Source organism: Schistosoma haematobium, chromosome 1 (assembly GCF_000699445.3).
Source record: "Schistosoma haematobium chromosome 1, whole genome shotgun sequence".
Classification (NCBI taxonomy): domain Eukaryota; kingdom Metazoa; phylum Platyhelminthes; class Trematoda; order Strigeidida; family Schistosomatidae; genus Schistosoma; species Schistosoma haematobium.
Genome location: NC_067196.1, coordinates 55,353,909 through 55,483,875, shown reverse-complemented (window position 1 = coordinate 55,483,875; position 129,967 = coordinate 55,353,909). Strand labels below are relative to the sequence as shown.

The window sequence follows — 129,967 nt, the reverse complement described above, 5'->3', positions numbered from 1 at the left end:
ATATTGTTCTGCAATTCGTCAGCTCCTATCATGTTTCCCATTTTATAACATATATTCAGAAATTAATATGCAGAAAGATAGAAGAATGTAATGTCTGGTATAGGGGTTGTGGAGATTACGTTTTTGATTGAGATCATGAACCGATTGATGTTAGACAACCACCTTTGGAAACCTGGAAGCACTGAACGGCCGTTTCGTCCTATTGTGGGACTCCTCAGCAGTGCGCATCCACGATCCCGCTCGCAGAATTCGAACCCAGGGCCTCCGGTCTCGCGCGCGAACGCCTAACCAACTAGACCACTGAGACGGCATCCAATGGTGATAGGGTCTAACATCAACCAATCCACGAAATTTCGCGACCAACTTCCATTGTACTGAGGTAGATACCTGTCTCTACCCGACATGGATTAGCTCCACTGATCACGGCTTCTCACTAGAACTCTGAGAATTCCCTCACGAAGCTAGTCACTAGTGAGCACATGTTGATTACTAGTATAGGGGTTGTGGAGATTATTACGTTTTTGGTTGAGATCATGAACCGATTAATGTTGATGGTTAAGCGTTCGCGCGCGAGACCGAAGGCCCTGGGTTCGAATCCTGCTAGCGGGATGGTGGATGCGCACTGCTGAGGAGTCCCACAATAGGACGAAACGGCCGTCCAGTGCTTCCAGGTTTCCAAAGGTGGTGGTCTAACATCAATCGCTTCATGATCTTAATCAAAAATGTAATGTCTACTAAGTATGTATTCTGAAGGACAGAAATTAAAAATAGTTGGTGATTTTAAGATACTCGTTTCATTTCCATATCAGTTTGACTAGCTATTGTTTTTTTAAATATTATTTGGATAAGTGGCTGTTTTAATCTTCCATCTATATTTACTTAGTCAAACAGTTATAGTCACTTTTAATATATTTATTTATACACATAAATATCGACCTCTGAAACGAATTGTCACTTCAATCACCTTATTCACTCTAAGAATATTATTCAACCGATTAATTAACCAAACCCCTAAAATCATTAACAAAATCTTAGTTTGAAACAAACATTGCGAAACAAGTTTCTGTGGTTGAATTATTTATAATAAGTCCAATTTCGTTAAGTTGGAGTCATTCTGCAGGAATTGGTATTTTAGAGTTGCTCGTTCACTAAACATATTAAGTTTCATATATGGCTCATTGATACTCCGAAAGGAAAACTAGTCGATTAGTTAATACTCGCGTTTTATTCGTATTGTTGTGTGGCGTAACTATGGAGACTTTCGACGCTTATTCTAACATTAGTTTTAACAGATATTGTTAGGTGACAACACTCGGTCAAGGATCATGGTCATACCTGGGTAAAATTCATTTGGCATTCTTCTTTCCTTAGTGGTCAATGTAATAGTTTCACGTTGAACTCTCTACGTCTGCTCGAACATATTGCTTCTCTCAATAATTATCATCTTCCTTGTTTGTGTTCAGGATATCTTGAAGCAGCCAGATACCAAGATTGTCAAATTCTGATTTCCATTCCATTATTCTCTCTCACTCACCCCATGTTGACCATATTCATTCTGATCATTTATCTCATAATTTCATTTCACTTATAAAATGATTCAAGTTAACACTTCATATTAGTCAGCCCTCACACTGACGATTTGATTTTGTATGACAAACAACAATTCTTGGTTCGCATATTACAATTTTAAATGATGTACTGTGCCTTAAATCTGGCCAACTTTATAGATTATTAATTTGCACTTATGATTGCAGAACCCGATGAGAAATTTTTGAAAAAATATTCTTCGTTCATATATTTGCATTTCATTCCACAAAATTAATGAGACTGGGAAGGGAACAACTAGACTGCTCACACTTTACTGCTCAAAATAGAAAGAAAGTTTACGAAAATTCAATTAATAAGCAACGATGGATAAATGTTTATTAATCGATAGTTTAGCTGAATGATCAATGGTGCCTGAAATAACGCTACTAAAAAAATTAGAAAAATATTTGAAATGTCCTGCAATTCAGTTAGTTCAACTGAATGAAAGGCTACACCTGCACTACGATTACGCCATACTTTATCCCATTTACTAAATTTAGAATTTGTATTTGAATAATTAAGTGAGATTAATCATCTTCAAATAATAGTCTTACAAATATTACTTAGTCGAGTAGACGATTGATAGACATGGCTCTAGTTATAAGCGATCACTGTGAAAGAAACCGTTTACTATACATATACTGGGACAGAAAACCACCGTAAGACAATTCCTGAATATTAATTGTTCATCATGCACATTGAGGCTTTCTGCATACCCTAAGACAAATTCAGTCCGTAAAGTGTTCGTTTCATCAGAGCATGTATGATAATTAGAAATATTCGAATTCCCACAGTAGTGCGATTTACGGCAAGTAGAACAAGATGAATACTAATGAACGTATTATATTTAGAATCCATAATCTGCCTGAAAATCAAATGCAAATGAATCACTAATTTGTTCAAATACTATATCGTAATAAGGTTTTTCTATTATCCCTCAAAGTTATCTTAAAATCAGGTATCTACTGAAACATCTTGTATGAAAACATTAAAGTTTAACAAACTATATACATTTGCATTTCATGATCTTATGATACGTGTTCGTCGTGTCCACTATTTTTATATCCCCGTTTCTCTGTGTAATTTACATGAAATATCTTGTTAATCATGATCTCTTTTATCATTAGCCTATATTATTACAACATAGTCAAATTTTTAGCATTTGGCTTAACTGTCATACTCAATATATTTAAGAATGTTCTGTTACCGATTTGAGCTCAAAAAAGGTCCAGTTAAACCAATTATACTGTTGTATAAAGAGTATTTTTTAAAAATGGTGATATATAACTGTTTAAAAATGCCGATAGGGTTACCAAATTATTGATAAAAACTAATAGCTAATTGATACCATTACGAATTGAAGTTTATTCAAATAGAAAGAGATTAACCCTTTTGTCAAACTGGAACCTATCGCAGAACAAATCCTAAAATTTTGAAGAAAATCGCCAAGAATTCAAATCGGTCAGCTTTATAAGAGTTAATACTAAGACAATAGGGCTTAAAAAACAAAGTAATTTTAGGAGAGAAACTGAAGCCAACGGAATACATTCGATTCCGATAAGCTACCGAGTGTTCAGTAAAGTTCACTATGATCTTGAGTTATTTACACTACCTATCACAATATACTTTGATCGACAAATCCCAACACTAGGAATGAGATAACAAATGTTGCATCGAAATTGTCAACTTTTAATATTTTTAATTCAGTTACATTTGCATTAAAAAGGAAAACTCGTGATATTTCTCTCATTAATTAAAACAAGCTTGTGAAAACGTTTGAAGACAGTGTTCAAAATTTATCCTGTAATGAATGACATAAATCAAAATCTAAAATTCTGAACTGTGAAAGTGAATTTAGTGAATGGAAAGAAATATCATTATCGCGGAATATTATACTGACATATATAAGAAAGGAAGATCAGTGAATTCTGAAACAGTGACATGAAGCTAATGTCCTTTTTGTAAGACATGGAAACCCTAGATTTGATCTCTGTCGAGGTCATCAATGCGTCCCATCATATATCCTCAAACTACAACAAAACATTTATTATTATTCTTATTATTGTTATCATCATTATTAATGGCTTTATTCAATATTATATTTTGGTGGAATGTTCAATCAGCACTAGTCGATACTTGGAGAATACTCTAGAATCTTCTCATGTAAAAACTATAAATATGCTAACGTTTTCCGTATTGTGCTCCCTTACTTGCTTCTTACTTCCATGTAACTTTGTTAGTTGGAATATAATCTCTTTCCTGTTCAACCGTGTTCTGATTTGGGACTTGTCGAGTGAATCGGTGTCCGAGAATACTAAGCAATAGGAATAGCTGGGTCATAACTGTAAAAAGGAAATTATAACAACAGGTTATTAACTAGGTTGACTCTATCAACCTCTTTGTCAAAGAGTATATTTGCTAGGTAAGGTATTATAGAACATTTGTACTCTTATATGCGTGCAAGAATTCCAGTGTAATTACGCCTCGTTCTATCAGAAGATATACAAGGAGAAAGATATGAGTGAATGGGATGATTAGTATCTGATAAAATAACACCTGCCAGGAGTTTGCATGACTTTAGATGTCTGTCCACAACCATATTAATTATGACTTCAAAAGATTCACCACATACCTTGCTAACTGCCTTCAGCACTCTCCGCAATAGAGCAAAGTCTTTTTTCTCAAAAGCCCGGAAAAGAATAATGGAGAACAGTAAAGAATAATAGGTAATATACAGGGATTGACAAATTATAAGAGTAAGTGTCGAATAATCCTAAAAGCACGCAACCTCTTTATATAGTAAGTTAGACAGTAAATTTTCTTCGATAACAGTAAAACAAGAGAGATTAAAGGAAAATGTAACTCCAAGATAATTAACCTTCGACACTATGTTTATTTACTGTATCATTTACTCTCTAATTTTCAGCTGATTTCTGAATGATCCCAGATCATAACAAAATCTTCTATAAATATACTTGGACCTCATATCTATAATTCATTTTAATGGTATCAATATAAACCAAAAGCTAGAATTTTTTTACAATAAAATTCATTCCAATTAGGAAATTAAAACAATTCATTAAATTATTGAGTTCATGAACCGATTGATGTTAGATCACCGTTAGAAACCTGGAAGCACTGGACGGCCATTTCGTCCTATTGCGCGACATCTCAGCAGTGCGCAGACAAGATCCCGCTCGCAGGATTCGAACACAGGGTCTTCTGTCTCGCTCGCGAACGCTTCACCTATTATTATTATTATTATTATTATTATTCCACCAATCAATGGAAACCTTCAATAAATAACAACCAATCAAAAAGAAGTATTGAATGACAAATAAAATAGAAACCAAATCAAAATTCATTCTATACTTTAATAAGTATTTACATCATTTTCCTCTCCTTTTTTTAAAAAAAAAGAAAAAAACTAACGAAATAATTCTTTACACCAATTTTTTAAATTGAGAGAAAACAATCAAATAATTAATCAATCAATTAATTGATTTTTTAAAAATTATTATTTCACATTATAATCAATGTGTGATTATCAAAGGGGATTTATTTATCATTATCAAAATATTACTGATATTCCTACAAAAATTGATATAATTATTATTATATTTTCATGTTATATAATATTGATTAATCAATTTATATTATTTTTATTATTTCAAGCTTATTTATTATCATCATCACAATTTGTAAATATTTTAATTATGATTCAAATAATATTTGATACATTTGTTTGTATTTCACAAATTAGTAGTAAATTTTGTCCATTTTTTTTAATTACATCAGAAATGTGGATCAATATATTAGGTTGTCATATATGGACAAGTGAATTTTTAAATAATTTATTCAATACATTTACTAGACAAACAATTATTACAATGATTATTGAACATTATTTATCGATTTATATACCAAATTTAAATTTATTAAATTATCCTAAATTATTAGGTGGTATTTATTGTTTATTAGTAGTATATAATATAATTTCTAATTTATATTTAATTCTTTTAGTTAAATTAGATCAAACTGGTCAATGTATAATGATTTCAAAAATGTTAATCAATAGTAGTGATCGATTAGAATTAATTATTTTCAATTATATTTCATTGATACTTGGTGATATTATACCATTTATAGTGATAACTATTATCATTATATTAATAATATTACATCATTATAAAATTAAACTGATTACAAAAGATGAAAATCAAATGAAACCATTAGAAAATTATTTAACATTATTATTAATTATTTGGTGTTTACCAGAAATTTTAATTACAATATGTGATATATGTCAACATATATGTGAAACATATATAGAATATGAAATGATATGTGATATAACACATCATTGTTTAGAATTATTACGTTCAATTACATTTATATTACATTCAATGAGTTTATTTATTTTTTTAAAACCAATAAGAATTGAAGCTTTAAAAACATTCAATAATATTTTAAAATTTTTAAAAAAAATATTTTCATTTTTCTAAAATTTATAATTTCTTATTAAATACTATTTTCAATCGTTAAGATCATGAGTCAATTGAAGCTAGACCACCATGGAAAATCTGGAAGCACTGGGCGGCCATTTCGTCGTATTGTGGTGGATGTGTCACTCAATTTCGTGGATTAGTTGAAGTAAGACATTAACACCGTTGGATGCCGACCAGCTCAATGGTCTAGTGGTTAAGTTCTCGCGCGCGAAACCAGAAGGTCTTGGGTTCGAATCTCACAGGGGGCGAGGTTGTGCATGCGCACCGCTGAGGAGTCTCACAATAGGACGAAACGGCCATTCAGTGCTTCCATGTTTTCCATGGTGGGCTAGCTTCAACTGACTCATAAGCTTAACCATTGAAATTACTATCATATCCACAAAAACCCATAAAATATTATTTTATTGTGTATTTTTTCAAATTTGTCAATTTACATTTTATTATGAAATATTGATTGAAAAGTTAATTATTCTTATTATATTTGTTAATACATTGTCAATTAGTACCATTTATATGTTCTGTTTACTCATGTGATCCATTTTATTGGTATCATTAACTGATAAATTACTTTGATTAGATTGATTTTTTTATGTATACTTAATCATATTATTGTATATTAGGATAAATTCTAACAAGGATTTAATTAAAAACAATACTATTCTCGTATATTTGTTGTTTGTAATAATATCTCATTTTGTGTATACATAATAATCCCTTTAATAATTTGCTTAATTTTAGTAGAATGAATATTGAAATAAAATTTACTGTCTTATTATTCGTTATGTATTCTAACAGTCTAGTATGATATTACAATTTGAAGAAAAAAAATTCTTTCAATCCATTATATATTCAAATAGTTCAAAATGTAACCGAAACTTCCATCAAAGTTGATTTATTTTCATTTATTATCTTTATAAGAAATGAGAGGTGATTAAACTACAATTCATGTATCAAATATGCTATATGATAATTAAAAAAAACAAACGTCTATTTGAAACTTGTCTTAAATTTCTACTAATTAGGGTTTAAAAATTATGTTTAATGTGAATTTATAGATTGCTTTAAGTTTCCATAGTTAGAATAAATAAAAGAGAGATGTCTGAAGCTACACCGTATTTGGTCATACTGAGAATTCCTTGATGTTATCAAATTTATGTTAGTGAATAAGACCGGTATTAAAATTGTAAATGGATTTATTTACTTAATACGCTTCTGCATCGACCTATTTGCTAGACGATTTGTAATATATATATTTGAGAGAGAGAAACAGGTAAGTCAGTGAACCGATCACTTTCCACTGAATTTGTTAACAAACTGTACACTTGTAAATGTATACACCTACTCTTATGGAAAAATGCACAATGACCGTACTGATGTCATAATTTCAACTCTAACATGAGAACATATTTCAGTGTGATGCTATTAAGATGATAGGGAGATGGTTGGCAGTTCTGTCCTGCAACAGTTAATCGACGCTACACCCTCCAACAATACATAAGTTGATCTTAATGTAGTTTACAGAATTCGTTCAGATCAACTAACATTTCTTTGCATGCAATTCATTAAAACAGTAGAAGCTACTCACATCTTCGAAATGAAATCTTAAGTGAACAAAAGAAGCATATCTTCTCATTGCCTAAACCATGTCCTAAACTATCATTATTATTATTGTTATTGTTATTACTGGAGGTATTAGTAGCTGAAGCGGTAGTATTAGTGTTCTTATTGTTAATACTATTTTACTTTCATTTCATTACATTGATTTTGCATTTGAAAATATCTGTCTCTCTCCACGCATCTCTCACATTCACATCATTTTACTGGTGTATATTTCTCATATCATTGTATTTCATTGAACTCTCCTAACACCTATAATTCATGTGACGAAAACATTTTAATTATTTTACTGTAATCAAATTATGTTCCAATGTGAGTTTAATAATTTTATAAACCTTCTTATTTGCACGAACACAACATATTGTTTTAACTATTTACTCTATAGAATCTTTTATTACAATCTTTCCGTGATCTCATTATATCAGTACATTATTAACATGTTCTCACAGAATTAATACCTGAAATTTCTTATGTATATATGTATACATATGTATACAATCGTACACGTTTATAATAAATTCTTTGATAAGCGATCCATTTACTGAAGTCCTTATTCCTGTCATATTTTCTCAGATCTTAATTGTTGTTGATTTATAAAGTAAATGATGAATTTGTCAAACTTCCTTACAAAATCTTGTCACGTTAATTCTTTTCTAGAATATGGTATTATTTGTTATCTTGTAATTTATATATTTTATTACAGTTTGTAAATTCTTTGAGTGTTTATTTAATGTTCAATTAATAATGAATCAAAGGATCTTTATATGTTCAGCTGATATATACAGATATTTTAAGATACATTATAGAAATGTTCATTATTTTAAGTAAGTTGTCAAATTTTTCATAGCCTTATATATGTAATCTAATAGTTGAGTTCATGAGTCAATTAAAGATAGACCGCCATAGATAACCTTGCAAGTTGAAAGTGGTACTTCTAAATAATTTTATAGACTAAAAAGTTAAAATAGTTTTCTACCCGTTAATGATTCGTATTATCAATATCTAATAAATAACAATATCATATAAGTCATACTCATCAAAATATTTGCAATTTTCAAACATTTATACTCATAGGTTTCATTACCAAGGCTTGACCTGATAATTTCGAATGCATTGAGCATTGGTTAGATTGTTATTAATAAATTAATATATTTGTAATATCTCAATGAGTAGAAAAAAAAAGATTTTCTGACATTTTGTGACTCATTGTAAGCCACTTCTTCAGAGAATATTACAAATATTTCATTAGTTGAGATCATGAGTCGATTAAAACTAAACCGCCATGGAAAACCTGAATGCACTGGATGGCCATTTTGTTCTAGTATGGGACTCCTCAGCAGTGCGCATCCACGATCCCACCTCGCGAGATTTCTGACACAGATCTATCGGTCTCGCGCGTGAATGCTTAACCTCCAGACTACTGGGCTGGCATCCAACGGTGTGAATGTCTAACTTCAACTATTCCACGAGATCGAGCGAAACATCCATCATTGTCTTCAGTGATTTACTACCCCACAACAGACCCGGCTGAACTCAATTGGTCACTGCTTTCCACAATAGGACGAAACAGCCATCCAATACTTCCAGGTTTTCCATGGTGGTCTAAGTTTAATGGATTCATGATCTTAACTATTAAAAATACTATAATATCCAAAAAACAACCCTTCTGATAATACAAATATAGTAATTTGTTTATATTTACACTTATATTCAGAGACTCTTCAATATTTGAAATGATTTAAAAATCCCCGGATGTCAATCTTACAGGCAATAAAATTAAGATCTACTTTAAGGTATCAAGATGATTAGTTACTTCTTTGCAGTACTTCAAAATAAATCAAATTTTTATCAACAAAAAAATATTTTTTTATTTGGAACTTATTTTAATTTAACTATACATCTGATTTATACATAATTTTTCGAAGTAATAACAAAGCACAAAGAATATGAAGAGTTTGACAAACAAAAACGTCAATTAAAAAAACCTTTGGTATTTAGTATGATTATTTATTCAAATAAACATTCGGCATATTGAATGTTTAATAAAATAAACGTATTTTTCAAAGAGTTTACGCTATAAAAGTTGAAGTTTTTCTTTGGTAGAATTTAAAATTCACGCCTTAATTTGCTTAGTGATGAAAAAACCGAACGAAACTAAATTTTCTACTTCTATTTTTCGATTCAGTTTTAATCATAGAATTAATAAGCAATTAAACTAGTTGATCATTATAATGACAATAAATACAGAGAAAATCAAAATGGTTCCCTATTTACTAATTTAGGATTGTCATTTTCTTAATTAATCTTTTTAGTAATTTCTTCTTTCCTTTCCATTTACCGTATAAAGTATAAAAAATAAATTCGGATGTTTTTGATGGAGTTTTGTTCTCTAAGCTGTATGGTTTAGTTTCGGAGCTTTTATCGTTCTTCTGAACGATATCATCAGCACAAACTTCATATAGAATTGAAGTGTTCGAATTTCTCCACATTTGGTTCAAAGCTTGTCCTGTAGACCTCGATGTTGATTGGTTCTTGTTGACGTTAAATGTGTCATTGTTTATTTCCTTGTTTTGGTTGTATCTCCACCTCTCAAATTCGAATGTTTAAGGAGAAAAACAAATATGTGACCAGTATGTGAATTTAGAAGCTTGTCAGAACTAAACTCAATGTGGTCACCTTATAAATTATTGGTAATTAGATTTGAGTGAGATATTAACAAAATACTTTTAATCCATAGTTTTGATGTTTGAATTACATTGTTTTCCAGTTTGCTATTTTGTTTGATTAAATTTGTCAGAGAAACTTTAGAAGTTCATGTTTATATACACGAAATCAGCTTTTGATGACGAGTCAAATACATTTATATTCAAAGGGTAGTTCCTAATACTGTTTATATTCGAATATACAATTAGAATTTGAAAGCTTAGTATATTATGAAACTCGGTCGACCGGATAACACGACTGACTGTTTCATTTATGCAGAAAACTCAACCGTACAAAAATATACAGTATTATTTCCCTAAAATAAATACTACAGAATAAGTAACTTCATAAAACAGTTTTAAATAACTTATAACAAAATAAATAGCGATAGGTTAGAAAATGTCCATTTCCTACCATTTTGTAAGTCCCGAATAGTATATCTTTTCACATGATTTGTTACTTTTCTTCAAGGTAACTATCATTTTCATGAAATAACTTGAACAAGCTATTTAAGTATTGTTCAAACTGTGAATATTATCATGTTACTTAGCTGAATTCAAACCTATAATTAGTTTCGTAATGGACTCAAGACGTTTTATTGAGAAATGATGATTAGGAGAGTCCAATCATGTCAGAGACTATTCAGTTAACCACTGCTGGATGATAGTTCTATTATTTCATTAGAATTGACGAAATTCAGAAATACAGATCATTGGGTTCTGGTTCAGTGATCTAAATACGTGTTCGCTGATTTATATGATAGTGTTGAATTTAATCCTTAGTAAAGTCATGAATGGATATCAATTAGTGAATTACGTATTGAGATGAAATAATTATCTATTGCTACCTAGATTTCAGCATTCCCTTATTAAGTCTCACTCCGTGGCGAAAATTATCTTCACAATTGTCTTTGGTGAAATTATGGTATTAAGTTAGTTTTCCTTATAAACAGTTTGTCTGTTAGTTATAAAAATTTAAGTTAATCGTAGATTTATTCGTCAAAAAAAGCCGTAAATGTTTTACTTTTGCTCACTTTAAGGATTAATCACTCACAACAAATAATTAATATTATATCCTAAACGCTTTTAGCGTTCTTTTGTTGAGTTCGTTTTTTACAGGATGGGGTCGCTAACTCCGTGCCCAACCCTCCTCCTTTATCCGGGCTTAGGATCAACATGAACCCCAGAGGGGCTCCACGCTCAATCCCAAAGGAGAAGAAGAAGACCGAAGAACACATTACGCTGAGAAATGGAGACAGATATGAGAAGAATGAACAACAATTGGATAGAGCTAAAAAGAAAAACCCAGGACAAAATGGGTCGGAGGATGCTGGTTGGCAGCTTTCGCTCCACTGAGAGTAACAGGCATAAGTAAGTAAGTAATATCCTAAACGTCTTTAACCTCATAAATATTTTAATAGATTAATCCTATCAAGTTGAATAAAACAACGTGACCAAGATATTCAACACTTAAAATCCATACGTTCTTCATCTTTCTTTCAAAAAATCTTAAATTTTATTCATTGCAAAACTGAAAAAAAATAATTGAACCCATTTACTGATGAACGTTTTTTGTTATTACAGAGTAGTGTATGTTTAAATTAGCGAAAATGAATTAATGGCTATGGAATGTTTAACAAATTGGAAATTATTTGAGAATCCCTCATTTTTCTTAAAGTTTTAAAATGTTCATCTACACACTGTTATGATATTGTTTTATGAATCCATAGTCAGTTGTATTTTTATTAATATAGTTATTACTGAGATGGTGTTCTCCATGCTAAACAGACATAATTATTATACTTGAATTGTATTGATAAAAATGGTTCATGGGAAAAATTCATCCAATATGAACCAGTTAATATAACCACTTGCCATACACGACCATAAGTATTATCCAATAATGTTTTCATTTTATTTGCCACCTCTTTTATATCCTTATTTGTTCGACTACTATTATCAATATATTCTTTAAATTGATAACATATATCATATTGTTTTGTTTTTGACATAGTTGCTGCAATAATTTCAACATTTGGTGGAAGTTTAGAAACCTTGCCATCTTTTTCTTTTTTTAATTCTTCTTTTTCACGTCGACTAAAGTAGAAAAAAGTAAACAGTAGATTTCTTTTTTGAATAATCACCAACAAAGTTAATATACTAAATCTATTGATCTAATTACAGTTTACCATTTTAGTGAATTAATTCAAATCTCTGAGAACTTTTATCGGTAAAGTTCAGTGTTAACTTTTCTGATTGTAACAACAGATGACATGGATTGTTCTTAATCAGTTTAGATTATGGGTCTGAAATGGTTCGTTTTCATTATAAACTTACATAGAGGAAGAGCAATATTCTCAGAAAATCGTTGTTCTGGTTGTATTAACAGGGCAGGAATTCCCAAAGTATTTAGCAAAACAGTGTGACGTGAACGATTGATTATTTCGTAATGTAAAGTAGCCTATAGGTGAAAATTCATCAGTATGGTATATTTGCAAATTTATTCACAAGAAGTAAGATTATGCTCAGAACACAACAGGTTGATTATTCATATAAGATTATCGATCTCAAGTTCACAATATTCAACGTCAGAAGTTGTTAGCTGATGACACTTACAAAAAGTTCCACAATACCTTTAGGACAATTATCCTTTTGACCTCATTCAACCTCATAGACGCGCTAGTCCGAGATATCTTCGTAATGATCAATCTCTTAAACACTGTCGACTCACTTTTCATCAGACAGTGTAGAATCAAGAATTGAATAAGCAAACTTAATAGATAGGATATTGTATACAATGTGAAAGAAAATCGTCGGATGAACGGAATAGAATATAATTCAAAACAAACAGTAAGTTAAAAATTGTTCAGCAGACAGAGAACCAAATTCACGTATATTTTTTCAAAAATCATGCCTTATGCTCGAATGTGCACAAAATGTGGCTAGTTTGACCTTTAAATTCTAATACGACTAAAGTTATTTATTCCTTAGTTCATCTTTATAAAGTAATAACTTGCTATTAAATAAATACGTAATAAATATATCGTTTTTCGATGGCACAATAATATCAGTAAACACTGCCTATATGTTAGTATTTTATTTTCAAACTTTTAAAATAAAGTTTGTTTGTATTGGTTGTCTGGATCTTCCCACTGATGTTTAGGACCGAAATCCATCAGTCTCTTTTGGGATATATGCATCCTGCGCGGATTGCCACGATAATGCCAGCAGATCACAGGAATTTGAGGAGCAGATGGATTGTGGTCAGCAATGAAATTCAGGATGCACATTTTATGTTATATAGGACTCGTCATCTGGATATACCTGCATTGCAGAGTCAATCTTTACTCCAGGGCTACAACCTAGTAACATTCGTTTCCGTCGCTGACCACCATCCATTTACGCTTAGAATGGTTATGACTTACTTGCAATATCGAGATGATTCGAACAGGATACACATAAAACAAAAAGTGACTGATCAATTACATTCCTAAACGTCAGTGAAAAGATTCAAATAACCAATACAAGTGAATTGAACTTTGCGTAATTACACAAGCTAGTGGCTATTTTGACTCATTAGTTAACGACATTAAAACATGACTATCAGTTATGATTATTGTCTCATATAATAATATCATGAATATTTATTTAGAAAGTAAAACATCCTTTCCATCTTCAACTATCATTGTTCAATAATTATTATATCAGAAATTCATTTAAATTACTATATTTTATCACTGCCGTTGATTCGAATTTGTTTTTTGTTTTACAAAATAATTCAATAATTTTAATGCTTACATTTCTGATACTTTTAAACCGAATCCACGGCAGAACTCTTCTATACTGATTTTATTATCTTTATCAGTATCAAACCTCGCTATCCATGGCTAAGAAAAATTTAAGAAAAAGGTAAATGAAAGTGAAAGTAAAAAATAAACATACTCCTAATTAGATATCATAGATAAAGAATATTATAAATAGTTTAATAGTCATTTATATTTGTCATCAATAGTATAATTTAATTTGCTTGAAAAAAGGTATCTTTCTGGGTTATTCTCTAATATACGTTTATTTTTTAATTTTCTATTCTGATTGTTTGTAGTAAATCTAATAGAGTATGTACTACTAATTTATATTAAAGTACATTTTACTGTAAATGATGGTATTCCACTTACGAAATCATACTCTATTGTTTGGAACAAAGTTGTATCTGTAATCTTTGGGGAACTGATGATTTCTCCAATATTGTAGAAATGTAGTAGTGGTTGTGTCAACTAACGTGAAACATAGGTTTAGAGATTTGGTTTACATCATCATTTAAGAGCTTAAAATCACAAAGATTTGTGATCACAGTAGAATTTGACTATCACTAGAAACTAGACAAAAATTGCATTGATAATAAATCAGTATGTAGTTCCCAACCAGATATTTCTTTTAATATATCTAATCTAGACTAATGAACATCATTGTTGATATGAAATTCACGGAAAAATGTGAATAAAATTCAAATTAGAGACATCGTTAATTAAATTAACGAACATTAATTGTAATAAATGACGTTTTCTACCCAACAAAATAAATGGGTTGAATACGCATTTTGATTCCAGGTCATTAATTGCCTCAACAGATTCTTCAAAACAATCATCTTCAACTGTTATTAAAATCGAATGGAATTATAATTGGCTTATTGTTCATAATGAAAAATTACTAAAAATATGAGTACTGTTATTGCATTAATAAATACCACTATACAGTGTAATTTGTATGAAATTACAATAAGTTTTTGATTTATTTTCAATGGAAATCTATAGAGCTTCAGTTATATATAGGTGAATAATATTATTCTCTAATTCGTATTTAACACCTTAATCATGTTTGACTTATAGAAATTGTTTATGGATCGATCGATTCTTACTTTTTCCTGTTTTCACTAGGTAATCAATAATATCGTAAATGATATTTATGACAATTTCCTCATGAACACTATATTTCCATAATAATAATACAAAAATAATCTTTTGGTTGAGGTCATCAACCGATTGATGTTAGGCCACCATGGAAAACCTGGAAGCACTGGACGGCCGTGATTGCTTGAAGTTAGACATTAACACCGTTGGATGCTGACTCGGTGGTCTAGAGGTTAAGTGTTCACGCGCGAGGCTATCGACTTTTGAAGTAATGCTCAATTTATTTCAGACTGTTATGTTCAATTTTGATATAAATACCTACTAACTCATTGGTTTAGCATCAGAAAATGAATAATGTTGAAAGATTTACCCTAAGTATATAACTTTCTAGTTATAGAACGATTGGGTCGTGAGTGGGTGGAAGCGAACCGAATACATGATAATTTTAAGTGGAAACTATTTTAATCTGTAATGCGAATCTACGAAAATTATTTTTTTCCAAAATACTTAAGTCAAGTAGAATATAGCCAGTAATGAACACTTCTAGTATTTACGGAGGCAATAGTGATTATATTTATGGCATTGCGTACTTTAAGCTGGTTGATGATTGATTTTCAATGATTTTATTAACTGTCCAGATAACAAAATCAATGAGAACATTGAAAAGAGTTGAACCATTGGAATTTGTATACTGTTGGCTAAAAGCTTGTCATGTTGTTAAGAGGATGTGATTGCATGTTACGATTTGAGAACGTTTATTTAGGTTATGTTTTCCTCTGACATGATCAATAATCATACCACAATTCTTTGTCAGCTTCTGATATTTCCTACAAGCAATTACTGAGCCTACTAATTTACATTATGGACATATCATAGTTAAAAAACCAATGAAAATCAAAAAGTATTGAGCAGCTATTTACCCTAGTATAGGGCTCGTACACATTGCACACCCACGATATCGCCACAGGAGATCGCAACCAGTACCTTCAAGCCTTGGGGAGAGTGCCCAACTTTAAGTTAATTAGGCCGGCATACATCTCTAACATCAAATAATTTGTAGTATAGCTCAACTGCTTTCCAACGCCATTGGTATGTAACTACCTCACACTTGACATGGATAAACTTTACCGGTCAAGGCTTTTCATCGGAACTTCAGAAATCACCCCACCAAATTAATCACTGATGAACATATGTTTATTAATAATAGTGATTATTATTATTCAGCTAACTGTTCACTTTATCTTAAACTTATTATTAGTGAGTTTGATTTGGAAAAAGACAATGAACATTTCACAATTTAACCATTTAACTCAAAGAATATAACATTGATAAAATACTCATATTGAACTGCAAAGCTATTTTGTTATTTCAACAACGAATAACATTAAAATATAAAGCAAAATAAAATCTTAAGAAACATGTAGAAGGGAATACTTACATCGATCAATCTCATATCCAAACGATTTTTTTGACAGTATTTAATTAATTCTTGTTTATCAATCATTTCATTGTTATCTGCATCCATTTCTAAAAATGCTCTGATAAACTCTTCCATTGAACTCAATCTCGTTTCGGTTGACATAATTAATTTTTATAATGATATTTGGGAAAAACAAATGACAACTATTCTCTTTGTCTATTCTTCTTTGTAATTTAAATTGGCTTACTTTTCTTGAACGACCTCGACGACGAAAGTGAGTTAATATAAATTACTAAAATGGAAACAATTCTTAAATCGACTAGTTAAATTAATCGAATCGTTTATATGCATATATTTCTATATATATATATATATATATATATATATATATATATATATATATATATATACGTGTAAATTAATTCATTTACACATGCAATATCTGATTAGATAAGAATTTCGTCGATATGTAATCGTCTACACTTTTATCATTTAAAATAAGCAATATGTTTATTGTATTTGTGTTAAGTTTGTTAGCTTATACCCATGATACATACAACAAAAGTTGACGAGTAAGTAATCGAGGCAGCTAGGTAGGTAGATAAATTATTACATGTAATTGATTAGATATAAAAAAACGTTAGTACATATGTATATATTTCAAATTACTCTCAATATATAACTACGCTTCTAAAGATAATCACAATATTTTATCAATAAAAATGTATCTCAAAGTACCATTTCTTAACAACAATATTTTGATGAAAACGTGACACATAACAATTAGATTATGTACCAACAAATATGTCGTTCAAAGTCTAATTCGTTTTGTTTTATTTGTAGATTCAGACACAAATAACTTCTTATATAATCAATAATTGAGAAAATCCGCTTACATTGCAGTTTAAAAATTTGTTAAAATAAAAACATAACTACTAATGAAATGATTCATTGTTGATTTATTAGATACTATAAATGACTTGCCAATTATTTAGTTAACATGGTACAATAAAATAGTTAAAAAGTATTTGGCAATTTAGGTTTTAAAAAAAATTCCAGTTTTTTTCCTTCGGTATTATAATCATGATTGATTAGTTAAAATGTATTTAATTAATTATTGTAATAAATAATTCTCTTTTTTTTAAAAAAAAAATTACACAGATTTGAGGCTTAATTCTCTAATAAAAATAACAATGATAGTCCCATAAATTCATAATATGTTTGAGTGAATAAATACAGTGTAATTTCTGGTAGATAATTTTCGTTTATCTCAAACCAGATCCCAGTCGTGGAAGAAATCAGGAAGAAGCGCTGGAAGTGGATAGGACACACATTGAGGAAATAACCCAACTACGTCGCAAGGCAAGCCCTCACATGAAATCCTCAAGGCCAAAGGAAAAGAGGAAGACCAAATAACACATTACGCTGAGAAATGGAGACAGACGTGAGAAAAATAAACAACAAATGGATAAAACTAGAAAAGAACACCCAGAACAGAGTAGGTTGTAGAATGTTGGTCAGCGGCCTATGCTTTATTGGGAGTAACAGGCGTAAGTAAGTAAGTGATCGTTTTGATAATTTCAGGTCGTTACGTTCATGTAGTCAAGTATTTCCAGATGTTTCAGTTTTACCCTATTCAATACTGTAAAAGACTAAGTCATTTGCAATTTAAAATTAGAGTGGTCTGTATAAAATATAGGTTGTTAGACTTGTCTCTTTAACTTGATCATATTTTGCTTGTCATGGAATATTTACATATACGTTCCCATTTATTCTTACAATCATAATATTTTGCATCAATAATCCTTGGCAATTATAGATACTGTTTAATTTTTGATTTCTCTTTTAGGATGAATACGTTCAATCGACTCATGATTTTGTGCAACACTACATTAAAGTTACACATTAACACCATTGGATGTCGACTTGGTGGTATAAAAATTGGACGTTCGCGCGCGAGACCGAAGGTCCTGGGTTCGAGTCCCGTGTGTGGTATCACGGATTGGAACTACTGAGGAGTTTCATGCTGAGACGAAATGGCCATCCAGTACTTCTAAGCTTTCAATGGTGGCCTAGCTTACATGGACTCGTGAATTCAACTGTGAAAATATTGCAATCTTCACAAATCTCCATACTGATAATTATGTAATAATTAAAATGCTTCTATCAAGTTAATTACTATAATTAAAATAACCCATAGTGTCATTGAATAAGAAAAAGAGAATTCAGTGAAGAAAATTTTCTTTTCGACGAAATCATTTACTTGCGCTGTACAGTTGTATATATAGTTATCTGGAAAATGTATGTCTATTATCATTGTTTGCCTCTGCTTCAGAGGTAAATTGAATTGACGGGTGACAATTAGTAAAACTATTCAAAATTTCATTAAGGTCCATGTCTCCATCACAGATAATGAAAGTATCATCCATATATTTTTTACATAAATGAAAACTCTCAATTATTGGTCGAAGTACCGGGTTTTCTAGATTGGCCATGAAACAATCAGCCAAGAGAGAATCCAATGGAGAGCCCATTGCAACTTCATCTTTTTGTCTATAGAAATCATCATTACCTTATGCAAGTTTTCTTGATTGTTATTCAGTTTATTACCATGACCTTTTCTTGTCGTTTTTCTTTATATCTGTCAACTGGACTATCAGCTGACTCATAAACTATTTTCTTCCTTACCCCTTGTTTAGTACGTAACCTCGAATCCATTTTATGATGCAATCTTTTATATCCTCCTATAGAGATTTTTGAGGCTGTATTATTAGTGACTGATAAAGTTCAGCTACCTGAGTTATCGTACAACTACTCACCAACGGTATTTATTGATTGCCGTGCTTTATTGTAAGTCGACCGGAGTGGGAAATGTTGGTCTTTCCATGCCAGTTCAGTGGTCCAGAGCCAAAGCTCTGGCCACAATATCCGAAGGTCATAAGTTTAATCTCTGGAGGAGGGTCGTGCTTGCTAAATATTTAGTGGTTTAAAACTTAGATGAAAAGGTTTTCAACAGTTCTGTTTGATATCAACCTTTAAGTACAACTGTCACCTAATACATTTATTCAGTTGACATCATCTCTACGTAAAGATAGTTTGCGTCATGAACGTAGAATGAAATCTAGAACAAAAAACTAGGACAAAATATCTATTCAGTACTCTATGATTTCTGATAGTCTCATAATTTCATATTTCTACGTAATCCTACAGCTTTAAAGATGAATTCATCTAAACGAAATCCTTCCGTTAACTAATGCTTTTATAATTAACCAATCTTTAAAAAAGTAAATAAGTATTCTCTCTACATATATAAAAGAAAACTAAATAAATGCTCTTACTAAATATAGATTTAAACGACTGTTATTCACTGAGAACATACTGTCATGAATTATACCAACATTTGATTCATCAAAATCTCGGTCCTTTAACGCTGCTTTTGTTAAACTAATAGAATGATTATGTAAGTGGGATGACTATATTTATTATGATTTTGAATTAAGATAAAAAGTTTACCTTTTATGATCATTCACACAGATATTCAGTAAAACTAACCAAATATTAGTTTAATTGTTCAGTTTACAATTCTCATCGTATATTTACAGTTAGTTTACTAAAAAATAATGGAATCTACTCCAAAATACCAAAAAATGAGCATATATATGTTAAAGATTTCTATAAAATATATAAGAGTTCAGAAATTTTATTCAACTGGAAGGTATTAACTATCTTTTACAGATAATCTATTACTATGTCATAAACCAAAAAGATTGTTTAAAAAGTTACTTTTATTATACATGGTAGATATCTCACAAAGTGTTTAATTTCATTTATCTCAGATAGGCTATGAGAATAATTTAGATGAAATATTTCAAGTTTAAAGTAATTAATGCTTAACTCAGTATAAAGGGTTAAATGTTTTACGTTAATCAATATATTATTGTTACCTCTTGATTCCACTAGATCTACTTTAATTTCGATAATGTAATGAGAATTACGTGACATATTAGCGCAATACATTTCGAATAATCTAATCACACATATACTTGTTAAGCGAGTTTATATTACTTTACCATTCAGAGCAATCGTTCTCTGCCATTAAGTGCGACGGAACACATACCCAAATGGCTGCAGAAACAAATGGATTCCAACGGCCAAATAAGATCATAGGATAGACAGAAATCTTTCTCCATTGAGAAACAATTGATTGAGACTGATCATAAGGTTGACATCAAATCACCATTCGTAGTGTTATACAAAAGCCTTCAAGGATGTATACTAAGGTTCATTGAAGCCTTAGATATACGGAAACTGAAACCCATTTTATGTGTTGAAAACAATTTGTTCTTACCCTTAACCTATCATGGTAATACTGATTTTTTGTGTACTTTATTCTTCTTTGTTATGGCTTACCTTTAACTTGTCTAGTTGACCTTTTAATTTTCATATAAGAATGTCATAAGAAGTATATGTGTGATCAGATTGTTCGAAATGTATTGCTCAAATCTATCACATAATTCTGATAAACTTCGTCTTTTCATTGCATTATCGAAATTTATCAAAGGGACTAATTGTTTTAAACATCTACTTCAGTTGTTTCATTTAGATCTAAATTCTTTGAATAACTTTGACGTCTGTTCAGATACTAATGAACAATGATAAAGTGAAAATTTATTTGTAGAACAATTATATGTTTTTCTTTAGTTCAGCTTAATATGATGAGAAGTAAAGTAACGTGATAAAAGCTATTCTGATTCAACAGAAAATAATCCATAATAAAATTAGGTAAATTCAGTGATCTTTCTTAGTTGACATGTATAATTTATTTTAGATTCTTCTCATGATAGTATTCATTTTCTATAAGAAAGTATTAAGTAAATGACTTAACAGATTTCACTTTCATACAATATAAGTATTGCTAATGAAGTCGTTTTTATTTACACTTTTTTAATTGACAGATAATTCCCATTTAAACATTAAAAACTAAAAACACGATGTTCAGTGAAGGGATCTCTTTGGCCTTAATATTATTTTATCATTACTGTTATTACTATTATTACTTCATTCCCCCTTACTTATGTCTTAAATTCTCTTTATTTTATTCATAAATGCTCATGATATCACCATACTTACTTTTACACCTTTATGACCTTTAATGACCTTTAATTATTGTAACAAAAACATTTTAATAAACGGAATACACCCATTAAGACATTAAATAAGAAAGATTAGTTCAGCGAAGAGTTCTCTTTTCGGCGAATTCATTTTCAAAGCTGTACAATCACAAATATACATACTTATTTTTACAGGATGATAATAATACTGATAATAAACTTCTATTAGACATGGTGACAGTGAGGTGAAATAAACAAAGGTAATAAAAAAAATTTAAAACAAGGAAAGTTTAATAATCGTTTGACAGTTAATGGCTTAATTATTCATCAAAAGATAGATACGGAAATTATCATCGGTAAAAGATGGCTCAGCATGATAAAATAAAATGTTGAAATAGAGCTGAAATGTGATCAGAATGATCGTGGAAATAAAAACTAACCAGTTGGGGGTAGGTATATAGGTCGTTCGATGCGTACTTTATCCAAAAGAATTCAAGAACATTATCCGACGTGGCTAAAATGAGGATGCAACGGCTTAATAAGAAGTTCTATAATCGAACACCTTGTGAACACAGGTCATCCAATCAAAACAGACTCTGCGTTCGAAGTCATCTACAAGGTAAGTAGAAGTCTTCCTAAGACAATTAGACTTCATCTTCTCTGCATTGCCGAAGCAATAGCCATACATCTGGAAAAACCAGAATCGTGTGTGCAAAAGAGTCTGGTACAACCTATTCTTCTACCATGGTCTTAATGTCTTTTTTTTTCTCATTTTCATACTCTTCTTCATTTACAGCCATCTGCTTCACCTACCGCCTTCCCCTTAAATCCTCTACCCCCAAATGGTTTATTTTGTTTCCACGATCATTCTGATCACATTTCAGCTCTGTTTCAACATTTTATTTTATCATGCTGAGCCATCATTACCTGATGAATATTTAAGCCATTAACTATCAAACGATTATTAAACTTTCCTTGTTCTCAAAATCTTTATTTTAATACCTTTGTTTATTTAACTTCACTGTCACCATGTCTAATAGAAGTTTATTATCAGTATTATTGTCATCCTGTAAAAATAGGTATGTATATTTGTGATTGTACAGCTTTGAAAATGAATTCGCCGAAAAGAAAAAGATTTTAATCATTTTAATCATCTTATTACATTCACTAAATCTATTGTTATTATTCGTATTACGTAATCTAGTATTATAATATTTCAACTATATCATCTTGGTTATTTGTGTTCACATTTCCTTACGGAATTAGTACCTTACCAAAAAATGATGGATAGTGGCTAGCAGTGGAATCCAGGACGCGCGTTTCGTCCCACTTGGAGCTCGTCAGCTAAATGTACCTGCATCTCAGAGAGTTGATGTTCACTCTGGGACTCAAGTGCACTGCTAGCCACTATCCATCACTGCTTACAAATAGCTTGTGAATTAAGGTAATATCGAGGCATACGCACAGTATGCACATATGCCAATAACAGACTGATCAATTACAGTCTTAAACCTCAATGGGAAGATACAAGTCAAACAATACCAAGTGAACTTAACAAAAAATGTTTCATATATATAGGATTGTACAGCTTGATAATTAATTCATTGAAATGAGATTTATTCGTTGAACTTCATGTTGTTTTTAAATTTTTTAAATATTCTTTAATTCAGTATTGCAGTATGTGTAATGAAGTTCTCGACTTATATTTTTTCACTATTTATTGTCTCATTGAATTGAATATTTTTATCAATTTAATATTCATCTTGTTGTGCTAATAAGGTATAACAACTTGGATCGTTGCATATATATGCATGGTTCTACGTTGTAGCTGACTGACTGACTGATTGTCTCATTGATACCAACTAATTTGTTAACGTTTATTGGATTTTAAAACATAAACTAATTTGAAATGTAATGAAAAGATGAAACAACTTTAAACAATTCTACAATCTCAATAACATTTTTCCTAAATGAAAACAATGTTGAAAAACAAATATATTTAATTTTAAATCTCATCTTCATTTTTACTTCTATGGTATTATTACTTTTGTTACGCTTTAAAGATCTATTCAGACATTTGTGTTATAATATATAAAACAAATAAAAGATTATTTACGTGATGATATTTGTTATCAATGATTGATTTTCCTTCAAAAATTATTACTGTTATTTGTTAACTCAGTTAATTTCTTACATGATTCAAGACATTTTATTCTAAAACGAACCAACGGTATATATAAAAGATTCTATAGAGTAAATAGTTAAAACAATATGTTGTGTTCGTGCAAATAAGAAGGTGTATAAAATTATTAAACTCACATTGGAACATAATTTGATTACAGTAAAATAATTAAAATGTTTTCGTCACATGAATTATAGGTGTTAGGAGAGTTCAATGAAATACAATGATATGAGAAATATACACCAGTAAAATGATGTGAATGTGAGAGATGCGTGGAGAGAGACAGATATTTTCAAATGCAAAATCAATGTAATGAAATGAAAGTAAAATAGTATTAACAATAAGAACACTAATACTACCGCTTCAGCTACTAATACCTCCAGTAATAACAATAACAATAATAATAATGATAGTTTAGGACATGGTTTAGGCAATGAGAAGATATGCTTCTTTTGTTCACTTAAGATTTCATTTCGAAGATGTGAGTAGCTTCTACTGTTTTAATGAATTGCATGCAAAGAAATGTTAGTTGATCTGAACGAATTGTTTTTACAGATATACCGAGTAATTTGGTCATATATACACCTATCAAGACTTTACTAAATCACGGTAGTAGTAGTAGTAGTAGTAGTAGTAGTAGTAGTGGTAGTAGTAGTAGTAGTAGTAGTAGTAGTAGTAGTAGTAGTAGTAGTAGTTTCGAATGCTGTTGACAGCTGATTTTTATGTGTGGCAACTGAAATATTTTTACTTTCGATAATCACTGTAAGTGTGAGTTGATCAAACCTAGTCGAAGTATGTAATCATATAGGTGTGAAACTATTAACTTATTAATGCTCAAATTTCCGCAATGTCGGTCGGCTGTTCTTAAATCTGCGACGATTTGTCCATTTCTCCTTCAGGTTTCGAAAATTTAGTACAACCATCTTAATTTGTTCAATTAATCTTGACTATCAAGCAGCACCATACCAGATTCTTCGTCAGATTCATATAGAATTATAACTTCATTTTCACTTAAATGTATTACTCGTTTGTAAATTTTTTAGGTCAATTAATTTGTACTACTGATTTGTATCAATGCATCATTGAGAACAATAAAGTAAGTCGACATTTTTGTGGAAATGCTGAAACAAGATCATGAGTAAAATACGCTAGTTCTTTGGATGGTTTTTGTTTATAAATTGTGTTGGTTTTAGAGATGATAATACCGAATTTAGGACTCAGTCAGAAAACCTGTATTTGAACTGAAGAACAGGAGTGCAACTAAACACATACTTTTCCCAAGTTTTCAGAAAACATCTAATTTACGTATACTGGTTTAAAAATCTCCAAGTGTTTGAACTTGGTTTTGAGTGTTTACTTTTTATCGTCATGAGGTCCTTGCTTCCATTCAATAGACATATAATTTCATTGAAATCGCAAACCAGTCAAGGTAAGACAACCACTGAAAACCTGAAAGCATTGAACATCCGTTTCGTTGTAGTCTGAAACTCAACAACAATGCTCATGAACGACCCTGAGACTCTGAATCACACACACGAACTTCTACACATTATTTCCATTCACTTTGAAATACTTGACGGAATTTTTGAGCAACCATTTTTTGTTTTTTGTATTTTATGTAGTATGTTTTATTCGACTTTGTGAAACTTTTTGATTTCTGAGATATGTTCTCCACTGTTTGATTGGAAAACGTTTCCCTCCTGACATGTTCACACCATTTTAATGTCACTACTAATTAAATTATATTTATATATAGGCGATTTCAAAACGGATTATCATTAGCTTGGATTGTTGTAAATAATTTAATCAGAGGACAAAGTTTATTGTGTATTTGTCACCTATTAACATAGTGCATTCCAGACAATGATCTGTGAATTAATTACGTCACTTCAAACCGTATCTGTTTTTTCAAAAATAGTTTGTATCTATTAAATGTGATCCCGTACTGTCGATTTTACCTTTAAATATTAAAGATTATATGACTACTCTTTTTTTCCTTTCTACCCTCATAGTTCACTTGCACCTCATTGTCCAGTTTTACTGTACCTTTCCAAAGATATTATCTAAGTGTCAGAATTTGAAGTAATAATGTAAAAACTGTTCATTTTGACGAATGAAATAGTTCAGATATACGCCGTCTGATGATTACATCCAATAAATTAGAAATAACTTTTTGATAAATGTTATTTGTGCGTCAACAATATTTTAGTTTCTATCGTAGCTACTGACGATTCTTTAAGTAGTAGTTATACTCCAGTAAAAGTATTTAGCATAAAATGTTTACAGAACTGTTATTAGACAATAAAAGTTTAAATATAGTCATACTAAAATAATGAGGAATGAATTGGTCAAAACTTCTCATTCTCTAGGCATCATAAAATAAGATAGTGCGTTCAGTATCGATATTTTCGTTTTGTAATGTTGATTATATGTAGTACATACAATATATGTTATAATACACACAACTGATTAAGCATTGAGTAGTGACCAATAACTTGTTTGTTTACATTGAACATCTCAATGATAATGTCTCAGGTTGTGAAGCTGGGTGATACATGATGGGACCCCTCAGATATCACCGGTTCCCTCAAAATTATAGGTACATCTTGTTGATGGGTCCCAGATAGCACGAAAGCTTGTCTAAGGTTTCCTGCCCACAACCTCCAACCATGTGACAAACAATATGCAGCTTACTTGGAGTAAGACTGCACTATAGAAAGTTTTGTGTTTTAACTATTAATTTAATATGAGTAGAACCATCTTGAGCTCATTAACATTACAATATAGTTACAAGTGATTTAACTGATATCTAATGATCATCTACGGAACAACTTTAGTCGTATCCACGTTAATAGCGAATGTCGCTTAAGCCATCCTGAGGTTGACTAGTCAGGAAGGTGAAAAAGTAATTCAATTTATAAGCAGTTATTCAGATTGGTGGTAGAACCCTCGAGATATGATGTTGAGATATGCACATTTATCATACTTCACAATGAAAATTTTACATTTTTGAATTACGTCTGTCAAGTTTCTTCATCAAACTATTTATGCGTATGTAATACATGTATCTTTTAATACTACTAGCATGCAAAATTTTCGCTCATTATTGATGCAAAAGTCAAACGGTTTGTGAGACGGGTACATATTAAAAAGATAAGACCATTTTTATGCAGAATTTCAAATAATAAGTGCTACTGATTTTCAATCAATCATTCAATATATATATATATATATATATATATATATATATATTCAGTAATAACAAAATCATTCATCACAGTTGTAACCCTGGAGAACAAAATCTTTCCACTAGAGTACAGATTATGTTAAATCAAGTAGTTTTTAAAATTGTGTGAAAGCTACCCATTAACCTAACTACCGTTTCATAGCAAAGTTATTGACTTCAGAAAACAAGATATTAATGGAATGTATCACTTTCCAACTATCTTGGAAAAGATTGAAAGAGGACGAGAAACTACATTGGTTCAATGTTATAAAAAATATCAATGACTTGGAAACGAAGCACGAAAATGATGACTAAATCGTTTAATTATCTCCTCTAAAACCATATTTCTCTGGAAATGTCAGCGAAGGTTAACGTTTTTTATATAAACTGTTTTCAAGCTTGATAGCTTCAACTTTATGTTTGCAGTTCCTTACCGTCTGAAAGCATATTTAGTAAGAATTTCTTGGAATCGCAACAATCAAATGTATGCACCAGTCTTCTCTAACGTAAATATTTTCCTACTAAAATATTATGTTTGCCACATAATAAGTATGCCATTCTATGTGGTATCAATTTGTTATTGTTTATGGTGTTTGAAAGTACATCAACAATATGTTTGCACTCTCTGTAAGCACTGTCTTCAGAGGAGATATTCGAAGTTACAAGACTGTATGAAATGTCTTTCCATATTGACAGATCTATGATTAATTAGTGAGCTAATCAATGATTCTCTTCCCCAACTCCATATTTCTAAATATGTTCTTGTTGCGATGTGCAGTTTGAAGAAACCAATACTGCCAATCATTTTCCCATAATCCTTCAAATTTACAACGCATTCCCATTCACTTACAATTTCTTGAAGAATAACGTTCGAATATCGTTTAATATTACTGAAAATTGTGATTTGGATGTAGCCATCGTCAGACAGAATCAAGGTAATTCATTCGGTGGTCAGCTGTTGATCGATGTTGAAAACGACCATACACTATATACAGTCCACAATAATAGTCTGGTCAACAACAAAAACATCGATTGTTGACAGAAGTTGAAATTATTTGATAGCACGAAAGAAACATGATATGTTGGTGGAGTAAAACTTATCATCTTTAAATATCTGATTACTTAAAATGTTTATGATTATAGTGGGACAAATTTAACTGTCATTTATATCTAGAAGCAAACAATTGTGTACTTGATTTGAAGCTGAATTACGTTTATAAATAGAGAACATGAATTGTTGTGAGGGTTGTGGATAATCTAATCATCATAACTTGAATGAATTTAGGAAGAGGAGATTCACTCTGTAGCCTGAAAATAAACATTATCTTGAGATCGATCGACACTGTGTTCGTCTGGAGCTTGAGTCTGTTTCACATATTACACATTATAAAGGAAGAACATGAAACGGAATAAGCAGACTACTAAACAAATAAACCATAATACTTTTAAGGGAAATTTCAATAACATCGGTGAAACATACTACGAAGTTACTATGAAGGAAATAATTGGTAACGATATATTTTGTTGTACTGACCATCCACTGTTAAAGTTAATGGGACTTGACTTGATGTTAAAGCCAAAATTACTACACCATTCTGTATCACGGGATTGTTTTTTACCTTGCAAATACAATCTCCCCTATTAATCATTTTCTGTGCTTTAATTTCGTGTCATCCAAAATCTTGTAGCATAAGTAACTGTTTTTGATGCAAATTTGATGTTTCCGTCACCTAAACACATTTCGAAATGGCTTACAAGAGTATTAAACCCTATCCGAAATCAATTTTGTAAGTATTCCTTGATTGACTAATTTGGATTAATTAAGTACATAAAGGATATATATATAAAAACAAAAACAATGTGCTCCTTTGATGTGAACACTATTTACAAATGTACCTCTTAAGAAAACTATTCATACTTTATGTGACTGTATCATTGAATGACCTTCCGATGGCATTTCCTGTTAACACTTAAAGATTTATTATTATTGTGCACTGATAATGTAAAATTCACTTTTGAGAGTGGGCACTTTCGACAAATTGATTACGTAGCTATGCGTAACACTTTAGGACCGTTGCTGGCCGATGTGTTTATGGCATATGTTAAGAATCTAGCTGAAGACTCAATTCAAAAGATGTGTCTGTATAAACTGATAGACACAATGGGGCTAATCGTTGTAAATCATTATTAATCACTGTTCAAATGTAGTTGTTCCTCAAACACTTGTTAGAGAAAACAAAGGATTTTCTGTTCAAATGCATGTGGAACATTCACTTCAAATTTAACAACTAACTTTACTGACAGATATAGACGGAGTAGAGATGTAATCTCGCTTAATTCATGTAATACTCGATATTTCTCTGACTTAACTAAAAAATGGGTATTTGCATGAAATACTGAGTTATCCAGAATGCTACGTTACGTAGACTGTAAGCTGACTGTATATAGTAAAATAATCAATTCACAACAATACTATAATAATTTTAATAATACGTTTTTTTTTCATTGAGCTTCAAGTATGAAAAGAATGCAAAAAAACATGTCACTTCTTGACCTGTTCCTCTCCAATTGCTAGAACGACTTTATAAAAACCAATATGTTTAGTTAGAAAACATTGACTAAACTGTGTTTATACATTCGTAACTTAACAATTCAACAAAAAATTCATTTTGTTAAGTGTCTCAGTCACGGAATCCGATGAAATTACTAATGAAATAGAATTAGAAAAATATAAGTAATGAAGTTCATACTGCTTTGTGCATAAGAGAGAGTAGTTGATTTAGTAAGTCGATTAAAATTTTAATCTAAGAAACTTATTTAGCCTGTCATACACAAAATGATTCTTGAACATAGAATAAAGACATTCAAGTTAGTTTTATAACATCATTATTGGAGTTTATGTAAACATATGACTTAGGCAGTGTACTAAATTGTTTTTCGTATTTAAACCTTCAGTTAATAGCTTACCATTGGGGGGAACTGGATATTAATCACTTTAATAAATACCGTACAACAACCTTGGTTCAGAATTCAGCCATTTTTTAACAATCTGGACAGAGAAAACTGCCATACAGAAGGTAAAAGTACCTGAAAATCTGATTACATTGTTTTAATAGATATAGGCACGACATTTATATATAAAGGGAAAAGATAATAGGAAGGGCGGACCAACTTTACCAAGCAACATAAGTGAAAAATTGCATTTAACTATTATTTATTACTTCGTTCTAAAAATAAATATTTGAAGGTTAAGTACCAATCTCAAGGCCAGAAGATCCTGTGTTTAATTTCTGGCATTTTTTTATGGATTCCCGCTGCTGAGGAGTTTCATATTGTGGCAGAATACTTGCCCTATTCTCCCTGGTTCTACAATATTTGTCTAAGCATGCTGAATTTGTGATGTAAAACAGTATGAAAATATAACCAGAACTGAACACTTGCCATAATACTTGAGACTTCTTTATGAGAGCTGAATTGAAATCTATGGGACATCGTAGTCGATTTTACTTTCCTAAATGAATTCCGTATTAGGATACAACAAAAAGGTAGCATCCTAGTACATTTTTAGGTTTGTATATAGGCACAAAAGGAGCGAACTCCGCCTGTTACCTTTTTACGGTTACTGCCGGTCCAAAGAGATGATAAAGTAAGGGGGTTGGACATGAGGTTAACAACCCCATCCAAATGAAAACAAACTTGCTAAAAACGCTAACCAGGAAAAACCACTCAAACCACCTAAACTCTCCTGTGAGCTGAAGGATCATATGACGTCACATGGTGAAAGCCCAAGTCACGATACCGATGCCCATTCCAACAACCAGAGCAACAGTTAGCATATGTACAAGCAGTATCTCGAAAATGTTTGAGACGGGAGGAAAATATTCAAGTAGCTCCAGAAATGAAAAGATACAACATGCTGGTGCTCGGAATAAGTGAAACGCATTAGATCTAAGCTGGACTGGAAAGATTTGATTCCAGAGAGTTGCTGCTGTTCTCTGGTCACGATGAAGAAAATGCCTCATACACACAAGGAGTTGCACTGATGCTGTCCAAAGAAGCGCGTAAATTACTTATGAGATGGAAATCTCATTAAAACAGGATCATCAAAACATCTTTCAAAACAAAGAAATAAAGGATTAAGAAGAGTGTCATTCAATGCTATGCACATACTAATGATAGCAAAGGCGACGATAAAGAGAATTTGTATTCGATCGTAAAGATAAGCTCTGAAGAAGATGTGAACATTTTGACGAGAGACTTAAACGCCAATTTTTGAATGGAAAACATCGTGTTTTATGATATTATGGGAAGTCATGGACTTGGAAAGAGCAACGAGAATGGTGAGAGATTTGTAGAATTATGTGCATTCAACAAAATAGTGATAGACGGCACCGTATTCCCCACAAACACATTCACAAAACTGCATACGTTTTACTGGATCACACTACAGTGAATCAAACCCTGTTGTGATCAAGGTGAAATTGAAGCTAAGGAAGCCCTAAACAACTGAAGAAACAGTATTATGAAGGTTTGATACAGCATGCTTTCGTGATAATGACAAACTCAACTAATTCCAGATAGCTCTCAAGAGCAGATCCCAAGCCTTACAATATCTAATGAAACTACTGTGGCGGACAATTGGAAATAGATTAAAGAAACATTAACGTGAACAAGACAGGTGTTGGGCGGCTGGGAGCATCAGCACAAACAGTGAGTCTCTACAGAAACCCTGGACAAGATTCAAGAAAGGAAGAACAAGAAGACGGAAAATAACGGCAGTCGAAAAAGAACAGAGAATGTCAAGGCACAGATCGAATACACAGAAGAAAACAAGAGAGTGAAGTGGAGCATTACAGCCGACAAGCAGAAATACGTGGAACACGTAACGGAGACAGCTGAAAAAGCAACAAGATAGGGCGATATGAGACAGCTATCTGATCTAGAGAAGAAACTAGAGGGGAAATATTATAAGTCAGAGTAACCATTCAAAAACAGGGAAAGTAAGACAATCACTGGGATCCAACAACAGCGGAACGGGTGGGCAGAACACATTGAACAACTCATGAATAAATCATACCCACTGAACACATTGGACATCGAAGCGGCACCTACAAACGTTCTGTGTTATCCACTCACGAGCATCTTTAACAGATTCTTCTCAACTAATCTCATACAGAAAAGTTGGAGAAAGATAAAGAAAGTGTTTGGCAATAAGAACGTAAATTTTAGACCCATAGCATTAACTTCATATTTTCTTAAAACAATGGAAAAATTATTGATACTTCCGCTTCAACCTGCACTAAACTAGCAAATTGATCCATATCAGTTTGTTTAAAAACGTAAAAGAAGCTTCTTAGGTGCTGCTGTTGTTTTGTATCATGATATAGTGTGCAGCATGGAAATGGGTAAGAAGTATGTTCCATGGGTTTATCTAAACCATACGTCTGCCAATGACTCGATTTCAGGAAAACTTCTGCAAAAAAAGTTGATCAGTGTTAAAAATGACAACTAGATAACCAACTGGTTATGCTCCTACCCCTCTGGAAGGAAACAGAACACTGTGTTTGTAGGAAAGTGTTCGACGTCTCTAATATCTCATGCAGGTGTGCCACAAAGAGCTGTTCTTTCACTCGTCATCTTTTCTCCTCTATTATTCATGATCTGCCATCCACCACAGAAAACACTTGTTAAATATGCGTACGATCTCACTGTGTGTTCCGATTTCGATCATTTCAAACACCCTTGAAATGAATGAGATCTTGTGTCACATTGAACGATGGTCTGTTGTTAATGGTCGCGCACCTGATCGGACTAAATGTCAAACTGTTAACTCAAACCAGAAAAATGAACAGCACCTAAACATCCTGTTAGAATCCCGTAGAGGTTATAACATTGGTGAATCTTTATTAAAGGTCATTTATCTTGGTGTAAGTTTCTCTTTTGATCTCTGTTGGTCTTCCTATGCTTTATTGTTGTATAAGGGAGTTCTCCATCTAACTTACTACATAAAGAAGCTCAATGCTTTGCCATTACTGGACATTCACTGATACGATTTGTTGATTCTTGTATATTATCTATTATTCCTTACTATTGTCCATAAATTTTCCCAGGATTTTGAGAAAAAGACTTTGATGTATTGCGAAGAGTGATGAAAGCAGTTAGCAAGGTGTGTGATGAATCATTTCGAGTCATTATTAATATGGTTGAGGGTAGACATCTAAAGTCTTGCAAGTCAGCTCATGGCAAATGTTATCATATCAGACAATAAACATCCACCTAATTCATATCTTTCTTTATGTGTATCATCTGGTAGGACGATATCTCGATACATTAGAGTCCACTCACGCAAGCAACAGTATAAAAACACTAGAGTATCTCAACTAGGAAATATACTGCGTGACGAACAAAGAGTTAGAGATGACGTAGTCAATAACTTGCAGTCTTAAACATGAATATATATATATATATATATATATATATATATATGCAATTATCAGTTTCTTTCATCTCTTTTCCTATCTTTCTTTGCAAAGAAACTTGCTTAAATAACTTGTACTGAGAATTCTATATTGTACCAAAAATATGACATTGAATAAAGCAATTAATAGTAATATATAGATTGTTCATTTCATCTTTCCCCTCCACAGCTGAATTTCATTCGAATTACTTCAGCATATTTTGTTTCGATTAAATATTTACAACTTTAGCATAACACAGTTCCCAAAATAAATTTCCTCTGAAGCACGACCTACAAACGGTTATTTATTATATTACCATAGGTGAAACGTGAACAGTGTTTGGTTTATTAAAACAATTGGAGACAATTTGGGTGGATATTTATATCGAGATGAGATCAACAGTAACGTTATTTGAACAAAATATTTTAGTCGAAAATACATTTTATTTTGATATCATCACAAGTTATTTTTACCTCTTTTGTCTTTGTACACAAATCGATTTGCGATTGTAAACGTTTCTATTGACAGAATTTTTTTAATTACCCACTATTACTTCCTAATATTCTTTGATTAATAGATAAAGTTTAAACGTTAGAGTAATTAACTCAATGCTGTAACACAGTTTATAGTATTATGTATTGGATTTGGTTTCTTGTACTCGTACATTCTAACCTTTCTACTGCATTGGTTATATTCTTGTGAAAGACTGTCTATTGTAACAGAACATTTATGGATTCATGGTAGTACAGCTTATATATATATATATATGATAAACACTTTAATGGTTCGTAAAGCGAAATATTTTAAGTTTATCCTGAATAAGTGTCAATTAGTCGGTTGATTACATTGGGATGAATGAATAAAATCATTCATATACGTATCTGTATTTTTTCATTTATTCTATTTTTAGAAAAGTTAGCCTAATCTATTTAAGCTGTACTACCATGAATCCATAAATGTTCTGTTACAATAGACAGTCTTTCACAAGAATATAACCAATGCAGTAGAAAGGTTAGAATGTACGAGTACAAGAAACCAAATCCAATACATAATACTATAAACTGTGTTACAGCATTGAGTTAATTATTCTAACGTTTAAACTTTATCTATTAATCAAAGAATATTAGGAAGTAATAGCTGTCAATAGAAACGTTTACAATCGCAAATCGATTTGTGTACAAAGACAAAAGAGGTAAAAATAACTTGTGATGATATCAAAATAAAATGTATTTTCGACTAAAATATTTTGTTCAAATAACGTTACTGTTGATCTCATCTCGATATAAATATCCACCCAAATTGTCTCCAATTGTTTTAATAAACCAAACACTGTTCACGTTTCACCTATGGTAATATAATAAATAACCGTTTGTAGGTCGTGCTTCAGAGGAAATTTATTTTGGGAACTGTGTTATGCTAAAGTTGTAAATATTTAATCGAAACAAAATATGCTGAAGTAATTCGAATGAAATTCAGCTGTGGAGGGGAAAGATGAAATGAACAATCTATATATTACTATTAATTGCTTTATTCAATGTCATATTTTTGGTACAATATAGAATTCTCAGTACAAGTTATTTAAACAAGTTTCTTAAAAAAAGAAAAGCTAAAACTATAGAATCTCGTACCATTGATGTATTCTGTGTCTCCGAACCGCGCATACAGGATCCTAGTGTGGTCATTCACTTGACCCCACCTCGGCAAGACAGAGAGCCGTCGAGATACACCCTCCGTGTATCTGGCGACCTGATGGCTAGACCTCCAGGAGTAGACATAGCACTTAGTACGAGGGCAGAACAAGCACTATTAGAGTGCATCCTCCTAAACAGTCGTCAATTAGCTGTTTGGTTAAACGGATCCTTACGAACTCGGTAGGATAGGGACACACATGGTTGCCTTTTTGTCGTTTCTGCCTACGTCCCCACTGACTACAGCTCGGATGAAGTGGAAGATGAATTTTACACAAATATTTCTGAACTTCTTCAGAAAGCTAAACGTTCAGACATAGTACTCGTAGCAGGTGATTGTAATGTCCAAGTAGGTAGCTTAAGCCAGACAGAAAGGCATGTAGGTGGGTATTTTGGTATCCCGGCTCAGCGAACAGATAATGGTGATCATCTGCTGCAACTGTGCTCAGACAATCGTTTATTTTTAACAAACACTAATTTTAAGCATAAGGAGAGACATCGTCTAACACGGCGATTCCTTGCACCAAACCAACGATGGGCTCAAATAGACCATATTGCCACAAGTCATCATTAGAGAGGGTCGATAGAAGATTGTCGCTCATTCTGGAGTACCTGCTTGTACTCCGACCATACTCTAATACGAGCACACATCTGCCAGCGTCTCATTGGACGCAGAAAAGCCACACTAAGAAGACCCATTAGAATGGAAATGAGTGACGAGAAAACCAAAATTAGATTCCAGGAACAACTGAGGTCACGCTTATGTAGTTCTGAAAACGAAGGTGACCCAGATGTTGCTTGGAAATATATACAAACAGCTGTAGAAACAGGAATGACATCTACAGGTGGTTTAAACCGAAGAGTTTTAAAAAAGTCACTGGACTTCTATGTCTATTGCACTGATGGATTTTCGTAAACTCATCCCAACAGGCTCTGAACACGATGAAGAGCGAGAACAAATCAGATCTAGGTTATGCAGAAGTGGACAACGAATGCAAAAGAGATGGAAAAATTGGTGACTCTATGTAACACAAGACAGCTCTACAGAATAATGGAAGAAAGTGGAATTAATAGGTCAAGTGTAAGTAAGACAATCTCGGGAAAAGACGACACTCTTATCTGCTCCTAGTCCAGACGTTTAGAACGATGTGCGGAACATTTTAGGCAGTAGTTCAGCTGGCCTTCAGTTACTCTACAACCACTTACCATTTCCAGAAAGCCTGAATGGAACATTGAAGTAGGTCGTTCAACTCGAATTGAAGTGAAAAAAGCTATAGCTAATCTGAAACGAGGAAGGACAGCTGGTTCAGATTGATTTGCTCCAGCGGTCTTTAAGTCTGGTGGTCTAGTTTTAGCGATTAGGTTGACTCATATTTTAGCTAAAATCTGGGAGTTGTATGTAATCCCATCTGACTGGTCGCAATCACTGATTGTCCCGATATACAGTAGGGATCAAAATCATGCTGTGATAACCATGAAGTTAGTTTAACTAATATAGCATCTAAAATACTAGCCTTAATTGTTATTGGACGCCTAACTAAGACTTGTGAACTGCAAACACGAGGAAATCAGGCTGAACTCAGACCTGGTCGTGGCTGAATCGACCACATATTCACCACTCTTCAGGTTCTAGAGCACAGACATGCTGATCGGCGTCCGACAATGATAGTTTATTTTGACTTTAAAGCAGCATTTGTGTTATATCCTAGTGAAGATTACATTACGAGTAACATCTGAGACTTATTAATGGACTATTATTATTTATATATTCTTATGGTATAAATATTCGGTAACTAGATTATGTATATCTATATTTCCCTTGTTATAAGCTTTATTTAAACCTATAAATTATTATTGCACGATTTATGGTTCTTAAGCTATGTTCAGTTTATTGACTACTGCCTCCCACGTTCATAGTCATTTTTTGGCTTTATTGTGTTTAAATGTTATTTCTTATTTTATGGTGCGTTGAGGTCTGTTTGGTTGATATATAAACCTAGTATGTCTGAAATAAATGATTCGATTCGATTCGCATATTGGAAGCTGGTATTTGGTGTTCTGAACTCAAGTGGACGGGCTAGGCGGACATATGACCAAATAAGGACACTAGGCTGCCCATACCGGTCGAAAGTCATTGGTTTGGCACAGTGCTAAGATAGTATTAGTCGTATTTGATTGGTGGATAAATCACGTGATAAAAGCCGGACATAAAGTCATAACAATTTTCCTGTGTAGAACAAGATGTTCTGTTGCAGTGTCTGTTACTGAAAGCCGTACCTCAGAAGTGCATAAACCTTGTGAAGGCTCTTTTCTCGAACACTAGTAGTTATCTGACTTTTCAACCCCAAGTGTTGTCCATCAAGGCTGTTCACTTCATCTAATTTCACCTATTTCACCTATTGCTGAAAATAACTCTCTTACCGTCTGGATTTTCGGGCATTGATCTTTTTTCAATAGGTCCACTTATCGACTTAGAATACGCAGCTGATATGGTCCTGTTTGGTGAAGACGCTGTTAAAATTCAGTCTTTTGGTAGCACTGTGCAACAATGCCAGGATGTTTGGGATGCGTCTCTATCCCTCTAAATGCAAGTTGTTGCTTCAGGACTGAACTGCGTCAACATCTGGACTAAGGATTGGGAGTGAAGTAGTCGAACACGTCGACAACTTCACTTACCTTAGAAGTCTGATCAGCCCTAATGGGTTGGTGTCTGACGAAATCTCACCACGAATTCAAAAATCTCGTTTGGCTTTTACCAACTTACGTCACCCATGGCGAAGGTGAGATATCCGTCTATCAATTTAGGGACGAGTATACTGCGCAGCAGTTCGTTCTATCCTACTTTACGGCTGCGAAGCATGGCCATTAGGAGTAAAAGATACTCGTAAGTTGCTAGTATTTAATCACAGATTTCTTAGAAATATTGATCACATCTGCTGGGAACACCGGCTAAGAAATAGTGAGGTTGGACGTATGGTATTGGGGAATGATGTTAAATCAGTTGATGAGGTTGTAAATCTTCATTGACTGAGATGGTTGGGCCACGTGTTTCGTATGCCTAAACAACGTTTACCACGACGCACAATGCTGAGTGGTGTTGGAGACGGTTGGAAGAAAGTTAGGGGCGGTCAAATCAAAACGTGGCATCAGTCCTTGAAGTCAATGACGTTTAGTCTAAGTCATGTTGTTAGATGCAGACTACTTAGTTGGGGTCCACGTGACTATCGTAACCGATGGTTGGAGACTGGGTGACATTGCGCAGAATTGATCACACTAGCGTAGGTGTATACACTAATTGTCTTCCTTTAAACTATGAGATTAAAATCGCTTCAGATCTTTCTACATACTAATTCTTTCTTCCTGTGCTATGTCCTTATATGCAATCTTTCTTTTATATATTACCACCACTGAATTAACTACTTCTATGAATTTGATGTTCATCTTGTTGTGCTAATGAGGTATGGCGACTTGGACCGATGCATATGTGCCTAGTCCTATGTTGTAGCTGACTGACTGACTGACTATACATTTTATTATAAATCCTCATAAACCATATGATAAATAATATTTTAAAATTTTAGATTTATTTTTGAGTGTCAACTGACTGCCCATTTTTCGTCATTATGTTCTGATTTGAGTTGTGGTTATTGCAGTGATTTCCGTTTGCCAGTATTACGACAGAACTACAAAAAAAAGCCACAAATGAGGGTTTCAATTTAAAGTATTTACTTACATTGGTAAATACACCTAATCTTTAGTCCCAAAAACAAAATAATAAAAGTCCATTGCCACATGGGATAAGTATTCTAAACCAATTAAAATAATTTAGGCTAGTTATCTAACAATAAATCTGTTAGTGTCGCCAATCAGAAATGTACTCGTAACTCATATAAAGTAATAATATTTGTACCAATTTATCATGAAAAATAATTGCAGGAGTTTAAAGAATATTCCCCCTAAAATAAGATTTATATTTTCAATCTAACTGAAATTTAATACAATGTGTGATACACAATATGGAATAATTAACTTCGTGTTTGGTAGAAATTCAGTTTCACATATCATTGATGCGATAACGCTTGCAATTTCGTCTGTTAGTATATTTCTTAATCCAATTTTATTATTTTATATATTTAATGTCAGCATTGGAACACATTTTCTTGGTGTATTGATAATGTTACAAATGACATTTGAATGGCTCGCTTCAGCTACTGGTATGCTATATGCATTTTGTCCAAGTATTAAAACTAATGAGCTATGGCTACGACTCATTGTATGTCATATGTGGAGTAGTACATTTATGTACAATCTATTCATTATGTTCAGCAAATATAACGTTATGTCAATGTTGATAGAACGATGTTTCCAACTATTTTATCCTAATAAAAACATACTCGACTATCCGCGAACTGTCATTGCATCCTATTGTTTCGCCATGATATATATCACAGCAATTAATTTGAGATTTACTGTCCTAGTCCAAATAGATACAAATGGTAGATGTGTAACTGTAGGACAAAATCCTGCAGATGAATTCCATCGTCAACAACTATTAATTTTCGGTTATTTATGTCTAGTATTACTGTTGATTTTACCGGCTATTGTCATAACAACTTGTTATATTCTAATATTAATTCATTACATAAAAATAAAACGTGCGAATAAAAACTTCAGAGGTTTTAATCCATCAAATCAACAGCATATTCTAACGTTACTCATAATTATTTGGTCTTTCGAATCAACGACAGCAAATATTTTAGATATGGTTATTTTTTATTATTTTCAAAATTATGGTTACGTTGAAAAATCACGTATACTATTCAGTGCAACTGAATTAGTACGTATAATCTATTTTGTTAGCCGAACACTTAGCTTATTTATTTTTATTCAAGCAATTCGTACCAAATTCATTGAACATTTCACATTTATTACTGGTTCCTGTTTGAAAATATTTAAACGTCGTTGAATGGGACATCTTTTCAAAGTGATATGAACTTACTTATTTTTCCATAAATGTTAATCTAATAAGTCTTAATATCTAACTATTTCTTTAGAAGTAAATCTTTATGAACGTGATCTGCTGAAATGTTTTATTGTAATTAATAATTTATAAATAAAATCACTGTTTTTGACTTTTGATCTATCTTTTATTCATAAAAGCTGTCAGAACTTATAAAGTGAGAATTTCAGAAGTTTGACAATTATTGCACTTTTGTAAACTTGTTCCCGATTGCATGAATAACTCACTGATGACAATGGTGGACGTGTCACTCAATTTTGTGGATTAGTTGAAGTTAGACATTAACACCGTTGGATGCCGGCCAGCTCAGTGGTCTAGTTGGTTAAGCGCCTGGCGCGAGACTGATAGGTTCTGGGTTCGAATCCCGCGGGGCGAAGTCATAGGTACGCACTGTTGAGGAATCCCACAATAGGATGAAACAGCCGTCCAGTGCATCCAGGTTTTCCATGGTAGTCTAGCTTCAACTGACTCATGATCTCAACTGTTGAAATTACTACAATCTCCACAAAACCCCTTGTGATGTATGAATATTATTTGTCTCTCAGCTTAAAAGCTAACTGTTTGAAGATTGTTAGATGAACAGTAAAGAGACAATTGATAACTGTTTCTTAATTGTAATCATTTCACCTGATACTGCACCATAATAATAATAATAATAGAACTGGCTTAACTGTCAGCTCAAGATGTATCACTAATTTGCGAGGCAACTATTAACATTAAGTTGTTCAGGTTTTCCATTATTATTTCTTCGAAGCATTCAGAAAAATTCTAGAAGAAAACTAATGTTGTGAAGCTACAAGGTTTGGGGTAATCAATAATTTTCTGGAGAGGATTCTATTATTTATTATTGTACATGAATCATTAGGTGATTACAAATATAATGTCAACAACTCAAGAATTAAGTTGAGTAAATATTGGTGATTCGAAGAAATTCCATTTGAGTTTTTTTATATTCTTAAATGTTTACAATACTTTTATGTGTTTTATAAATTAAATTCATTTATAGTATTCATATGTAAAGGGATTGTATTACTTTATAATAACATACTTGATAATTGTGATCAGATGATGAAAAAAAAGAAGTACAAAAGAAAAGAAAAATTTGTAAAATTTATTTTACACTATGTTGAAAATATTTTAGTCCTAAAGATTTTGTATGCAGATTTGTGGATGGTTACATATTGTTTACAATTGTTTTATCACTGAGTAGTTAACTAATGTTATGTATGTCAAGTCCTTCTTAGTGCTGATTGAGTTCTATCGATCAGGTTCAATGAAGAGACTAGTCTAAATAACTTTATATTGTGTGTAGTGTGTTGAAATGTCTGGTGACAGTTGGAGATAGTCGAAACGAATTGATAGAACTAGGTATTGTGCTATCTGGTCGTATTCAGCAAGGTATACCTGTAATCCTGAGGGAGTTGATGCTCTCTGGCCCATGTTATCCAGCTTCATAATTAGAGATCTAACTACGGAGCTGTTAGGACCGAGACTGACGTCTTCAGGACTAAGATGTACCTACAAGTCTTTGATCACTAAGTTGGGATCAATTCACTTCCAGTTGAACATTTTTCACGACCTCAAGGAGTAGCGAATAAATACATCATCCTAGCATGCACATACTATTCAGGTATTTTCTATCACACCTAAAAAATGAAGAGTTTCTGACTATCTAGACAATTTACTTCAGATTAGGCATGGTGAAATGTTTATTTATGAATAAATTGTTGAAAGACATTGGGATATCTTTACTCAAACTAATAGTGAACTTCAATTTGTAGATTTAAATTCATTTCATAACCTTATAATCGTAAAGTTCACAAAATATCTAAATCATTACCAAAACCATTAGACAAAATGATAAAATTCATGACATCAAAAATGAAATAATTCGTATTCCTCTGTTCAATAAATATTTTTAGGATTAGCAACAGAAACATTCATGACTGGCTTTTTGAATAAACTACACCAAGTTGATGGAGTAAAAGGACATTGACATCAAAAGGACTTTTCGTTATAATGAGTTAGTGACTATAGTTAAAGTTTTCATTGATTTATAAATGGGAACACATAGGTTAGAGTATTAAAATAAAGTGGATATAATTCACTCTAATTTTAACAAACAACAATTTTTTTCTCGCCCTGACTACAACCTGTGTAGGTTTGATTCTTTAATGAAGTTTCCCTGAGTTTACAGAATGTCAAGTAGTAAAAAATAACATAAATATTTAGTGGTCAGCACCCAAGGTAAACATTGGTTGACTGGATTATTCAGCTTTTTTGTTTTCGAAACTTTATGTATAGTGTCCCATTCAGTTTTCTCAACTTCATGAAATTATTCATTTTTAATCTATTCTATGGGGTAACCTATTGTTTAAAATCGAGAAACAATTTTCAGTCATTTGATTTTGGAGAATTAAAACAAAAACAAACTGTGTAGGGAGTCTCCTTTTCAGAAATTTAAAACAATTAGTCGCTTTGATAAATTTCGATAATGCAATGAGAAGACGAAGTTTATCAGAATTATGTGATAGATTTGAGCAATACATTTCGAACAATCTGATCACACATATACTTCTTATGACATTCTTATATGAAAATTAAAAGGTCAACTAGACAAGTTAAAGGTAAGCCATAACAAAGAAGAATAAAGTACACAAAAAATCAGTATTACCATGATAGGTTAAGGGTAAGAACAAATTATTTTCAACACATAAAGTGGGTTTCAGTTTCCGTATATCTAAGGCTTCAATGAACCTTAGTATACATCCTTGAAGGCTTTTGTATTACACTACAAATGCTGATTTGATGTCAACCTTATGATCAGTCTCAATCAATTGTTTCTCAATGAAGAAAGATTTCTGTCTATCCTATGATCTTATTTGGCCGTTGGAATCCATTTGTTTCTGCAGCCATTTGGGTATGTGTTCCGTCACACTTAGTGGCAGAGAACGATTGCTCCTCCCTATGTACGTGCTTCCACACATACATGTAAATTAATAGACACAATGGGATATGATACAATCTCTTACATGGTGTTTGAGTTTTTGGTGAAACATAGACCTTGTATTTTCAATAATGACAAGTCGGGCTGAATAAGATCTCCAGTTGGCTGCTAGTTTAAGTCTCCGTTTCAAACTGAGACTATTTGAGTCGCCTCTAAATGGTAACAATATGTAAACTCGCTTTTTGGATGCCAGAAGCGTCATAAGTCTAATTGTATTGCAACCTTTCCAGCGAATTATGAACTTTATTGAATAACCATTATTCATTAACGTTTCAGTCAAGAGTTTCGTCTCTACTTCAATAGTATCGTTAGTAGAAATACGATTGATTCCATTGAATAAGCCCTTTATTAATCCACGTTTTAGTGAAGTGGGTAGTGACTATGGAAATTAAAATACTGCCCTGTCCATGCTGGCTTTCTATATACAGAACGTTGGGTGGAACCATCAACCCCCGCTACCAATCAGTATGTCTAGAAAAGGAAGTTGGTTATTCTTCTCTTCTTCTCATGTACGAGAAATTTGCTTTTGCTTTGTGTTGAGTTCTTTTAACAAGCGGCTCACATCTTCACGTTTATCCCCTATGAGTATGATGTAATCAACGCACCGTTCATACAGACACATCTTTTGAATTGAGTCTTCAGCTAGATTCTTAACATATGCCATAAACACATCGGCCAGCAACGGTCCTAAAGTGTTACGCATAGCTACGTAATCAATTTGTCGAAAGTGCCCACTCTCAAAAGTGAATTTTACATTATCAGTGCACAATAATAATAAATCTTTAAGTGTTAACAGGAAATGCCATCGGAAGGTCATTCAATGATACAGTCACATAAAGTATGAATAGTTTTCTTAAGAGGTACATTTGTAAATAGTGTTCACATCAAAGGAGCACATTGTTTTTGTTTTTATATATATATCCTTTATGTACTTAATTAATCCAAATTAGTCAATCAAGGAATACTTACAAAATTGATTTCGGATAGGGTTTAATACTCTTGTAAGCCATTTCGAAATGTGTTTAGGTGACGGAAACATCAAATTTGCATCAAAAACAGTTACTTATGCTACAAGATTTTGGATGACACGAAATTAAAGCACAGAAAATGATTAATAGGGGAGATTGTATTTGCAAGGTAAAAAACAATCCCGTGATACAGAATGGTGTAGTAATTTTGGCTTTAACATCAAGTCAAGTCCCATTAACTTTAACAGTGGATGGTCAGTACAACAAAATATATCGTTACCAATTATTTCCTTCATAGTAACTTCGTAGTATGTTTCACCGATGTTATTGAAATTTCCCTTAAAAGTATTATGGTTTATTTGTTTAGTAGTCTGCTTATTCCGTTTCATGTTCTTCCTTTATAATGTGTAATATGTGAAACAGACTCAAGCTCCAGACGAACACAGTGTCGATCGATCTCAAGATAATGTTTATTTTCAGGCTACAGAGTGAATCTCCTCTTCCTAAATTCATTCAAGTTATGATGATTAGATTATCCACAACCCTCACAACAATTCATGTTCTCTATTTATAAACGTAATTCAGCTTCAAATCAAGTACACAATTGTTTGCTTCTAGATATAAATGACAGTTAAATTTGTCCCACTATAATCATAAACATTTTAAGTAATCAGATATTTAAAGATGATAAGTTTTACTCCACCAACATATCATGTTTCTTTCGTGCTATCAAATAATTTCAACTTCTGTCAACAATCGATGTTTTTGTTGTTGACCAGACTATTATTGTGGACTGTATATTTGTCTTAAATATAGGTAAATATGGTAAACTGTTAATGGAGAAGCATAGATTAAAATCATGAAAATTATAAGATGAAATAAAAACTAGTAATCTTACAGAAAAGTTTGGTAAATTATAGGAACAAAATTAATCATGTTTAATACATTTGAAGTTACCTACTAGTGGATAAAACTAGGATGAACCTCACAGAACTATGAAACGAATTTTCTTCAAATACTGTAAGCTATAAGTATTATATGATCTAAACTAACGTTCACTAAGCCATCACAAAAACTATTGCTGTTAGTGTTTGATAATGCGTCACTCCTTATGTCCTATATTACCGGCTTCTTGATGGATAGATGAATTGATATAAAAGAGTCAAATTGATGCCTGTTTAAAAATTATACGAACAATCCAATTTAATTTGATGCTTTTGGTTTTAAAATAGGCTGAAGAACTCATATATATTAGTTCGTTCGATCTTCCAATTGCATTTGAAGACTGTTACTAAGTCCAAGAGTGTACATCAACTCTGGATGAAGGCACATTCATGTGATGAGTCCGAAATAAAATGAAACGATCGTTCGGGATTCTCCTGCTAGTCATCATCCACCTCTGCATGAGGTGAAAAAATTTTTTCTAATAGATTAGTTCATAAAGATATCATGAATACATATTTATAAGAGTAAATGAGGTTTGAATAATATTACTGATGTTGAGTAAGTTATAAAATGTAGTTACTTCAGATGATATTTAAAATTTCCGAAGTTTTAGTTTAGTTATGTCAACAAACATTCAAACATACCATCAATTTGAATAACATTCGTGGATTATTAACCTTGAGGTGATGCGAAACCATTAATTTTTATCAACTATATTTTTCCACTTAATAGAAACTAATGAGTGTTACAGGATATACAAACGTTGGCAGTCGCAATAGTGTGATGAACGAGAGCACCAGTGGCGACAACTAAATATACTTGAATACGAAATTACAGAATATCTTAGTAAAATCTGAGAACAATATAGTAAATACTTCATTTGCAAAATATCCACCAGTTGTCTCAAATTTTATTGTACCTTCATTTCCACACAAATCACTTTCTTTTCTCGTTTTCTTCTATTTTATCTTCTCAACCTTCTGCTGCTAGGCATTCCACTTTCGATTAGTGATATATACTACTTATATAGACATAAGTAGTGCACACCACAACAGGACAATCAAGTCTAATAAAAATTTATATAATATTATGATTTCCAAAGAAAACTTAACCAAACTTTGAAGACACGCACTTGAATAAAACAATTTCTAGTACTTCTCAGTTGAAATTTGTGTGATTAGAAATTAGATACAATCAAATATCATTTTCAGAAGGCTTTCCAGTAAGTTGATATTCAGAAAGTTTCTCATGATTAACTGTTACTATCAATGATTTTTATAGTTAATAACCAGTTTAACAGTAGCAGACAGAATAATATTGATTAAAAAATCCTCTACATTTTTCGTGAATGGACATTTCTACCACAGATTTTTTTAAACTGAAAAAACGGAACGCGTACTGAACGATATTTATACTTTCGTAACTCAGTCACAGAATCTGATGAAATTACTATTGAAAAATAAATAGAAAACTTTAAGACAGAGGTTCTTGAACTCAACTCCGTTGTGCGGGATCGTGGATGTGCACTACTGGGAGTCCCATACTAGGACGAAACGGCCATCCTGTGTTTACAGGATTTCCAGGGTGGTCTAGCTTTAATCGACTCATGAATCCAACCATTAAATTACTACAATCTCCACAAACCCTCATTCTGATAATAATCGTTATGTGCTCATTAGTGACTGGCTTCAAGATATGTCTCCTGGAGTTCTAGTGAGACGACGTAACCAGTGAAGTCAAACCGCGTCGATTGTGAGGCAGTCACTCACTGAAGACAATGGTCGACGGTGGAGAAATATCGTGGATTGGTTGAAGTTAGTTGTTAAAACTAATGGGGGCCGGTTCATTGATCTATAGGTTAAGCGTTCGCGTTGGGGCTCATGGATGAGCACTGCTGACGAGTCCTCTTCTCATACGAAACGACCATCCAGTGCTTCCAGGTTCCACAGATTGATCTAGCTTAAATTGACTCATGAATTCAACTGTTAAATTGAACTTATACTACTACAAAGTGGATATATTATTAATTTCATAAAGTAATACATATCTGAACTCAAAAAGCAAGATAAATAGTTACAGCGTCGACAACAAACACTGCTTAAGGCTTGACTACAATGGTCATATAACGAGTGACATTCTAACATGGCTACTCTATATATAAGTTAAAACGTTCAATGACACTTAATTACATTTTACCTTGTCAACTTATTTAACACTGGTGGAAAAAATTAAGGATAAGATACTAATGATGGGTTCATTTATAAGTGTTTATCAGTTTGAGTGCTCCTGTTGTGCCAGTAACGTAGTCAATACTCAAAAAGTCTTATGCTCATTCACTCACGAAACACATACCGACATAATTTAAAAAGGATGTCACTAAATCTACAAATAATCGCACTCTTTCTCATTTCAGTCAGTCAGTAACAACGTAGAACTTCGTACGTACGTACATCAGTTCGAGTTACCATACTACATTAGTACAGAGATGCAATTCTCAATTTAAATACCATAGTGGTAGAGATAGTAAAAGTATAAGCAGTAATCGGAAAGATCAGGGTTTGAAGAGTATAATCCAGAGAAATAAATATGTAAAGAGAAAAAAAGGGACATGAATAATTAAGGTGATTAGAATTTGAGAGGACACAAAGAGTGGGTGCACCTGCGCCATTGCAGACGATTTTGAGCCATGTAATTCAAGGTCTCTAACCATCGGTTGCTACCATTTCGCAGATCCAAACCAGGTAGTATATACTTACGAACATGGCTTAGTTCACTTGTCAGTGACTTCATGGATTTGTGCCATGTTTTTGGTCTGGCCGCCTCTAGCTTTCTTCCAACCTACTCTTACACCATAAAACATCGCACGTCGGGGCAGTCTGTGGTTGGGCATACGTAACACATGTCCTAGCCATCTCAACTGATGAAGTTTCACTACTTCATCAACTGATTTGCCATCCTTACCTAATACCCGTTCCCTAACTACTGCATTAGTTACTCGGTGGTCCCAGGATATACGAGCAATGTTTCGAAGACACCTATGATCGAATACTGGTAACCTAAGAATATCCTCTTCTCTTACCGGCCATGTTTCACAGCCATAAAGTAGGACTGAACGAACTGCTGCGCATTAAACCCATTCATTGGTTGGTAGACGGATATCTCGCCTAGGCCATAAATGACGTAAGTTGGCAAAAGCTAGTCGAGCCTTCTGCATCCGTTCTGAGATTTCGTCAAACATCAGACCACAAGGGCCGATTAGACTTACATGATAAATGAAGCGGTCGACACGCTAAACTACTTCACTTCTTATCATTAGTTCGGGTGTCGATGCAACCCAATACTGAAATAGCATCTCTAATTCGAGGGGGAGAATCACATCCTGAACATACCTGTATTGTTGCTTATAGTGGTCGGAAGACTGCATTTTATCAGTGTCTTCACCAGCTAAAATTATACCACTGGCATATCCTAAGACAACAACTTGAGCATCCGGGAGGGTCAATCAAATAGCTACGAAAATGAGGAGATACAACTTGACAGTTCATGGAATAAGTCAAATGCATTGAACTCAAGCTGGTCAGAAAAGATTAGTGTAGGGAGAGATGTTGTTGTACTCTGGTCATGAAGAAGAAAATGCCTCACACACACACACACACAAATAGTTGTACTGATGCTGTCCAAAGAAGCACATAAAGCACACACGCGGTGGAAATCTCATGGATCCAGAGTCATCAGAGTATCCCTCAGAACAAAGAAGGAGGGAATCACAATGAATGTTATCCAATGTTATGCACCCACAAATGACGGCGAGGGAGGCGATGAAGATCAGTCTTATGAGAGGTAGCAATCGATCATAGAGAAGTACCGAGGAAACATCCTGACAATCCTGACGAGAGAGCCAACCACCACATTCGGAATGGACAACACCGTGTTTGGTTATGTCGTGGGACGACACGAACTGACGGGGGGTGGAACGAGTATAGTGACGGATTTGTAAATTTATGTGCATTGCACAAATTGGTAATGGGCGGCACCATATTCCCTCACAAACGCATACACAAAGCTACATGGGTCTCACCGAATCACGCTACGGAGGAACAGTTTGATCATATTTCCATCACTGGAAAATTAGGAAGGTCAGTGGAAAACGTGCGAACAAAGAGAACAGCTGATATAGCTTAAGATCTGAAGCTAAAGGATCACTGGACAACTGGAGAAACAGCATTATAAAGGTTTGATAAAGCCTTTTCTCAAGATACCGATAAACTCAATGAATTCTGAATAGATCTCAACAACAAGTTCCAAGTCTTACAAGATCTACTGAATATAGAGGAAACTACATGTGGGAAGATATGAGAGATGCATTAAGTATTATTTGAAAAGAAGTGAAGTCAGAAAGATTATTGCATGCAACAAGATTATGTTGAATATACTTTGATAATCAATTACCCAACCGAAAATTATTTTTGAACAATTGCAAACAAATAATTGCTCGTAAATATTAATCCAACAGTTTGTTTATTCAACTTGTCCTGATAAACTTATGATTCAGAATGTATGCCGTTTATGCCATCCACTAAAAGAAGTCACTCGATTCTCAAATCCCTTAGTTATAAAAACTAATGGAAACTCAGTGATATAAATGCCCAACAAATAAGATTATGGAGGAAAATGAGTAAAGTGGTAATCGACTAGATATTTTCAAGTTACTTAATTGTATGAAACTCAACAAAGCCTAGAAATAGTATTTTTCGTTATATGCGTAGAATAATTTTATATACTAAGCATTGTGAAGATTATTAGTACAAATAACCTACCTAACATGATAACAGATATGATATTCTTGAGTATTACCTAGCCATTCACAAGATTTTAATTTCTGTCAGCATCGTGACTAAATTAATGGGCCTTGTAACTTTAGCTCACGGATCGGTGACTACTTAATCCATTTCATAAGTAGTTAACTAGTTTGTCCTACATTTTGTTCACCTAGAATCACTTCATTTAAGGTAACGCATAATATTTCTCGCGATATTAATAGATGAAGTATTTTTTCTAAATTATTCAGGATAGTTTATAAGTGGATTTATTATTTCTTAGAATACGTTGTCATAAATTTTTTAAATCAGTTTTTTAACGCGTGACAATTTATGTTTATTTAATGAAGAAATTTCCATATAACTGGTTAATTACTTTTTAAGAGTGCACAGCATCTAATGAGTAGAAAGAAATTAAGTACTTGTACGTATACTACCAATTTTCAATAACATATTTTAGCGTTATTTGGATACCAATATCTGGTAGTAAATATTAACATGTGATAATTCTCAATGCACAGCTATAAATACATAATTTAGACTATCAAATTTAAAAACATCATTCAATACGTGAATAACAATGTTTTCAGATTAACAATAAGCGGAGTTTATGTAGTAAACTGTTTCATGCATTTACAAGAAATCGCAGTGTAGGACGTTCTCAGATATCACCCACATCAACCTGTTACCATGTTGAATTAGTTAAGTATGATAAACGCAAAGTATCGATCCCAAACAAATGATGATCAAAACATGATTGTTTTAATTCCACTCGAAACTTCGTTTTACTGCACTAAAGAAAGCCGTCAAAAAAAGGTCTCTAAAGGATCAAACTATCAAAACACTTTGAATTTTATTGAATAGATACATGAAATTCATCCAAATTATAACAGAACAATAAAATATAACTATTATCTTTGTCAAATTGCATCACTTACTTAAGCCTGTTACCCCTCATGGAGGAGCATAGACCAACCATCAGCATTCTCGATACAACTCTCTCCTGGGTAACCCTTCCTAGTTGTTTCCAGTTGCTATCCATCCTTTTCATGTCTGCTTCCGATTATCGGCACAGCGCTTTTGGATCCTCCTCTTTTCCGTTTGTCTTCAGCGTTCCAAGTTAGCGCTTATCTCGTGATGCAGTTTGGTGATTTCCGAAATGTATGTCCTATATATTTCATTGCCTATTCTTATTTTCCTCTTCGGTAGGAAGCTGGTTCGTTCTTTCCTACAGCGGGTTGTTGCTGATGGTATCCTACCAACAGACATTCAGCATCTTGCTAGACAAGTGTTTATAAATACTTGTACTATTTTGATGATGGTTGTGGTAGTTCTCCATATTTCATTTCCGTACAGTAGAACTGTCTTGACGTTCGTATTGAAGATTCTGATTTTAATATTGGTCGACAGTTGTTTTTAGTTTCATTTGTTCTTCAACAGTGCAAATGAGGTCCTCGATTTGTCAATCCTTGCCTTTACATCTACATCAGATTCTCCTTGTTCGATGTTGCTCCGCAGGTACGTGAAGGTTTCCACCTCTTCCAGAGTTTCTCCATCAAGTGTGATTCAGTTGATGTTCTCCGTCGTGTATATGGGGATGTTGCTTTTTGCACTGTGTATGTTGAGGCCTACTGGTGCAGAGGCTGCTGCTACACGGTTTGTCTTTACCTTCATTTGTTCGTATGTATGGGATAGAAGAATCAGGTCATCTTTGAAGTCTAAATCGTCTAGTTGATTCCGAGCTGTCTATTGTATGCCGTGCTTGCCCCTTAGATGTCGAAGTATTCATAATTAAGTAAAAAAAAACCAGAGGAAAGAGAAAGGGGGAGAGTGAGCAGACTTGTCTAACTCCAGTCCTCACTTGGAATGCGTCTGTCAGCTGTTTACCATGAACCATTTTGCACTATAGTTCGTCCTATGAATTCCATATGATATTGACGATCTTCTCAGGTACACTATAGTGTCGAAGAAGGTTCCATAAAGTCTTTCTATCCACACTGTTGAGTGCTTTCTTATATTCAATGAAGTTGATGTATAGTGACGAGTTCCATTCAATTGATTGTTCAACGATGATCCGTAGTGTCGCGATTTAGTCTGTGCACAACCGATACTTACAAATTCCAGCTTGTTGATCTCGAAGCTGGAAGTCTACCGAATCTTTTATCCATTTCAGCAACACTGCTGAAAACCTTTTCTGGTGCTGATAGTAGTGTGAAGTCTCTGTAGCTGAGTTCTCACATGTTTTCAGATTTCTCTTCTTTGGTATCTTGATGAAATATTATTATTTCCAGTCTGTGTGTAATACTTGTTTCTCCTCTCAATGGAGCTGGTCTGTCCAAGAGTTCCTCAAAGTGCTCTACCCATCTGTTTCTGTGTTTCCGAACCTCAGTGACTGGCTTGCCTTCGTTGTCCCTAACTGGTTTCTCTGATCTACTGCATTTCCCCACCAGTTTCTTCGACGGTGTCATATAGTTTTCTGATGTTTCTTTTTGTTGCAGATTTTCCGTTGTCGTTGCTAGAACTTCCACGTATTTCTGCTCTTCTTCAATAACTTGTTTGATTCTGTGTATTCAACCTTTGCGTTGACTTTCCTTTTCCTAGTTCAACTATTGCTAATTGCTGTCCTTGTGTTCTCCCTTTCTTGAATCTTGTCCAGTATTTCGATTGAGATCATAGTAGTTTACATAATCAAACACGGTGTTGTCCATTCCGAATGTGGTGGTTGGCTCTCTCGTCAGGATTGTCAGGATGTTTCCTCGGTACTTCTCTATGATCGATTGCTACCTCTCATAAGACTGATCTTCATCGCCTCCCTCGCCGTCATTTGTGGGTGCATAACATTGGATAACATTCATTGTGATTCCCTCCTTCTTTGTTCTGAGGGATACTCTGATGACTCTGGATCCATGAGATTTCCACCGCGTGTGTGCTTTATGTGCTTCTTTGGACAGCATCAGTACAACTATTTGTGTGTGTGTGTGTGTGTGAGGCATTTTCTTCTTCATGACCAGAGTACAACAACATCTCTCCCTACACTAATCTTTTCTGACCAGCTTGAGTTCAATGCATTTGACTTATTCCATGAACTGTCAAGTTGTATCTCCTCATTTTCGTAGCTATTTGATTGGTCCTCCCGGTCTCCCATATCGTTGAGGCGTTCCATCTAGCTTAATTATTTTTTTCCCTGGTTTCCCTAGAACGGGCATCAGCGTCGTGATTTTTGAATAATCTCGACTTTCACCATGAAGCATTACAATTCTTTCTTGAAATCGGAGGGTAGAGTTCAAATAGTTGAATTTGTTTATCCTGGTTGTTGTTGTTGTTTTTTACTGATTTGGGTTGCTCACCCCATAGTATTCAGTGTATACATTTGCTTCACTTTAGCTATTGATAATAATAATAATGATATGGCAAAAACAAACTGCCTCCAAATGTATCTGTTGTATTACTGTTAGAGTTATTCAAAATCATTATCATTGTAACTTGTAATCATTCATACCTTAACATTATTTCCTTAGTAATATGGTAATTCACACTTATTTCTATTGGTCATTATAGTAAGTAGAACACTATATTTACAGTAATGTTTATTTATTTCATCTCTTTCTCTTCATAAATAAACGTTCTCTTAAAAGTAGAATCTTCTCTTGATTCTTTTTATTTTCGATGTCCTGATGTGATAACCAACTATGTAGTGTGTGTTTGCTGTTAAACGTGTATCCGTATAAGCAGATTCAACAGAAATATTGACATGATTTATTTATAACTTTGACTAATTGCACTCATAATACAAGCCATGGAATAAATCATTAGGAACCATCTGATTCAAGCAGTTATTAGTCACTGAATTATAAACAACCATTAAAAGAATGTTATATCAATGAGAAACTCAAAATTGATCAGGAAAAACATTACTTATCATGAATTTAGTATGTTTGGGGTTAACCATCTTTTTGTCAGTGTTCAATAATATCTAACATTATGTAACGTTTTCACCTTCATTTTGTGGATGAATGATTCATATATGGATAAGATATCTACTGAGGATCTCATTCTAATCATCTAAATCTATCCATAAATGTCTTTTATAAACAACCACTGAACTAAATTTGAACTTGTCGAATGAAAAAAGCAGATTAGGTAAAAATTAAGTTCTCGGTCTAAATTGTACGCTAACATACCTACATTAGGTAGCTAAACGAACTGAAAAATGCTCAAAATTGTTTGATACCTCACATTGAAAAAAGAATACACTACAAATTTACAGAAATACATACACATATTCTATCGTGTTAAATTTATTTTTTGTACATTTTATATAACTGCAATTTTTTTTAATTATTCATAATATTAGCTTATTTATAATCAAATTGTACTATATACAATAAATTCATTTGAATATTTTTCACACCCAATAATAAACAACAACAATAACTGTACACTTTACTTATCTACATTAATTTATTAATCTTTCTACTGTTTTATATTTAATATTATAATTATTTTTATTTGTTTATTCGTTCATTTAACATTACAAAACAATCTATAATTATTTAGATAATGAACATATTTCAGAATATGAAATTCAATTTGAGTTAACTATTTCTATCATTAAAGATATGTATATCATTGATAGACATACTACAATAGATGTATTATCGAATTCCCGATAGTTGATTGATCAATTACTGGACAGTAGTAATAATAATAATAATCAAGATGCATTAAAACTAATGAATCTTTTTATTCATAGTTCATATCCAAAATAGTGAAATGAATCAATATACAAAATTAATAAAGAACTAACCTAAAATGATAGATATCACTTTTACATGCAACTTACCGACTTATAATAGTTATTTATCGTTTCAAAGTATCTTCTATATTTTTTAAGATTTAAATTGAATTGTTTTATTTTTCTTGTAGTCTAAAGTAATTCCAATTTAGTATTCGGTGAGAGATTAAATAAAAGTTTATTTTCAAAAGGGGTTTTATGAAGATTTTAAAAATTTCAATAGTTGAAATCATGAGTCGATTGAAGCTAGACCACCATGGAAAACCTGGAAGCACTGGACGGCCGTTTGGTCCTATTGTGGGACTCCTCAGCAGTGCGCATTCACGGTCCTGCCCCCCCGCGAGGGTTGGCTGGAGTCAGACATTAACACTGTTGGATGCCGGACGGCTCATAGGTCTAATGGTTAAGCGCTCGCGCGCGGAACTGATAGGTCCTGGGTTCGAATCTCGCTAGGCGAGACCATGGATGAGCACTGCTGAGGAGCTCTATAGAGCTCCTCAGTGCTTCCAGGTTTTCCATGGTGGTCTAGCTTCAATTGGCTGATGATCTCAACTATTGGACACTTATTTAGTTAAAAAAGCTTATTTGATTGTCACTTTCATGGATTTAATAAAAGACAGTACTAACTAATGTAGCAAATCATCAATGACTAAATTGTACTAAGCTTATCTGATTTCTATTTAGTTTATATATCAAATCTTTAAAATAAAACGATAAGTGAATAAATGAATAATCAAACTGACTAGCCAAGTTAATTATTCCTTTAAAAATGATGACTAAACATGAAAATAACAGTAAATTTATGACCAGATTCACAATAATACATTTAGTTACCTAATTAGTAAATTCCCATTACTTCAATAACCACTCATCGTAATTGTTAATCGTGTAATAAAAAGCAAATATCTTTAAGAGTTTTACTGAGTTAATATATCAAACCTAAATCTATGTTCATAGTTAAATCTTAACTCATTCTACTGTAAGACCCTTGATTGAAACCATGTTGTGAATTACATTTAAGTAGAACAATTCTTTAATTTTGTAATAGGATCTTATGAAACCTGATTTTCCTATCAGCATGTGTAATCTGTTAAATAATCCATTACCGTGAATTGCTGTAAGCTCATGAATATTAAGGATAATTTATGCATTGTATTTTTTCGGTACAACATACAATGATGTCGATCATAGTATGTTATAATCTGATTAAACACTCGAAATAAATCGTAGAAATCATGAATAAACTATAAAATAATTGAAATTTTTTCTCGAAATGGTAGGTTGTTGACGTATCATTGAAAAAAATCACTCATGTTGATATAGTGATCATGGAAAGAAAAATTCAGTAGTGTTTATATAATTTTACAAAAAGGCGAATACGAACTCAGAATATTTCAAATATTGAATTATTTAGTTGAATAAAATATTTTGGACGGGTCAACATAGATATCAGTGTAAAAGTTAGGCCTAGTTCATATTTCTTCACGGCACTAGAAACAGATCTAATGAAACACAAAGATTTACCTAATAAACAATTGACCTTGATGTAGTCATTTGTGGAGAATGCTGGGTTTAGACAGAGTTTACATAACCCTCTGAGCTTGGCAAGACAATAACTAACAATTAACGTTTTTAGGTCAGGTGCTTGATTTCAACTTGATCCTCCTATTTGGTACACGCCCTGGATCCAGCCATTAGTAGAAATCGTTATGTAGTAACGCAAGCCAAATGAAGCTAGAAAAGTGCACTCTTCTGTTCAAACTCAGTGAACTAAATGTAATGCACCACACAAACTTAAGGTTCTGATTTCAGTCGCTGGTGTAGTCATGAATGCAGACCACAAAGAAGTTCCATACAACAACGAAATAGCTGTTCGGTCCTGCAAGGATTTAAATGGTTATCCAGTTATTTGTAATCCGGACTGCTTTCAAATTATAACCTAGCTGCTTTGATCTGTATTAAAAATATTCCCCTAGTACTTGGATATTTTATTTAATTAGTGGCCTATTGAGATTGACGAATAATGGAAATAAACTGCTTCACTCTGTGATTTGATAGTCTTTTAAGTGATCATTGCTAGTCTGTAACATTCTTTATATTTCATGTGCTGCTGTACTCTAGTTATGAAGAAAATACTTCATACACACAAGGAGTTGTATTAATAATGCTCAAATACGTATGACAAGTACTTACTGGATAAAATGTTATGGTATCAAGATGATCAAGGCATTCTTCAAAACAAAGAGAGGAGCTGATATGGCTTCAGATCATCACTTGGTTGCGGCTGAGATAAAAATGGACCTAAAGAAGCACTGGACAATTCTACATTTACAGTTACAAAAATTTTATATAGATTTGTTCGGGTTGTTACCAAACTCAATGAGTTCTAGCTCTCAGCAATAAGCTCTAAGTCATACAAAATCTACTAGATGAAGAAACCATTATGGTAAACAATCGGAAAGATATTAAAGAAGTGATAACTTCACAGTGAGGTAAGATGCTGAGTCCAAAGAATCTTCAGGATTAAAAGTTGATCTTTCTTGATATCCTTAGCAAATCCAAGAAAGGAAGAACAGGAAGACAGCAACTAACAACGATCAAATATGAGCAGGGAAAGTCAAGATACAAGCCGAAAACACCGAGACAAACAAGCAAATAAAGAGGAGCGTTGGGGCCAATAAACGGGAATGTTCAGAAGATCTAGCAATAATAGCAGAAAAAGCTGGAAGGGGATAAATATGAGGGAATTTTACTATACAACAAAGAAGCTAGATGGAAAATATAGAAAACCGGAGCAAGAAATCAAGGAAAAGAAGATAAAGCTATCACTGAGATTCATCAGCAGCGAAATCGGCGGGCAGAGCATTTTGAAGGACTATTGAATAGATCATTTCCTGTTAAATTCACGGGAGCAACAGAATCTGATTTCCTAAGAGATAATACCACACTAGAAATGATCAAAATCAGCAAAGTCATCAAGTAAATCGAGAATAGCAAAGCGGTAGGACCAGACAACGTACCAACAAGCATAAAGATAAATGCAGAGATCCTTCACATTATTTTCAGAAAGGTTTTGAATGAAGAACAAGCACTAAGAGACTGGAAATAAGGATACATTTTCAAGATAGCGAAGAAAGACTCCAACAAGTGTGTGAACTACAGAGGAGTCACAATACTATTAGTGTCGGGTAAAGTATTCGGTAGTGTCACTAAATCGAGTGAAAGTTTTGGTAGACACCCAACTTCGAGATCAACAGGTTGACGTTCGTAAGGATCAAGCATGTGCCGACCAAATAGCAACACTTTAAATCATTATTAAACGACGAATTGAATGGAACTTATAGACCAGCTTCCTTGACTATGAATAGTCATATGATGACGTGGATAGAAGAACTTTGTAGGACCTTTTTCAGCACTATAGAGTACCTGAGAATATCGTCAGATCCTTAAGTAACTCACACAAGGAACTGAATCTCAAGATCATTCATTTGCAATACCCTATTTACCAGTATAAGGAGACATTCTATCTTTAACATTTGATTCAAATAGGAACTGCTTACAAATTTGTATAAATAATAGTCGTCGCCTAAACCCACTCCCTAACAGCATTTTCATTATAGCATGAAATCCATAGTATATCAATATCAGTGGGAAATATATTCACAAACATTATCTCCTCAAAGACAAGAGAAATCTACCTAGCAGTAACTTACTTAAGCAGATAAATAGATTGATAAAGTACCAAGGTAGTTGTATTTCGATAAAGAGCTAATTCAACTAAACGAATAGCATGTCTTATGATGAAATTTTAATACTTATACATAATACGTCATTTCATGATTGCATACTTTTCATTAATTATCGTTTTCCATGTTAACAAAGTCTAGTTGACCTATTTTCACTGTTTGTAGAAAGAGAGCATTTTGCGCCTTTCACATATTACGAACCACTTTCCAATAAATATGCTGTTTGAATCGATATCGCTGGGTCACCTTTACAACCAAATAAGAAAGGCTTCTAAGAGAGAAAATTCAGATATGATAAAATATAGTTCACTTTATTCATCGATTACATTACATCATAATCAGAGCAAATGAATAATGCTAGCACTTTAAATATAGTGATCAAACAAATAAAGGTCGTCGTTCTATACATTATCTTCCATAAGACGTCTAAATTAATTACATGAATCGTCCTACACAAAAAAACAAGTGGCATTTTTTTCAAACAATGAATATTACTCTGAAATACCAACTTAACCAAAAGATAGTTTGTAAAGAAGAATATGGATAGAAATTCTCATTTGCTTACATACATATTCAATTAAACAGTTCGCTTGGTCCTCCTGGTCTAAAGGATTTTTAAATCATAAGCTGGGTTAAATCAAATGATTAATAAAAAATAAGGTGATAATGAACACCTTTTTAGTTAATGGTCAACCATATCAGAGGTGATGACGTTAGATTAAGTTAGTTATTTATTATAAATGAATTATCCCCATATTTTCCTTTTTTTTCGTTGAATCTTTCGTGGATGGTACGATCCCCGAAAAGTTTAAAACGATAGTGAAACAATTGTCTATTTCTCATTGGTTATCTGGTTCATTGATGATAGTTTATTACAAGATAATGCATAGATCTAATCACATGTTTTTGTTATTACTTGGAAACAACTAAAATATTTAATGGAGTTGTCATAAAAATCTGATTTCTAATTAATCAAGAAACATATGGAATTTATATATTTTTGGTATTATGGAATTAAATAAAATTCCTCATCTCTTACAATCATCAGATATACACCTTGATGTTACAAGACTTTTACGAATAATTAAAGCACATATCTTTCATATATGATCTAAAACTTCCAAGTCTGTTAACATGTACTATGTGCTTATGCCAGTGAGTCACATTTGTAAAATCCATCCAAATCATGATGTAATATAAAGTTCATCTAACATAATCGGTGACTAAACTCTTTACTCTCTGCAAGATAGACTCAGTATATGTTGGTTTCTTACCAAACTTTTGACACATCCGTATGAAAGCCAGCCACTGTACAACCATACTTTAGATGATCTGTGGAAATTTACTGAGTATGATGATAGTTTTCACAACTGAGTGATGTAATACATTTAGGTTAACAATAGTAGGTATTAATCAGTTTATTTAGTTCCTGTGAATCTTTTATCTCTATTCCTATAACAACACTACAAATTCGATTGTTAGAAAGTTTACTATCGCATTGTAATTAATTATGATATCAGAATGTCATACGTTTAACTTAAAATTAGCTTCTATTATCATGATAGTGAATGAAAGAAGTAAGATCTATAATCAATGTTACTGAGAAAAGGTATGTAATAAACAAAATACAACAAAATCTTTTACTTCATATTGAAATTATGGAAAGAATAGATTTAAAGAAAATATGTCATTTGCACGCTGTTGTCTAAGTGTTAATCAAAATAAGCTTCGAAATGTTATTCTGAAAATTAAACTAGAGTATCATAAATATTTTCTTAGGCTCAGTTAATGTGAACAAACACTAACAGCACAATTTATTATGAACTGTCAGAAGGAGATGAGTTGTCAATAAAAAATGATTGCAACGTTAATTAGTTTGTAAATTATATGTGAAAAAAAGTATTTATTCAAAAGAATAGGATCTGAAAATGATAAAGTTTAAGTGAATACTTTTAGTGTTGTTTTCTACTCTAAATTAGATGGTTTAATTTTAAAGCTTTCATTATGATTTCTTGACAATATAATTAATGCCTACTTTATGTAGACATCTAAATGAAATAAATTGTAATAACATTCAGAAAGGTGATCAAAGATTTAAAATCAAGTCACCTAACCTAGTAAAAGAAAAAAAATTAAACTAAATAAATTGATTCAAGTAATCATCATCTAAACATCAAAATTTTTAAAGAGATTAAAATTTACATACTAAAGAAACAACAAAAGAAACTGATTAGATAAACAATAAAGTTTAAATAAGTAAACAATCAAACAAATGTAAAAGTAAATTAAATTTTAAGGATTTAAAAAAATTTCAATGGTTAAGATCATGAGTCAATTGAAGCTAGACCACCATGGAAAACTTGGAAGCACTGGATGGCCGTTCCGTCCTATTGTGGAACTCCTCAGCAGTGCTCATCCATCCATCCTGGATTCGGATCTTGCAGAGGGAGAGGTCGTGAATGTGCACTGCTGAGGAGTACCACAATAGGACGAAACGGCCGTCCAGTGCTTCCAGGTTTCCCATAGTGGTCTAGCTTCAATTGATTCATGATCTCAACCCTTGATATTTTAAGAAAACAGAAAAAAGATGAAATGAAATGACACATTTGTTTTCATTGTTTCCTTATCAATCGTTTAAATATTTTAATAAAAAAGGTACCAATGAATTGAATATGTCCAATAAATTTAGAACGAATAGATTGAATACAAATAAATAAACTAAGTGTACGACTAACAAAAAATATTGTACGTACTAATTCAGTTGAACTTTGAATTATTTCTGCTAATTTAGTATAACCATAATTTTTAAAATCATAAAATGAAACCATATCAAGTATATTAGCTATTGTTGATTCAGCAGACCAAATAATTACAAGTAACGTTAAAATATCTTGTAAATTATGTAAATTAAAACCATTAAAATTTTTATTTGAACGTTTCCTACGAATATAATGAATTATCATTAATATATAACATGTTGTTACAACAATAGCTGGTAATATTAATAATAAAGCCAAACATAGATAACCAAAAACTAATAGTTGTTGTTGATGAAAATCATCAATAGGACTTTTTCCAACAGCCACACATTCTCCATCTGAATCCATTTGTACCATAGCTGTAAATCTTAAATTGATTGCTGTAATATATATCATTGCGAAACAGTAGGATGTAAAGATAGTTCGTGGATAATCGAATATGCTTTTATTTGGATAAAATAATCGGAAACATCGTTCTACCAACATTGACATAGCATTAAACTTACAGAACATAATGAATAGATTGTACACAAATGTACTACTCCACATATGACAAAATATCAAATTAAACCACATTTGATCTGTTTTAACGATTGGACAAAATATATACAGTACACTAGCAACTGAGGCAAACCATTCACATGTCATTTGTAACATAATCATTATGCTGAGAAATTGTGTTCCCAGGTTAATATCAAATATATACAATAATAAGATTGGATTGAGGCATATACTGATAAATGAAAAACTGAATGAAGTTATATCAATTTTGTCAGCAACCGAATTTCCATGACGCAAGATATTAATTATTCCCTGTTGTGCAGCACACATAATATTATTTGTCCGAATAAAGCAGAACTGAAAATATATATCTATAGGTGTTTCGTTCTCATCTCTTCTAATTATGTAAATAGTTAATTTAAGCAAATGTTAACGTCCATACTGATTGGTAATGTTACAAAGAATATTCTCCAAATTTTCATTGATAATTTCATGAAATAAAATAAATATTTTCATGGAAAACTATTCACTTATCTTGATTTTTATTAGGATTAGTAATTACACATTTGATTGGTTATATTCGTAGATTTTTTGGGAGATACTACATTTTTATGGTTTCTTATTGGTTGAAGTGTATATTATTAAATTACTAGTTATCGTATGTTGATAGCAGTTTATTTAGTCAACTCCTACCCTAATGCAGCAAGATTTTGCTCTTTGAATTTAAAATACTACTTCACAGAACCAGAACTTGGTTGATTATTTACCCAAGTTAAAATCTATACTGATAGACTTTTTTCCTGTTTGATGAATGGATATTGAGGTTATCTACTGAAAAACTTCTAATATTAATAGTGCTTAGTGATAACAGTGTGTGAAATGACATTATGTCTTAATAATGAAACCGAAGTTTTCCAAAAATGATTTATAGATTTTACCTTCATGTCACCGTATTTCCTACGAGAAGGTATCGCACAAACTACACACACTTGTAAAGAACTCTGAATAATATATGAAAGCTTTGTTTCTGTCAAAATATAATTCTACTAGATTACAGTTCTGTAAGCCTAATGCTAATTAATTCCACCTTAATATCACTAAGACATTCAAGGATAGTTAAATCTGAATAGTTTTTGATCGAAAAACTAAATTGATTAGAATTGAGGCGATCACTAAATAAATATACGGTACACCATCGGGAAGGTACAAGTATTTATAAATAGTTGTCTACTCAAGATACTCAACATCTATTGGCCGGATACCATCAGCAACAGCCTTCTCTGGGAGAGAAAAAACCAGCTTCCAGCTGAAAAGGAAATTAGGAAAAGACGATGGAAATGGATAGGACATACATTACGCAAATCATCAAACTGTATCACGTTACAAGCCCTAACTTGGAATCCTGAAGGGAAGCGAGAAAGAGGAAGGCCAAAGAACACATTACGTCGAGAAATAGAAGCAGGTATGAAAAGGATGAATAACAACTGGAAAGAGCTGGAAAGGATTTCCCAGGACAGGGTTGGATGGAGAATGCTGGTGAGCGGCCTATGCTCGTTCACGAGGAGTAACAAGCGTAAGTAAGTAAGTAACATTTCTATACCACAGCAGATTTTCTGCTAAGAACTAACTTCTCTATCTTGATAAATTTTTATTTTTCAGAAATGTAGAGCGTTTCAAAGACTGTATAAATATAAAAAGACAGATACGGAATATAATTACTGTAACAATGAATTTATATATCATTCTGATATGACGGGAAGTCAAAATTCGATTGATTTACTCATTATGAGTTTTGTTCAACTTGACTTCCGTTTTGATTTAATGTGATGATTATTCAGTGTAGTACTCGGTTTTGTTTTTCCTTATGATATTTTATTTTGTATCATACACGATATTCTTGTATTAAGTTAACATGAACCATACTGAGCATATGATTTGTCATAACTACTTTTCATATATGTGATTTCATCCTAATTATTAATCAAAGTGTGTTTACAATTAATATAAATGAATGTATTTTCTAGTAGGGTCGTCGTCGTGTTTTGGGGTTAATAAATCTTCACTTATACCAGTCTTTGTGTCGTGGGAATCACAGAAGTCCCTCGTTCCGTATAAGTGATAAGCGTTTCCGACACAACAATCAGCGACGACCAGATATAACAAGTATCATTCAATCGACAAGACATATCATATTCATATGAATATTCATAAGATCACAGTTTAGAACAATTCCATCATCCTTTTTGATTATTCTCATCATTCCAAATTAATTAGAATAAGTTTCTTGTTTACTCGAAATGTATTTTGTCCTATCAGACTTTTATACGTAGAAATTCAGAGTAAAAGTATCAATCTTTTACCAAATATAACATCAAATAAACTGTCCAAATAAATCATTGTAGGTATTTTTGAATTTATTTTTAAGTGTTTTATTATATTGTAAATTTAAGTTGAAAATATTCTAGTGAAAAATGGATAAAATATGAATGTTTACTAAATTTTTCAGCAACTTAAGTATGTAACCTCTGAAGTTCAATTTCATTACTTAATTCAAATGAATTACATAATTTGATGATTTTTCTGTCAACTTTTGAACAGATTACTTTGGTTATAAAATCATTACATAATGTTACTTTTATCATATAACTGAACACGGGATTTCACAAATTGACGTTTATTTACTTGTTTAATATCTTAACGATACTAAAGTAGCAAGTTGTTATTAGTACCATGATGAACTTACCCTTGAAGATTAATAAATTTTAAACTACTAAATCTTAACATTCAAATGTATATATAAGTATTGATAAATGGTAAATCTTAACTAATATCTTTTCATAGACTGTCACCAAATATTTTACAGTCTGATAGGGGTTTTGTGGAGATTGTAGTAATTTAAAAGTTGAATTCATGAGTCAATTGAAGCTAGACCACCATGAAAAACCTGGAATCGTTGGACGGCCGCATCCACGATGCCGCGTCGCGAGATTCGAACCCAGGACCTATCGAATATTAAAACCGTTGGATGTCAACTCAATTGTCTAGAGGTTAAGCGTTCGGGCGCGTGACCGATAGGTCCTGGGTTCTAATATCTCTGAGCAGGATCGTGGATGCATACTACTGAGGAGTCCCATACTAGGATGAAACATCCATCTAGTGGCTCATTAATTCAACTATTATATTTTACAGTCTATTAATCTTTTAATGAAATCATATTACTTTTTTTTCAAGTATTAAATATACGTTTATTTTTAAGGAAAAAAGAAGACAACAGAAAATGAAGCACCAATCTGGCAACGAAATTATTTACTGCCTACTCATCCATTAAATCATTCAGTCTAAACACGTTAATATAAATTGATTGCTCTTCTAATAATTTAAAAATATCCACGTGATCTAGAATGTGTACACAAGTGCATAGTGACCTTGAAATTTATAATATTAAAGAAAAAAATTGCTATGCATTTTATATATTCATTTTATTTTCAAAGTATAATCTGAATCATACGTGTGTGCACGCATGCACTTTCTTGAATATATATATATATATATATATGCATATATATATAATGTATGTATGTATGTGTGTACGATGAAAGAACTTATAAAGACGTTATCACTGATTTTTACTATAACTTTCCTTTGTTTTAATTTTAAAATAGAAAGAAAAGAGAGAGTATTCACTAATGATTTATATTGAAAAATTTCAGGTAAATATTGGTGTATTTGAAATCTTTTTTTGTTGTTCATCAATTTAGTTAAACAATTTAAAGTTTTAATGAAAAAACTAGATGAACATTTAATCATAACTTGATATCATTCATGAACATGGTTTATTTCAAGATTGAATAGGATATTGAATAATGTCAATCTCTTGAAGAATATAATTCTTGATCATTATTTAAACATTGATAAATTATAAAATGGAAATAGTACAATTTTAAAAATTTCACTGGTTGAAATCATGGGTCAATTGAAGCTAGACTACCATGGAAAACCTGGACGGCCGTTTCATCCTAGTCTGGGACTCCTCAGTAGTGCGTATCCACGATTGATTCATAATTTCAACTAGTGAACTTTCTAAAATCTCCACAAAAACCATTCTGAGTACAATTTTAAGTTGACTAAATAACGAAAAAATAAAATAAAATTTAGCATATTTCAAACCGAATGGATTAAAGCTATTCTATTCATCTTAAGATATAATGATGATTACATTGTACTATAGAGATAATATATATATAGTTAACAATTTCAAACTACGACAAAATAATTGTTCATTGTTTATCAGTTTATTAGTATTTACTAAATGTAAATTTCTACAATAAACTAACTTTTTTATTTGACTCATTCATTGAAATATATAATTTTGAACATGATGTTATTTCTAAACAATTATATCTAATTGAATTCAATATTTACCTTTTTCAGTAAATACAATAAAAGATTTTATAAAAAAACAAACAATAAATGGAGCAATTAATCGAATTATTTTTTGAATTGGATAAAGATAACAATGAAATTGTTGATAAACAAGAACTTATCAATTATTGTCAAGAGAATAAATTGGATATGGAAATGGTTAATGTGAGTTATTGATTTAAATTGTTTTGTCTTGTGAATAACAATACTTATATGTGTGTAATTTTTTCTGGTTCTTCAGTGCTAAACAATGTAATTGGAGTAAATGAAGAGATATAGAGCGGTAGCGAATTTAAGCGCATAGTCTTAATTTAAAATAGATCAGTTGTGGAGTCGATAGATTAATTATTACACCAGTTATTCAATTATTATTAGCTTTATTTAATATTATATTTTCGGTGCAGTTTAGAATCTTCAGCACAAAGTATTTCAACAAGTTTCTGTTTCTTTATTCTTGATCGATACTGGCGATAAATATTGAGTGATCGCCATTTAGATGTTAACAGTTCAGTCAACTGACATCTGAACAATATTGATTCTTTTCTCTGTATATTGCCAGCAACCACGATATCTCTGATTGGGCCTCTTGTAACTTGTACAACGAAAGGTTATACACTTTTCATAAACTCACCTGAATAGGTTATGCCATTAACAAACATAATGATGTATTAAAACAAACAAAAATAGATACCTCGTAGAAATATCTAGATGGCAGGAACAGGTAGCTCAGATGTCCAAATAGGCCGACACCTTTACAACTCGTAGATGAATTGTCTGAAGTCTGAACATCCATTTAATTTATTTCACGGTCATTTTGTAGATTATCTCGTTCTACACTTATGTCTGATTACAGTTTCACTGAAAAATAATAAGACTGAGGCTATATATTCTTCTCACGAATAATTTAACATAGATTCTTGGTTGGGAAGACAAGTTGAAGTTAGTTTAGTAGAATATCTTATTATAAAACTAGTAACTGTAAATCAGCTATGATCTTTAATATCATGCAAGATTCATTTTGAATTTAAATCTACTTCTCATGAAAAGTAACTCTAACCTACAGTAATCGATGAAATCATTAGATCAGTTGAACCGTTGACAGTATTGTACGAAATATGTTGATAAAATTTTACGGTGATTTGAAATTATGTTATAACATGTTGAAATCGGATCACTACATTCTGTATATTTAACCTTCAAATAATTATGGCTTTTATAAAAACTGAAATTCCTTATTTTAACATTGTCATCAACAAAAGTATATAAGCTGATTGACGGAACTTCTAAAAATTCGGTTTGTTTTATAACTCGGTGATTAGATAATAGTTAATATCATAATGTCTCACTGCTCAGCAGCTAAGATAAATCAGTAAAGAGAAACTTTATTTACTGAGTTTTTCATCTTTGAACGTGCTGTAAAAATCAACTAAAAAGAAGTACATTATTTAACAGTTGACTATATTCACAATGTCTGCCATCTGTTACGCCGTTGACTGTACTGAAAGGATCATATATTTGTTATTCTTTAGAGAACATAAATGGACAGATCTAAAGTATAATCATAGGTGAATGTTATTGTCAATATTCTTTCTAGTCCTCTTGTCAACAAATCACAAGGTTTATCTTCTTCGAATTGTTATACAAACAGTTTTCGCTTAAAATACTTCGTATTTTTAAATTTCATAATGAATTCTAATGGTATACAAACTTGTTATATTTATTCATCACTTACAAAACTAGAAAGATTATGAATTAACAAAACTATGGCGTAACTTAAACTAGAGGTTACTGCAAAGTTAATTTTTTCTTGAAATTGTCCAAACTTTAAGATAAATATTTCCAAAATTGACCGCATTATATCATAATTTATTATTGTTTATGCTGTGTAGTCTTTTTTTGTTGTTGATAACACATCTATCAGCTAATTGTAAACAATGTGGACCTTTTTCAAATATCATCAGATCAAGTTCATACACCCTATCAGTAAAGAATGATGGAATTAACAAATAATAAACCAAGAAATATTTGAACGAATAATTGTTTTTGATAGTTTAATCATCGGATTCTACAAGTGTAATTTAATAACTACTATATTGTAATGAACAATACACCATCATAGGAGTATGAGTTATTGTTATTTTAAATTAATTTTGATTTAACATCTCACAGCGACTCTTCCTACTCCTCTCTTAAACGACCTTTGGGACCTACACATGATATATTATGAATACATTTAGGTAGTAACCGATGCAAAACTTCATTATTTTAACATATAACAATATCCGATTCACTTACAGTCTATTTATGTATGTCTTACTTCAGAAGATGAAATACAATAATTATTCATTTATAAGTGTAGAGTTGAAGGATAAAGTTATTGAAAATAAAAAATTTTTAACCTTTCCTTACTTCTGAATAGTGTATGAGATTTTTTTTGGACAGTTGACAAAAGATTAAAGTGATCGTAATGTCTATGACAGTTGGAAATACTAAACAACGATAATTATTCGAAGAGAAAGTATTATACCATGGGATAAAAAATCGAAAAAATCATATGTAAACTTAAAGTCTATGAAAAGATAAAGACTAAATAAACCTTTGCCACTATGATAGACTTAAAGCTATATCACATTAATCCTCCGATTATCTGAGAAAATTAAATGTAGCAATTTATGAATAGCAGTGAGACGTTTCCCATGGAAAATTCATTTATGAAAAAAATATTTTAATTTAACAAGTTGAAACTCTATTCTTGTCTGCAGAAAGAATATCTAGACAGTTAGTTATTTATGACTTTAATTGCTATCATGATTATTTTAATGAAACAAAATGGTTTTAAGTAAAGATGGATAGTGGCTAGCAGTGGAATCCAGGACGCGCGTTTCGTCCTATTTGGGACCCGTCAGTTGGATGTACCTGCATCCCAGAGTTGATGCCCACTCTGGGACTGGAACCCAGTACCGTTCGCCCCAAACGCCATCGAGTTATCCACTTAGCTATTGAGTCCTGATAGTCACCTGCTTGTGCAATGGGGTGAATTTTAAATTCGCTTGGTGTTTATTTTACTTGCATCTTTCCATTGTTATTCAGGACTGCAATCGATCAGTCTCATGTAATAATTACTTTATAAAGAAGCTATAAAATCATTTATAAACTACATGAGACTGAACTCATATATATTTATGTATTCACGAATACACAAAAGTAAATACCCTAGTAGAAGCCACTAACCTACGAGTCAGCTACATGATGGTGATGATTCTAATGTAATAAATTCCAATAAAAAATCGATAACTCAAAGAGATCAGTAGTTTTATTGATTCGTTCTCGCGTCGAAACATGTGGTCAATACAATACAATCAGCATAAAAGTCTGGACAATGTGACATTAAGGCCCATACAGCACAGTCTCTAACTCCAACACCGGGATACTCAAGTTCAGGTCTCACAAGAAACACTTTACCTTAAGATTACAGGTACTGTCTACTAATACATACCATTCAACAGGAAATGTAAGTCCTGGATTTAATATCGACTACTTCTAGTTATTTAATGTCAAACGATGTTCATGTCTGCTCACTTAATCTAGTTTCTACATTGTAACTTGGTCGGTAGAAGTTGATCAGAACTTGAGAATAAGCAACATGACATTACTTAACGTCTACTTACAACTAATTGTGATATATGTGGGTAAATGACGAAGAACAATGAATTTTAGTTTATCGCTTGATGACATATTTGAACACTAAAACCTTAATTTTAACTACAAACATCAAATCAAGTCATAACACAGCCTACAATGAAAGAATTTACGTACATAACTGATCAATCCATAAGCAATAATCTAAGAGTTTAACCATTTCAGTTATAAACTATCCTGGTGATAAAATCTGAATATGTATCTAATTTTCAATATTGATTATTCTAAACTAATCAAATTCAAATCTATAAATGTAATTTATTTCTGTTCTATTCAACCATTTTATAACTTATCTATAAGACATATTATTCATAATGGTCAACTTTGGAAACATTTCTTTTTTGTTACATACATTCCATTATAAACACTGAAGAAAAATTTAAAAAAAGAAAGAAAGATTTATTTATACATTTGCTCATATCTATTATGGTAAAACACAGCATGGTATCAAAATCATTTGAATCATTTGGAATGAACAATTCTATGTTGTTGTTTTTTATCATTAACTCATGACTAAGATATGTGAATTTATTGAACACATTTTATTACTTCATTTATTTTAAATTATGAAGTACTACTTTTGTCCTTGAAAAATAAAATGATGTTTTACTTTGTTAAAATTAAACCAGCATGTTTAATTTTATTTTAAATGAAAGATATATTTTTTGTGTTAACATATTTGATTATTCAAAAATGAAGAATATTTGAGCGAACAATTGTAATCAATAACTTCATCATCAGGCTCTACAGTTATAATTTTAATAGTTGAGATCATGAGTCAATTGAAGCTAGACCACCATGGAAAACCTGGAGGTACTGGACAGCCGTTTCGTCCTATTGTGGGCCTCCTCAACAGTGCGCATCCACGACCCAGCCTTATGGGTTTCGAACCCAGGACCTATCAGTCTCGTGAGGTAGTAACTCATTGATGACAGTGGTGGATGTGTCGCTCAATTTCGTGGATTGGTTGAAGTTAGACATTAACACCGTTGGATGCCGGCCAGCTCAGTGGTCTAGTCGCTTAAGCGCCTGGCACGAAACTGATAAGTCCTTGGTTCGAATCCCGCGAGGCGGGATCGTGGATGCGCACTGCTGAGGAGTCCCACAATAGGACGAAACGGCTGTCCAGTGCTTCCAGGTGTTCCATGGTGGTCTAGCTTCAATTGACTGATGATTTCAACAAGTGAAGTTTCTAAAAATGAAAATGCCAAAAAATTATGTGAATAAAATGCATAGTAGGAGAATTTCATCTTATCAGTTGAGATAATAATAATAAGGTTGTTGTGTGAATATACTATGTAATAAGAGGAATGTTATCAAGGTAATTACGATAAACGAATAAGGAATGATGTATGTGAAGATTAAGATAGAGATAATCAAAAATAATGATAGTAAGGAAAAAAATTAAATAAATAAAAATAAAGGAAGGGGGTAAGAGGTTTATATTATTCAGTCTAGGTGTTCGGTGATCCAGTCATAGGCCAAGGTAAACAAAGAGACTGGATATACTTTTTCCGGATACATAAGTTTGGTTTTCTGGAGTTGATACGGAGGGCCTCGGATATGTAAAGCAGTCGTAATCTAGCTACTTGAGGTAGATATTTTGGAACCTGATATAAAACTGAGAAAGCTTCCTCCGTTTTGATATGATGTTCACTATCTACCAAGTGAGAACATGCAAATAATATAAATAATACAATTTTGAAGTATGCAGATATCGTAACAGATGCAAACGTGCACCATTTTTAACACATAACATTGTCAAATTCATTAATACATGCCTTATTTTTGGCCTTTGTAAAATATCATAATTATGGACTTATAACTGTAGAGTCTGATGATAGTTATCGAATACAATTTTTCGCTCAAATATTCTTCATTTTGAATATCTGATTATCACAAACTGAACTATATCAAGGAGATGAAATATTATAATAACCAACTAACTGTTGTTTTGGTCATTTTTATATTGTTCTTGTAGAAATTTTAGAAAATATTGTTAACCAATGGTGTGTTTTATGGCTTAGGAACAACTTGAAGTAGGATATAAAAATCGATGATTAAAGACAATTTTCCTGACAACAAATTTACGTTATTATGAAACTACTGTGTTAACAGGCCTTAGTCATACACAAAACAACTATACGAGAGTCAAAATAACGTGGCTGTTAACTGCAATTCAGAAAAAAATACATTGAAATCAACTAAATTTAACCTCTATAGTCATAAAATACTGTTACTTGAAAGAACAATTAGAAGTATTCTAAGTTCACTACACCAATTCTTCATGAAAATAGGATTTGTTACTTTGATATTATATGTTAAACTTCTCACATATAAGCTGCCAAGTAAAAAATTACTCTACTGAATCAGTTTAGATGATAAGCAGTATGATTATATCACAATGAAGGGGTTTTGCAATAGGATATATGCTTTTAGTGTTTTATTAAACAACCATTGGGAGATTATTTTCTACCTAACTGCATAGAATTGATCCCATTAAACTGAATGATGAAAACACTTTGGCAATAATCAAACGCGAGTTTTTGATTAGCCAGTCATTTATATTCAATAAAAGTCATGTGTCAAAAAAACTGTTCAAAATTTATTACCATAAAGCTCTTAGTGATAAACTACTGGAATGTCACCTAATCTTTCTCACTAATCACTCGATAAATGTAAATAAATATAATCTTCCGTCAATAGTAATAGGTGATTTATGAACCATTATTATATTTTCACTGGAGGGTTTTGTGTAGTTTATATAATCTTTGCAGATTTTGAATAACAACTTAATCTTATTTAGGCCACCATTGAAAACCTGGGACAGTTATTCACCCTAGGCAATGGAAAATGATTGCGGTGTCGTGAACTGGTTGTAGTTAGAAATTACCAGCGTTTGATTCCGGCCAAGTGGTTGGGAAGTTAGATGTTCGCACCTGTGACCTATGACTTCGGGTTTGATTCTCATCTACGTTGTGGTTGATGGACACCGATGAGGGATCTCTGAAAACTGTTAGATGTTATTGTTCAATCAGTACTTTTCACCTTCAACCCTCTACTGTTTTCTGACATTTAAAAAATATTTGTAGCTATATCAGATATCAGAATACCATTTCCAAACCATTTTATCTGAGGAGGTACATCGTATTGCTCTTCATTTGTATTAAGTATGTATATGAAGAAATGTACTTAATGGATAGATTCTTAATCATAGTTAGTTATTTAAACCGGGAAAAGTGTCATTTGGATATGCACTTAGTAGTCTAAAGGTAATACACTCGTCACAAGATTCAAAAATCTTGAATTTGAACGCTAGCAGGTTTGTAGTCGTAAGCTGCTTTACTTGAACAAAACATATGTTCGGTTTTTTCTGATTGATAGTGATTATTTGGCTAAAACAGTTGTTGCTAACTACAAGATAAACAATTTTCACAAAGTAGGTATCATTACCAAGGTTTGATTTGATAATTTGGAATAAATTGAGCATTGGGTAGATTGTTATAAATGAATACTATATTTGTAATATCCCAATGAGTAGAGAAATTAGATTTATTCTCTGAAGAAGTGATCTACACTAAGTCACAAAACGTCAGAAAATCTAATTTTTCTACTCATTGGGATATTATAAACATTTTATTTATCTATAATTTTGACAAAGCTTTCACGCTAACAGCTACTCAACTTTGTAAGACATGACTATTTTGATCTTTTATTAGTTAGAGAAACAAAACGGGTTTTTAACGGAGTGTTTTTGACACAGTGAATCTCTGCTTTTAAATAAAATGTTTCTATCTATAATAGACCAACGAAAGACACCATAAATCACGAGCATATTTCAAGGTCTTTTTCCCATTGAATGTATAGTATTATTTTAAAAATGTAATATGATAGTCAAATGACTTGAACACCCCCATAAAATGAAAATAATCTCTGAAATATGAAAAATCATCAAGTGTTATTTGTAATCTTTTTTACTTGAAGGTTGCATATTGGTATATGTACTTGAGAACATTAGTCGTAGTTTTACAGTGCAGACAACCGATTCTTTGGTACATTGGAAGAAATAACGTTGGTTGAAAACAACTATCCAGTCGACTTCGCATAGAATAACACATACTTGACTTGGATTCATTATTCTATTTGTGGGTTAGTGATACTCCGGACCAAATGAAATAAATTTCAAATCTGTGATTAATCAATTGACAGTTAAGTGTTTTAACCATTAATTAGTCAAGTAAACTTGAAGGCTAGTTGAAATTGAAAAAGAAATTTCATACCTTAAATAAAATGTAGATATTTTACTTCACAGTCTAAGACAGTTTTAATTACTTTATCATCTTATGTACAAAATAAAATCTATTGAAAATTTGTTTTTTTTATAAAACTGTTTATCTAGAGATGGTTGTCAAGATGTGATACTGATAAAAATAACAAAATCACATTCGATGAATTTTGTCGAGGATTCGGTATTAAACTAAATGAAATGTAAGTCGTTGTTTGTTTGTTTGATCCATAAACTTTAGGTTTATATAAAATTTATTTCCTCTTTTTTCCTTTCCTTGAACTGATTCATTATTGTTTGTGTCGGTATAATTAATGTTTTTGCTTTATTTATATTCAAAGATAAAATAGTTGGGTAGGCTCAGCAATGTCCATAGAACGTTGTCTTATACTCCTTAACACATTTAAAATAATGAAAGATAAAGTCAGACAGCGAACTATTATAGAAAGATTAAAATCATGCGTAAACAATCAACATTTAGATCACACTGTTTAAAGAATATAAAACATCACTTTTCTGATTAGTCACTGGAAACAACTCTTCAGTGTACGAACTCATATAACACATTTAAATAATGTGAACAGTAAAAAAATTTGTCTTTTGATGTGCGTAAGTTAATCAGCACATTCAATCGCTCCTTTTGTATAAGTTAAAATAAAACTTAAATGTATGTCAGTTTTAAAAAGTCATCTCATACGATCATAGAGATAAATATGTCATGATAAGGAATACATCGCAAGTTAACTAACTGGTTATTTAATTTAAAATTCATTGTATGAATCACTTAATACAAACGCTTAATTTTTATTCACTTGCAAACAGTACCAATTAAGCGAGTTTGGACATATACACACCACTCATGTTATAATCCAGGTTAAATCTTTGTAAAACCGTGCAACATTACGAAATGGTCAAATCTAGACATGTGCACCATTGGATGCCGGCATAATAGTCAAGATATAAATCTACCTCAAAGTGACCGAAAATCGTGCATTTTATCCTAAGTGGGATCATGGATACTCACTTCTAAAGAGCCCCATACTATGGCGAATCAGCTTTCCAGTGTATTATTTTGGTGGGGATTTTCAATGGATATTTAGCCAAGAGCGGCCAATGATACAAACTAAGAAAAAGATTTAAAACTTAGTTATACATTTGATTGATGAATGTATGACTTATGTTCATAATCATACTATTAAATTAGCAACAATCAAACCCCAAAGGAACTCTATTTTCATCTGATCCATCAATAAAATAGTAGAAAAATAAAAGCTCAACATATTCCGTCTAAAAGCATAAGCAGAACATATTTCAATATAAGTGAAATGTTAGCATAATCACTTTGTACAGCTTCATTAATTTATATTATAAATAATTTTAATCTAAATTAATCATACAAATCTCTGTATCCACTTAACTATTCAGAATTTCAAATTATCGATATCTACAATTAGCACTATTTTTTTGTCAACTGATTACAAGATTATTTGCATCACTCGTTATAAGATATGTAACCTTACTGCATAACAATTTAATAGTTCACTTAAAAAATATGTGGTTCATTCGTAAATTATATATAATTGTAAATATTTCTTTAATTCATTATGAAATCAATAAAAAGAATCACAATAATGTTGTAAACAATCATTATTTCAAAAGGACTTCAGTCAAATTATCTTTTTTTAATATTTCTCTCAGTAATAAAATATGGTTAGATTAATTTACTTTACATTGTAACTGATAGATTAATCATAGTAACACAGATTTCTCATTGACTGATATTTAAATATTTTTTTTAGATTTTAAAATAGACTTGGATCTTGTTGGTAGTTGTTCGATAGTCGGGATTATTAACTTGGACCCTATCACAACTCTTAGTCCAGTATATATATATATATATATATATATATATATATATATATATATATATATATATATATATAAACAAAGGACAGATCAATCTATTCTGAGGCACTAAAAGAAACGTTTTATCTTATTCAACAAGGTATAACCAATACAGAAGTAGATTTTGTTCACGAACACTGAGTTCATAGAGGATATAGCTGCAAAGGCAATATGAAACGAAATATTAGAATTCTTGAAGGTGAACATTATTCGACTGAACTAAGCATATTTTTAAAACAGACACTTAATCCAAGGACGCATCCAAGATAGACTGAATCTTTAGGCCACCTCACTACGTGCCTAGAAATTTACTTGTGTTCAACATGTTATATTAGTGGAAAAAACCATATTCTTTACAAACGCATATCTAAACACCATCCAGATTGGTTAACTGGAAGCGAATGTAAATCAGTAAACAATTCCATCGTTAAACATCTAGTCACTTCAAATCATTTTAGTTGTTTTCTTTAATTTCTAGTCCAATCACTCATAATCCACAATCTAACTTACTTGAGATATTGTTTTAAAAAAAATTGTTAAGTACATTTAGGAAACCTAGTCTATGCATACTAGAAAAATTATTCCTCGGTTTTATTACCTTATTTCGACATATAACTACTTTTTCTTTACATAATAATCAAATAATTTCTTATTTAAATTCTTCAGTCTATTTATTTACTGTTTTCATTATGAACCAATCTTGTTATAACAACTACTTGATTTGCTAGTCTCGTTTATTGGTGATTTTATTTTGTCAGAAGGGGTTTTGTGGAGATTTTAGGAATTTCGCTGATTGAAATCATGAGTCAATTGAAGTTAGACCACCATGAAAAACCTGGAAGCACTGGACGGTCGTTTCGTCCTAGTATGATAGGTCCTGGGTTCGAATCTCACGGGGTGCGAGATCGTGGATGCACACTGCTAAGGAGTCCCATACCAGGACGAAACGCCCGTCCAGTGGTTCCAGGTTTTCCATGATGGTCTAGCTTCAATTGACTCATGATTTTATTTTGAACAATTATGGTTAATTTTTTATTTAGTTTTCATTCAAATTCGTCAACTTACTGTTTTTAATTATTCTGTTATAAAATAGTAAATTCATTGTTTAACAGTTAGCAATACATTAAAATTAATTATTGGAATACTTTAATATAGAGACTATAGTATGCTAGAATTTCACATAACTATAGTTGGAAAAGACTTTAGCATGAAATATTTATTATTGAGAATTTTGGATATACGGAAATTATTTAATAAGAAGTCTGTTATCACCATGAGATCATTTGAATAAGAATTAAAAATGTAGAATATCAAAACTGATTAAAGTTAGAAATCTTGACTGTCAGATCTCAATTAGGAAGTTCAAATAAATCTTACCCGTTATGAGACTTAAAGATTCTGGATTCGATATCATATGGAATTAGAAGTTTCATACACCTAAAGAGTCTTAAATTTGAATGAAGTATTTTTTTTTCAGTACGCTATGGCTTTTAACAACTGCCCTAATGGTCTCATTCTACATTAGAGACTAACTTTATTAAAATCACATTCATTCACAATACCTATCTTCTTAATAATAACAAGTTAGATAAACAATCTTGATTCTATTTGTTCAAACTTTTAGTAATATTCATTTTGGGTTTATACATTCATTGTAACATTTTCTTTTTTGTTATACAAAGGCGTGTAGAAAAAATCGAAAGAGCTTTAACATGGGATAACGTCACACCAGTTAAACCATCCAATATTAATATTATTAAATCGGCAATGTCGGAAACGAAACAAGCGAAAGTCATTGAAACATTTCAGAAATTGATGCAACAATATGGAGCTGATGAAAAGAATCTAGATAAAGTCTCATCAGAGCTAAAGAAATTTTTAGAAGAAACTTATGGTAATGTATGGCATGTGATTATAATGAATGGATCGTTCTGGATGAGTTACTCTCATGAACCATTTTGTTCATTACAATTTAAAATGAATAGACATTCATGTAGTGTATGGCGTACACCATCTGGGCAAAGATATAGCTCTTAAATTGACGAAATTATTAACTTTTACTTACAACTACTATTATTACTGTTATCATCCGAACAAACTTTTATACATTACAATCCCTTATGCTACATAATAAGCTTTACTCACTTCTTAAATGTGTATATTTCTTAACATGAACACTGATTGTACTAATATATTCAACATTAAGCTGAGTTTGTTTTTAATGAATCAGTTGTAACTGATTTGAGTTATTATAGAATTTTATCAAAGCCTACACTAAGATTATGTTTCCCAAATCAGTATTTTTGCTAAGAACTATTAGATTTCTGTGTTCAACAAAACCGACTGTTCATTATGATAATGATTTTGAGTACACAGAATAGTTATACAATAGTGCTTGAATTTTATCATCTAGCATTAAAATTTAATGATTATCAACTTATCATATGTGGTAAGTATTTCATAAATTACCACAAAAGTTTTAAACCCCTTACACAAGGCAAAACAACCACAGATTAAAAGACCCTATAACGGAAGAACAAAAACTTAACATCATCTACAAAATAGAATCCACCAGTTTAGAAAAGTATTGTATCAGAAAAAGTACAAGTTTTATTCATCTACACGTACTACAATATAGAATAGCTATGAAACCACATGACATGTTATCACTAATCCTAATTCACACAAGATTCTTTCTGAGAAAATATTAAGATTTTAGTTCAAATAAACTCTAAAAATGGTAGGTAATTTCTAGAAACATGAGATCTAAATTAATTAATAACTGACCAACTCATGCGCATACGCTAAATTGATAAATTTACACAATAAATTTTAATCGGCCACATGCTAAATAAAAACCTACCCCATAAGAATCAACAAGGACTTGAAGGTAGCAAATTTCATGAAAATAGCTAACTATAAATAAAAAAGAACGATCCATTTTATCACATGCAGTATTATTTGTAAATATATTTGGATTCAAAATAGACACTAGTAATACTATTCAGATCCAAAACGAAAGCCTTGAAATTATGCCACTCAGCTCAGCACCAAAAACTTGTAAGGTTACGACCGAAATTCATTTATTTAGTTTAACCAGCAACGAACACTTGATAGTGACGTCTATAATCAAACAAATTCTGATTATCTATATTGGGTTGTGAAGATTGTCAAATTTCATTGAAATTATCAACCTATCTAAGTTAGACCACCATTGAGACCCTGAAAGCACTGGATGGTTACTTCGTCCTTGTATGAGATGTGAGTAAAACGAACAGTTTTTGTCGTCTGTCTTTATGACTTTGTCTACAACAGATCCCATGAATATAATACCCTTGACAGTAATTTATTCCAAATATGGGATTTCGAACTTTATAGGCCCATGACTTACGAAAATATTTTATAAGTCATCCATCACGATCATTTAAGTTGAGTGGTCTTGAAAGTGTTTGATATCATTTGCTAAATCCGTTCTATTATAGTAAGTGAATCGCCTAACTGTTATAGTTGTTGATCCAACCCCATCCTCTAAATGATCAGCTGAATCTTACTTTTTTTCAACATGTTTGTTGAAAAAAAGTAAATTGATCACAGAAAGAGCAGACAGTAGGTGAGAACGTTATTTCCTAAAAACGAATGTGTAACCATAAAGATCAATTTTTAAATTAAAACGGATTCGCTTAGTAAATATACATTTTTGTTTGTTAATTCCTCACAAAATTAACTGATAATGACACAAGATTAAATTGATGTTCTGTAATCATGATGATAATTCGAACAGTGCTCGCAAGAACATGAAGATGACCAATTATTTTCGGTTATATAACCTATGTCCATATAGTAAACCTTGGTATTGTACACAAATCATCATTGGATCGTCATCAACATGTATGTTGGTGTTTCCCATTATCTCTTCTGAAATTTTTAGGAAAGATAAAATAGTGTTGCATAGAATATACTAGGCTACTAGTAGGGTAAGTGATGAGTCTTATGACACTATTTTGAACATGATTGTGGACAAACATTTATGATCATTAAAGTCACAAGTATGTGTTATTCTACCTGTAACACACTCACCTCATTTATATTCTTTCCCTAGTATGTTTTTTGGCTGAACGAGACGCAGGTACGTTAGGCAGTATCCTTGTAAAGGTAAATACAAATTCTCTACAACACCTAATCTTGAACTACGGGAAAAAAGAGCTGTAAGACTCGACCTGACCAGAAACGTTTGCACAATTATAAAACCAAAATTATTATTGTATTACAATAGACAGAATATTAAGGTTGAAGTAATCCATATTAGACTGAAAATAACAAATATAGCAACAATTTAGTCTTTAATACTACAAAATACTGGTAAAACGTAATCGCCTCAATGGTAACGTGAAGTAAAGGTCAAACACAAAGGGTAAAAAAAGTTGTAATAATAACAATAACAATAATTCTTAATAAACACATCGTGTAAAATGAGAAAGATGAGTGCATAATTAAAGAAAAAATATCACTGAAGTAGATGAAAATCGTAAGAGAAAAGGGTGTAATATTTGTGTGTACCGAAAAAACTAAAACAAAGAATCCCAACTACTATGTTCTGGACTAAGGTAAATAAAAGGCTAGAATTTATCTATTTTTTTGTTTGAATTTGATGCCAGTCTTTTTGAACATATTGAATGAATATCATTTAACGTTTGTTAAAATGCCTAATCTAGAGAATTTTATACTGTATCAAATATATATTACTATTGAGAGATCATAACAGTTAATATGTACTTCAATTGATCGTATCAAAATCTTTGACAAAATTTAGTTTTCCAAATTAATATTATCATTAAACAATTTTTTTCAGAAGACCAGTGACCTCGTTTACGTATTAAAAAAGTTCTCTCTTTCTTTCTTTATTCTTTCTGAATTACCAAATATTAAATCGTTGTGGTTTTAAAAAAGAAAAAAATCAAGAGAAGAAGTCCACTATTTTCTTTTTGTTTAATTGTCAGTTTATTTAAAAAGAAACAGTTTCTATAAAGAAAGTTTATTATTGTGAACATAGTAACAATGGTAGTAATGCTAATAATAAATCAATAATAATTATGAATAATAGTACTATAATGCACTTAATTTTGATTAATAATATATAATTACATCTTTTATTTTAATGAATAATGAATAGAGAATGGATTATTATTCTAGGTATACCAAATTGTATCATGCTGTTTAGATACAAACATTTCATGGAAAATAGCTAGAAAATTGTCACTCATTCTCATGTATACAATATGATGAATGAGCATTCAATATATTTTAACATCTTTAACAGATTATATACACATTCATATATGTAAGTTTGATCACTTGTTAACTGATAGAATTTTGAAATTTAATATGATCAAATAAATAGTAGACTTATAATAGTTCTTTAATAGTTGAATTCACGAGTCAATTAAAGCTAGACGACCATGGACAACCTGGAAGCACTGAACGGCTGTTTCATCCCAGTATGGGACTCCTCATCAGTGCATATCCACGATCCTGGTCGCGGGATTCAAACGCAGAGCTTTCAGTCGCGCGCGCGAACGCTTAACCTCTAGACCACTGAGCCGGAATCCAAAAGTGTTAGTGTCTAAATTCAACCAATCTACAAGGTCTAGTTCTTCTAGGTTTTCCATGGTGGTCTAGCTTCAATTAACTCATGAATTCAACGATTAAAGAACTATAATATCCACAAAAACCCTTCTCTGATTATAATAGTTCCTCTATGAAACGTCAGAAATTCAATTTTCTACTTACTGAAATATCACAAACGTATACTATTATTCTTTTAATAATGATAGTTTATTTGTTCTTATTATGTTGAAAATTTGATCATTTCATGCATTCATATTAACTACCATCAAATCAACATTTAGCCTCATACAAATTATGTTTATGTAACTAGTGAGTACTCGAACCAGTTGTAATACTTTTGCGGAGAAACATCTTACGATATCATGAACGGCTTAAAATCCTATACAAAATATACCGGAAAAATAAGCACAATTTGTTGTCATTAGCAATTGAAGAAACTAGATTTATAGATCACTTACTGTCCAGTAAGTTCAGACGTGACTGTAAGGCCTAATTCCTGCTTATTGTATTAGGCATTCTCTTCCTATTTAAGTGACTTGCGAAACTAGTTTTGTACTACACCTATATAATTTAAAAGTCTTGTAATCGTCAGTTCAATCGGCAGTCTGTGGTTAGTTTTGAAATGCTTCCAACTAATTAAGTGTAGATCACCAGATAATAAAACAACTTTTAAGATAAGTAGTGTGTACCATAGTAAGACTTGTTTATTTTTATTCTCAAAAATCATCTTCATATTCATGTCCTAGCTAGTGACCTATGTTTACTAACACAATGATTCAAGTAGAGGTCTCTAATTCTGTACAAATTAGTTCATATGCTCTGTGTATCACTGCGATTTCAGTCTCTTTTAAGTAAAATGTCCAGTTGCATGGCTCCTATATATATGCTAAAGGTGTTGCTTCTATAAATTATCGGTGACAACCTGATCCCACTGATTTAATACTGCTTTCAGCACTTGCTTGTTAGAATACCTGGAATGAACGAAAAATGACTGGCGTATCAAACGATTTAGTAGTATTTTAATCGAATAAATAAGGTTGATCCTAGTCATTTGTCTTTCTGTAAGGTATTTAACATGTTTTGCAAGAATACAGTCAGTATGTTAAACCTTTGTTGATTAGAAGTTATACATTGTTTTAAACACAAACCGTTTTGTTAAACTCAAGATAAATTTTTAAAAATACTGTCCACAGCTGACTGGATATAAATTTTGACAGGAAGGTAATCTCTGATTTTATTTCTTAGCCGTAATATTTCTTAAATATCTACAGCTTCATTTTTGCTTCCTTAAGACAATCTAAAATAATGTCAAATACTAGATTTAAATCATTTTTACCTAACTTAGTTGTTTCAACTCAGTATATGCATCTTATTTTAGATAGAAACATAATTCAAATTACGTATATCGAAAAGCTTATGATTTCTTGTCATAAACTAGTGTAGAACCTTCCTTATGCTTGGTAATAGATTCTGTCAGTCATATGAGTCACTAAATCCAAAGGTACTGCGATTTGTCAGCAGTTCATTCTCAACTTTTATCTATTCCTCCATCCATGGTTTGGTATTTTCAAATTTACTAAGAATTTAGTTTGCAAGTATAAATAGCTCCCTTCATTATATTTACAATACGTTAATTCTTCTTTAAAACTATCCATAGCGATATTAGATATTTTGTCCACTGGTTCCTCTAAAATGTGTATATATGTATGTATCTTCAAGTTCTAAGATAACAAATTGTGCACAACCTACTTTGATCTGATGCCTGAAACTTAAGATTACAACCAAGTTGTAATTTTACACTTACATTACTAAGGTATTCTGAGTTGTCTTAAAGTTTGTGTATGACTTGTTAGAAGCTTATCAAGTAAGAATACATCTTTAAGTGATCTTCGGGTAAATCAGATTTGCACTTATTTTTCAGAGTCTAGTGTTTGTAACCACTAGCGAAGCATCTTTGTCTTCTCTGATTACTGCGATATTACACAATTTAGTATTTTAACAAAGGTCACAATAAATTTAATTCGGATGCACAACTATTCAATTTGCCACATTAATTAGAAAATAAATGTAGAATCGAATCATGAATGAGTAATGCCAAAGTCGTATATAAAGAATAACCATCTTAAGTTTAATGACGTGTATTACCTTTTTTGTTAGTCGGATGGGTTCTATAATATCTTGACAAGTGTGACCAGTCAACATCAAAAACCAAATGAAAACATTCATCATTTCCTCAAATACGTGACAAGAAACTCTATGACGATGAAGAAAGAAGGGATGTAAAATAGTAAAAAACAGGTGGACAGTAAAATTCTACACTTACTGTTATTTTTGCATTTCTTAAATTTTGTCATCGTTGAATTTACTAACAGAACAGCTTTCAGATTAGCATTTAATATCAAATTCCTTAATTCTATAAGTCCGTAAACAATAAAAACTATGGTGTAGGATATGCCTTTTTTTATCCCGGACTGACATTATGCAAGCAGCAATTAAAATTAGGAAGAATCAGAGAGTAGTTTTGTTTCGATTCAAGAATATTTGATAGAGAATATTTTGTATTCGAAAGTATGACCTCCTGTCGTAGAGGCACGGGTGTAACTCATTGATTGAATCGCCAAGTGGTTTGATAAAACTAAAAATTCTATGAACTTAAACAGCTGTTAAAAAGATAAACATTTACTCTCATTAACCACGACGACCATCATTCATATAAATCGTAGTAAAATTTCATTCTAGTCAGCGATGACCCTGAAGTACTCTTTCGAAAATGTGACTGGATAAAAGTGTAAAGAATCCCAATTTTTATCAGTTAATGTCCGTCATTATTTTTTATTGCTTTCTTCATCCGACACAATAAAGAAAATAATGAGATGTGATAAGTAATGCTCGACATTCTGAAATTCAACTTCATATCAAAATATTTAAGAAAATATTACATGAATATTTGATACTACTTTCACACTCAAATGAGTAATCTATGCATTATAAGACAATTGTTCAACTGAAGTTTAAAAACGTTTTCATTGTAATTGACATTTGGTGTAGAACAACTAAAAACCAGAGGAATTGAATATCTCTCTGTTATCAGTTGAAACTTACAATTCTTCGAAAAACCAGTCCTCAGATCTCCAGATTTTAAAGTGAGCTCGTTCCATAAATTTTAATTTCAATCAAATAGCATCAACCGATACCATCTCTGAGTACATTGATTCAGTATTAACTAATGACCTGATATAAGCTGGACACCTTGAAGCTGTTAAAATAAATCATGTTTTATAGGGACTTAACTGTTTCTTCATTCGAGTGAATGCCAACCAGTAATATTGAATGATATTAGCTATGCATCCTGAAGTGGATTTCAAACGCTGGATTCTGAGCCAGTGTCTGCTGAGGAGTCCCACAATAGGACAAAACGGCCGTCCAGTACTTCCATGTTTCTAACGATGATCTGACATCAATCAGTTCATGATCTCAATCAAAAAATTTAACATGATTACTGAAATATTATTCTAACTGACTGTCCTGCTTCTTTTATGCTCATAACTAAAATATATCATATAAACAAGTCAATTGAAGGTAACAAAACACCAGAACCAGGTCATTATATTTTTTTGGCTGACGACAATAAAATTTTTCTGTATTTTAACAAATATTTGTTTGGAAATATTTCTGATAAAATTAATACATAAACATAAGAACTAAATGATCTGGTAGGTATCATTACCAAGGTTATTATTAGTAAGAAAGTAATGAGTTGGCAGGTATCATGACCAAGGTTCTTATTAGTAAGAACTAAATGTTTGTTTTATTGAATACAAAATATCATAAAATACAAAGTTTATTATCATTTTATTGTTTGTTGTTTTAAAAATTTAATCTACTGGACTTCTACAAATTACACAACGAAATTTATCATACATGAATTCTATAGCTAAAAATGGTTCATGGCTATAATTTGACCAGAATGATCCATCAATTATGAATACTTGCCATAATTTACCATATTTCTCATCTAAATATTTTTTAATATCATTGACTATTACAATTATTGATTTTTCATCAGTATACTTTTTATTCAACATTTCTTTAAATATATTCGTTATATCAACTTGTTTTTGTAAAGACATTGAAGTGGAAAAAATAGTAATGTCTGAATCTAGTTTAGGTGATAAACCAGCAGCCATATTCTCTCGATCTTTCTTTTCCATAATCCTGATAAAGGAAAATAGAAGAATTACGTTTATTGCAGCATTGTTTCTTTTTTTTTGACAGAAATAAGAAGAAATAATATGTTTACATTAGTTCATCTATGATGAAACATTCATTTGAAACAATTTACTACGAAATGACTTTTATTGATATTCAAATTAGCTAATTCTGATTCAGTGTTTAAAGAATCAAGAAAACTGATGGAGAACATTCTTACTTTAATGATGAATTAAGTTATAAATACCCATCAATCATATTTTGGGTTTAAAATATTATTTGGACAAAGGCAAGCATATATGGTTTGAATTAACACAATCCTTGTTGATAAAACCCTTTTTTAAGCTTAACATTTGTGCATGTCAAAGTTGTAACATAAAAGTAAATATATACGTCAAAACACTTTTCATCTGAGATTATGAAACTTTCATTTAAGCTACTCAGAAGACTATTGAAATGAAAAGCCTAATTTATTAATGATGTTACAATTTTATTCCCTTGGATGTTTTCACTATGAAACTTTAAGTATCATTCTGACCAACAACATCATACAGAATTCCTATGATAGATTAAACTGCAAAATCGTGTATGGAGGACAATTGACAAACTCGTTCGAGGTAAAGACCGGTGTCAGGCAAGGTTGCTTACTCTCACCCTTTCTCTTTCTCCCGGTGATCGACTGAATTATAAAGATGTCAACATCTGAGGGGAAGCATGGGATATAGTTGACGTCTAGGATACAGTTGGACGATCAAGACATCGCAGATGATCTGGCTCTTCTATCTCACACACAACAACAAATGCAGGAGAAGACGATCAGTGTAGCAGCAGCCTCAGCAGCAATAGATATCAATATACACAAAGGGAAAAGCAAGATTCTCTGATACAACACAGCATACACCAAACCAGTCACAATTGACGGAGACGATTTGGAAAATGTAAAAACCTTTACATATCTGTGCAGCATCATTGATGAACACGGTGGATCTGATGCAGATGTGAAAGCGCGATTCGGCAAAACAAGGGCAGCATATCTACAACTGAGGAACATCTGGAACTCAAAGCAACTGTCAACCAACACCAAGGTCAGGATTTTCAATACAACTGTCAAGACAGTTCTACTGTATGGGGCGGAAGCCTAAAGAAATACGAAAGCCATCATCCAGAAGATACAAGTGTTTATTAACAGTTGTTTACGCAAAATACTTCGGATCCGTTGGCCGGACACTATTAGGAACAACCTACTGTGGGAGAGAACAAACCAGATCCCATCAGAGGAAGAAATCAGGAAGAAGCGCTGGAAGTGGATAAGACAAACATTTAGGAAAGTACTCAACTGCGTCACAAAGCAAGCTCTTACTTGGAATCCTCAAGGTCAAAGGAAGGGAGGAAGACCAAAGAACACATTACGCCGAGAAATGAAGACAGATATGAGGAGAATGAACAACAGTTGGATAGAACTAGAAAGGAAGACCGAGGACAGAGTGGGTTGGAGAATGCTGGTCGGCGGCCTGTGCTCCTTCGGGAGTAACAGGCGTTAGTAAGTAAGTAAGTCTTTTTATCAACGTTTTTAATAAATATTTAACCAACTAATGGGTTATACCAGTAGTATGCAGACGATGTTTAATAAATGAATATATACGTAAGTAACAAACTGATAACACAAATATTACGTTATCGTTCAAAGAAAATTTTTCTACTATGGTATTGCCAAATGACAAATAATATGTTAAAAAAGCATCATGCTTACTTTTGTCAAATGGCTAAACTTTTGTTATTGTTTACTTTTACTTAATGGCTTATATAGAAATGCAAATAAAAACAGGATCTCTCATCGAAAGTAAAAAAATATTTTCCAAAAAATAGAATCATCATTTATAATGATATGAAAATAGTTCATTTGCTTACATTTCTTCATATTGTAAACCGAATACAACACAGAACTCCCTGAATGATATTTTACCAGCTGAATTAAAATTAAATGGTTTTAACCAATCCTAGATATGAAAATAACAACAACAACAACAAAAATAAAACAACGAAATGAGTGAATATTTGAATTAAACTTGCAAATATCAATACAAGTAAGTCAAATAAGCGTGTTTAAACCCTAGAGAAAGCCGATTCAAACGTCTTCGACATTTATAAACGAAGATGGATGATGGCTAGCATTAGAATCCATGGTGCATATTTCTCCCTACACGGGACTCGTTAGCTGAATGTATCTGAGTCCAAGAGTTGATGTTCACTCCGAGACTCGAACCCGGAACCGTTTGACTCAAACACTATCACGTTATCCACTTATCTACTGAGTCTTGACAACCAACTACGTAAATATGACAATGAATTTCTCGCCTTCCGATTATTATAAATTAATTACGTATTTTAACTATATCATGCACTCCTACACTTTTACAAAAAGTTCATAACGGACCGTTAATTCGAATTGTTCGAAATTCAAGCTGAACTGGGATAATGATTGATATTTATTCCTCATTGTTAATCCTTTGAAGAAATAAGATACGGTTACACTGGAACTTATATATCGAATATAAATCATACGATAAAAAATAACGTCACAGAAGCAGAACTCGTCGACAATCTTTGCAGACGAATGGTAGCTAATCGCAGTTGAAAAATGTTTTTTGAATGAATATAAGGTAGGAATTTGTTATAATATTTTTATACTTTTTACTGTAATCAAATTTACCGCAAAAAGACTTTAAAGTTATGGATGAAAAATATTTAAAAGGAACGAATTCCGTTAGCTGATGTTCAATAAATTTACCTGTCTATGCTACTTGAAAAATGCCATTACGGTTGGAGACAAATGAATTTAAAACAGCGAATAAAGTCGATTTTAACTCACCTAGTCAAAATGGCTTATACAACCAACATTAATTGGTACGTTTTAGTAGTCTAATGTGTTGATAATCATTTGTCAAAGTGGCCATGTCAGAGGTCTTCAAACAATAGACGCAAAGATATAAGATTTTAAGGATCAGAGTTATGTGTTTAAAAGATGGATTCTCGGACTCATTTCTTTGCTTGGCCTCCGTCAGGTTTAATAAGCCACTCATCATTTTGATTTTAAAGTGACTTCATTTCTAACATACTTGATGTTCTATACATTTCAGAAATTGGATCCATCTGTTTCCACAATTATGATTAATTATTTCCTGTGTATTCAAACACTTTATTTAGTACGTAAACTTATTTGATTATCTCTCACATGATTGATTTCACAGGTTATGCAACCTCCATATGACCACTAAATATAACTAGTAAGTACATAATTCTTTCTCTCGACCTACGCTTTCCATTTAGTAGGCTCACAATTCTAAGTATCCCTTAACTTGATTCAAGCTTTACCAAAAACCCTAAATGTATACCCCAGATTTTAAAAGAAATAATTACCTTAAACTAGACTATTCCTTTTAATCAATAATTTGAAGGGCAATGAAAATTTATCGGAAATCATTATTTCCATTATTATATATTTAGTTTAATGTACTCAAAATTGCTTAATAAAAATGATTCTTTAAAAATTCTTGTCACTTTAAAACGACTAATATTCTTCTCAGTAATTTCATACCAGTCACAAATTCAAATTTGAAATCAAAACAATAAATAAGACCTAACCGAACAGTTCATTTTAAATCATAACATCAGAGATATTGATAAAATTCGGTCATAGGTTATATAACATTACAATAGAGAGATGACAGAAATGAAGGAGAGTAGAAGGTGTACTAAAAAACTAATCACTAAGTGAAAGTTGATAGAATTGAACATTGACTGATTAAACTTAAGGTGATATAAGATATAAAATAACTGGTAAACCCGTTTCATACGGATGTTTCAAAAAACTAGCAAATTATCCAACAGAACATTACAGCTATATATTTTTTTCTATTTAACAAGTATAGAATTTTTTGTGAAAATTATATTTGAAATATTCTCAGCGATTGAAATATAACTAATTCCAACGTTTCGTCCAGCTAACTTGTCTGGACTTCTTCAGGGTAATAATCAAAATCAAAATGATCAAAGAAATATATAGCTTTTTAACAATCAGCATTATACTGTGTTAAACCAATCATATTTGGATGTTGATTTTTTGTAAAATAAGATAAAATGAATCAGTTAACTACAAATCATGTGAAGAATTCAACTACATAGAAATAATTAACTGAGTAACAAATCGTATGTGTGTGAGTGTGCAGGTATGTATGTATGTGTGAGAGATTGATATGAAGGAATAAATAAATAAATAAAGTTCATGTTCAAGGTGGAAAAGTTTTTTGATAATGAAACATCGATGTACATGTCAAAACATAAATTGTATTATAAGCAAAGATGGATAGTGGCTAGCAGTGGAATCCAGGACGCGCGTTTCGTCCTGATTGGGACTCGTCAGCTGGATGTACCTGCATCTCTGAGTTGATGTTCACTCTGGGACTCGAACTTAGCACCGTTCGCTTCAAACGCCATCGCGTTATCCACTTAGCTACTGAGTCCTGATAGCCACTTGCTTGTGCAATGGGACTCGAGTCCCAGAGTGAACATCAACTCTGAGGTGCAGGTACATCCAGCTGACGAGTCCCAAACAGGACGAAACGCGCGTCCTGGATTCCACTGCTAGCCACTATCCATCTTTGCTTATAATGCTTGTAAATTAAGCCAATATCGAGGCATACGCACAGTATGCACATAGGCCAATAAGAGACTGATCAATTTCAGTCCAAAAACATTAATGGGAAGATTCAAGTAAAACAATATCAAGTGAATAAATTGTATTGTTTAAAAAACTCATTGATTTCATTCCAAAAATAATAACGATGCATGTGATATTAAAAAACAGGTTTAAACAAGAGATAGGTTCCAAATTTACTTGTCAAACGAAATTTGCCCGATAGTTGCCAGTTGAATACCATCTTTTCGGTTCAGGCTGTTCTTGTTCGCCCATATATGCAGCGCTTCTGCTGTCAATCTTTCTTTATAGGTGTTAAAACCTTTTTGAAGTATTTTGGTCCCTTCAAAATTTATCTTGTGTCCTGTTTCTAACGCATGTAACGCTATCGCTGACTTATTTTCAAGTTTCTTTAAATCGACCGAGGATTTTGGAACATTTTTCAAGCATTGTTTGTGTTCCTTCAATCTTACATTCAATTGCCTGGATGTTTCTCCAACATAGGTAGCATTACAGTCATGACAGTGAATCTCATACACAATGTTCTGTTGTTCTTCCTTTGCTAATTTGTCCTTAACTTTCACTAATTTCGATCTTAATGTGTTATTCGCTCTAAAATACACTCTTATGTTTGCTTAGAATCCGTTTGATTTCTTCTAATGTTTCACTACGGTAAGGTATGACTACGGTGTACTTCCATTCTTTTCGTATACTTTCTAGTTTAGTTTTTCTTTCATTTTTAATAATCTTCTTTAAAAACCTTTTTGGGTAATTGTTATCCCTAAGAGTAGAAAATACTTTATTTAATTCGGTTCGTTGGTCTTCCTTGTCTGTAACAATCTTAGTACTTCTGTTCATTAGATTTTTACCACATTAATTTTCGTGCTCTGTGAGTGGGCTGAATTAAAATTCAAGTATCTCTCGGAATGTGTTGATTTTCTGTAAACATTTATTTTTAACTTCTTATTATTGTGTCGACGTTCAACCAAACAATCTAGAAATGCTAGTTTGTGGTCAACTGATTCTAATTCCTTAGTTAGTCTGATGTTTTCAGAAATGCTGTTTGCATTGTTAAATAGTTCTTCCATACCATCCCGTTTATTGATAATAAAAATATCGTCTACATACCTTAATATTCAAAAGAAAACTCATATCATGGATACTTCTATCATATCATATAATGTCAAGGTATCCATCCAGGAATCCTATTTCTCATAAACAATGAATTATTAAATTAAATAAAGAATATCAATAATTGAAATATACAAACTCTGATAATTAAATAACTTTAATGATTGACTCAATTATTAAACAATTTTCTAGTGAATTCTTTGAAATAAATGACAGATTTAAGAATCATTTTATTATTATTACTAAAGATATATAAGGAAAACTTTTAAACTATATATATATGAATATATCATTTGTATAAAATTATCACCTTACATTGACCATACGCATATCTATATCCTCTTTTTCACAATATTGAATAAGTTCATTTTTCTCTATAAATCCACCATTATTATTATTATTACTATCAAGTTTCATAAATATCTCAATAAATTTCTCCATAGTGATAATCTTTCTATTTTTTTATTTTGTTTATTTATTATTATCCTAATTCCTTGTTTGTATTTCTTTAATATCCGATTACAATTATATGTATTTTTTTCTCTAGTTGTTATGATAAAGAAGGTATCATATCACTTCAGTATTCCAAAAGAAAGATGAACATAATCTATTGAGCATAGAATATATCAGACGGATATTTATACAAGTTATTGGTAGTTTTAAAAGTTTATACAAAACAAACAAATTGATTCGTGTATTTTTGTGTTATAAGTGAATAAAAGGACACATATTTCTTTGTAGTATGTTTATATCATTGGTATATTATATAAATTTATTGAATAAATACAATGGAATGTGTGATTTGACTAAAGAAATGAATAAAAATAATTTTGTGATCTTAGAGAATATTTACTTATGTTAAACAAAAAAAACATTTTTTTTTCAATGGTTTGGATCATGAGTCAATTGAAGCTAGATCATCGTGGAAAACTTGGAAGCACTGGACAGCCGTTTCCTCTTATTGTGGTATATAACTACTTATAGTTATATAGTAATGTAAAGCTATTTCAAATTTAATATTGAATTAGTTCTTTAATACTTTCTAGTATAATATTAAATACTTTCATATTTTATATTCAGAGATTGTTTAGTAACCTCACTGGTTGAAATCATGAGTCAATTGAAGCTAGACCACCATGGAAAACCTGGAAGCACTGGACGTCCGTTTCGCCCTAGTATGGGACTCCTCAGAAGTGCGCACCCACGATCCCGCACCCCGCGAGATACGAACCCAGGACCTATCCGTTTCGCGCCAGGCGCTTAACCAATTAGACCACTGAGCCGGCATCCAAAAGTGGTAATGTCTAACTTTAACCAGTCCACGACGTTGCGCCACCGTACACCATCGTCTTCAGTGAGTTGATATCTCACAACAGACCTGGTTGAACTCCACTGGTGACGGCTTCTCACTAGAACTCCAGGAGTATCTCTTGGAGTCGGTCACTAGTGAGCAGATGATTATTATCAGAAGGGGTTTTGTGGAGATTTTAGAAATTTCACTGGTTGTTTAGTATTATGAAAGTCTTATGAATTCTATTATCAAAATTTTTTAAGTTACTGTAAAGCTATAATGTAAGTTTGATCAGTTTCACGAAACTAGCTTATATAAATTGTTTTATTGTTCATTCAGTACAGTTTTGAATGTCATTTTGACATTTGTTGAAGGCGCTCTTTATTATTGGACCAAGATATCTATTTTGTTATCCGATTTAAAGATATATTGTAAACATTGCTTCGAAAAAATAAGTGAACTTCTACTGAATCATCTTTTATGAACCTAATAAATTTTCTGGTCGAAATTTGAACTCTTCCTGTTGGTTAGCTGAGATTAGGGAAGAAAATTAGTTGTCTTTATTCATTGTTCATAATAGTATTAGGAATATCCACTTTAAACTTTTTACGCATTGTGACCATCCTTTGATATCACTAGTGGCGTCTCCTGCCTTTGACAGGGTTTCATGGTTTAATTTCTTTGAGGTATGCACTGAAATACAGGTTTCATAATTAGACAATCTAGTTCAATGAAATCAACCCATTTTAACTGACGGTGTGAGTATCAACTCTGGGATCCAAGTAAATCCGGCTGGAGAGTGCCAAAGAGAATTTCTGTCACTCAACTGTTATCCACAACTGTTACCATTCCATCCTATGTAACCTAATTGAATTGTTTAAAGAGTACCAAACATAGTTCTCTGAACACTCATTTAATGACTCTCTTTTTTACCATAAAAACCAATGTTGTTAAGGTAGCAGCTAGTAACCTGAAATAATTCTTTATTACATTTTAATCACCATACAACATGTTATCCAGTTACAATTAACAAAAATAATGCATCTTAACAATGAAGACAAGTTATAAAACATACTGAGAACATGTGCAGTAACTCAATCAAAGGTTGATAGGCATCCTTTTCATGTTACCGTTAATTGTATTTATAAATTTACATGTACCTGCCAAAAGCAGCTACATTGGTCGAACAGAAAGTAGGATATATCTTAGATTTTTTGAACATGTTCCAAAAAGCCTCAGAACAAGAGAAAGAAAGACTCTAAACAGTGTAATCATCAAACATCTCCTTGATACAGGGCATCAGGTCGATACCCTACAACATTCAAGGTGATTAGTAAGCAGCCAAACTCCAGTCTTCTGAAGTTTTGCTGAAGCCATCGTTATCAGACGCCAAAAACCTGATTTATGTGTTCAAATGGAGATGGTTATTAATCTTTCCTTGCCTTGGTGACTAATATTCCTCCGTTGTATCATAATTGTAGAAACTGAAGAGAATTTAACGAAAAGAATATTCTTCGTTCAAATACTAGTCTTTTAATATGATGAGGATCTTTAAACAATCAAATGATGATTAAACTTTCCTTGCTTTCTAAAAAAATTTTTTTAATACCTTCGTTTATTTCACCTCACTGTCACCATGTCTAACAGAAGTTTATTATCCGTATTGTTATCATCCTGTAAAAATAAGTATATATATATTTGCGATTGTACAGCTTAGAAAATGAATTCACCGAAAACAGAACTCTTCGCTGAACTAATCTTTCTTACTACACTATTCACTAGCAGTTTTCTCAATAACAACAACAACAAAAACATTTAGTTATATGTCACTGTTAGTGTTCTGAGAGAAAAAACAGTGATAAATCAACGTAAAACGGATACACTTTTCTTTCTATAGTGACATTTCTATTTTTCTTATTAGGAAGGTATATATATTTCCTTTTTGTGAATTTAATCTTTGAGAAAAAAAATTTAACAAGAAAAAATAGAGAAAATCAAGACGATATGTTTCTTTGTTCACTTTCGATGACAAATTTGAACTAATTTTGAATTTCAAAAATACTTTGTTTAACTTCATTCATGTACATTCGTACATTTTGGTATTATTAAAACAAACAAACAAACAAGAATGACAACGTAACAATCTGCTCACTTTTGTTGTTGTTGTTGTTGTTGTATTTTAGTGATATTTTTATTGTAACAATTCTTTTTTGAGTATAATAGAAATCACTTATTCATATTAATCAACAATCTATATTTTAAAGAATAAACTACAAAACTTCTAAAATTTCAAGTTTACTAAAATCAATTCATTTATTAATCAATAATGTTTCTATTTGTTCTTTTTTATTCTTTCCTTGGTGATCAAACATCTTTTAAAATGGAAGATTTTAATATATATTTTTTTTTCATTCTTTTATGATTGTTATATCCATAAAATAACTGATGGAAGTTAAAAATGTGAACTACTGAATTTCCATTCACTAATCTAAATTAACTACATTCACTGAGCATCCTGAAATTTTATTTCAATTTGTTTACCAGTTTTAGGTAATCAGTATTGAGGAATATAATACTAAAAAAAAATAAACAACTGACCAGTACTCTCTGATTTTCTAGGATTGTCTAGCTGAAGTCATTTCGTGATGTGAACTGTGTACGTATAGTACAGTAATTCACTTATGGTATTTAGTTTGTAGTACTTGAATAAATTCAAGTAGAAGCTGTAAGAATTATTTAACATATTTAGAGTAACAGTAATCAATTTTATGTGGAATAAAAAATTATTTAGAGTACACCCGACAATTTGTTTGCAATTCTAATATATTTTTAAATCATATGCAAACTTTTGTCTTCTACCATGGGTCGGAGCATTATATATTTAATATCTGTAAGTCTTAGTTTATTCAGTTATCAAACAGATCATTCAAGGTTTGTGAGCTCTTTTGAACTCCAAAATCAATCATCTACAGTGTATACATAGTTTACTACTATTCAGGATAAAATACCTCTACTTTTACCTTTTTAATACCTTAGTAACTCTCAGTTGCTGAGACACAGAACAAACATCTTCCTAAGTATTATAATCTAATCAAAATACAGAAATATCATATCACGCATATATACAGAAAGTATTATTAACTAAAAACAAAACATTCAAGTACCACAATCTCGAAATTTCTACCATGAAATTTTCGTCTCAAATTCTAACTCTACACATTTCAAATATTTAAATTCTTGTTTGTGAAACTTAACCTGTTAAGTTTAATCAAGATATCTTAAATATCACTACAGAACAAAGATAGAAAGTAAGAACAGGCAACCATCTGTATCATGGCTATCACTGTATCTAAGATCCTGAATATAGTTTTGAACTACATTCTAATCAATAAAAAAATAAAAACTGGATAGACTATAGAAAAAAAACTCTGATTGGCTTGACTTGTATTTTTTGTCTTATTATGTTATGTTATGTCTTATTATATTACTAAACGATGCATACTTCGTCATGTTCTTTCTTCATTATTTAGCACTCATCGTTAACAGATATTCTTCGTACATATACTTTTTCAGAATTGTTAATTAGTTATTTAAGTCATACGAATAATTGCCTGATTGGGACTGGTTTATACAATAAACTGAGTGTGTATGTCTCAGATAGTGTTCAATTTACAGACTTAGCCGAAGATTGGCTTATGTTCATAATTATTTCAATACATGTCACTTACAAAAATTACAAATTGACGTATTAAAATAAAGCTCATTGTTGTTTTACTTTCATTATCCTCTGAATATAATACTATCTTCAAATTCGTTCAGTAAAGACATATTTCTGAAACTCAAGTAAGTTACATTCCGTCGCCAGTTTCCAGAAGTTTCCATAAATCATCTATAAATGAAGAATCTTTCAGTTCTTCTTATATTGTATTTGGTTTTATAAATGTATGCTTTATAATTGTGTCATTTTTTATTAAATATTTTACTAAATACCCTAGAATTTATTATTTTTATGATGGTCACATTCTATTCCCCGTCATTCTGCAAAATTATAGACCATATACCACTATATTTTGATTTATTTGATTGTAATAATTACCCTACTCAAAATTTTGTTTTTGAATCAGTTACAAATCATTATTTTTAATTAATTACGTAATCTGACTTTTTGATGGAACTCGAAATTAAAAATATCTTGATTATGATGAACTAATTCTTCTGATGTCTCATACCTATATGATCAGTGGAGTTCAACCGGGTCTGTTGTGAGATAGGAACTCCCTGAAGACAATGGTGGATGCGTCGCCCAATTTCGTGGATTATTTAAAGTTAGACATTAACACCGTTGGATGCTGGCTCAGTGGTCTAGTGGTTAAGCGTTAGCGCGCAAGACTGATAGACCCTGGGTTCGAATCTCACGGGGTGGGATAGTGGATGAGCACTGCTGAGGAGTCCCATACTAGGACGAAACGACCATCCAGTGCTTCCAGGTTTTCCATGATGGTCTAGCTTCAATTGACTCATGATGTGGGCGAGAATAATAATGACTGGTTGTCTGCTTAGTCAGACATGTAGATAGTCTGACAGGTGTCAGATGAGTTATATATTCCCCTATTCGTACTATTATTACTCACTCACTTATTATTGATTTTTTATTGTTGTTGGGTTGTGTCGGGTTTTGATATGGAAATATAGTTACGTTGTGTTCAGGCTAATCATGTGTTCTTGATCTGTGTTGAGTTGAAGTCCTGTAGAATAGACACTGGGAGGGAATCTAGTGTAGATAATCGTTTAAGGTAAATTAACGTTCCATACGTGTAAACGTGTGAACACAACCATTATAACATTAGACCAAGTAAAACAGAGCGTTATAACAAATATCCACGAAACCTCTTCTCATACTAGTCATACCTATGTGTTTTGATTTTTCTTAACATTATTTGATCTAAATTACTTTAATATAAATTGTGTTTTTTTAATCATTTTTGTTTGTGTACTTTTGGTGTTAATACATATTTATCAACTATAGTTAATACTGTATTAATCTACCTTGTCATAATACAACTTAGAATTCAGTGTGTTTGCTATATTTAACTATTTGATTCTGAAAGAGCAGATATTTAGTTTTTATTTCTTTTCTTCAAAACAATAGGAATTCGTTAAAGGATTTATGGGAGAATCGGTGGAAATAATGGATATGTCTAGAATATATGAACTGCTTTTGAAAATGATATGAACACTAGTAATTCACAAACCCAAAATACTGAGATGTCCGAACATCAATTAAACTATTAAAATCACTGTCAGATAAAATATTTGTTCTTCAAGTAAATAAATAAAAATGAATTTACACGACTTATATTGAGTCGAGAGACAATATCCAGTTATCAAATTGGAAAAACAATAACTAACGAGAATAGTTTAAGATCATTTGTCTTGATACTGGAAAAAATAAGGATAAAAACGAATGTGCTACGTTATTTTCTGCTACAAAATATGATGTACCACAACAAACAAATTAGTTAAATATAACTCAAACTACTGTTCATTGAGAAGTAGTATATCAAAGATACAAAAAGAATAAGGAAATATGAAGTGGAATTACATTTTGTAGAATATATTTCGCATAATACATAGTTACATGCATTTGAACAATTTAGTACTGTGACAAATATTATGCCAGAACATCAACTGTGAAAAGATACAACTTCAGGATTATATTAAATACACTTATTTTGACAACGTGACAGATGGCATGGAAATATAAATAAAAATAACAAAGCACAATAAAATATATAAAAACAACTAGTAATAGAAAGATGGATTGACTATCGTTAAAAAAGAGATCTAGATACGAAACTGTGGGGGACCATTTTAAAAAATATATAGATTTAAACCATAGAAAAGTATAACTTCATTAAGCAGGAAAACTAAGAGTCTTAACAACATTTATTTTAGTCTCTCACAGTTTGTGATTTAGCTGAATGTTTATTATTATTATTATAATTATTATTATTATTAATGGCTTTATTCAATATTATATTTTGGTACAATATAGAATTCTCAGCACAGGGTATTTCAACAAGTTACTTATGCAAACAAAAATAGTAACAAAGACAAAAAAAAGTTTTAAAAAAAGATATCTGAAAAACAGTACAACATTTAAAATTAAAGTCATGTTAAGAATGCAGGTTATTGGCTAGATTAACTCTAACAACCTGTTCGTCACAGAGTATATTTGCTAGATAAGGTATTATAGAACATTTGTACTTTTCCTTGCGTGCATGGATTTTAATGTAATTACGTCTCGTTCTACCAGAAGGTATACAAGGAGAAAGATAAGAGTGAAGGGGATGGCTAGTATCTGATAAAATGACACCTGCCAGGAGTTTGCATGATTTTAAATGTCTATCCACAACCATATTAATTATGACCTCGAAAGATTAACCACACACCTTGCTAACTGCCTTCAGCACTCTTCGCAATACAGCAAAGTCTTTTCTCAAAAGCCCGGGAAAGAATAATGGAGAACAGTAAAGAATAATAGGTAGTATGCAAGAATTGACAAATTGTAAGAGTAAATGACGAGTAATTCCAAGAGCATGCAATCTCTTTATGTAATAGGTCAGACGGAAAACCTTCTTCGATAACGATAAAACGTGGGAAGACCAAGACAGATCAGAGGAAAAGGTGACACCAAGATAATTGACCTTCGACACTGAGTTTATCAAAGAGTCTCCGATGGTACAAGCCTTATGGGATCTCAAAATAGTGTTTATATTCCGTTTATGTCTCATGCTAAAGTTAACAGCTTGACATTTAGACGGATTAAGTATGAGACCATTACCAACAGACCAACAATCAATACGAGACAAAAACTCATTCATTTCTATGGGATGTAAAGAGGAAGAGATAGGCATACATACAGTGAGATCATCCGCATACTTCACAAAAGTGTTTTCTGTGGAAGATGGCAGGTCATGCAGAAAAAAAGAGAATAGAAGAGGTGAAAGAGCAGCTCCTTGTGGTACACCTTCATGAGACAGTAGAGACTCTGAACTCTTTCCTCCAAACACAGTGTATTGTTCCCTTCCAGAGAGGTAGGAACATAGCCAGTTGGTTATCCAGCTGTCAGTGTTGACGCTGATTAACTTGTTAAGTAAACGTTGTCTTGGTATAGAGTCAAAAGCTGAAGTATAGTCCAGAAAAGTACATCGAACATACTTCTTACCCTTTTCTAAGTTGAACACTATGTTGTGATGCAGAACTGCAACAGCATCTAAAGTGCTTCTTTTGCGCCTGTATGCAAACTGGTATGGGTCAATATGCTCTTTTATCGCAGGCTGAAGTGGAAGAATTAATAATTTTTCCATGGTTTTGAGGAAGGGTGAAGTTATTGCAATAGGTCTAAATTTTACATTCTTATCACCAAATGCTTTCTTGGGTACAGGAATTATCTTCATCTTTCTCCACATTTTCGGTATGAGATTAGATGAGAAGGATCTGTTAAATATAGTTGTGAACGGATGACGCAGAACGTCAGCACATTTTTTAATAAGGATGTTTGGGATACCATCAGGTCCCAAACATCGAGATGAATTAAGCGACTGGAGACATCCTCGTACATCAGTTTTAGTGAAAGTAGGAACACAGCTAGTTTTTAAACCCGTGGATAGAGGGAGCATCACATCAGATGACTGACGTACAAAAGACTTATTTAAGTCACAAACATTCAGCTGGTTATCAATTCTAAACTTTCTGTCACCTGTAAGTTCTTTAAAGAATTTCCACATACTTGGAGAGTTTTTGCAAGATAAGAGCTTTTGAGTAAACATACAGTTGAGACGTCTAATCTCTAGGTTTATCAGACCATTTAGCTTACGAACTTCATTAGAGTTCTTCTCCTTGTACATGCTTTCTTTCATCCTTCGTAGTCGTTTTAGTTGTGAAGATGTAAGTCGATCAAAACTTACAAAAATGGTTTCGGTGGGACAACAAATATCAAAACAGAATTTAAGGTAACAAGTGATAACATCAGTAGTGTTTTCGAGTGAGTCATCTGTAAATAATTCCCAGTTAGTCGTATGAAACATGTTTTTCAGATTTCGGATATTTTCTTCTGTGTAATTCCTATATTTGACTTTTCTGGTTTGACGTAGGAGTGTACTCTTCCCATGCTTTCCATATACTTTAGGTAGAACACGAATTATACAGTGATCTGAGCTAGACAATGGAGCACGTTTACGAGTCGCATATATAACCACATCATTAATGAAGACGAAGTCTAGATGAGCATCCAGACGGGTAGGAAAATCTACTACATTTTGGTGACCTAGTGACGTAAGGAAGCTACAGTCACATGAATTGAAATCATCACATACAACTGAAAGTGAATCACTCAAGGCAGTAACAGCGAACTCAGTGAATTCATCAGCAAAAACAGATAGTGCAGATGATGTGCAATCTGGAGTCACGTAGATATTGGTCACATAAACATATTTGTATTTATTCAGATGTTTTGGACGACATCTTAGAGTTAGACAGTCGATAAAGTCATTTGAAAACTTAAAACACACAAACGAAGATCGACACCAGTTTATGTTTACAAACGTAGCTACACCGCCACCACACCTCTTTTTATTGTTCGATCGATCCTGACGATAAATTTTAAAATTACGTAGTGATACAAGGCAGTCATCCTGTAAATCATTCAACCAAGATTCTTGAACTGTGGTGACACCACAATTACGATACGTATTTTGACTAAGTAAGAATTGCAGATAGTCCACCTTGTTGATTAGTGATCGGCAGTTAGAATTTAGTAGCTCGGGAATTGACATATGATTAATGTTCATTCTCTTTAACGCATATCTTTTGGTACTGATATTATCTTACATAGTTTTTGTTCTAAAGTAACAGTGCTCTTTCCTTCTCCATTAGATTCAGACTTTACGTTTATACTCGTTACTTTTGTCTTGGGTAAATTCAGATTCAAAGGCTATTTTCTACAGACTCATCGAAATTTACCGAGCAACTCCACCAGTTGGAGCAAATAGCCCGATGAAACAAGTATAAATTCTCAGCTCAATTGGTTTCCAGCTAACTGCATCTGCTTACTTCAAAAATATAGATCCAACTGATCAATCAGTTATTCTAAATCAAAGGTCATCTCCATCTTACTGTGTTGCTAATGTTACAAGCAACACAACCAAAAAGGGGAGCAAACCAATATAGTAGCTGCAGCAACCAAATATCAACCAAAACAACGTAGATGTGGTTCAGGAAGAACATGGAAATTCAGTGAAAACTTTAGAAAACAAATGTAGTCTAAAGATCAACGAAACATACATCTAGATGGAGAAAGGAGAATAAATCACGATAATTTGCGCGTGAAGGGTTCTTCATACACGAAACATCTAAAAAGGTTACTTTTTTATGTTTTATTTCAATCGCATGGTAGCCATTGCTCCTTGGCGAGGGGAATATTATTCCGCAATAATTCATCTAAATTTTAGTGTGCAGCTGAAAGAAATATAATTCGGAAGTAACTTTAACCTTTGCCCACTTCATTTTTAGACCTTATCCGTCTAACACTGCCAGAATAACGCTGTTCGTGGGATATTTTTAGTGTTGTCGGATAAATACATTTTGGTCCGTGTCCTAACTTGTTTTTAAGTGGGCTGTTTACGTTTTGGTTTAACGAATTATGGTGTTCTCATGCTGCTACTAATTGCCAGTCAAATCGACCAGTTCAGGTGTAGATATAACAAAGAGTGATATTCATAACAATATTTTACAGCAAGTTCAATACATCCAGCTTTTTGAGTAACATTATTGAGGCTTCGGCATTAGGGATTGCCGCAGACGAAATGGCTGTGTGATCGTGTTATGAATCGCTAATTGCAAATAACTGCTCTTCTTTCATGTACTGTGAGTTTTCGGCAAGCAAAACAGAATCGATAGTAACAGGTTTAAAAAATCTAACGAAGCCAAGAGTAGACATAATCAGCCTCCAAAGAAGATTCTAACCCTTTATCAGAAAAGTTAATGGCTGGTTGTTCTACGTTTAATGGAAGGATGATAATACAGCCCATAAAACTTAAAATATCAGATAAATCAGTTTGGTTGAGAAACGAAAAGTGTAACGGAAAGAGAACACTGAAAACCCCTCCACAGCATTTTTGTTGGACAATACTGTCATTTAATTCACTTAGTATTGTTTTACTTGAATCTTCCCATTGATGTTTTAGAACTGAAATTGATCAGTCTCTTATTGGCATATGTGTATACTGTGCGTATGCCTCGATATTGCCTTAATTTACAAGCATTATAAGCAAAGATGGATAGTGGCTAGCAGTGGTTATCGGGACTCAGTAGCTAAGTGGATAACGCGATGGCGTTTGAAGCGAACGGTGCTGAGTTCGAGTCCCAGAGTGAACATCAACTCAGAGATGCAGGCACATCCAGCGGACGAGTCCCAATCAGGACGAAACACGCGTCCTGGATTCCACTGCTAGCCGCTATCCATATCTGCCTATAATACTGTCATTTATTTGTTTCTTCTCCATGTCGTGTATTTTAACCTTTGTTCAGATGTCTTTTGACTACATTTTATGTTCTTCCGTCTTCCTCGTCTAAGGTTTTATTATGTCATTTTGATTAAAAACTTATCTTTTGTTTCCCAATTTTTTATTGCATGTTGCCGGACTATTGACGGTAAGGTCGTGTTTGACGAGGCTAAAGGTCACCGTGTGGTTCACTGTGTGACTGTTAACCTTTGACTGTCTGCTTGGAAAGATTGCTGGAATCCCTGCAAATAGATATCTAATCCCATCTTTCGGGAATGTTTTTATTGATTCTCAGGTATTGAACTCTTTTGTATTAACTGTATCTTTTGTCGTTTAGCACGCTAATTTGTGTTAGAGAAATCCTTGACTGTATATCACAGGCTGTACCGTTTGAGGTATTGCGTATTTTTGATATAATTTGTTCTATTTCCTAAATTGGAACCGTTCAAATTGAACATAGAGTTGATGTTTTCATATACTTTAATACGAGTAGCTCAAAAACGCTTCGTACGCTTTACAGAAGAACGTAGTCCGGTCTAATCGAGTAGATTTTGGTTCATTAGTTCTGCGTTCAAACCGAATATTGGCAGTTCGGTCGTTACAAATAGTCTCATATGGTCTTCTAGAAGCAGCGAATAAAGTACAAAGTGGACGCCCCCTTCACCTGCGCCTACATGAACATCAATTAGAAGTCAAACGCCATGATGCTTCCTCACTTATATCAATACACGTGAACAATTGCAGGCACTCATTCGATTGGAAAAATGTGGAAACCTTGGACAGAGGAAATTCCAAAAACACCAGAGAATATTTAGAAGCCTGACACGGGTCAATCAGCAATCAACAGGTACATTGAAACCCATCCAATTTATCAACCAGTCAGGAAAATTATGCACAAATATAGGAACCAATGGGAGACATAACCAAAACAAAGAAGCAAACAATGACAAATTTAAGGTCAATAAGAACCAATCAATGTGGAGGTGTACAGAACAAGCTGTGAAACGCATATAGAGAAATTCGAACAGTTAACCTCTATCTGAAGTTTGTGCTGATGATGTCGTTCAGAAAAGCGATGAAATCTCGACGACCAAACCACCCACCTCAGAGAATAAAACTCCATCAAAATCATCCACCTGAGCTACAAATCTTCTCCACCATCTCAAAGTACAAATGACTTATGCAACAAAAGAGTATTTAGATCAATTCAGTCTTCGAGGTTAGGTACTCAGCGTATTTAATTCAGATGTGTTAACGCGTATACTGATTTTGAAATACGGTATCTGAGTGAGTGTATGACTATAAAATTCATGAATTTAATCTTATTCAGTAAATCATGCCTGGTTGTTCGACTATTTTGAGTGTAACATATGTGAATCCTTCGAATGTTTCATCGTATGGTTTTCTGGTGATCTATCTGTCCATATATATATATATATAGGATTATAGTCTACTTCGATAATAGTGCTGCTCTAATAATAGACCTAATCCTAAAATTGTAGATTTGTTATGATATAACTGCCTAATCTATAAGATCTAACGAAAAGGTGGTACTGACCCGATTGTCCATTAAAATACACCATATTATTAACCATAGTAGGTAACGTATCCTTCAACTCATCAATGCAATCGCCTTTTGAAACGTTAAATACCTCCCTTGAATGATTATTACAACCAGTATCACAATCCAAATATCCTTGCACCTTAGCATTTATCTCGCCTTTGTCATCTATTGTAGTGGACTTCATGGGCAGAATCGTCTGAAGCCTGGAAGAGAACTCATGAAGAATATTGCGGTTTATTTCTTAGCAAATACTATACACTTGTAGTCTATGATTTTTTTTCAAAGTTACCTGAAGTTCTTTTCACAACTTTATCAAGGAAATATGAAACAGCTTTATGATACAATGAAGAAACTAGCAGGGATATATAGTAAACCAAAGAGACTGGTCAAAGACAAAGAAGGCAGGCCAATCACTGAAATTCAACGACAGTGGGACAGATGGGTAGACTACTTCGAAGAACTCTTGAATAGGCCGGCTCCAATAAATTCACCGGATATTGAAGCAACACACACAGACCTTCCTATAGATGTCACTTCACCGACGACCAAAGAAATCAGGATGGCTATTAAACAAATAAAGAATGGAAAAACAGCAGGACCCGACAATATACCAGCTGAAGCATCGAAGTCAAACAGTGAAGTAACTACAAACATGCTCCACATTCCATTCAAGAAGATTTGGGAGAAGGAACAAGTGTCGATGGACTGGAAAGAAGGACACCCCATCAAGATTCCGAAGAAAGGAGACCTGAGCAAATGTGAAGACTACAGAGGCACCACACTACTGTCAGTACCAGGGAAAGTCTTAAACAGTGTTGCTGAACCGGATGAAAGACGCAATAGACTTTCAACTTCGAGATCAACAAGCTGGATTCCGTAAGGATCGGCCGTGCACGGACCAAATTGCAACACTACGGATCATCGTTGAACGACCAACTGAATGGAACTCGTCACTATACATCAACTTCATTGATTATGAAAAAGCATTTGACAGTGTAGATAGAAGAACATCATGAAAACTTCTTCGATACTATGGAGTTCCTGAGAAAAACTGTCAACATTATCCAGACTCATGCGATGGACTACAGTGCAAAGTCCTGCATGGAGGACAACTGACAGATGCATTCTAATTAAGGACCGGAGTCAGACAAGGCTGCCTACTCCCTCTCTCTTCTTCTTTCTTCTGGTGTTCGACTGGATTGTGAAGACCTGGACATTTGAGGGATAGCACGGAATACAATGAACAGCTGAGAACCAATTAGACGAGTTGGACTTCACAGATGACCTAGCTCTCCTATCTCATACACACGAACAGATGCAGACAAAGACAGCCAATGTAGCAGCAGTCTCTGCATCAGCAGGCCTCAACATACACAAGGGGAAAACCAAGGTCCTCAAATACAACACGGAGAACAAAAATTCAATCACTCTTGATGGTGAAACTCGGGAAGATGTAGAACCCTTCATATACCTGGGAAGCATCATCGATGAACAAGGAGGCTCAGATGCAGACGTAAAGGCGAGGATTGGTAAAGCAAGGGTCGCATTCCTACAATTGAAGAACATATGGAACTCAAAACAACTTTCAACCAATATCAAAGTGAGAATCTTCAATACGAACGTCAAGGCAGTTCTACTGTATGGAGCTGAAACTTGGAGAACTACAACAACCACAATCAAGAAAGTACAAGTATTTATAAATAGCTGTCTACGCAAGATACTCAACATCCACTGGCCGGATACCATCAGCAACAGTCTTCTGTGGAAGAGAACAAACCAACTTCCAGCTGAGGAAGAAATTAGGAAAAGACGATGGAAATGGATAGGACATACATTACGGAAACCACCAAACTACATCACAAGACAAGCGCTAACTTGGGATCCTGAAGAAAAGAGCAAAAGAGGAAGGCCAAAGAACACAATACGTCGGAAAGTATAAGTAGACATGAAAAAGATGAATAACAGCTATAAAGAACTGAACGGATTGCCCAGGACAGGGTTGGGTGGAAAATGCTGGTGAGCGGCCAATGCTCCTCCGCGTGGAGTAACAGGCGTAAGTAAGTAAGGTTTCGAAACATCACTAGTGAACATATGTAGTGGCATTGGACAACAGCCACACAATCCACAAAGCTGTGAACACGAGACTACTCAGAAAATAGATATTCAATATTTAACGCGGAGAAATACCTAACAATGGAGAAGGAGCGGAGAATGAATTGAATGGTCTGGAGTTGATCGAGTGGCATGGCTCGGCCATGCAGACGTGGTCTCTGCTGAATGTTACCTTATATCTTCTATTCATATTAAATATATTGTTCTTTCTCTAGCCTAACCTTGTTCTACATCATGTATTGGTAATTGATGCGATACAGTGAGTTGGTGTAGTCGATGATGTGACTTCCACGTAAGATCTTATAGATTAGGCAGTTATATCACGACAAATCTACAAATTTAGGATTAGGTCTATTATTAGAGCAGTACTAATATCATAGTAGACCATAATTCTACATTGGTGAGCCCAACTAAAGAAACGCAACCTATTATTGTTAATCCTTAATTCCACCTTAACCTTCTCAATCGGATTTTATTTTTGTAAACCCACTATTCTAATAGTCCTTTGATTAATGGTCACATATATTATCGTAATGTTATATCTATTAGTTCACATAACTTACTAGCTCAATCGATAATAAAAGTTGATCATCTATATCAACTAATTAGCTTTGATTGTTCGTTAACAAGCTTTAATAGCATTTACATGCTTCAGCAACGTAGACTTGTTTAAACATCAAGCTCTAGCAAATATGACCTGTAAATAGAGTAAATATACATTGACTAGCAATGCAATCAAGGACTAAATAGTTATCTGGATCTAATTATCAGTGTTCCTTCACCTAACACCTCATCCTGTTTTAAACTATGCACTATCCTGTAATATCTTTTCTTCTGACCACTGCCTGCCTAATTTCATATTTTCGAGTTCCATTGCCAAACAACAAGGATGACACTTCTCCAAAAACATACGGTGAGTTCCAGCTATAAGTTTTCTGCAATCATAAGGTCATTTTTAGATGGTTCGTTCAATGACAACCACACAATTATCTGGGTTCATTCGATTGTTCTGATCCGAGCGAGTGGCAAGAACCTCAACAGCATCAGGCACCCTGGAATTAATTGCCATACTGCATGTTTTATTCTGGATGCTTTTGGATCAATACTAATGAATGGCGTTATATATGTCGTCCACTGAATAATCTAATTTTCAAAAATAATCAAGGCGAGTTCAACTATTTTACTGGATGATTTTTTTTGTACTTAAGATGTATATGTTTTTCAGTTGCTTTTGCCATATATTTGTAAGTGTCACTAAGCTAAATGCAGTAACTTCTTATGGAAGGTTTATAACGCATCATATTCCTGCCTGAAGTTTCACAAGCAGTCTTAACTTTAAAATTATTTATCTGGTCATGTTCATCATTTTTAAATTGTCATATACGTCAACAACCTGCTTGTTAACCTGGCCCGCACATACGTTACACTATATCTTCATGTCTCCTAAATTTAGGAATCATCTGAATCGCCTTTAACATTTATCAATAAACCCATCATAGTCGTTGTTGCTAATCGTATTTGGGTTTATGGATTGGTTTATCATATTAGCAGCCTAAAATGCAGACATAGTTTAGATAATTAGATTACAAATTTAGGTACTATCAACGGCACTAGTCAAATAACTAAATCCCTAGGTAGCTGTTAACTAAACAAACGTTTAAAATCAAAACTCCGTAGCCTACTAAAATTACCACTAAACGAATATTTCTGAATTGAAAATTATAATATAATCAGGCGTCTCGGATTCTGTAACACTACAAATTTCTGATAATTTTGAATCACCTAAAGCAAAAATACCTATTTTTCCACTGGCTAATCCTCAATCAACACTATAACTAGTTTAACATAATAGTTTCAGGATATCGTCATAAAGCATTGTCATAACTTGACAATCACGTAATATGATTGATAATATTAATGAAACTATTAACATAACCGGTCATCAAATCGACTTATAATTATCACTAGTGTTGTTTTTCTTTTATCTTCATTCACTACAGATGATTACAGTATGTTTCTCTATCAGTTGCTCATTCAGTAAATATCTAAAACTTTGTCAGTCTAATTGATGGTTTAGCGACACAATCATGCATGCAAATAATCAGTATAAGCAGTCGAGCAAATCTCCTGCAAACTGAAAACATCAATGTCGAATTTACCCCAACACTGACTAAGGTTCAAGCCATTACCCTAGACATGAGTTGGGAGTGTACTCTCCCTGGTTACAACTTATGTTCTCCCTGTTAATCACATGAGCATCACTCACTATTAATCATCTTGTAAAAACTTATTTAGCTAAATACATCTTGCAGCACCACGTCAGTTAGTAATATGACACATAGGCTTAACTGATTTGAATAACTTATAATCACCATATCTCATTTAAATCGTATTCTGCCCGCATACGTGCAACTAACTTGTATGCCCATCAGCCGGCAAGTATAAATATAAATAAATAGTCTATCACAGATCAGAACATTGAGTCTAGAGCATGTCTCTTACGAATACACTAATGTTTAACGATTTTTCCTAGCTATCTGTCCAAAATCCATATAATTATCATTCATGTATTTAAATTTTATTTTGATAACCATTCATGTGTATTAGTAGTATTACTAAATCCTACCACGGTCAAGTAAAAATGAAGTTGAGAAAATCTCCCCGTAACTAAATAAACCGTATCAAACTAACTGGAGCACTAGTTGGAATTCTTCTCCACGGTAATATTTTTGTTCCTTCAGTTAGCCTACTAATACAGATGCAATTGGAATTCAACTCTTATGGACAACTTACCGGCATAATCGTTATCTGATTTCATAATTTAAACCAAAACTAATACCAATATTAACATTTCTACAATATTCATTACTTTAATATTTCTAAACACAAAATAATTACTGCCTATAAGTCAAGTTATTAACACGCATCGTTTTATTATTATTATTGTAATCCCATATTTTATAGTTCAAATAATCTTCAACCAAATTTTCATTTTAAGCGTGTTAATCATGAAAGCAGATATTTTAAGATTATTACATGTATTTCCCGACCAGATGCTGCCGCTTTCTTTTTGATTTATCTTTCAGCTTACCAATACCCGGAGGATTCTAATTACCCTTGGTAATCTCCGGCGCGCGACGATCCCATCCAATTTGGTATCGAACCAACATCACGTTGATTCTGGTGGGAGAGTAGTGTAGTGGCATTGGACAACAGCCACACAATCCACAAAGCTGTGAACACGAGACTACTCAGAAAATAGATATTCAATATTTAACGCGGAGAAATACCTAACAATGGAGAAGGAGCGGAGAATGAATTGAATGGTCTGGAGTTGATCGAGTGGCATGGCTCGGCCATGCAGACGTGGTCTCTGCTGAATGTTACCTTATATCTTCTATTCATATTAAATATATTGTTCTTTCTCTAGCCTAACCTTGTTCTACATCATGTATTGGTAATTGATGCGATACAGTGAGTTGGTGTAGTCGATGATGTGACTTCCACGTAAGATCTTATAGATTAGGCAGTTATATCACGACAAATCTACAAATTTAGGATTAGGTCTATTATTAGAGCAGTACTAATATCATAGTAGACCATAATTCTACACATACTAGGTGTGATGTGCCGGTTGAAATTCCACCACTAAAGATGCCACAAGTATTTGGAGTTTGACAACATTTATAATCGAAATTTGCCGACCCAGTGAAATCAAAAGTCAGAAACGAGGAGGTTCGAAGATATGTTTGATAGGCTATTGACAAACTGAGAAGTGATCAATCTTAACTAGCTAGCGGTTATAGAAGTGAAGCACGGCGTAGACACTCGTGATCTGGTGCACACGTATGAGAGAGCACCTTCAGTTAGCTGAGTTCATTAAAACTAATGTGGTCAGCATCAGATATCGAAGAATTAGATAGGTACTTATTTTGTGGATTGATTTATCGCTACAGACTCGTTACATTAGTGGGTGGAAATCTGATCTCTAGGACGTGATTGATGTAGTATCACTAGAAACTTCAATTCACAGTTGACATCCTATTGGCGTAAAATATTTTGATTCTTCGTAAACTAATGAGTTGTCAAATGAAGATTTTGTTTAGTCAACTTACTGAGTATCCGATTACTGATCTCGTTTGACAGTGGCGGTTGTTAACTTTTGAAGCATGTCTGATAGGTTGGTTTGTTTCTGTTACTGTAATGAAATTGAGATACGAACATTTTCACTAAAGTCTATTAATAGCTGTTTGAAACGAACAGCTTTCAAGGAGGTACTACGTAAACCTATCAGTGTCTCAAGTCTTTAGGTAAACTATAGGCAGTTCTCGATAGGATTTTAGTCGTTTATTCCCAGATATGAAAATTCAACCAAATAGATTCACTATTCCTAATATTATGTATGTATGCCTTGTGGCTGTTCGTATTTTTGAAGGACAAGGTATTGACGCTTGGCAATTGCAGCGCTACAGGCATGCGCTGCTCCTACTTAACCTTCCGAGCTGTCAACTTTGGGGAAATAAGACGCAAACCCTAAAATTTCCCCAGACCTAAGGAAATCCCCAAAGTTTGGAGAAAACTTTCATTTTGGGCATTTCCCCAAAGTTGGCAGCCCGGGCTAAAATAGCTGTAATCAAGTATTCAGTTAATCTTATTCTGAACATCTTGCATCGCCCTAATAAACGTGTGTTTGCTATATCCGCTGCTGAGATTCAGATGTGCAGTTGGGTATTATGACCACACCAACCAGCACCAAACCTTAATGTACGCATAGAAACTTCTGTGTAATTCATTCTATGGCGGCCTACCTTCACTTTGGGCACCCGAGCAGTATCCCAGCCCTCACTGAAAAACAGCGGTTTGTGTGGTGCCTTCGTGTACCAATGCGTTTAAATAATACTAATACCTACCTACAGACGAATAAAGTATTCCCTTTTGAAATACCACCGTTTTCACATTTCAGAGGTTTCTACGGTCCTTCACGCGGACGTGGGTCATCCGCTGGTCGAGGGGCTCCTCGTGGTCCTCAAAGACCTTCATATAGCATGTAAGTCGCCTATTGTTTGTTGTATTTTGAAAATCTGTTTTTGTAATAATAGGGAAATAACGACTGTGATTTTTCTACGCACTTGCAATTTCAGATGTAAAGTCATTAAATGACTGCCTGTTGCTAGACTGGAACATCTGCTGCTTGTGTCTAAACGTACATCAGTATCTATGTCCTTGTCTGTCCATCAGCCCACGAAAATTCTGTCAAGGTGCAAAATCAAATGACAGGGTATTCTTCCATGTAACTACGATTGTTTTATTATGTTATCAGTCTATAAACGTATCGACTGCTGGACTGAGTCGTTTAGGTCGGCGCAATTCACTTCGTTGAAGTTCGGTTAATTATCGTAGTTAGTGGGGAAGGCTCTAGGCGAGATGGGTCGAAATCGTTCTTAGTTGCACAGGTGGATTCACTCGTCTTACCTCAAGTCATGTTTTTGATTGCCTTTAAGTTGTTCTCGTTCCACGGATTTATGTTCCCGAGAATTCTGTTTAATTGCTCACTATCCGTACTCACACTGACATTTCATCCCAATGTGGTGTAGTCACTTTAAGCGATGTTTAATGTGCAAGGTTGTGAGCGTTCGTGCCCAGCTTCAGGAAACAATTATAGGTGAAGGATTTTTGATTTGGAAATAATTCACCCAAATATTAAAGACTAGTTCTTCAAAAACCTATAGAGGAAAATACATTTCGTCTGTGTAAGATCACCAACCAGGTCAGAAGTTGCGTCGGGGTTTCGACATTGATGAGATGGGTCACTGCAAATTAACCCTACCGACTTATCGTCAGCAACACTATCAGAGTCTTACCTTGTATGGTAGACAAAAGGGTGACAGTATTATCTGCTAACATATTCAAAATCATTTTTTAGTTACATTATAATCGTCACAGCATATTGTGCCAAACCCATATATGTCATTATTGATAAAATGTATGTATATTGCAGCTATGACGGTGTCCACCACCAATTTTACGATGGGTAAGTCTGTAAACGTATGCTTTCTTATGTTATGTGTCTTAATTGTGTGATCATCTATTCTTTCTCGCTTTTGGGTACAAAATCTAATCTAGTTCTTTCGTTTCAAGGCCACCTCCGAGCGCCCAAGGGACCAGGGGTCGTAATGGTCCACCCTCAGGAGGATACCCGTAAGTCCAGTGTTAACCACATTAACCTGGTTTCTGAGTCATTTTGAGCGTTAATAGGTAGTCATGAGGTAGTATCATGTACATAGGATCTAACAGTATTTGATTGTTTCACTGTCACATTGTTATTGAGAGCAGAAATATGAACTTGTAACTGTATCAACAGTTTGTAGGCCTAAATAGTTAAACCAGTGGAAACATGTTTTCTCGAAGGATGTTGTAGCAGACTGCATTCAAAGTTGAATGATGTTAAGATAGAGTAAGGATCTTTATTTCTTCAAAGAACCCAAAGGCTGTTGACACTGCACAATGCCCTCATCAACACCTAGCAGTAAAAAATCAATTGTTACACATTTTTAATCCTATGGACCCTTGTAGATACGTTTATGGTTTCATAAATTCTCTTCCGAGAAAATGTAAGGATTATGGCGTTCGTATTGAGTGGTTCAGATACTAATTGTCACTCTAGTGTGGGTAATGAATTTAGTTTAGGTAATCTGTCGACACGATAAAGGTTTCCGTAATCAACTTAATTGGGTTGGTCGCACTTTCCCCCTTAACTCGCTTCCAACGGCGTGTGATATATTAAACAGTACTTCAGTTCCGAGCAATGGGGTGCTGTTCACCAAATCAACAGTGATCGCAAGCTCTATATATTCCTCACTCGGTTCTAAGACTTACCAGCTACTACACGTCACTGTGTTAGTTTTTGAATCTTAAATTAAAACCACCTAGATCATTCTAAATAAAAGGTTATTTGAAGTTTTTCATTAGCGATACAAATAATCTGGCTGCATTGAAGCAGGTAACTTTACTTTAACCTCTCGAATTTTCTGGAATCATCTTTTCAGCTCATCTAATTCTTCGAGATTCCACGCTCCGCCCGAACAGGGTGCTGCATATTCGTCCTCCGAAACTTTTCCAGAGGCAGCTCGTCAGAAAAAAAGTCACCCAATAAAAGGGCAAATGTAAGCACCTTCACAAATCTCTTGATTGTTACTGCCTAAACATCAGTTCTTAATAATCCCTTACCAATATTTATTTCTATTTTAGGTGTGATCTTTCCGAGGACATATCTAAGTAAGTGGATAAAGCTGTGTTAAAACCACAATCACTCGTACGGTTCTTGATACTAACATTTGTTTGTTTATCTTTTCAGGCTAAGTATTGATAAGGTAGTGCGAATACCGAACAGACCAGACCGCGGGGGTACGGTCGGTAGAAAAGTCACAGTTACGTCTAATTGCTGGGATCTAGCGTTTCTACCAAAGACGGTCTACTTGTATTTCCTTGAGGCCAGTACTGTTTATCGGGTTGGTGTAGATGAGGGGTCTAAAACTGAAATACGCATGCCCCCGAAAGAAAAGCGAGCATTAATACAACAAGTGGTGGATTCGTAAGTGTTCGTTGAAACCTTAAATGCACTTGAGATAATGCTCCTTTATTTTATTGTTTGTCAACATACCTTTGTCTAACTTTGAAACCAGTTTCAGTATCACGTAATTCACGTCAGTCCTGTGGATTTTCAAAACTATATATCCCGGTAACGGATAGGTAACCACACATTCCTTCGTGATACAAAATCTCAAGAGTAGAGGTATTATCGTGCAACGGTAGCACGGTATTTAGATATACAGCATATGGACAATTACTGCAAACCGCAAGTTAGTTTTTACTTGCGCACACGTTTTTTCTCTTGGCACTCAAATTTATGGTTTTATAACAGGTATTGTACCAAGAAAACATAATCATTTGTCATTAGAAAATCCCTCGTCAATTCGTAACATTTTTTATTCAAACTCGGTTAATATTATTAATGTTTTCTCAGCTTTCCTGAATCTATAATCTACGATGGTGGTAATTCAATTTATTCGGAATCGCCCTTACCCGGGATAACTACCGACCCTGTGGAGAAAGAAATAGACATCAAAGATCCACTTGGTCGAGATCGTTTGCTGTTGAGTTATCGAATTATGGAGGTACAGAAAGTGTCGACTGCGGACATAAACCATTTTATATCAAGTCCAAAAGCTACATCTTTAAACATGCCACAAGTAAGGTTTAAATTTCGCAATATCACTTTCTAGGAATCCATCAGGTTGTTGGACTGTATATTAAAAACAGTCTCAAAGCAGTCGTTTGTTTCCCTTGGAAGATCTGCTTTGTTTTATGAGAAGCCAGTGAGAGTCATTGCAGATAAGCTGTTCACCATACACAAAGGTTTTATCACTAGCGTTAGACCTCAATGGAAGGTCCGTGTCAATTTGGACATGGTAATTTCTCAGATTCTAAGCTTATTTGCTTTTCAAGACATGCAAGGCTTTTTTCACAGCTGGTAACCTAGCAGATGTTATGTACGAAAAGTATGGAGACAATATGGCCAGATGTAGCTCGCAAATGGCTAACGATTTAAGAAGAATACGTGTTGAGACTGACAAGTTTTACAAAAGTGACAATGGTATGTGGCTTTTTTATTTACTCTAATAAAAAACTATTCAAGGACATGTGTATTCCAGACGTTTCACCGTGCATGGAATATCTTCTGTGCCAGCTGATAAGCTTATGATCGAGGAGAGAAAGCAGTCTGTTGCTGCGTACTTTGATGAACATCACCATATTAAGTTAAAATATCCTGATCTTCCGTGCATAAAGGTAATGTGCATTTAGTGTTTCATTCCTTAGGTTGATCAAAAACGAGAGGTTTATATGCCAATGGAATTACTAAATATTCTTCCTTTTCAAGCACCTAACGCGAGCAAGGCTGATGTGGCTAGTGAGGTTATCCGTTGTGCAGCAGTACGTCCTCAAGAACGTTTTCAGGAGCTACAAACGTTTTCAAACAGCATGTTGAAGTAAGCATTTGGACTGCTATGATCTGTACAGTTGTACGTGGTTTGTGTTGTTTATCGGTTTACAAGTAATTAATCTTGAGCCTTGCGTCTTACATGTATTATTTCACGTTTGTCCAAGGTCACATCCTTTGATAAAGCAATTCGGCTTAACGTTGCAATCAAGACCTGTGGATGTAAGTGCCAGGGTTTTACAGCCGCCGAGTGCAGCCTTCGATCGTTCTCGTGTTATTCCACTCAAACCAGGAAGCTGGACATCACCTGGCTTCTATGATCCTGCTGGCCATGGAGTTGAACTGCTATGGGCGATACTTTGCGTCCCACCGGATAGGGTACGTTAGCTAATTCGCTTTTTATAAAACAAATAAACTTATTGCTGAATTAATCCGTATTTTCGGGTTTCATTTAAAAGAAAAAGAACAGCTAACTAATACTTTCACAAACAATATATTACATTTTATGTTTAGCGATCACAAGGTCATGTGCAGAAAGTTATTCGTGAATTGCCTCGAGCAGCTGAACGAGTTGGAATACGCCTTAGCTCCCGACCACACCTATCACAGTGTCCAATGGGTGAACTCAACAGAAAATTTGATGAGTTTTCTCGACAAGGATGTGCATTTTTACTACTTATTCTCTACGATGAACATGCGTATCCTGCCATTAAACGACTTAGTGATCTCCAGATAGGCATTCGCACACAATGTGTACGAAGCCGCACTCTCGATAAACCAAACGTCTTCCGTAAGTATATGCTTACTTTGTTATAAGTTTCTGTGTCTAATTGTATTTGCTATTTATAGCAAACCTTTTACTAAAAATCAATGGAAAGCTTGGTGGGATCAACTGGCAGATTCCAGATCTTATCAAAAACGGCGATGAACTCATAATGGTCTTTGGAGCAGATGTTACTCATCCAGCTCAAACTCAGCAAGTCCGCAAATCGGTTGCAGCAGTTATAGGTAGTGTTTCGCCTGATCTTATGAGATACGGAGTTGTCATTCGTCAGCAAGCAACAACTGAAAAAGGAAATAAGGCAGCAAGAGAGATCATTGATGACATGCGCCTGATCGTCAAGGAACTTCTACAGGTAAGTATTCAGTCGTAGGATTGTATTTTAACGTTTTTCTTAATTTTGGCTCATGGATTCTTTCCTATTACAGCTTTATTTACGAAATACAAATGGTCGGTTCCCTACCCGTATGATATTCTACCGCGATGGAGTTTCGGAAGGACAATTCGAAAATGTTCTTGTTGAAGAGCTTGCAGCCATCCAGAGGGCATGCTCGGATGTGCGTCCTGGGGAAGAACCGGCTATAACTTATATCGTTGTCCAAAAACGCCATCATATTCGTTTCAAGCCCTCTGATCCTAGGTAATGTATTTTTGATTACTGTTTATCTATTCATACACTTTCTTACCTTTGTACAATGACGTATCTCACTGTCTGTTTAGAGTGCGGAACGTGGAACCTGGGACGGTCGTTGACACGGAAATAACTCATCCAAGAGAATTCGACTTTTATCTGTGCTCTCAAGACGGAATTCAGGTGACTCCTATTATTTCACTTATCTTCGTTTAATACAGGGAACGTCCAAACCTGCCCATTACCATGTGTTATATGATGACAGTAACTGGACATCAGATGCTCTACAAATGTTCACTTATCATCTATGCTACGCTTATATGAGATGTACTCGTAGTGTATCTTATCCAGCACCAACTTATTATTCTCATTTGGCTGCTTTTCGTGCTCGAGATTGGTTATCGGGATTAGACCAACCTGCTGTTTTATTGGATAGTGGTCGCTTCAGAGTTCATACTTCACAGGTTGATGGGATGTTTTATCTATAGAGTTATACAGATTTTTCACAACATTATCTATACAAATAAATTTTATACTTTTCTAGACAGTTTCCTTATTAATTGCTGCATAACTATCTCTAGAGATGCGACTGCGGGGATATTTCGGTTGATGATGACCTTAAAGACGTTCTTTAGGCCTCTATTCTCTTTACACTCGCAGATCAAATCACTGCCTTTGAATTTTAGATGAACCCTAAGGAGGAGACAAATAATATGTAATACAAAATGTGTAGTCAATTACTTTCCTTGGTGGGAATCCTCTGTTGCATATATTCCTTACAACAGACAGGCGTCTACGTAGTACGAATAGGTATATATATAACCGCCTGATCAAATGCGATGTTGAGTTCTATAATCTAGTTAATGTGAGAGCATCCCTGTTTTGTGTTATATGCTAGTTAATGTCACAATTGTACACGTAAAGTATATGGTTTAGCAGGGCAGTCGTACATTTTCTCGAGGACTATTGGAGCAGGTTCGATGAGTCTCTAAACTTTGATATTCAGGTGCATGAAATCTAGCAGTGCTAAGAGTTTGGATTCGTAATCCCCCTTTTGTAACAGCTATATTTCGGTCCAACGAGTGAGTGTCTAATCCCCTTTACGGGTCTTCCGATTCCCACTTGAATAAACTGGCTGTCCGGTGCTTCCTAGTTTTCAGTGGTTATTTAACTACGATCACACCATGAAGTGAACTATAAAATGATAGTTATATTGACAAGCTGGATAGAAAAATCATGACTGCAAGAACACTACAAGGTGATTTAAATAATAATCGTGGCTAGTGTCACGGTCACCAATCGTAAAATTCGTGCATTGGTTAGGTTCGGGATTATGTCCTCAGCAGATAATTTGAGACCCGTCGGCTCGGCGTCCGGAAGTAAAAAAGTTAGAACAACTGAGACTTGGATTCATTCCCTTTTGTGGTTAACCATCGGCTGTTTTGCTACCGTGACTATTGGAATATATGGTTCTAAGCGATCGACAGTGGTGACGCTACTGTGTGTGTGATAAGTAGTGTGGTTATTCGAAAACCGAATTGAGGTGGTAACCATATGGGATTCGCAGGTTGGTAAAACGGGTTACATAGAAATTTAGAGTTTACATGGGCTTAAGACAGGTAAGTGGAAATCATATTTGTCAAATAAATTACCGTGAGAGTGATAAATTAACAACTTCCTCATAATGCATTCTCTTTTTAAATAGCGACTGGTTCGTTTTTTCAGGTAACTTCCGAAGATTTATGGACATCGATCATGCAACCGCTGTCGATTAAGTGTTAAGCTATTGGACTGTTAGGCGCTGTGTGTCATTTTAGTCCCACTTTCTTTGAAGCGTGATGTGTTCTGAGCATATATGTAAATTGATAACCAATTCGGGAGAGTCCGCTCTCCCTCTCGAAATACTCTCACACGGCCACGCGTATACAACCTCTGGCAGGGAAGTCCTCATTGCCTTCTCGTGGCGGGGGTGTTGTTTACGAAAAGCGAAGCGAATATCCGGCGCTTTAACCGGATTCCAGACCAGTGGTGCACATGGGCTCCAGTATCCTGCGGGAAAAAATGGCGTATTAACCAATCGTTGGTCATCGGCTGCCATGTGAATGTATCTCCTTACGATGCTCCACTGCCTTGTGGGTTAGACCTCTAGGTCAAAGGCTCGGGGTGTGGCCCCCTAAGATAACCACCTGCTTCGGTTTGGGCACCCGGGCAGTATCACAGCCCTCACAGAAATCAAATGAGATTTGTGTGGCGCATATGTATTTGGTGCCTCCTTTTACCAATATATATGTGTTAAAATAGAAATGGGGATGAGGGTATTCACCAAGTCTCATTAAGTGTATGATAATAAAATATTCCCTTAATGTTGAGATATACTATTAGAATTAGAGAAAGTACATGTAGACTATGTGAACTAGTGTGACTTATGGTTACCAATCTCACCTCAAAAGTTAGTCATTTAACTATAGTGTTAAGATAATCAGTATGCTAGATATACAATTGAGTTTCTAAGGTCCTTAAGAATTGAAATTAGGTAGTTCTAGTGTTTCTCCTGGCAGCTATCTCGTTCGGGAATCTTCTGGCAAAATACAATGAATTAGGTCGGGTAGATTTCTGTGCTAGACAACTGTTTGATTGTTGATATCTTACTGTAAGAATGTAAATCGTCTAATTTGGAAGTATTTACAAATTCCATTAAATGAACTAACTCGACATGAATGGGCATTTTCCTAACATGCTTATAAGATGAAATAGTCTACCATCGTTTAATTATTTGTCTTAACCCCTCTCACCCTTTTATACCAAGAGTAGTATTAATGTCTATGACAACATACTTTTTATTGTTTACACGATTGTTATGTCTGGGTATGTATAGACTTATTATTAGTGCACACAACAAAAAATCTGATCAAAATATACGTTGTTAAGTGTAATTTATTTCTACGCACTCTTTATATTAATCTCAATGACTAATATGACCTAGGTTATATCCTAAGGCGTCACCTGTTCATTGTAATTTGATAATAGCAGATTTGTGTACATGAATAGAGCATTGTTCGATGCTAAATTAGTCGTAACTATTATTCATTCATTGCTTTCTCAAAGAAACAGATCAGATTGAAAAACAAAATGTTAGAACTAATCAAATCCCATCGTCTGATAATTAAAAAAAATGATTTCATATCTAATAGTAGACGATATCTTAAATATGTTACTACAATTAACGTATTCGTCGATATTTCAATAAAAAATATGCAGCTATTTAAAAGAATCTACGCAAAGGTGTTGATAATGTTAAAGAATATTAAAATATTAATCCAGTCATTCACCAGCATATAATTGTAGCACGCAGGATTATCACACGTATGATTCATCCAAGCTTTGGAGGAAACTTGAGTAACCTACATAGCATGTGACGGCTCAGTTATTTTTATTATCCTAATAACTCTATTCTTCCCATAAAAAAGTTATGACCCACAGTACATCATATAACTCATTGATATGTTTGATATTCTGCGTGTATGAATCTCATGTATACCTATGTATGTGTCTGTACACTTATTATACTGGGCCCTAGACAGGTCGTACGACAGTCGGGTCACTGAATGTCGAACAGTTCACCAAACCCCGCCAAGTGTAAGGACAAACAACGCGCATCAAGTAATCGCACACCATAGACTGGCCCACGCGATGATGGTTGCACTCTCTTCCTTGTACCTACTCTTACTAATATATTTCTGTAATAACGTCCTTTGTGTTGTACGGTATTCAAAGCAGTCATAGTAGCCGGATACGACGAAAGGCTAGTCGACGTTAGGTGCTGATCGCGAGGTGTGACTTTGAGGTTAGCTGGTTCGTCACACCTTTCACGTTTAACTCGAGTATTCCCCCAATCATTCGATGCAGATCATCTACGTCAGTGATCTAAACTGATGAGCAAGACTTCGGACTTATTATTATAATTTCTATTCATACATTCTATACTTATTCTTTTTCATTTCATTCGTCGCCTGAGTTCATCAGTTACAATAAACATTCGCTGCTTTATATCAAAGATGATTAGTATTTTAACGTAATTGTTTCAATCGATAAAACTAACCAATCAACTACGATTATATTCGGCTATCGTGGTTCTTTAACAAGCATAGCAACATGTAAATCCTCCTATGTAAGTATAACCACAAGGTAATACGAATACACATCGCTTTGTTATTGATCCACTTGTATAAACAAGACTAACTATTGCCCGATTCTTAAACTTTAAGCCCTGTCAAGATAAGCTGACAGTTCTAATTAAAAGACCAATATTTGAGCAAATTAGTATTCCAAGTGTAATTTATTTGTAACTCTAAATGAATGATTATTGTATCTTTTTCACCTCCAATAAGCATTGGATATCTGGTTGATTGTGAGTCACTTTACCAAGCTAGATATTTTCTATTTGAACTAGCACATACCTCGATAACTGATTTTCCACAGTGCAACGAAAATTAGACTAATTATTCCAAACAAGAAGTTTATTCATGCTCTCTTTTTACCCTGAATATTTAATTAATCAAATGTGTTGTTTAATTTAATAACTTATTTTACCAATCTCATCATTTATTCTTACCTAATCGGTAACAATTGACAATTTCACTAACCTCTTATCAACCATCATTAAACATTATGTCATCTGGTAAATTGTCCCAATTATCACAACCCTTTCTTACATAACTAGTCAATTTATTAAGTTTTCGTAATCAATTATTTTTGTTTAACAATGTCATAAAAATAATAAGTTCTTGTGATAACATCCTACTACATATTGTATATTGTGGTAACAACCAACTTAATTCCAAAGAATATCTATACTTTCCAACCCCCACCTTTTTACAATGATAATTTGATTAACAGATTAACACCTATGTATTAATGTAATCCCATGATCCAATAATTAGGATCGACTGAAATTTGTTTCTCAAATCAATATTAGCAATATTCTAACGACAAGTAATTTCGTGTAAACACTAAATGACATTGAATTATAGTAATATGTATTCGGTAAATAAACGATATTTTTCAAAGGAAGATGAAAATCTTTAGATTGCTTATGATAAAGATCTTGGTAGTATAGAAGATATGTGATGATATCTAGAAAATAATGAAAGTCTCACACGTACACCAACCAATTCAAAAACACAACAACCTTTTCATCTTAATCTACAGATACTTCCCATCATTGCCACGACTGCTTAATTTACAATTTATATCACTGAATAACATTAGTTAAAAACAAGTCATTGAGTTGTTGTTTGTATCTAATACGGGGTTTTTTGGTAGTGTATATCCATGAATTTACCAAAAATCGAACCCAGGACCGCAATGTATTTTAGTAAGTTCTTAGAATTAAGACCACTGAGTTGGCAATAATTGGTTTCCGTTTCCAAATGAACTCAGATATTTAACCTCATCTGTTAACGCTATACATTTCCTTTTGGTAAGGCAACCGTTGTATGTTTTGTTTGACTTAACTGCATGAATCGGAGTACATCATCGAAACGCAAATGAATTACCATTATAGTAGCTCACGTGAAATTGAGTTTGTTCATATTTAAATTGGTTAAGCCCTTTTGTTAACTTATTTAAGGGACAGAGTCATTCGTACAATAACAGCTTATCTATATCATTGTACCTTTATTACCGTAAACTTGTATGAATATGTATGCCTGAGCATTGCTTACTGCCTACGCATATATTCGCTCTGCTAGCCTTACTATTAGTTGCTTAATTGATACCATGACATATATATATACATATATATATATATATATATATATATATATATATATATATATATATATATAGGTTATTCTAGCTTCCGGATAGACCATTTATTCATTCCCTGAAGTCACATCTTGACCTTGTCAATTATTCGCTTATTAACCTTGACTGTTTCTATATTAGCGTGTGTGTTAATCCCATAACCTACTCACCACATATCTGTAACCTATTTTTGTCTGACTATAAATATGGAGTCACGCCTGATTAAATTAAGTTGGCTAACTCTCCTCTGGTGCGTGTCACAACGTTTCATTCCTCATCGATTTCTCTATTTCGTTTCTCAGATTGTCTGCCTGGATCAATGAGTGTGTGAAATATACGTATTCAAAATGCATTCTCGTATTTGACTTATTTTATTCCGTTATTCTCTAACGCTACTTAAGTCGATAAAGACATACGAGGGCTGGCGGCACGTATATTTCGATAACAATCAGCATACGATTTAACTGGAGTCAAATATAGAACCATTAAAAAGTAAAGATCAGAAGCCCATTTCCATCCATTATAGCAAAGTTCTATGTTTAGTCTTCTGGCAAATGAATCAAACACCGTTTTCAGCTATATTTTCTAATAAATAGTTACTCAATGGAACATCACGTATTCCATATGAATATGGTTTACTCTAGGCCTTTGAAATCACCTAGTTCATCTAAGTTGTTCTGACTTATTTACAAGGAAAAAAGGCTTTCCTATTATCCTTTGCATCCTAATTAACTCACAGTACAAGAATTTGGAGATTTCTGACTTCCAAAAGCCATTTGTCTTGGGTCAGACTGAACACATTTGGAAACACACAAGTATCAGTCCTGTCAATTCTATCTAGAATATTTTTCAAACAGGGACTTGTATGCGGAACTTTCTAGTTTGAAGCTCACTAGCTTCATTTAAATAACTGCGCATGTCTTCACCTAACTTGGTAAAAGTCATTCTAAATACAAGTGTTATATCTTGAAAAAGCTGACTTTTCGATATACCGCGAATAACTGAGCACTAGAACACCAAACCCTTTCAAGTCGCAGTAAGAAGACAGAAGACTAACGAAAGGAATATTATTCCAAACAGTGTCAATCATAGTACAAAATTGTCAGGTATTTATAGTTTTTAGTGAGAACGAAATCATCATTACAGTCTTCCAATCCGCATACAGAGGGTTATTAGCATTATCCAATCGGGAAGCTACACGTTGGAATTCTAGAACATTCTTCCGAAAGGTGATTGGATGGGACGTCTTCGGCTCCTTCTGAGCCTCTTACAGCTTCCTCGAGTTCACCGGTGGTCCGTCGTCACAACAAATATTATTATGAAACCCTTAGCTACAAAGGAATGGCGCATGGTATCCAAGTCATGATTTACCGAATGCTAGGTCAATGTGATTGATGGATAGTTTCGTTCTATTGACTGGTTAAGTCACTAATACATGCTCCCATGACTGAACAAACGGTTCAACAGAGGAGGAAGATTATATGAGACAATTTATCGCAGGATATTGGGTATTTATGCTTACTGTCATATTCGAACGAAAAACAAATGAGTGGTCTTGCTAAGGACTACTTAATCTGTAAATTTTTCAATTCTACAGGATTATTAGGTCTTTTTGTGTAACTTAAATGTTCCTTGGCTTTAATCGAGATCTTACGGGAACTCTCGAATATAGCGATAGCAGTACATGCTATATTCAATAATCACCAAATTGATACTTAAAATGCCAAAATAGTTCAGAAAGGCTTTTCCAAGCAAGCCTAGTAGCCGAAGCTAAATCCCTCTGCCCTCAACAGGAAAGAAGGCCTGAATATTCATCCAATTCGGGCTGGTTAACCAGACAACCACATCTGGCCTTATTTTTTTCACACAATTTACACATACACACACACACTTAGTTTCAACCCCACTACTTGACTTTGCAAATGCATATATTTTTCATACCCAGACTCTGATACACAAATTGTTACAGTGACAGGTCATATAAATTCACCTTGACATTTACATATTCAGACCTATTATGATTTTGATTGTACCAAAAATATTTTGCATTGTTTTCCCTGTATTATTTAAACTTTTAAATAAATTAATATATTTGTAATATCAGAAGGGGTTTAGTGGAGATTGTAGTGATTTCAATAGTCGATATCAGTGCTTCCAGGTTTTCCATGGTGGTCTAGCTTCAATTGACTCATGATCTCAACTATTGATATTTGTAATATCCCAATGAGTAGAAAAATCAGATTTTCTAACGTTTCGTGACTCGGTGTAGGCCACTTCTTCAGAGAATAAATAACTAAATCAAAATTAATTCAAGTTTAAATAGTACGACGGAACAACAAGAATATATTATATTACAAATAAATTTATTTATTTATAAGGATCTACCCAATGGTCAATTTATTTGGAATTATCAGGTAAAACCTTTGTAATGATACCTATCTAAACTTGTGTTAATTTAACTCAGTTATTTATTTACTCTGAAGAAGTGGCTCACATTAAGCCACGGAATGTCAGATGTACAATTTTTCTACTCATCGGGATATAACAAAAACATATTTATTGTTATCTTTCTACTCCATGCCCAATTTATTTGAAACCATCAAGTTCAACCTAAAAAATATCAAGTTATTAAGCGTAGGAACAGTCAGGGTTAACTAAAATAAAAGTATCTAGATTTGAGAAAGCCTAGTTAGAAGTATGCTGAGTGAAAGTGAGAACTATGAGGTCAAGCAACGCAGATACATTAATGATTATGGTTAAAAATGATTGCAACTGTTCACTTACACAGTTTGGCCCGAATTTCAATAGGACAGAAACTATGTTGTAGATAACGGATAGAGGAAAACAAATTGTTCAGTTTCAGAGAACAATTTTTCTGAAAACGAACTTTATGAACCTGACCATTTCATAAAGGACTATCTTTACACATTCATCCGTCGTTACAAAATAGTCATTACACAACTCAGATAATAGAAGTTCTTGTTATATCTTCCTGACTATCGTAAATTCTCTAATGAAGTGGGAAGTTAGGTTCAGGGAGCTTCTAGCCCTTCATACGGTATTCATCTACTTTCTCAATATTTAAAAAATGACTGTTTTAGCATAATCCAATCCTTCTAACTGATACCATACAAATAGTGTCACTATTACAAACTCAATGCTTTCAATGAATGTAAACAGATCTTTGATAACAGAGGTAAATATAAATTGTTGTGTCCTTCATTGAGTGTCATATTTCGGGTAAAGAAAGAGGTTGAATGTTCGTTTCGTCATACAAACACTCAATTTTTTATATATCCCACTATCCTTATTATTATTACTCACTCACTTATTATTGATTGTTCATTGTTGTTGGATTGTGTTGGGTTTTGATGTGGAAATATAGTTACGTTGTGTTCAGGCTAATCATGTGTTCTTGATCTGAGTTGAGTTGAAGTCCTGTAGAATAGACACTGGGAGGGAATCTAGTGTAGATAATCGTTTAAGGTAAATTAACGTTCCATACGTGTAAACGTGTGAACACAACCATTATAACATTAGACCAAGTAAAACCGAGCGTTATAACAGGTATAAAGATCATTTTGACGGTCAGTACCTAAGGCCATATTAAAAAAATGAATGTATTTTGGCTTTTGTAAGCGATTCTGAGTCGTGTCAGCCAGCTTCTCTAACCATTGGTTACGATAGTTGAGATGAACCTAACATGAAAATCTGCACCTACCAATAAGGTTCGATCTCTAACAGTGACTGACTTTGCAGACTGATGCCACGTGATGGTTTGGCCGCCCCTACCTATCTTTCATTATACTCCTAGACCATCAAATATCCATCATAGGTGTTTGTTGAGTATTCATAAAACATTCCTCAGCGAACTCAGTCAATGAACATTCCCAACCTCAGTAACCGATTTGCCAAACGTATCTAGTTCTCAGTGTTTAACCTTGTATTGGTGATTCAACAGTCCCAACGCGCATCAGGAATACTATGAAGGCATATATGGTCAAACATATATAATTCGCGAATATCCTTTTTCCTCAAAGGCCTCGTTTTATAGCCATATAGTAAAAGATAATAAGTCGCTGCACAGTATCCACATGTTTTAGTTGATAAACTGCCATGTTGGTTACGACACAAATGACGTAATTTGACAAATCTGAACCAGCCTTCTGGATCCAGACACGAAATTCTTCGTCGATTACTAACGAAGTCACTCATCTATGTAAGGGTTTACTTCCATTAACTATTCGTTAACAACGGTCACATTGAAATGGTACAGGGGGTATTGTACAAAAGAGATGTTATGCTACAGGGAATGTCGAACTGAATTAATACACAAAAGTGGCATAGTTTACTGAAATTTGAAGACAAATGTTATTGATTTGCATATTGGGGTAATGTGGTGAATAACTTAGACGTTCACTGTCACGAGACTAATGTAAAATTAGTTCACTTAACAAATTTGAATTTAAACAGAACATCATTGAGGAAGAAGAGTATTAATTTATTTTATTTCATGGTTTCACCCAGCATTGCAATGAGCTTTCATAAGTATTAGGTCAGTTTTACTAACGAAACAGAAGCCTACTTAGGTAATATAAATCAGATAACAGACCTCTTTTGGTTAACTTCGGTTGTTCTTAACCGTATCTTCAGTAACATGCAAGCAGGAAGAATATATATGGGATATTCTCTAAAAGAAACTATGATCATTAGAATTACTCGAATTAACTAAGAATTCCCCAAATAGTTCAGTTAACGATAAGTAGAACTAAATGAGCACAAATGAACGTATTGCATTTGGAATTCGTAATCAGCGAGCAATCAAGCACAAAATAATCATTAGTTTGTACAAATACCACAGAATCTCAAACTGTATATTTCGATAAAGAATGGCTTCATATTGTCCAGCATTTACCGAATTTAATCCGTTTCGGAAATGCTTAACATATGTTTGCTTAACTCAACGGTGATGTTAACTAGATAAACAGGAGGAATCCTGAGAAGTACATGTATAATTTAACAAGTACACTATTAGGTCGAATCGCAGTAGAGGCACTTTCCTTTAAACCTAAATTTTATAACCTATGAATAAGTGACAAAATCGGGACAAAATATCAAAAATTTCATGCAAATGTTTCCCTTTGTGAATGACCATGGATGCAGAATATTATGAATTCATTATATTTCGTGGTTACTCGTTAGCTGCTTACAGCCAAATATGTATTAGAATTTTACATTGTGATAAGAAATGTATGGAACAATTGATATAAGTGAATGTAAAGGACTGGAATGATAAATGTTATCAATGAGAACTATATATATGTGCAAGAAAGACAGGAATAAAACTCCCATTACCGATTTCTTAAACCATCCTTTCACTCACACATTTCCTCTCACTTAATTCTCTTAAATTATGTGAACTCTTCGAATTCTATTCAATTATTATTACGTAACCCATCTTATCAGTTTTCAATTCCATGAATCCATTATTACCTCTATAATTATCAAACAATTTATTTGATCTGTCTGTGAACTCCACTATTAAACCACCCATCCTTAATGTCTTCTCGATTCTAACACCTAATAACCTCTGACCTGTTCTTGCATAATATATTAGGTGTTAGAATTGAAGAAATATTAAGGATGGATGGTGTAATAGTGGAGTTCACAGACAGATCAGATAAATTGTTTGATAATTATAGAGGTAATAATGGATTCATGGAATTGAAAACTGATAAGATGGGTTACGTAATAATAATTGAATAGAATTCGAAGAGTTCACATAATTTAAGAGAATTAAGTGAGAGGAAATGTGTGAGTGAAAGGATGGTTTAAGAAATCGGTAATGGGAGTTTTATTCCTGTCTTTCTTGCACATATATATAGTTCTCATTGATAACATTTATCATTCCAGTCCTTTACATTCACTTATATCAATTGTTCCATACATTTCTTATCACAATGTAAAATTCTAATACATATTTGGCTGTAAGCAGCTAACGAGTAACCACGAAATATAATGAATTCATATTATTCTGCATCAATATTTGTTCTGGTTTTATTAACAAAATATCAATTCGTGTTTTTGTATCAACAAGAGTTAAAACCTGTGAATGATGAAAAACAGTGCTGTTTAAAATCTAAGTTAGTTGATATCGTCACTACCAACCTCACAATCCAAAGCTTTGTCCATCAGGGGACATGAGAAAACATATAACTGACGAAACAATTATGCCATTTCAACTAGACAAGGGCTCTGGTGTGATCATTATTCAAAAAGATGACTGC

The 129,967-nt window shown here is 33.0% G+C and overlaps 6 protein-coding genes across 8 annotated transcripts; 3 read left to right on the top strand and 3 right to left on the bottom strand.

Annotated features, from left to right (window-relative positions):
* Positions 1-8,991: 8,991 nt before the first annotated feature.
* A12_3 (Tegument antigen) lies at positions 8,992-17,219 on the bottom strand. The gene is made up of 4 exons (XM_051209117.1): positions 16,989-17,219; positions 16,760-16,957; positions 14,213-14,301; positions 8,992-12,511 (listed from the first exon to the last, which is right to left on the bottom strand). The coding sequence occupies exons 2-4, from the start codon at positions 16,901-16,903 to the stop codon at positions 12,172-12,174; spliced, it is 573 nt and encodes a 190-aa protein (XP_051074544.1). The 5' UTR covers positions 16,904-16,957; positions 16,989-17,219; the 3' UTR covers positions 8,992-12,171.
* Positions 17,220-32,304: 15,085 nt separating this feature from the next.
* Positions 32,305-40,489, top strand: MS3_00001647 (uncharacterized protein; the record flags this gene model as incomplete). 2 transcript variants are annotated; one of them, XM_051209116.1, is made up of 2 exons in its annotated part: positions 32,305-33,187; positions 39,550-40,489. In XM_051209116.1, the coding sequence occupies one exon, from the start codon at positions 39,581-39,583 to the stop codon at positions 40,370-40,372; it is 792 nt and encodes a 263-aa protein (XP_051074543.1). The 2 variants fall into 2 exon arrangements, with proteins under 2 accessions (XP_051074543.1, XP_012799746.1); XM_012944292.1 differs by lacking the exon at positions 32,305-33,187 and having other exon boundaries at positions 39,407-40,372.
* An 18,408-nt stretch (positions 40,490-58,897) lies between these two features.
* On the bottom strand, positions 58,898-64,748 carry MS3_00001646 (uncharacterized protein; the record flags this gene model as incomplete). The annotated part of the gene is made up of 3 exons (XM_012944293.1): positions 58,898-58,975; positions 61,458-62,361; positions 64,708-64,748. 3 exons carry the CDS (start codon positions 64,746-64,748, stop codon positions 58,898-58,900), a joined length of 1,023 nt encoding a protein of 340 aa, XP_012799747.1.
* A 612-nt stretch (positions 64,749-65,360) lies between these two features.
* Positions 65,361-78,661, top strand: A12_2 (Tegument antigen). Its single transcript, XM_012944294.3, has 4 exons — positions 65,361-65,674; positions 66,396-66,551; positions 74,485-74,573; positions 77,958-78,661. The coding sequence occupies exons 2-4, from the start codon at positions 66,435-66,437 to the stop codon at positions 78,310-78,312; spliced, it is 561 nt and encodes a 186-aa protein (XP_012799748.1). The 5' UTR covers positions 65,361-65,674; positions 66,396-66,434; the 3' UTR covers positions 78,313-78,661.
* A 6,813-nt stretch (positions 78,662-85,474) lies between these two features.
* A12_1 (Tegument antigen) lies at positions 85,475-92,374 on the bottom strand (the record flags this gene model as incomplete). The annotated part of the gene is made up of 3 exons (XM_012944295.3): positions 85,475-86,115; positions 88,018-88,106; positions 92,249-92,374. 3 exons carry the CDS (start codon positions 92,372-92,374, stop codon positions 85,776-85,778), a joined length of 555 nt encoding a protein of 184 aa, XP_012799749.2. The 3' UTR covers positions 85,475-85,775.
* Positions 92,375-111,597: 19,223 nt separating this feature from the next.
* On the top strand, positions 111,598-119,384 carry AGO2_4 (Protein argonaute-2). 2 transcript variants are annotated; one of them, XM_051209114.1, is made up of 18 exons: positions 111,598-111,645; positions 112,429-112,512; positions 113,464-113,496; positions 113,604-113,663; positions 114,512-114,628; positions 114,714-114,740; positions 114,820-115,056; positions 115,489-115,714; positions 115,748-115,933; positions 115,971-116,118; positions 116,161-116,312; positions 116,343-116,512; positions 116,631-116,841; positions 116,977-117,253; positions 117,313-117,599; positions 117,673-117,884; positions 117,965-118,058; positions 118,097-119,384. In XM_051209114.1, the coding sequence occupies exons 1-18, from the start codon at positions 111,635-111,637 to the stop codon at positions 118,361-118,363; spliced, it is 2,799 nt and encodes a 932-aa protein (XP_051074541.1). In that variant the 5' UTR covers positions 111,598-111,634; the 3' UTR covers positions 118,364-119,384. The 2 variants fall into 2 exon arrangements, with proteins under 2 accessions (XP_051074541.1, XP_051074542.1); XM_051209115.1 differs by having other exon boundaries at positions 116,161-116,512; positions 118,097-118,415.
* Positions 119,385-129,967: the final 10,583 nt, after the last annotated feature.

Coding starts and splice junctions, on each gene's coding strand:
- AGO2_4 (XM_051209114.1), top strand. Junction 115,057..115,488: donor ATACAACAAGTGGTGGATTC/GTAAGTGTTCGT, acceptor ATGTTTTCTCAG/CTTTCCTGAATCTATAATCT. Junction 115,715..115,747: donor CATCTTTAAACATGCCACAA/GTAAGGTTTAAA, acceptor ATCACTTTCTAG/GAATCCATCAGGTTGTTGGA.
- A12_2 (XM_012944294.3), top strand. CDS start 66,435: ATGGAGCAATTAATCGAATTATTTTTTGAATTGGATAAAGATAACAAT. Junction 66,552..74,484: donor TGGATATGGAAATGGTTAAT/GTGAGTTATTGA, acceptor CTGTTTATCTAG/AGATGGTTGTCAAGATGTGA. Junction 74,574..77,957: donor GGTATTAAACTAAATGAAAT/GTAAGTCGTTGT, acceptor TGTTATACAAAG/GCGTGTAGAAAAAATCGAAA.
- A12_3 (XM_051209117.1), bottom strand. CDS start 16,903: ATGTCAACCGAAACGAGATTGAGTTCAATGGAAGAGTTTATCAGAGCA. Junction 14,302..16,759: donor TGGATATGAGATTGATCGAT/GTAAGTATTCCC, acceptor AATTTTTCTTAG/CCATGGATAGCGAGGTTTGA. Junction 12,512..14,212: donor GGTTTAAAAGTATCAGAAAT/GTAAGCATTAAA, acceptor TTTCTACTTTAG/TCGACGTGAAAAAGAAGAAT.